Source organism: Tachypleus tridentatus, chromosome 8, assembly GCF_004210375.1.
Source record: "Tachypleus tridentatus isolate NWPU-2018 chromosome 8, ASM421037v1, whole genome shotgun sequence".
Classification (NCBI taxonomy): domain Eukaryota; kingdom Metazoa; phylum Arthropoda; class Merostomata; order Xiphosura; family Limulidae; genus Tachypleus; species Tachypleus tridentatus.
This window is the reverse complement of record NC_134832.1, coordinates 31,920,254-32,042,149: the sequence shown is the minus strand read 5'-3', so window position 1 is coordinate 32,042,149 and position 121,896 is coordinate 31,920,254. Positions and strand designations below refer to the sequence as shown.

The 121,896-nt window shown below is 34.8% G+C and overlaps 1 protein-coding gene across 6 annotated transcripts; it reads right to left on the bottom strand.

The window, feature by feature from the left end:
• Nucleotides 1-1,778: 1,778 nt before the first annotated feature.
• Nucleotides 1,779-112,379, bottom strand: LOC143222108 (paired box protein Pax-6-like). 6 transcript variants are annotated; one of them, XM_076448062.1, is made up of 9 exons: nt 112,299-112,379; nt 78,033-78,231; nt 46,304-46,679; nt 26,494-26,731; nt 7,866-8,015; nt 7,437-7,519; nt 6,180-6,367; nt 5,059-5,294; nt 1,779-2,828 (listed from the first exon to the last, which is right to left on the bottom strand). In XM_076448062.1, the coding sequence occupies exons 3-9, from the start codon at nt 46,670-46,672 to the stop codon at nt 2,734-2,736; spliced, it is 1,359 nt and encodes a 452-aa protein (XP_076304177.1). In that variant the 5' UTR covers nt 46,673-46,679; nt 78,033-78,231; nt 112,299-112,379; the 3' UTR covers nt 1,779-2,733. The 6 variants fall into 6 exon arrangements, with proteins under 6 accessions (XP_076304177.1, XP_076304176.1, XP_076304179.1 ...); XM_076448061.1 differs by lacking the exon at nt 112,299-112,379 and adding an exon at nt 108,969-109,190; XM_076448064.1 differs by lacking the exon at nt 112,299-112,379 and adding an exon at nt 108,969-109,190 and having other exon boundaries at nt 46,304-46,650.
• Between the last annotated feature and the right edge of the window lie 9,517 nt (nt 112,380-121,896).

Sequence of the window (121,896 nt, the reverse complement as noted above, 5' to 3'; positions counted from 1 at the left end):
TTCATATTTTGTTTCTCATGTTGAGAACTAGGACGCTATTATCTTACTACATAAAACAAACTCGGGTTTCGCTACGTGAAATTCATGTGTTGCTCTGTTGGCTTCATCTTCGCGGAAAATAGTGCTATTTATTTGTTTCGAATTTCGCGCAAAGCTATACGTGAGCTATCTGTGCTAGCCGTTCCTAATTTAGCAGTGATAAGCCAGAGGAAAAGCTTCCAGTGAACATCACTCACCGCCAACTCTTGGGCTAATCGTAACCAACAAAAAGTGGGATTAATCGTTACATTATAACTCCCCCACGGTTGAATGAGTGAGCATGTTTGGTAGCGTGCTTTGAAATGTTTACTTGTATTAATAACCCTTTTTAAAAAGATATTTAGTACAGGGTATCATTTTAATTTTAATTTTCGTTAAAAATCCGATTAAAAGAGTGAATCAACAATACGACCTTCCAAATGTTTATTTTTGTTGTTTTTTTTTTTATCGGAACTGGTGTCAGAAGTTCAAACGTTGGCCTGGCGTAGCCAGATGGTTAAGGCGCTCGACTCGTAATCTGAAGGTCGCGGGTTCTAATCCACGTCACATCAAACATGCTGGCCTTTTCAGCCGTGAGAACGTTATAAAATAATGATCAATCCCACTATTCTTCGGTAAAATAACATCCCAAGAGTTGACAGTGGGTGGTAATGACTAGCTGCCTTCCCTCTAGTCTTACACTGTTAAATTAGGAACGACTAGTGCAGACAGCCCTCCTGTAGCTTTGCACGAAATTCAAAAACAAAAATAAATAATCAAAATCCGCTAAGAAATCGAAGTGGCCTAGCTAATCGTACAAAATAGCGTTCAGTGTTATTTATTGATGATAGACGAGACGACAACGTTAGGAGTAATATCAGTGTAGAAATTATTTGTTAATAAATATTATATCTTAAATAAACTTAAGCATATTTTACTCAGGAATGCGTCAAAGAACATTTTTCTTTCTTTTTTTTACTATTCACTTTTACCATTGGATTTTAAGTTAAGCAGAGCACAGATATCCCATTGTGTAACTTTGTTCTTAACTCCGAGCAAACGTGTTTAAATTATTGTGATCATTGTTTTTAACCCTAATGTTCAATTATTACAGTTGTTAGTTTTTTAACTAATTTACATTAAACTAAAACATCTCATTAATAGCCACTGTCGAATTGCCTTCGTCATGGTGTATTGTATGTGTTGTTGGTGTGGTAAGTACACCACTTTATTATTTCCAGTTGAAAAGTTCGTATTTCGAACTGATATACACACTTGTTAACTAAGTTTAATAGTTATCTTTGTGTTCATTTTCTAATAAGGAAAAAACATCAGATTTCATAAACTTGTCTACGTTAGTTCAACTTAATTAAGTGTTCTTCAAATGCGGTTACACCTCCACAAACAAAAGTGTAAGTTTATCTATTGTACTTCCACTGGGTTACAATAACTTACGTCTTACCTTTGAATGTGTTAGTGTCTGTACTTTAGCTGGGTCAAAACAAAAGTGAACTTTATTAACGGTAAGAAACACTGCTAATATTTTCTGAAACACCTACCTCCTCATTGGTTAATTTATACTATAATCGTTTTCGCTTGAAACGTAAAAATTAAAACTCAGAACTTCAGGACTAATACACAATTTTATTTCGAACATTGCTTTGTTAATCGAACACCAAGTCGAAACACGAATTAATTCAGAACTTTGTTGAAATTTAAGTGGAAAACTGGGACGAAATAAAGAAATACTAAGCTGTACATACATTTACTTTTTTATTTCAAGAGAGACTCGAACATTGATTTTACATCATGTCATTCCTTGTATGGAAGGTTTGTTTGGTTTTGGTTTATCATGAACTTCGCGAAAAATTATGTAAACTTTATATGCGCTAACCGTCCCTAATTCAGTAGTGATAGATTAGAGGTAAGACAGCTAGTCGTCACCACAAATTATGTGATTGACTGTCCTCACGGCTGAAAGAGCGATCATGTTTGATGGAACGGGGATTTGAACTTGTGACACTCAGATTGCGAGTCGAGACCCTTTAACCACTTGACCATGCTGGGTCTTATATGGAAGAGTAAAGATCCATATGGTAAGTGAGAAATCAATGATTTTGGTTTCATTTTCGCTGTAGATCTGAGAAAAGTACACAGTTCGAATCCAAATCACAATTTTAAAAAATATCATACAGAAAAGCCATGACAATAGTATAACAGGCATATAATACAAACACTGAAGAGTCGGAAGACTAGGTATTTAAATTAGGTAACGTACAGGATAATGATAACGTCACCAGATAAAAGGCTATCCGATCACGTGCACAGCTGCGTTCAAAAAGCGAGAGTTCTTTGAACAATTTGTTCTTCTTGGACTGGATATGTTGTAAAAGTCCTGCGCACAAGCTTCAGTGTTGACCAATCCGGTAATTTTGTATCCTCTAGTTGAATTTCTGATGATGTGAAAAAACCATTTTAAATAAGTACCTAAGGACGATGAATACAGTAGCTCTATTCCTTTTTGAAAAAAAAAAAGAAGTGATTTCTATATCGTAATTTACTTTTCGTTTTTACTGGATTATAAAGTTTTGAGTGTTCTATGATTTACATAAACTGTGGTGATACAAAATATTTTAAAACGTTGTCAGCGTCAAAAGCTAGTTTCTTGTTTGTTTTGTTTTGTTTTGTCCACACGTGCTTCTGACGCTCCCATGGTCACTGTATTCTCGGCCAGTAGGCTGAAGTCATATTCAAATCTGCTGGTTGTCCTGGCACTTGAACTGGGACAGATAGTCCCGGTGATATCAAACCTTGACAATAACGATGAAAAGTAATTTAATTCAAACAGTGTATTTCTTACAATAAACGTTATCTGAATCGAATAACTAAACAGAAAGTAAATGTTATAATTACCTGCCAAAACCTAATATACCAGCATAAAGATTATTTACTAATAAAAACAAAATAACTAAATCGTTATTCAACAAACATATTTATTATAAGCAGTTCGTTTCTTTAAAACGTAAACTTGCAGATATTTTAATAAACAATTCCTTTGAAAAACAAAAGCAGTAACATTTCACAAGAAGTAAAAGAAAGCATTTAATTTTACGGAATCCACTTTACTGGGAACCTTTATGGATTATCTCTCTGATTAAGATGATCTAAGTTTCATCTAACCTTTTATAAAGTATTACTGCTGTTAGAAATAAAAAAAACACAACATCTGATTTTCACCACCTACTAGTTAGAAACATACTTATATTATTCCTTTTATGGACGTATATTAAACTATAATATAACCTCATAAATATCTTCTTTCACAGTATTGTTCCCGTAAATTATTTAATACTCTATCTGAAGAACACACTATATCCTTCAATTCCTTTGAAATTCCCTTATAAGTCTAGGCCACCTAAATTTCTTGGAATATCCTAATCACTCTTGGTCACCTAACTCTCTAGAAATCGTTTCATAATTCAAGATCCCCTAATTTTCTAGGAATATCCAAACTACACTAGGTCACCTAATGCTTTAGAAATTCACTCATCACTCTAGTTCATCCAACTCGGTGTTTCCTAATCACCTTGCCATAGAACAGTACCTGTTCACTGCAAGATATTAATCAGTCCACAAGACAGTAAAAAAAAAGAAGAAAACGTGTGTTTTGAAAGGTAGTGACTTAAGTAAGTTGTTTTATAATGTAATATAAAAGTATTTTTCAAAATTTAATACTGTACAAAGCAGTCCATAAAATTTTGGATTTATAAATAGCCAGCCCCTAGTTGGAGAAAGATTGAGAACAACTAACCTTCTCTCTTTAAAACATTCCTAATTACTCTAGGTATTCTAAATCTCTGGAAATTTCTTTATCACTTTAAATCATCTAATTCTCCTAAAAGTCCCCTCAACACTCTTGGTCACTTAATCTGATGCAACATTCTGGATAATAAGAACTTCTGAAAATAATTTAGGGACTTTATTGAAAGTGGAAGAGAACATTTTGAAATATTGACCTAAAGAATGTACTGATAAAAAAATAGTTCCACATTTTTAAAACTCAACCCTCTTGGTCACTTAATCCTCTAAACTTTCTTCTACAGTTTAAATCACCTAATCTTCTAAAAGTCTCTTCATCACTCGTGGTCGTTTAGCTCTCTTAGGAGTGTTTTTGAACCATTGGCTAAGGTGTTAAATATTTGTATATTTGTAACATTATGATGGAATCAAAGATCACTTGACCTTTAAGATAAAGCTTCCTAATGTTTTCGAACAGAAATCTAAGCATTTTATTTGATTGTTTTAACGAGCAATCACAATATATTTTCTACAAAAACTTAGTAAAATTAGAAATATCTGAAAGTAACACAAGTTAATAAGGCAGCAAAACTTAACACTCAGTGTTCATCGAATATCTACATTTATCTAAAAGAAGAAAAGCTCTCAAATAATGTTCAATATTTAAATTTACTAAGTATATGAAACTCGTGTTGCGCCGTCAAATCTACAATCGTTTTCATACAAAACGCGTTTCTGTTTTAGATTATATGTACTTAAGTATACCTGAGTCATTTATTTGTTAATTTCTAATGGATGAAAAAAGTTTTAAAAATGTGGAACTACTTTTTTCTCAGTACGTTCTTTAGGTTAATATTTCAAAATGTTCTCTTCCACTTTCAATAAAGTCCATAAATTCTTTTCAGAAGTTCTTATTATCCAGAATGTTGCATTGGAAACGAAGTTATAACTTTCTTCTGTTAAATTTGTCGTAAATTTACGCAAGGGCTAGCCGTCACATTCTAATGCCCCCGTGACTAATTGAGCGAGCAGGTTCGGTAAATACATCAGGCCATGTCAGGCCCCATACTTATACTAACATAGCTACTTGCCTTCTTAATCTCTCTAATAAAACATAGGTACTTATTTGTTAGAAACACAATAGTTTTTTTGGGTGTTTTCCGGAAATATTTACATACGCTGAATATAATACATTAAGAAAATAGTGAAAAACAAACATTATGAACAAACATAATTATTTACCTGTAGAACCAGTACCACCATTGTTGACTGTAGAAAACTGACCATTGACGGGCTGCATTACATATGGTTGTGCGGTAGGACAAGATGGTCGACTATAGCTAGTTAGTGAAAGATGGTCGTAACTTCTGGCGCTCCCTGGTGGTAACATGCAAGAATAAGATGACGCTTGCTGCTGAAGACAGGAGGTTGGTGCCATATTGTTCGGCATAGAGTAAGTGGACATCGGTGGAATAGAACTGAGGAAGAAACATATTGTATGAAACCTCTTATGAGATTTCTACATAGTTTGAAATTTCTGAGCTGGTATATCTCACAGAAAAGTAAAATAATAAAAATACACTGCTAGTGTAAACATAATAGCGAAACAAGAGGGTATCCTCAATAGCCACGTCAGTTAAAGTTATTTTAGACAAAATTAGGTTAAATTCATCTATGAGACTTTTTTTCTCATTTTTATTAGCTAGATTTTAGTGTACCAGCAATATCAAGTGTGGGTCGTGCATATTCGATTTTATTACTCATCAGGGCCCCCAGTGGCTCAGCCGTATGTCTGCAGACTTACAACGCTAAAAATCGGGTTTCGATACCCGTGGTGGGCAGAGCACAGATAGCCCATTGTGTTGCTTTGTGCTTACTTCAAAACACACTACTCATCAGGACCTCTATCAGCAAACCTGAAGTTGAAATTCTTTTAGACAAGATTAGAGTAAATTAATCTTTGAGACCTTTGGTAAAATGCATCAATTGAAAGAGTTTGATCTCCTAAGTTCAAAAGTGTAGTTAGATCCCAAATCGACCAAGAGATGACATAGCTATGAGCTAAAAGTTTGTACTTTAAAAAAAAAAAACAACTCAGAGTCGTTTTATGAGCCGTTTTGCCGCAGCTAAAAATAGCTCAATCAGAACATTTCATCTTAATTTATTCAATCTTTATACTGAAGAGAAACTATATAGCATTCTTTTCGACTAGGAAAAACACTATGATAGAAGGATTTCTACACTACAATCTCTTGCATATTTGCCTCTTTTATGGTTTAAAATTAAACCTGCCCGCCAAGTAATTAATCTCATTAGCAACAAATCAGAAAATGTTACATATCAGCATCTATTAGTAGGCCCACCTGTAAGAATCCCCCATGCTAGCCATTGGTTGTCCTATACCGGGATACAAGGAATTTGGAAAACCTGAATTGAGAGGGAGGCGACCTGGTGTGTTGTTGACAGCGGCGGCCGCTTGCTCGGCAGCTCGTCTCTGATTCCGTAGTTTTTCTTCTCGTCTCCATTTGGCTCTTCGGTTGGAAAACCAAACCTTTGAAACAACAAATTGTAATACTGAATGCTCAATTCAAAATTGTTTTTTTTTTAAACAACAACAACTATTTATCAAAGGTAATAAACATTAAAATGTAAAGAATTACAAACAATCCAATGAGACCTTTTTACCGCTTCATCTTCAGTAATGAAACGTTATTTCCAGCTTATGAGCATGTTTTGTGTCACATCGATTTATTATACACAATAATCATAAAGATATGATGGCTCTTAATTTCAAAAATACAATAAAATATCGAAAAAGTTATTGTACACAATAAAAAAAGGCTGTTTTGTTTGTTTGTTTTTTGGAATTTCGCGCAAAGCTACACGAGGGTCATCCGCGCTAGCCGTTCCTAATTTAACAGTGTATATATATATATATATATATATATACATATAACACTAGAGGGAAGGCAGTTAGTCATCACCACCCACTGCCAACGCTTGGGCTACTCTTTTACCAACGAATAGTTGGATTTACCGTCACATTATAACGCCCCCACAGCTGAAATTGCGAGCATGTTTGGTGCGACGGGAATTCGAACCCGCGATTCTGAGATCACGAGTCGAGTTCCTTAACCACCTGGCCATGCCGGGCCGTACTTTGTTGTATTTTTGAGACTAGGCACGGTGTTACTTTATGATTATTGTGTATAATAAATTTTTATTTTTAAAAAATCGATTCGATCCATGTGCTTTTCAAACGTATTTACAGGGATTAAAAACATATATTATTTTAATCAAAAGTTCTCTTTTCGACGTGGCTGATGTGTTTCTATTGTAATATCTTAAGTCTCCGTAACCATTATAAATCGCTAGAAACCGGGTTTTGATACCTCTTGTGGGCAGAGTACATTGTGTAGCTTTGAGCTTCTATGCAAACAACCAAACGATCGTCACCAATAATATTAAACGTACTTGTAATAAACGAGACTTCATAAAGTTGTGTCATTTTCCAAATATTCTAATATTTCAGTACATGTTTAATTCTCTTATTTCTCAGCCACAAACTCATTAAGTGTATTTACTCATGTGTTCAATAAACAACAAGTTCAGCTGTTTACCTGTATTCTAGCCTCTGGTAAGTCTATCTTTGATGCTAATCGTTCACGGGCGAAAACGTCTGGGTAATGAGTTCGTTCGAATTCTGAAAAGTAAAAACATAAATAGATGTTCGATCCATTGTTAAGAATAATACTGCAGAAGTGCACGAGTTACGAACTCCATTATATAATTATCTTGTAAGTTCAGAAGTAAGATACGTCACACAGTAGACTTTGTAACGAAATCTTTAAAAATGATTTTTGACACATATTTATATCGTTAAATTAAAGCAGTATTACCGAGTTACTTAACGTAATGCAATTTTTCCTTCTTTGACGTTTACTTTTCTTTACAGATTCAGCAATTGTGAGACAATACATAATCGAGTTTTAAAGACGCCACTATTTTTATGAGCTGTGCTTCCATTGATTTCATATTTAGTTACATGCCTTTTTCTAACGCTTCTATTTGTTCTGGAGTGAAAGAGGTCCGGTTTCTTTGTAGTTTTCTCTTCAGACGTAATCTTGCTGCATTTTCTTCATCATCACCGCTTCCACCAGGGTCACTTCGGCTGGAGCTTTCTGTTCCACTATCGCCCTCTGGTGTTAACAAAAAACACATTAGAGTAAGATCCCTTGCTTGTGGCTCAGCATGGCCAAGCGCGTAAGGCGTGCGACTCGTAATCCATGGGTTCGCGCCCGCGTCGCGCTAAACATTCTCGCCCTCCCAGCCGTGGGAGCGTATAATGTTACGGTCAATCCCACTTTTCGTTGGTGAAAGAGTAGCCCAAGAGTTGGCGGTGGGTGGTGATGACTAGCTGCCTTCCTTCTAGTCTTACACTGCTAAATTAGGGACGGCTAGCACAGATAGCCCTCGAGTAGCTTTGTGCGAAATTCCAAAAAACAAACAAAAATAAAACAAGCTTTGCTTGTAAACATGTTTAAAAATAGTAGTTTCTTAGTGCTTTTTAAGCCAATTAACTATTCTATCAAAAAACAATGATGTTTTATGTCTTCATTTTCATTTTCTAGCACTGTAATGCCAGGGTTGGGGTAAACTTTGTTATAATGATTTTAACTGTCGCTTCAACAAACAATCGCTATATGTACTTTAAACTAAATAATGTAGATGTGAACCGCGAGAACTAGCATGAGGTTCTCGTGAGATTTTAATATTAAAACAATTCTACGAATATATGAAAGTTGTTGTTGTTTTCAGAATATACCTAAGGTTTTTCTCACAAGGATTACGCCAACGAAAAAAAATAACTTTTTTTAGTTAGGAAAATAATAAATAGATTGTAAAAATTATAAATATTTAATATTTCGATTACAGGGCACGAGATGACGCTGCTTGGCTAATCAGTCAGGTTCAAGTCTCTGAAGAGTGTTGATACTGATAAAAACAGACGTGTTCGTTTTGAATTTTACGCAAAGCTACACGAGAGCTATCTGTGCTAGCCGTCCCTAATTTAACAGTGTAAGATCAGAGGGAGGGCAGCTAGTCATCACCCCCCACCGCGAACTCTTGGACTACTCTTCTACCAACGAATAGTGCGATTGGCCGAACATTATAACGCCCCCACGACTAAAAGGGCGAGGAAGTTGGGTGTGATGGGGATTCAAACCTGTGACCCTTAGTTTGTGAGCCGAGCGTCCTAACCACCGGTCATGCCGGGCCCAAGAGAAATAAGGCCTCTTCGTCACTAGCACTAGTTATAAAAGATACAATGTATTTGACATATATATTGTTTATTTACACTAATTAATATACGTTTTCGTGTAGCAAAAAGTTACAGCAGACACTGATCGTGACTGTAACTAAAACCTGAAGTATATATATACATAACACGTGACTCTAGTGTTAAGTACCGTCACTGTAGCTAAGACCTGAAAAACTATACACTATACATCACTCTAGTGTTAAGAACTAACCGTGGCTATTGCTAAGACATAGAAAATATATACAATATACGTGATTCTAGTACAACGTGAAGTACTGATTGTGAGTGTACTTAAAATCTGAATATGTATATAATATATTTCACTCCAGTGTTAAGTAGTGTTTGTGACTATAGCTAAGTATACGTTACGATATATATTTATACTTTCAACGTTTGGTTTAAAGCAAGCTATGTACAGACCATTTTACTAAAACTTTAACTAGTATTGAAAATAGCTAATTCAATAGGTTCACAAGTATTGTTATAAATGCAACTTGTTTTTACTTAGTGTCGAATATCGTGTGATAACTGAATTATTTTTACATTGGTTCAGGTGCCATCCAAACGTCTTCCTTTATTTTCTACAAGTTGAGATATCCGTTCTTTGTTCGGCTTATGAACTTTAAAACACGATTTATTTTAACGTAACATATTATTAAAGCATTCGTTAATACATTACCAAAAGTTTTGTTTAAACTTTAAGATCTCTCTATGTATCAGCCTCCTGCTAGTACAGCGGTAGGTCTATGTATTTACAACGCTAAAATCAGGGGCTCGATTCCCCTCGGTGGGCTCAGCAGATAGCCTGATGTGGCTTTGCTATAAAAACACACACACACACACACACACTCTATGTATCTAATTAAAATTATGGCGCAGATAGTCTAGCTACTTTGTGCCATAAAACACCAAACCAACCAACCAACTTAAAACACTGTATACGCTACTATGCGATGGTGAGGGTAACATTGTAAGTAGAGATAGCGAAAGATGTAGTGGCAGTAGGGGGTGCTTTCTGTTACTCGCCTTCAGTAATCAGCTCTTACGTCCTTCCAAAGTCTTTCACATGATTAATTAATTGACGATTATTGGCTGCATAAGTGCCTTAGAGGACAAAATTGAAAGGTCAAGGCTTAAAGTAAAAAGTTGATAAAACTCAGAAAGGAGTCTTCATGTGAGTCTTATGGTGGCTTTTGAGTTGAAACTTTTGCTTAGTTTATGTATTACTGCAATAATGGCGGCCATTTTTTTATTGCGATCTTCCACAGAGTGTGTGTGTGTGTGTGTGTGTGTGTGTTTTTCTTATAGCAAAGCCACATAAGGCTATCTGCTCAGCCAACCGAGGGGAATCGAACCCCTGATTTTAGCGTTGTAAATCCGGAGTCATACCGCTGTACTAGCGGGGGGCTCCACAGAGAGTGCTTTCTTTATATATATAAGACATTTATGTGCTTAACAACGCCACTTTGTGTATGTTGTGTTATAAATAATTTAATATTTTTTGAAATGACGTGACGCCATCTATATATGTAATTAACGTTAACATACATGAAAAATAATAGATGTTTAATCACAGTAATAAATGGAGATTAAGAGGATTATTGACTCCCTTTTTAAACTATCAGCCCACAGAGTTTGGTTGAAATTGGCTCAGCGACCTAGGAGTAGTTAGATAAGGAACAAACATAAAGACACAGAAATATGTTTTTATGATCTATACATCAGTGCCTCTCAAATGTAACACGCTTTGTATTAAAGCAAATGTTTAAACAAAGTATATTTGTTTGCTGCTATATAGAAAACGATACAGCGGGCTATTTCTGCAGTGCCCACCACGGGTCTCGAACCTGTTTTTTTAGAGTTTCAGACTTCCCCAGCTGAGCTACTGGGGAGATGCAAAATTTGAATATCAAACCTAATTTATAGAGATTGAGCTTATTAACACTATTTTAAGTAAATTCTGCTTACCGTTAGATACGCTGTTAAACGTGAAGTATCAAAGAAATATTATCTTGGGATTTTCAAAAGTGGATAATAGAATCAATCATCAACTTGGTTGTGTGATATACAATGTTTTGAAACCCTCAGTGATAAGTTATTACCGACGTTCAACCTTGTCTTTAATAATGGTTGTTAGATCAAGTGACTCAAGGACTTAGAGATTGTAGCTGCCCGTGAAATTTAGGTGTAGTTTATACTAGTTGTAGAAACTGTCTGAGAAAACACTGGCCACTCTTATTCAGGAGTCATCCATGAAAGGGCTTTTATCTAAAAATGTTCTCTCAGTCACTTGAAGAATCGAACTAGGCGGGGCGAGGTGCCAACAAACGGCACCCCAAGAATCAATGTCTCTGAAGTCCATTAAACCATCATTTTTTCTGCTGTCTTCCATGACATCTGAAGGAGCCATTGACTGTGGGTCGAGAAGGGATACGTTAGCTCTAAATAGCAGTTTCGTTATATTGATTGGTTTTGTAGGTCGTCTTTGATAGTCCTGTATAGGATATGGCTTACAAGAAAAATTATTTACTGCCGTACTAACAAACCATCTTAATATAATATATTTATTCCAGTGATAAGGTTTTCTTATTTAAATACAAATATGTACTTGATTTATCGAGTTTTAAACTTTTTGTTATCAGTGAATAATATCTATAGATTTTTAATCTCTCCCAAGCTTCCACTGACTGGAACTTAACATCAATTAAATATAGCTACAAGTAGGTTTTGATATTTTAATATTATTTTAGGTATTAGCCTGTGATAGATTTTTTTAAATATTTACGAAAAACTCATAGGATCATGAATTCTTATATGTGTCTGTACACGGATACGTTTAAAACGTTTAATTAGAGAGATTAATGAAAGTTCGTTATTAACTGAATGCTTAATCGTGTTTGACGTAAGATTATTTGCTTTAAGAGCGAAAGGTTCTGAGCACAAAACCTACCATGATATATATATTCCGTAGAGTTTGTTTGTTTTTGAATTTCGCGCAAAGCTACACTAGGGCTATCTGCGCCAGCCGTCCCTAATTTAGCAGTGTAAGGCTAGAGAGAGGATAGCTAGTCATCACCACCCACCGCCAACTTTTGGGCTTCTCTTTTACCAACGAATAGTGGGATTGACCGTGACATTATAACGCCCACACGGCTGAAATGGCAAGCATATTTGGTTGGACGGGGATTCGAACCCGCGACCCTCAAATTACGAGTCGAGTGCCTTAACCACCTGGCCATGCCTAACCTCCCGTAGAGTTAGTTACCTATGCTATGCTCCACTGATGTCGTAAATGAGGTTAGAATATTTTTTATACAGTATGTCGTGTTAATTATTTATTTTTAGAAATGAGTTAGCTGTTGTGAGCTGCCACGTAGAGAAATAAAAAAGAATAACAATGTCGTATAAAAAAATCACATTGTGTTAGCAACTAAAAGCGTTACTATGTGAAAATGTTTCATAGCTAGAACTGTCGTTAGGCTCAGCCGCCATTTTGAAAATCGTCTTTAAAGTACAATAACTGATCATTTCATTATCATACCTTTCAAATCCAGCTCTCTAATCTAGGCTGAATAAGTTTAATATATCTGTTCTGCTTGCAAAATTCATCAAATTAATGTCACCGCATCCAAAAGCTTTCAGCACCTAAATGTGACAAGAAAAGCTAAGGACTGGCCTTCAACTTGGAAAGTTGCCTAATCTTCCCAGTTTACATACTGATATTCACGGTTTTGCAGAACGGTAAGGGAAGATAGAGCCCATTTATCAAAACGCCATGTCATTACTACTTTTGCTGTTGTCATTTTCCGTTGCATTTCCATTCATACTACGTACGTATCTGTTATGGTATTTAACGTTATCATTGGCAAGAAATACAAAGAACTGTACACGAGTAGATATAGCTTATATGATCATCAGTTTCTTAAATATCCTATGAGCTTGCCTTGTCCTCAGCACACTAGTCTGATATAGGTCTACACTGGTCCGCTAGTTTGACAGTTTGCGACATTGTTTAAATTTATGAAGACCATTACGTGCGCTGTCTCACGCCCTCCTACTAACTAGTTGATGTACAACTGCGAGGCCTTGTTAAAGTGCTAATGTCGTTTTTCATAAATTCCATTAAGGACTGACATTATCAGGTTTTATTATAGCGCACACCCAGCTCAGAACGGTTTCTCTAAATGACGAATCTCCTGCACGTTATTACAGAGAGAATTAAAACAAAACAAAAAAATAAGAAAATAAAACCTAATCTATGTAACAAGAACCCTTAATAAATTTGCTTCCACTTTCAACTCGAGAATTCTTGTTCTTTTGGGTTTTTTTTGTTTCTCGTTTACTCTCATATAAGAAATAAAACAACAAAGTGCCGAATCAGATTACAATACATTATATAAAAACTAAAGATTTTTGTTTTTTTGAAATAATAGATTGAAAACCTACCAGGATTTAAAGTTCACTAAGTTAGCACCGAATCGTGAACACAATACATGTATAATCTGATCCTTAGATAGCACCAGAGTCCAGCTGGATCGCAGCTTAACCAGTTTTAGTCTGAGTAAACAAATCCAAAAACACGATTTATTTGAATGAGCTATTCGTATTTGACCTCAAAAGTTCAAAAGTCACAAGCTATATCAACAATATATTTCTAAACTGGCTCCACTTGAAATGTTTCATTCATTTTTTTAAAAAAATGTATACGCCTCTCCCACAAACACACACACTTTAATTGGGTTAAAGGTTAGTCTGAAGTCTTATAACGCTAAAAACCGGTTTTCCAGCACCAGTTATGGGCACAGCACAAATAGCACGTTGTGTAGCTTCGCGTTTAACAACACACAAAACATAATCTCTAAAATAACGTTTCTCCTCACTTAATCTTCAGAACGATTTAACTATCCATATTATCCGTCAGTTTGCTAATATTAATAATAGCAATGGAAAATTTAAATATATTCATTCACTACAGCGCAGTCGCTCCTTGCTTGAAGAATTGCCGAATAGGTTTCTTTGTTTTTTTTTCACGAAAAAATCACTGCGCCAATTGCTGATTGCAATATTCATGAAAAAAACTCGATGTTGCAAAGCGTAAATCAATTGTATTGTCGTATAAAAATAACAAAAAATTAAAAATTCACAATTTTTATTAATACAAAGGTTTTATGCTCGTTGTTTAACATGAAAAATCAGTTTTTGAAGACACGTTTAAAATTGCTTTTTTAAAGCAAAATTAAGTGTGAAATCTAATATTATCTGTATTTCTTAACTAAAAGTGGAATGAAAGAAATGTGACTTTATAAATTGTAATATATACCATTAAATGTCAAAATAGAAAATGTCTCTCATGAATAAATCACTGCGCCAATCTCTGATTACAAAACTCAGTGTTTTACTTCCACTGACAGTTGATATCCATTTTAAATATTATAGTATTTAATGCAATCACTTGTCACTTGCTGACTGACCGTCAGATCTTGCGATTAAAGATATGCAGTGACTTTGAATGTCGGTTGAATATTTATAACATAAATGTTTTATTTGTTTATTGTTGATCACATAGTTCCATAGTAGGCCATCTGCTCTATGCCCACCACAGGTATTGAAATTCGATTATTAGATATCAGCTGAAGGGCTTACAAATGGTATTAGTTATAATACGTTTCACTGAAATCTCAAAAATATCCAGATGGAGCTAATTTGAAATCAGTTGGACCAATACAGGTAATCAAAATATCTAGATGGAGCTAATTTGAAATCAGTTGGACCAATACATGTAATCAAAATATCCAGATGGAGCTAACTTGAAATCAGTTGGACAAATAAAATGATCCAAATATCCAGCTGGAGCTAACTTGAAATCAGTTGGATAAATGAACCTTATCAAAATATCAGCTGACGTATTAACGATTTATTGATTACAGTCGCTTAGTCTGGAGTAATTGCAAGTGAATATGGCTAGGTCTTGGTGCAGGCTGACATTTGTGTTTCCTATGGTGAAATAACGTAAAGGTAATTAAACGACGCATCTGTAAGCCAATAAAAAATGCGATGATATTTAATTATAGTAAGTAATGTGAAAAAAGTCAGAAATTCTTGAAGTTAACAATAAATTATACTGCATTTAAATGTTTTTGTTCTCTTATTTTACATTCATAAATATAATGTCAGTGTAAATGAATGAACGGTTGTAAAATTCCTTGCAAATTAAAACGATTTCTAAATCAAACAACAGGTGGCACTACAAAACATCCGTATATTTGTTAAATTTATAGTTTCGAAAGCTTTGGATGTTTTATAGTGTTTGCCTGTATGATATATATTTAGCTATAAACAAGGCTTTTGCTTCTATTTTCTGACATTCACAGATATTTCTTAACATCGTGAATCAAATCATTTTTTTAAAGCATGTTCCTCTCTATATGCTGGTTTTTATCAATCCAGTAGGTGCAGCCAGATTATATCATCATGTGCTCCTCCTTCTAACTTTCTATTGGTGGAGAGTGATCAATAAAGGCAAGGGATAGGATAGTAAGCCCAGCAAATGGAACACTGAGTAAGCACAAGATGGATGATTGCCTGAAGATCGAGACCTAGTAACTACTATACTTATGGCTTTAAATGTCGCCTAGAATGCTTTGAAGAGCAACAACTATTACTTTTCCTCAGTTTGGAGTACATATCTCACACGGTGTCTCAGATGTTTCCATACAAACAAACGCGTGGGAAATTACACGCTTTATAGAAAAAGGTCTCGTAATATCTATCGCAGAACGAATTTAGAAATCTGCTTTCGATTACCATTATATATCTAGATTTAACTTTATTATTATAAGCACAAAAAACAACAACAACAACAAATAATTCAGTCTGAACAAAAGTAATATTCACAATCACGAATACGCGAACAAATATTGTTTAGTAAAATCTCTGACTCCAAGACATCTTAACGTAAATGAACTTGAAATCATCAAATCGGATCCATGCCAATTTAAATTGTCGAAGATTTCAATAAGGTTAATTGCTGAATTTCGCATACAATTATTCGAAGGCCATCTGCCCTGGTGATAAATTAGAAGGAAAACAACCAATCAACACCAACTTTTGGACTACTCTTTTTACCAACATGTAAATAGGATAACCGCATCTTTTCAGTGACAGCTGCTCATAAATGCATTCGCTTAAATTCAGAAAGAAAAAAACTCACAAATATAATAAAATCAGAAACACCTGTTAATTTCCTCGTTAAATTCCGTGTTGTTTTCTTGTTGTTGTTATTTTTTTACAGTTAAACTGCATTTTTACGTTATTGTATGGACTTTTTTTCAATGTTTTGTAATTACGGAAAGTAATATCTTCAGATAAATGAACTCTCGAGCACACGTGTTTTTTTGCGAAATCAGCACAGAAACTTCTCAAGTTAAGTACTGAATTTGATCGAGTTCACCCTGAGAAAATTTTGATGCGTACAAATAGGAAAGAAACATTCACGTGTCAGTTATACCTTCCTAACCCCCTCTTCTTCTCTCCATCTCACCCTCACATCTGGACACCTGGTGATTGCCAACATTGTTTTTTAATCCGTGGTTGACTGTAAGAATTCTGCACTTGCTTTGGTTTTTCTTCTTTTGATTCCAAACAAAAGAGACATTTACAGGAAAATAAAAATGAAACTGTCGTTTGAGGTTATTCTATGCTGGGTTCGGGTCTAAAGAACGCGATGGTTTAAGTCTTAAAGATTCAAGAGACTCGGCCCACACAGAGGCTTCCATCTCTCTGTGAGTGGTGCCGCTGTGAAGACTCCAACTTTGGGGTCACCAGTTTGACATATTCTGGGTGACAGCGCGTGACGGTTGAGCAAAGACACCGCAAAGTGTGGTGGTAAGAGAGTGACACTATCATTTTGACACTAAATCCCTGAAGCTCTAGCATGTCCAGAACTTGGTACAGGTGTGCAGGGAAAATCAGATTTGAAATCTAAGTTTTTGCTGCAGTCAGTTCCTAAATGCATTAAAAACCGCTTATTTAACTGGATGTCATAGAAACAGTTGTCATAACAATGCTGGATGTACTTTTCAACATTAGCATGCTTTTAAGCCTAACAATTACATGAGGAATGATGGCATAAATACACACGCGCGAGAGAGAAGTCGAAAACAGCATAAAATAATTTCGTCTTCGCAAATAATCCGAACGCGTACAAGATGGCTAGCGTAGATTGCTCTCGAGTAGCTTTGCGCAAAATTTAAACACACACCAAAATACACCATACTGATATCTAAATAATTACAATGAACGGAAATTTTGCATTTATTTGGATGTAACTTCTTTATCCGGTTCGTAAGCATTGATGATACTGTTGTAGTAAATATCCTGTTTGTAATTACCTAGATATCAGTATGGTGTATTTTGGTGTGCTTTAAATTTAGCGCAAAGCTACTCGAGAGCAATCTACTTTAGTCATTACAAATTTAGCAGTGATGAGCTACAGAGAAGGCAACTAGTCATCAACACTCACCGCCACCTCGTGTGAACTACTCATTTAGCAACGAATAGTGTAATTGACCGTTACTTTATAACTGCCCCACAGATAAAAAGGCGAGTGTGTTTGGTGGAACGGAGATTCGTACCCGAAAGTTGCGAGTTGAACACTTGGCCAAATACCTATACCTTTATACAAGAGATTAGCTTCGATAAATAAGTTCAAAAAAAGGTTTGTATAATTAAATAACCTGTCAACAACTTTCAAAATGTCATTACTGTCTTGGTTATAAATTTAGAACATTAATTTTGCCTGCCAATTAATTCTAAGGCTGAGAAACCTACTAGAACGGAGAAATTATTCTATGAAAAAATTCTGAGTACAACAATTAGAATGACGTAAATAAGTCTAGAAACGAAATACGCATGATTTGAAAAACAAACTTAAAAACATGAAACTCGCTTCTGTTTCCTGATAGAAACAGAACAAATAAAACAAATAAGATATTTTTCATTCAACACTTCTCAATTCTCATTGTTATTTTTATTGTACCTTTAGGAGCTTCTTTACGTCAGCTCAGGTAGTTTGTAACGACCGTACTTTAAATTTAATGATAGATTACTACTGTGCCCATGACAATGTTCATTTAAATTAACTTCAAATAAACATGAATATTCTATACATGTATACTTTCTCGGGTAGTGGACTTCGATCAAATAACGATTTTATAAAAAGAAAATGATGCACCATAATGAGAGTTCTATAATTTTAAAAGATAGAAAAACTGAATAGTTTAGTTGAATTTAAATATTGTTGGTTTTAAGTATTTCGTTATGACTTCTGTATTAATACACAAACACCAATTATATAAAACAAAGAGAAGAGACCTATCTCTGTCATCTTCCACACCAGAAGATGGATGTATAGTACTGTGTAACCTGAAGGTTATATAACGTTTACAAAATTATTTTAATTAAATTGGCCAGGTGATTAGGATGCTCGACTCGTAGTCTGACGGTTGCAGGTTCGAATCTCCGTTACACTAAAACATGGTCGTCTTCTCAGCTGCGGAACGTTATAATGTTAGAGTCAATCCCACTATTCATTGATTTATAAAAGAGTAGTTCCAAGAGTTAGTAGTGAATATTGATGGCTAGTTACCTTCCCTCTAGTTTTACACTGCTAAATTATGGACGGCTAACGCAGATAGCCCTCGTGTAGCTTTGCGCGAAATTAAAAACAAACAAACAAATAAAATATTTCTATTACAAGATTAGCATCGGTCGTGTAAATCCAGAAATAGCGTAAAGATGATAAATGAAAGTTTTTAACGACAAACAACTTAATTAAATTATGCATTGTCTTTACTAAACGCACGTTACACAAACAGAACTTGATTACTTATAAAGCACAGTGTTTGATTATTATTTTTTTATTCACAAGAAATTGGGAAATTTAACATCTAAGACAAATTAAAAATAAAGATTTAAAAACAAAACAATTAGTTTGATAAATAACTATTATCGACTAATAAAGGTTCAGAATGTGTCTTACGACTACACAAAATCACAATAAAAATCATTCGAAGAGGGAGTACAGAGGAGCGTTGCTCTCTCTTTAAGTGAAGTGGATACCACACACAGACCTATGTTTCAGGCCACAATACACTGCTTAAAATAAATTTTCTTTTTAACATACTTTTCATACCACACATCTTACTGCCTCATTAACAGAAATAAGCAACCAGTTATCTGGTTTCCACTTGACTCATTCTTACGACAATATTAAATGAAATTGCTGGTTTTTTTATTAAAGTTGCATCAAAGTACATACGCCTTTCAAATATGGTTCGTTTGCCATCTGGATCATGGTCTTTCGTTATCAAATTTTCAGCTCCATTTAACGTTTTATCTCGTTTTTCTGTAACGAGAATTTGCGAGACCTGTCTTGTTTTATCTTGTACCTTAAATACATGTATTTTAGCACCTCTCACGCGCCATTTTTTGCACTTTTATAGCTAGATGTAGACTCTTTTACGGTGATAAATCAAGCTAAATTATTTAGAATAATATGTGAAAGGCTAAATTACTTACTAAGTGCGTCACAACTTCAATTATATAGAATAACATTTCACAAGCTAAATTACTTAGAACAATATATCACAGGTCAAATAACTTAGATAACATTTCACATGCTATATATTTATAAATTAATTAGAATATTATTTATCATACTAAATCAGTTAAAATAGCATCTCATTAGCTAAATTACTTAAAAATAACATTTCACAAGCTAGGTTACGTAGAATAGCATTTCATATACTAAATTACTTCGATTAACATTTCGCAAGTCAAATTGCTTAGATTTAACGTTTAACATGCTAAATTATTTAGAGTGATATAATAACCTCATTTATTTTCATTATTTTAGTAGGAAGGGTTTCTAAAAAACAAAACAAAAAACAATAATTTTAATGTATTGATAGCTTAGTATGTAGAAAATCTCTCCTATGGTAAAAGAGATAACTTGATAAACCAAGCATAATGAATATTACACTGCCTCTGATAAGAGCATTATATATATACACACGCTCACATAATCTACTTAAAATAGTACCAGTCACTGAAAGGTACATGTGAAATATATTAAGCATTTCACAATTTATATTTTTCTAGCGAATTAAGTGCATTTAGATATATTTCGATTAATGGCCCAGCATGGCCAGGTGGTTAAGGAGTTCGACTCGTAAACTGAGGGTCGCGGGTTTGAATCCCCATCACACCAAACATACTCGACCTTTCAGCCGTGGGGGCATTATAATGTTACGGTCAGTCCCACTATTCGTTGGTAAAAGAGTAGTCCAAAAGTTGGCGGTGAGTGGTGATGACTAGCTACATTCTCTCTAGTCTAACACTGCTAAATCAGGGACGGCTAACGCAGATAGCACTTTCGTAGCTCTGCGCGAAATTAAAAACAAACAAACAAATAAAGTATTTCGATTACAAGATTAGCATTAGTCGTGTAAATCCAGAAATAGCGCAGAAATGATAGATGGAAGTTTTTTTTTATTTTATTTTGGAACGGTGTAAGGATGTGTATGTCACAGCAAAGGGCAACGTATAGTTTGTACGTCTTAGTACATTCTTACGTGAGCCCTGCTAGAACTATGTGATCAGTTCATACTTCCCTACGAAACGTATCTGATGTAATTATAAAGCTTTACGTTCACGCACCAATATGTTCATGAAACGTGAATATCTTATGACGTCATACAAACTAAACAACACCATACACGTCTTCCATGTTTCAAAATTTAGATCAATACTCCACTGTAAGGTAGCCTTCTCACCAGTAGCTCAGAGGGGCTTATGACACTATAAACCAGGTTTCGATACCTGTGGTGTGCACAATAGAGATAGCCCACACGTTAGGTAATTTTGCGCTTGACAACAAAGAAATCCCATAACGTTTGAACTCGGGTAAAACGTGTATACAATCGACGCTTTTATCCTATTGAAACGTTGTTATAACATATATATTCACAAAATATTAATTCCCTTAACAAATTAAAATAAACAAAAATTATCTGTTGGTATCAATTCTCTCTTCTAAAGCATCTGCTATTGTTACTTATTTTAAACTAATTATCCACGTCCACGTGTATATGGAGCTTTTGTTATTTCAACGTACAATCATTTAAAGACCAACAGGGTGGAATAAAATGCTCTTAAACAATGAATTACACGTAAGAAAACAAATCAGTTTAGGATCTGAATAAATACTCTAACAGTCATGGTAACTATCGTTCCACTACACGTTAGAGTAAAAAAAAAATGAAACATCTATGTTCATTGTGTGCATAGGTAAGTTATTATATGCACGTGCATATGCATAAGTTCGCGCACACGCACACACACACACACACATATATATATATATATGCGTACACATCCTCAGAGACATGGTGTAAAAGGGAACAATGAGATCTCCATAGAAGTCAGTGTCAACAAATCAATGCATTGTACGGCACCTAATTAGATGACATTTCAGCTTACGTAAGAACACTATATTCAGCCCTGAACACAACAGGCAACACACTCAGGTCGAAACTAGCTCATGTAAGGGCCGTTGAAGATTTTTTAAACACATCAAAGATGTTAACCCGTAACCTGGCAGTGTATGTGGAGAGCTAAGAATTAACTCACTGATATTTGGAATACTGGTGATATATTCACTGTGGTTGTGTAAACTAAACACCAAACATAATGTATGGTCATATAGATTATACTTGTTTAACAGAAATGCATCTTATATATGATTTGCGTATCGTTTTATACATTTTGACCTGTCACAATAGCCTTTCATATCCCCACCTGTTCTACGTTCATACACCCAGTGGCACAGGGGAAAGTCTGAAGGCTTATAACGCTAGAAATCGGGTTTTGATCCCCGTGGTAAGCACAGTACATATAACTCATTGTATAGTCTTATGCTTAATCACGAACAAACAAATAAAAATGTTGTACTTTCACCTATATACATCTATATATGATTTCCACACATGTAATCTCGCCAATGGCACAGCAATAACTGTATACTTATGCGATAAAAACAGGCTTTCTACACCCGCGGTGGCAAACACAGCACCGATGGTTCTTTGTTTACTTTTGTGCTTAACTACAAACAAACAAAAAAGTTTTATGTATATACCGTTTCTATAATGTGGGGAATGTTTACGTGATTCCTGAAGAACCAACGTGGTTTGAACACTGTTTGATCGTAGTGACTACAGAGATAGCAGTCCTTGTAATTCACATACACTTGTGCCATTTGTTAACATGAACATGGTGTATTAATGCTTAATGAGTTATATCACAGTGAGTTTTAAAGGTATCATTTTTCTTTCCCTTGAGTTTTCTTTTACACTGAGTTGTCTGTATTACATTAGCTTCCCCTCCCCAAAGAATGGGTTATATTATCTCATATTCAAAGACTCATATAATAGCTCATTTCCAAAGTCTGTTTCACTCCTTTCCATAGTCTTTATTACATTAGCTCATTTCCAAAGACTTGGTCACATTAGCTCCTTTCGGACAAAAAAGATCCCTGGACCCGACAAACTGTACTTGCCATCAGAATTGTAACTTATTATTTCACCAACTCGTAGTTCTTTGGATCAAACACTGTCAGGGCTAAAAATGGTTGTAAAAAAAACTGCCGATCGTAAAAACAAAACTACAGAAGTATGTTCGCTTAGAAGTGAGCACAAAGCTACACAATGGGCTGTCTGTACTCTGCCAACCACGGATATCGAAACCCGGATTTTAGAGGTTTGAGTCTGCAGACATGCCTCTGTGCCAGTAGGAGGCGCTACAGGAGTTTCACTAGCGGCAGAAACACAAAAGTTTCTCCACAGAACAGGATGCCTGAAAGTTGTCACAAATGGTATTCAGTAATAATTTCATCATTATTGATTAGCATATCAAGCCTATCCTTATATGAAACCCACTGTAAGCATCATCTCTAACAGTCAGTGTTAACTGGTCCTAACAGTATCCGTTATACTGACAAACACTTTGTTAGACTTGCCAGTCCTGCGTTATTGAAAAAAAGAGATAAAAATTCCCAAAGTTTTTTAACGGAACTTAACATTTTCAATGTTTAACCAATGAAATTGTATTTTACTACAATAAATAGTTTTAAAGATTCAGTCACTTATTTTAATGTAGCACAATACATCATGCCCTTTCTAAAGATTGGACATCTACAAACAAGCACTATATACAGTCATGTGAAAAAGTTAGGACACCCTATGAAAGCCTATGTATTTTTGTAACATTCTTGGATATATAGATATTTAATCTCAATATTTAAAATACTAAGAGATTATAGGAATATAACTAAACAATTAAAACTGAAGAAAAGACTTTTCAAGATCTTCTGTAAATGTCATTCTACAAAAATGCATATTCTAACTGAGGAAAAGTTAGGACACTCCCACATTTATTCCCACTTAAAATAGCTCAACTCACACACGGGTGTATCACACCAGGTGCACATGATTAGAAGATCGTTACTCAGCATTTTCAATGAGGCTTGCCCTATTTAAACCTCAGACATTTAGTTTGGTGTGCTCCTGACTGTTGAAGTGAGAGTGAGCACCATAGTGAGAGCAAAATGGCTGTCTGAGGCCTTCAGAAAGAAAATTGTAGCAGCATACGAGTCTGGTAATGGATTTAAAAAGATCCCAAAATATTTTGAAATCAGCCATTTCACTGTCCGGAAAATAGTCTACAAGTGGAGGTCTTTCAAAACAACTGCCAACATGCCCAGATCTGGTCGTCCAAGCTAGTTCACCCCGAGACCGCAAGATGCTAAAAGAGGTCTCCAAACACCCTAACATGTCATCACGGGACCTACAGCAGGCTCTAGCTACCGTTGATGTGAAAGTGCATGTGTCTACAATCAGAAAGAGACTGCACAAGTTTAACTTGCATGGGAGGTGTGCAAGGAGGAAACCTTTGATCTCTAAGAGAAGCATCAAGACCAGACTGAAGTTTGCTAGAAAGAATGTAGACAAAGATCAGGACTTCTGGAATAATGTTCTTTGGACGGATAAGTCCAAAATTGAATTATTTGGACACCAGAACAGAAACCAAATACAGCATTCCAAGAAAAGAACCTCATAACATCTGTGAAGAATGGAGGTGGAAGTGTCATGGTTTGGGGCTGCTTTGCTGCAGCAGGACCTGGACAGCTCACATTCATAGAATCCACCATGCATTCTACTGTGTATCAAAGGGTGCTTGAAGATTATGTGAGACCATCTGTAAGAAAAGTAAAGCTGAAGCGGACCTGGACCCTGCAACACGACAATAACCCAAAATATAACAGTAAATCCACCAAGGACTGGCTGAAAACTAAGAAATGGAGAGTCCTGAAATGGCCGAGCCAAAGCCTGGATCTTAATCCTATTGAGATGCTGTGGGGTGACTTGAAACGAGCTGTACATGCAAGAAACCCCTCAAACATCTCGCAGCTGACAGAATTTTGCATTGAGGAGTGGGGCAAACTTTCTTCAGACCGATGTCAGAGACTGGTAGATGGCTACAAGAAGCGTCTCACTGCAGTTATTTCAGCCAAAGTGGGTAACACTAGCTATTAGGGGGTAGAGTGTCCTAACTTTTCCCTCAATTAGAATATGCATTTTTGTAGATTTACATGTACATAAGATCTTGAAAAGTCTTTTCTTCAGTTTTAATTGTTTAGTTATATTCTTATAATCTCTCAATATTTTAAATATTGAGATTAAATATCTATATATCCAAAAATCTTACAAAAATCCATAGGCTTTCATAGGGTGTCCTAACTTTTTCATATGATTGTACATTACATCGGTCACTGGTTACGTAATTTACGTTTACCTTAATTATTTTCATAATTATTTTACGTTTATTTCACAGTTGTAAAAAAAATAACATATTATATTTGTTTTATTATTATGGTTGAGTTTATAGATCGAACAGCCCCCTGGTGGGACAGAGGTAAATCTTCGGATTTACACTGCTGAGGTCAGGAGTTCGACTTCCCTAGGTGGACGAACCGGATTACACTCATTGTTCAAATATTATTTCCTCATATAGTTTAGTATATTTATGACCTTTTAGTTGCATTGTAATTCTAACTCCCTTTCTAAAACGGTGAACTCAGCAGATAGCCCGATGTGGCTTTGCTATTCGAAAACACACACAAACACACATCCTTTCTAAATAAGCATTTAAATTTTAAATGAATATGCATTTTATGATGACAATGACGCCAGCCTCCCTAGCGGTGACATAGAAATACTATTAATGTAGCAGAAGACTATGTAAATTTATGAATACATGAGATGCACTTTCGTGACCTACTGAGTGAATAAATACACGGCCAGCAGCTTCATTATGAGAACGAGAGAGTCAGGAGACAGTCACTCGGTATTGTTATCGATGTTTAAGTATATTGTTGGAATATTGCACGTGCTGTATTTTTTAGAGAGGAGATTGAGTTTTTACTTCCTGATTTCATTATTATTAATTTATAAACATTTATACATTGTTTATTAATATTAGGTATTTGTTTATTAACTGTGTTGAATTTATTTGTAAGTGTTGTGATTGTGAATAAACTGTTTTCTTCCTATTGTTGTTAAACCCTGATTTTAGCGGCATGTTCATTTTAGACTGTTACAAAGTGTTAACTGTGGAATCCCTTCACTACTTGGTTTTAAGTACCCAGTTAAGACGGACGATACCATTATAATTGTTTAGAAATTATGAATTCATATCTTCATCCGAATATTAAAACGTGATTCAACATACAGTGGCCCGAATGTAGAGTTAACATATAAGTCATAATAATGTGAGCATGTAGTTCAAGGATTATTCTGGTAACGATTTGTGCTATAAGTAGTCACTGTCGTAAAGCTCAGGGATCATTCTGGTAACGATTCGTACTATAAGTAGTCACTGTCGTAAAGCTCAGGGATCATTCTGGTAACGATTCGTACTATAAGTAGTCACTGTCGTAAAGCTCAGGGATCATTCTGGTAACGATTCGTACTATAAGTAGTCACTGTCGTAAAGCTCAGGGATCATTCTGGTAACGATTCGTACTATAAGTAGTCACATTCTGTCGTAAAAGCTCAGGGATCATTCTGGTAACGATTCGTACTATAAGTAGTCACTGTCGTAAAGCTCAGGGATCATTCTGGTAACGATTCGTACTATAAGTAGTCACTGTCGTAAAGCTCAGGGATCATTCTGGTAACGTTTAGTAGTCATTGTCGTGAAGTGTATTTTCATCTAATGGACATAAATCTACGTGTTACCTTTTTTCTGAATTGGGCCGTTCTCGGTGGACAGACCTGGGACAGTAACTGGAGGAGGGACACAAGCGGGAGTTAGACCCCCAAACGTAGCACTTGCTGGATACCAAGGGTTTGGTCGAGGCCATCCTTGTCCATTGAGCATGCGCAGTTTATCATAGACAGCATCTTGTGCCTGTGCTTGTACATGTTGCTCCTTTTGTGCAGCGAGGTTTCGTAAAACACGATTTATGGAGGAAACCTGGGAAGAACAAAGAAATAAAATCACCGATTTGAAAACTAAACACACAGCGTCTGGAGCATATATTCTGTGATATGATAATATTATATAAACACATATCTTCTGTAGCATATATTCTGTGATATGATAATATTATATAAACACATAGCTTCTGGAGCATATATTCTGTGATATGATAATATTATATAAACACATATCTTCTGTAGCATATATTCTGTGATATGATAATATTATATAAACACATAGCTTCTGGAGCATATATTCTGTGATATGATAATATTATATAAACACATATCTTCTGTCGCATATATTCTGTGATATGATAATATTATATAAACACATAGCTTCTGGAGCATATATTCTGTGATATGATAATATTATATAAACACATCTTCTGGAGCATATATTTTGTTATATGATAATATTATATAAACACATCTTCTGGAGCATATATTTTGTTATATGATAATATTATATAATCCTTTAACTTCTCCCTTTTTCGTTACGAAACAAGTGACAAGTATTATACAATATAATTTAATTTAAATAATAACTACTGCACGTAAAGTGCCAATAGGTAGAAACTAAATGTACAAGAACATTATTATGTTCCATCGCGTTAAACGTTTAAAATCTTTTCACATCAAGGTTTTTAGCATTTAGTTCAAATACATCCAGTATAATTTTGGAAATGCCTGATGTTTTGTTTTGTTTTTCAATTTCGCGCAAAGCTACACGAGGTCCATCTGCGTTAGCCCTCCATAATTTATCAGTGTAAGATTAGAGGGAAGTCAGCTACTTATCACCACCCACCGCCAACTCTTGAACTACTCTTTTACCAACGAATAGTGGGATTGATCGTGACATTATAACACCCTCACGGCTAAAACGGGGATTCGAACCTGCAACCACCCTCAGATTACGAGCCGAGTGCCCTAACCACCTGGCCATGCTGGGTCTGCGCCTGACGCACCAAACGAATGAGTCTTTGCATCTCTTTCAGTACTCTAGAAATGCACCACTAGTTAAAATATAAAAGAAAAAGCAATTAGTACGACGCCAAAAAGCACATGATGTGGAAAACCGAAACGTAAGAACAGGTAATTAAATACACTGGTGAAATGATTTTTTCTTTACTGCTGTCATAAGTGACTTGATTGGAATTAAAAACGTTTATTTGTTTGTTTTACAGATAAATGTAAAGCTATAGAATGTTATGCCCATTGCAGGGATCGAAACCTGATTTAGCATTGTAAGCCATCGTGGGGAAGAGTCATATAAAAGAACTACAACAAAATTTATGAAAAAAATGAACCACAATAATCTCAATAACTTAGCTAATGTATAATCAGATTCATATACATGACTATAGTTATTCCCTGTTTCAAACGAAGACACAGTTCGTATTTCATTTGGTTGCAAACTCGTCAAAACAAACGATGTGAGAGACAGTGTTTAATCACGTAATTCACTATGAATCGACACAAAGGCACGGTGTAGTAGTAACTACACTTCGTTTCTCACTGTTAACGGAATTTCTGCTTGTTAAAACAAACCTTCAAATAAATGGAAGCACATGTATGTGACCTAAATTAAATAGATAATCAAATTGACTTGACTAGTCAAACAGATTTAATTGTACCATATCTGTGAAACACGAAGAGAAAGAACAGATGTATAACGTAATTGTCGTAACAGAACCAAAAGATCTGTATCCCAAAAGAAATAAAAGTAGTCCTAGCATTTCATACAACGATCAAATTTTCCCTCGGAGGTAGATGTCTCCATGTGTGAGTACTCGCTCATAAGTCGAGTTCCACTTTTGTTGACTGAGCGTGTCTAGAAACGTTTGCAGTCTTCCCTCTGCTTGCTCGAGCTCGCGTGCTAACGCTGCGTAGTACAGTGAAGGCTGACGAAAATATTGAATTTTTGAGGAATTGTGCAGCGGGAGATTTGCAATTAAAATGCGGTTCTAAAGCAACACGGAAGTGACTTCTTTTGAATTAACAATGGTTTTTCTTTCCCCGAATAAAAAGGAAAAAAACATTGTAAAACCAATACAAAAATCCTATTTTCCAAATTTGCATAACAATGGATACGGTATTAGCTGGGTCTTCGGTTCTAATGAAAAGGTTCTTTATTGAAAAACATTCCGTTCGTTCACGTTACTTATAAGCAAAATGAAGTAACAGCCAGTAAATTAATCGAAACCATAAATAAGTAAAAAGAATGTATGTAATTATTCATAAAAAACACAATATTTGAAATTGTTGTTTGTTACTGAGCACAAAAATACCCAATGGACTATCTACGCTCTGCCCACCGCAGGTTATCTAACAATGTAAGTCCACATATCTGCCGCTGTAACATGGGAGAGGGGCTATACTTTAAAAGGTGATTTAGAATATGTTATCTTAACGCTTATGTTTTCGTTATATCCAAAATGTTGTTGTCTTTCACAATTTGTAGTAAAAACGGTTAGGAGAAAACGACCCCTACACTTCAGATGTACAAGTATATATATTATTTTAGCTAACGGTTCGCCTTTACGGCTCCTCAGGATTAATATACACAGCTGTTTGTAATGTTTTATATCTCCAATCTGCCGAAACGTGCGTCTAGCAATATATAAATTATTGTAATTGTTTTACTATTGTTCTAATATTGTAGCACAGTTATAATACTAACTATATAGCTATACTAACGTATTACATATGTAACTATTTTATGACATATACAAATATAGTGGACTATAATATGTTACATGTACCACCTATTCATTATCTCTGTTCATTTTTGGATATTTTTTGTTAATGAGTTTAGCTTCCACATATTTGATCTCTTTAAAATTTATGGTTTTTTTAAGATAAAGTTTAAATGAGTTTCGGTTTTCTGTGTTTAGGGTACCGTGTGCTCAGCTGGAACGGTTTTGTGTTGATCATTTGTATTTTACACAGTGATGTGTTCTGAGATACTCGTGTGAACAGGTCGTCCGGTTTCTCCTACATATATTACAAATGATTTGATAGACTACGTAGTCTATCCTATGCAAACAAGGTACCCCAAACACAGAAAACCTAAACCCATCTAAAGTTTTGTATCTCAGAACGGCTGGTATGGGTGTTCACACTTATTGATAAGGAGAGAACAACATTTCGACCTTCCTAGGTCATCTTCAGATAAAGAAAAAGAGAGTTTGCAAGTGACCGTTGTCGGATACATGTCTTAGAGACGAGAGTATAAACGAGTACCAGATTGTAGGGGGCGTCACAGTTGGATGTTAGGTTATTAATTAGTATAGATATAAAAGTATTCCTTTATATTGATTTAATTTTGGTTTTAGTTGATGTATAAGTGGGTTTTTTATTTTGCGTTTCTTTACATTTGTTTCTCTCTTTAATATCTGGGTGTTTTCTACAAATAGCCAAAGATTTTAAAGACAGAAAATATATGGAAGTTATACCCATAAAAAAAAAAAAGTGAACAGAGACAATGGGTGGTATATGTAACTAAACCACCAATCATAAAACAACGCATCGTACCAATATGCTGTTATTTTCAGTTTAACACTTGAGTATTCTGGAGTATCATACAACCTTACAGTTTATGGTTAATACTATTTACAAACTGTTTATTCTTTGCTTCCACTTGTTATTGTTTCTGAGCAGCTATTGTTTTCGATCTATGTTTTTAGCTAATCATAAAACATATAGTTATCTTTATTCTTATATGTTATAAAATAGTTTTATATGTAATATATTAGTATAGTTCTATAGTTAGTATATAACTATGCTGTAATATTGAATCAATAACTAAATAAGTATAATAACTTTCCTGCTGTTAACTCATATTACAGCAGAGTTGCGAATTGGAACATTACAAGCAGTTTTACAATTGGCCCGGCATGGCCAAGCGTGCGACTCGTAATCTGAGGGTCGCGGGTTCGCATCCCAGTCGCGCCAAACATGCTCGCCCTTTCAGCCGTAGAGGCGTTATAATGTGACGGTCAATCCCACTATTCGTTGGTAAAAGAGTAGCCCAAGAGTTGGCGGTGGGTGGTGATGACTAGCTGCCTTCCCTCTAGTCTTACACTGCTAAATTAGGGACGGCTAGCACAGATAGCCCTCGAGTAGCTTTGTGCGAAATTCAAAAACAAACAAACAAACAAACAAGTTTTACAATTTAACGACTATTCTAATATCAAACAGTTGTATATATTAACCTAAGGAAGATGCAAAGGCGAAACGTTGATTAAAACGCCTGGAATGTAAAGGTTGTTTTTTCTAAACATTTTATTTTACTAAGATTTTATTAAAGTAATAAAAATACTCAAAAACTTCGATCATTTTTATACTCAGATTCCACGTTTTTGGATTTCTCTGTTAATGTTTATGCGTTTGTTATAACGTTTTCAACAAAATCTCTCCACAAATAATGTTTTGTAATAAACGTGTTCCCCATTTTCTTTGGACAACTTCCGCGTGTTTCTACAAAGTGGTTGTAAGAAAAATGAGCAGTTTTAATATATGGTCGTCTATTACTTCTGAATCTGAACCATCCAGTCTCATGTTCTTTCAGTTGTTAAGTTGAATAAAGTGACAAATTTGCCTCTCCTGCAATCGAGGGGTTAAATATTCTATCGTCTCGCTTTCCCGTATGGGAGTTGAAAGAACACGTAGTGACCTCTATTGACTCGTGTTAAAGAGGCATAGCGAATGGTAGCAAGAACGACAAAACCACCACCAGTGGTCTCTTTTGCAAAATGAGGATCCGACGACAGGGTAATGTTGGTGTTGTCAGCCGGCTTGTAATGTATCATGGCGTTCAATGTCTATTGTTCAACTCCTTTGGCAAAATGTACCCACCCTCTATAGTTGAACATTCAATAGTCGTTCGGCTATTTCACGTGCCTTTAGCAAAGCCTACTGTTACATCCTTAGGTCTTTGCAACCTGCGCTTTAATGCTAGTCCATACATTTATCGCAACACAGTGTATGCGCTCTAAAGCCGAAGAACCTGCCCGAGTGACTTCAACAAAGCGATCCGTGTAAAGAAATATCTTTTCTTAAGAGGCATTCTTCTATAGTATTCTGGATTTCACGTGGGACTGTTGGAAGCAAGGCCGTCGTTGGTCACCATGCTAGAGACCGACAACGCTGAATAAGGTACTCCAACCGATACAAAAGTTCGTTCTTGTCACCAAACAAGGCTAAATAGAATTAACCCAAACTTCTGCTACATGATAGGAGCCCTCCTCGAGCCGATTGAGACCACTACGGAATATCAGTTGGAGGATCAAGTTTTTGCCTTCTTAAATTCATACCTCTTATCACAACACAGCGCCGTGTTTGAAGTTTACCGAATAGACTTGGAAAAATCGTACTGGATTTCCTGGAGTCTAAAGACGTTTTGGATCGTTTAAAAGTCCCACTCGAGAGGGATTAGGGGTAACTGGAGGCTTATGTGTTTGAGCGTTTCGTTATTGTTTGTAAGTGGAGTTCAGTTTTCCCGAGTAACAATACAAAACATGAGCTAAGAAAACCGATGAAAACGGAAGCCTTTCCCTGATAATCTGAATGTATTTTATCGACGAGAAACTTAACAACTCAGGAGAAGAAGTAACTTTGCAGACGAATAGTTGAGTTGAATTCTCGTAGAAAAATCTTTTTAAAGAATTGAAAATTAAATTTAGAAAACGCCGCCAACAAAACGCACTATTTTTAGTCGCGGCATAGTGGCTCATTGAACGGCTCAGATTCTCTTTGTTTGTTTTCAAGTATAAACTTTGAACTCATAGCATCGTCGAGTCTGAACCGGTTTCAGATCTATTTACAGTTTTGGAATCAGGAGATGAAACCCATTCGATTGATGTGTTTAAACACGCCCAAAGTTTCATAGATTAGATTACTCTAATATTGCTTTAAAGAATTTCATCTTGAGGATAACCTGGTAAATATCCTGATGAATAATAAAATCGGTTCCAGTGTACACGTGCCCCACGACTTGTATTGTTGGCGCACAAAATATAGCTACTAAAAATAAGAATTAAGAAAAAGTGTTAGAGATTAATTTACTCTAATTCTGTCTGAAGTGCCGCGGTTATTGAGAATTCCTTTATCGAAGCGCACTATTTTTTTTCTGCCACAACTCCTTGTTTCTAGTTCACATGGTGCTCGAGTTTGTTCACACGTCTTTATTTTTCTACCTCCAGTTTCATTACGAAAGAACAACTTCTGAAATGTAATAATTGATTTTATATTCCTTAAAACAACCCATCTAAAACACATGTCCGTGATCTCTAAGTTTATATCACACGAAATAGCCAAAATATGCTTTTGTGTTTGTTTTTAACGCAGAGCTACACAAAGGACTATCTGCTCTTTGTCAACCGTGAATAATTGAGTTGTTTGTTTCTTTTTTAATTTCGCGTAAAGCTACATGAGGGCTACCTGCGTTAGCCATCCTTAATTTAGCAGTGTAAGACTAAAGGGAAGGCAGCTAGTCATCACCACCTATTGTCAACTCTTGGGCTACTATTTTACTAACGAATAGTGGGATTGACTGTACATTATCACGTCCTCACGGCTGAAAGGGCGAGTATGTTTGGTGTGACGGGGATTCGAACCTGCGACCCTTAGATTAGGAGGCGAGCGCCTTAACCACCTGGTCATGCCGGGCCGGATAATCGAACTTCAAAGTTTAGCCTCGTAAGATGGAAAGGTTTTCGCTGATCCAGTATAAGACATAATATGCATATGATGAATACAAATAATTGCATTATTAATTAACGAGTAGATCGCGAGGCTTAACAACACACTGAAAAAATTTTTTGTGAGTTTGAGAAAAGATATAAATTCCTTCAATAATATGTATTTTTATACCTTCTGATATTCGATACATCCTCAGTTTCTGATCGTGTATGGCTTGAGAAAAGCCCTTAAAACGTACTCATATCAGACCAATCAGGCAACGTGATGTCACTCTAGTATTCCAACAACAGATGAACAAAAATCTTTATCAAGACTACGCGCGTTTTGTTTGTTTCTTCTAAAAATGTAATTTATATAAAGTATACGAGACGCCAGACAGTCAACAAGCAAACACTTTATATACGCTGTTACATTACTTTAGAACTTAGAAAATCAGGAACAGAATTCACAGATTCATCCTGCGGCTTTTCATTAAGAACTAATGTAATTTGCCAAGGCTGTTTTCATGTTTTCCTGCCTTAGTAAGGGCGCCAATAAAGCAATAGCATCGGGAACCATAGTTTTTATAGACGGTTGCGAATGGCAACACGTGTTTTGCGCACCAAAAGAACCCGATATGAGTGCGTAGATCAAATACCAATTGACCGTTTTTTCACAGGAAAATGTCACAGTTATGGTATCTACCACACATTCACGTTATATAATAAACGGAAACAGGATTTTATTCGGATCACAGTATAGATTTTTACTTTTTTGAAACGAGTGCGCACACTAAAGCTATTGTCCACTCATAACAAATGTTATTTACCCGCAATTTGATCTAAACTAATCGCAAAGTCAAATTTTATCACGTTTTATTGAGGGAGTATCGTATATCTAAGCGTAATCACGTTATCACATTCAAGCTTAGCCATACCTATAATATGCAAAAAAAGATGTTTTCCTTCGTTTAGTTATAGGAGAATTTACGTAGTGGCGATGAGTCTGCAGTGGAAATATTGACATTGTCACTGGAAAAACTACCAATCTTCATAACGCAGTTTGCTTTAGGATTTACGTTTTTACAAACTGCAGATTGTTGCGGAAAGCATCCACAACAAAGGAACCAGTTTAATTAATGAATGAATAAAGAGGGGAATAACGAACTAGCAAGTTCTATAAATATATAGATAACAGAAAATGTAAAGGGAGTATTAAACGTAAAACAAGAAGTAACTGACAGTAAATAACAAACGAAGTGAAAATCAGATCCAAAGATATGACAGTAAAACAAACAAACAAAATGAAACTAGAAGTAACTGACAGTAACAATAAGCCACATGTAAAATAAGAAGTAATTCAGAGTGAAAAAATATCCAAATAATAAAAAAGTAAAACTGCAGTGACATCAACATCAAACATAAGACTAGAATCTCTGACAATAATAATAAATTAAAGTAATTCAACAAGTAACTGGCACTATGAAGAGGTGGGACAGAGTAAGTCTACGGATTTATAAAGCTTTATGTATTATTTCTATATGAAGCACACTCGCTATAATAAATCAAACGGAATATCTTACACCGGACATCGACAGAGAGTAATGGATATCTATAATAAATCAAACGGAATATCTTACACCAGACATCGACAGAGAGTAATGGATATCTAACAGTGATAGCAAACCATTAATATTTTACACAGTCAACAAATAAAAGTGTATGTTTTTCCTTATAGCAAAGCCGTATCGGGCTATCTGCTGTATCCACCGACAGAAATCGAACCCCTGATTTTAGCTTTGAAAATCGTAGACTTACCGCTGTTCCAGCGGGGAACACAAATAAAAGTAAACGAGAAACATCTAACAGAGTTAATACACAAAATTAATAGAAGTATGTGACAGTAGTAGCGACCGAATTATAAAATAAGGATTAGTTGAAAGTTATAACAAGTCAGTAGTAAAACAAGAAGTATATCGAGCGAAGATAAATGTCTAAGCTCATTTAAAAATATCTCATACTGGTAACAAACTGAATCACAACTATCACATAGAACTTATTAGAAACCAAACGTTTAACACAAATATGCCTGTTAAAAATAATAAACTCTTTATATCTGACATTGATGCAAACTACATCAGAAGTATGTGACGTTGATAATTTACGTATCTGTATTTCAAATTCGCGCAAAGCTACACGAGGGTTATCTGCGCTACCCATCCGTAATTTAGCAAAGTAAACTTAAGGGGAAGGCAGCTATTCATCACCACTCACCATCAACTCTTAAGCTACTCTTTTACCAACGTTGATAACACACTGAAACAGGAGTATCTGACAGTAATACCAAACTATATCAGAAGTATCTGACAGTAATACCAAACTATATCAGAAACATCTAACAGTGATACCAAACTATATCAGAAGTATCTGACAGTAATACCAAACTATATCAGAAGTATCTGACAGTGATACCAAACTATATCAGAAGTATCTGACAGTAATACCAAACTATATCAGAAGTATCTGACAGCAATACCAAACTATATCAGAAGTATCTGACAGTGTTACCAAGTTATATCAGAAGTATCTGATTTTGATGGAAGACGGAAACAGAAGTATCTGACAGTGAAGAGATACACTAGAAGTATCTAATAATTATATACCAAATGTAAAAGCGAGAAGTATCTAAGAGTGAAGAGAGACACTAGAAGTATCTAATAACTATAAACCAAATGTAAAAGCGAGAAGAATGACAGTGAAGAGAGACACTAGAAGTATCTAATAATTATATACCAAATGTAAAAGCGAGAAGTATCTAAGAGTGAAGAGAGACACTAGAAGTATCTAATAACTATAAACCAAATGTAAAAGCGAGAAGAATGACAGTGAAGAGAGACACTAGAAGTATCTAATAACTATAAACCAAATATAAACGGGAGAAGAATCTGACAGTGAAGAGAGACACTTGAAGTATCTAATAATTATAAACCAAATGTAAGAGCGAGAAGAATGACAGTGAAGAGAGACACTAGAAGTATCTAATAAATATAAATCAAATGTAAAAACTAGAAGAAACTCACAGTAAAGAAAGATACTAGAAGTATCTAATAATTATAAACCAAGTGTAAAATCAAAAAAAATCTGACAGTAAAGAAAGACACTAGAAGTATCTAATAACTATAAACCAAATGCAAAAACTAGAAGAAACTCACAGTGAAGAGAGATACTAGAAGTATCTAATAACTATTAACCAAATGCAAAAACTAGAAGAAACTCACAGTGAAGAGAGATACTAGAAGTATCTAATAACTATAAACCAAATGCAAAAACTAGAAGAAACTCACAGTGAAGAGAGATACTAGAAGTATCTAATAACTATAAACCAAATGCAAAAACTAGGAGAAGAATATAAGGGTGAATAGAGACATTAGAAGTATGTAATAATTATAAACCAAATGTAAAAGCGAGAAGAATCTGACAGTGAAGAGAAACACCAGACGTATCTCATAACTATAAATCAATTGTAAAAGCGAGGAGAATCTGACAGTGAAGAGTAACACTAGAAGAATCTAATAACTATAAACCAAATGTAAAAGCGAGAAGAATCTGACAGTGAAGAGAGACACTAGAAGTATCTAATAACTATAAACCAAATGCAAAACTAAAAGAAACTCACAGTGAAGAGAAACACTAGAAGTACCTAATAATTATAAACCAAATGTAAAAGCGAAAAAAACCTGACAGTGAAGAAAGACACTAGAAGTATCTAATAACTATAAACCAAATGTAAAAACTAGAAGAAACTCACTGTGAAGAGAAACATTAGAGGTACCTAATAATTATAAATCAATTGTAAAAGCGAGGAGAATCTGACATTGAAGAGTAACACTAGAATAATCTAATAATTATAAACCAAATGCAAAACTAAAAGAAACTCACAGTGAAGAGAAACACTAGAAGTACCTAATAATTATAAACCAAATGTAAAAGCGAAAAGAATCTGACAGTGAAGAAAGACACTAGAAGTATCTAATAACTATAAACCAAATGTAAAAACTAGAAGAAACTGACAGTGAAGAGAAACACTAGAAGTACCTAATAATTATAAACCAAATGTAAAAGCGAGAAGAATCTAGCAGTGAAGAGAGACACTAGACGTTTCTAATAATTATAAACCAAATATAAAAGCAAGAAGAATCTGACAGTAAAGAGAGACACTAGAAGTATCTAATAATTATAAACCAAATATAAACGCGAGAAGAATGACAGTGAAGAGAGACACTAGAAGTATCTAATAACTATAAACCAAATGTAAATGCGAGAAGAATCTGGCAGTGAAGAGAGACACTAGAAGTTTCTAATAATTATAAACCAAATATAAAAGCAAGAATCTAACAGTAAAAAGAAACACTAGAAGTATCTAATAATTATAAACCAAATATAAACGCGAGAAGAATGACAGTGAAGAGAGACACTAGAAGTATCTAATAATTATAAACCAAATATAAACGCGAGAAGAATCTGACAGTAAAGAGAGACACTAGAAGTATCTAATAATTATAAACCAAATGTAAAAGCGAGAAGAATCTAACAGTGAAGAGAGACACTAGAAGTATCTAATAACTATAAACCAAATGCAAAAACTAAAAGAAACTCAAGTGAAGAGAGACACTAGAAGTATCTAATGACTATATACCAAATGTAAAAGCGAGAAGTATCTAAGAGTGAAGAGAGACACTAGAAGTATCTAATAAATATAAATCAAAAGTAAAAACTAGAAGAAACTCACAGTGAAGAGAGACACTAGAAAAACTAGTAATTATAAACCAAATGTAAAATCAAGAAGATACTTCTAGTATCTAATAACTATAAACCAAATGTATAAAACTAGAAGAAACTCAAGTGAAGAGAGACATTAGAAGTATCTAATAACTATAAACCAAATTCAAAAACCAGGAGAAGAATCTAAGGGTGAAGAGAGACATTAGAAGTATGTAATAATTATAAACCAAATGTAAAAGCGAGAAAATCTGACAGTGAAGAGAAACACCAGAAGTATCTGATAACTATAAATCAATTGTAAAAGCGAGGAGAATCTGACAGTGAAGAGTAACACTAGAAGAATCTAATAACTATAAACCAAATGTAAAAGCGAGAAGAATCTGACAGTGAAGAGAGACACTAGAAGTATCTAATAACTATAAACCAAATGCAAAACTAAAAGAAACTCACAGTGAAGAGAAACACTAGAAGTACCTAATAACTATAAACCAAATGTAAAAGCGAGAAGAATCTGGCAGTGAAGAGAGACACTAGAAGTTTCTAATAATTATAAACCAAATATAAAAGCAAGAAGAATCTGACAGTAAAGAGAGACACTAGAAGTATCTAATAATTATAAACCAAATATAAACGCGAGAAGTATGACAGTGAAGAGAGACACTAGAAGTATCTAATAACTATAAACCAAATGTAAAAACTAGAAGAAACTCACAGTGAAGAGAGACACTAGAAGTATCTAATAATTATAAACCAAATATAAAAGTGAGAAGAATCTACCAGTGAAGAGAGACACTAGAAATATCTAATAATTATAAACCAAATTTTAAAGCGAGAAGAATCTGACAGGGAAGAGAAACATGAGAAGTGTGTCCGACAGAACAGAAATGTTTAAAAATACTTTTTTGCTGTTGATAAAAATGTGATAAAGCAATTTGTATTCTCAGTTAGTTTATTGGTTAAAACTATGAATTAAATATACACCGGTTAGTTTAATGTGTAATCTCATAAAAACCTTCTAGTTTCAACACATATCAAGTGTATATGTCATTTTCAAGGTCGATATACTACAACGTAAAAGCCAATAACACTGTTAGCAGCATCAGTATCCAACTGATGACCGATGACCAAGTGACCACTGAAGCCTTTTTTTTATCTGTTGCTTATAGTTACTATCATTTATCATTAATTTTAATTGTTATTGTAGAATTTCGTCAGTTATTCTGGTAGAAATTATAACGTAATTACAGTACTATTAATCGAAACATAAAACGAATTGTTTGATATCAAAAACGGAGCAGTTTAAAGTAAATTATGCACTGTCTCATAGTTGAGTATCATTTGAACTTACAACGCTAAAATTCAAGCCCATTGTGAAACTTCGCGCTATAAATTCCCGAATAAACATGGTTTGTCAGTATATTCACAACCATAACATTTTCTTCCATTCTACTCTGCCTTAACTAACACGTTTTCAACTTTTTTTTTCAAACAGTTTCTAATAAAACACCTTAACTGTTAAAAATTATCTATTATTAAAATTATGTAACTTTCAGATATTGGAAGAAAATATTTTTAAGACTGACAATTGTTTCAGCCTATCTTTATAAAAGACAAAAACATTAAATATTGTATTGAAATAAAAGCTGATCAACCTGTCCCGTTTCTTGAATGTTTTATTAATACCAGCCTTTTCTATGCTTTTTTAAAATGATCGAGCTCGACTTCTGGCCTAAATTTTTAATTCAAAAATTTTAATAATTTAACAGGCCCGGCATTACCAGGTGGGTAAAGGCGTTCAACTCGTAATCGAAGAGCTCGCGAGTTCGAATTCTCGTCGCACAAAACATGCTCGCCCGTTCAGCCGTGTGGGCGTTATATTGTGAAGGTCAATCCCATTATTCGTTGGTAAAAGAGTAGCTCAAGAATTGGCGGTGGGTGGTGATGACTAGCTGCCTTTCCTCTAGTATTACACTGCTAAATTAGGGACGACTAGCGCAGATAACCCTTGAGTAGCTAGCTTTGCGCAAAATTCAAACAAACAATAATATAATGTTGTTGTTTTTCTTTTTTCGAGTCCCTTATATTGAAAAGACTCAAAAGTAAGCATTATATGTTTCTCATTGTGATACTGCGCAGCTCAGTTACAAAAACTTTGTATTCGACGCATTGTCAATGCTACAAATTTATAAACGCAGATGTTACGTTTAAAACGCGATAGAATTTCTGTCTGTACACTTCGAACAAATCAATCTATACGAACATCTTAATTGAACCAAAAACTCTTAAACGCTTCGATCTATCCTTGCTTCAATCAAAATTCGAAGAAACAAGGTACTAAAGTTCAGGTCCTATTATTGTGAATTAGGTAACAGCTAACACTTAAGTGTCAGTCGAGGAGCAGAACTGACCATCATGTACAACTAACTATCCGCAAGACTCGTGTAATTCACTTAGTCTGTAACGCTGAACGAATGCAAGTGTTCATTGGGTACCTTCTCCACTTTCTCACTTCCCAGCATTGTTATTGGTATCACGAGTGGTGAAGTAAGCTCGTTAAGTGGCGGCAAAAATTAGTTAGTTCCCACCTACCGTTGCTGGAAATTGAGATAGCTTCTCGTTTTACCGCCACAAATTGGTTTACTGTGACCGCTAGGGAACGCAGCAATCTCGTTGTTGTCGTTAGCAGAAGCAAGATACCGATTACTTAGAGCCCAGAGAGTGAAACACAGGGTAGAATAGCACGGTGCGTACATCCTATAGAGGGCTTACATCTAGGAGACACTGTGGTTAAACTTCTCATATCGATACATTGATCTACAAAGAAATCGATGGTAAATGTTTACCGCAGAATCACCTTTTATAGACTAACGCCTCTAAACGATTGTATTCAAACGTTGAAATAAAATAAAAAATATGATGAATGAAAACAGATTAACTTCTATGATGATACGAGTTATGCAATAGATGTTCTACGCAAGACAATATTGATTCTTTAACGTTTCTTCGAAACGCTGTCCAATCTCACCTTATGGGACTGTAAGCTAACTACACGAATGACTTTCAGGAAACGCTCAAATAATTTTAAATTTTTGGCCGACATATGAATGTGGAATACATCTAATTTTACACAGAGAATAACACTCAATACATCTAATTTTACACAGAGAATAACACTCAATACATCTAGTTTCACACAGAGAATAACGTTTCTTTATGCATAGGAACATATTTCTTAATATGTACTTGTATGTATGCATATGTATACAATGGATATTGAGCAACGATAGTGACTGTTATCCGAAGTAAATGCTAAGTCCATTAAAACTTTAAACTGATGGAGCCTGTAAATTACAAGCATATTAAATTGGTTTGGTTCAATTACAAAGAATCTTAAATCAGTTGTACCCAAGCGCAGACGCGAGATTTTTTTGAAAAATAAATTAAAGAAATTTTAAGTTTTCAACTGAACAGAGAAGTTGAGTTGGTAAAAACAAAACAAAAAACACCTAATTACAATAATCATTATATTGGTAATAATTTCCTATATAAATGACGCAAGACACTGAGACACTTTGGTAGACACTAACTAATTTAACAGTGATACCTCCAAAGGAGGTGGTTGGTTGGATGAGCTCAAGTCCATACCTTCCTATTCTTATGTGTCCCCCTCTGTCGTAAAAATTATCAACAACTATGAAAAGATTTCTTTGGTTCTTGTTGCGAGTTGTTATGAAAAAAAAAATCAGCTTTAAAATTAATTAAACGCAGGTACTTTTAAGCTTTAACGGTATAACAAACAAGACAAACTCTGATACGCTATTAGGCGTTTTGGTTTGTCTTCAATTTCGCGCGAAGCTACACGAAGGCTATCTGCACTAGCCATTCCTAATTTAGCAGGGTAAGACAGACTTCACTACTCCCCGCCAACTCTTGGGCTACTCTCTTACCAATGAATGGTGGAATTGACTGTCACAACTTAATACCCTCTCTGCTCAAGGGGCGAGTACGTTTGATGTGACAGGGATTCGAACCCGCGATCCTCAGATTATAAGTTAAGCACTCTAACCACCAGGCCCTATTATTAATAAGTAATAATAAGCAAAAGTTTAAAAAGCGACCTTTTCGGTTCGTAATATCTTTCTCTTTTACTGCCATCTGCACGTCAATGAAGTTTATATTAGCCTAAACCTTTGAAATATGAGATTAACTCTGGAATTGGGCCAGTCTGTGTACACATTAAATAAATACTTCCTTAAACGACAGTCATATCAAATCTTTCTCTCGCCCTCAAAAACACCTATACCTACCATAATGAAAAATCACGCACATGACAAATAACCATGTCATTGCGTAAGTCACGTGCTACTCTCGTAACTTACGTATCGATATCTATATCTATATATATATATATATATATATATGAGTTGGTGTAAGTCACAAAATTTACCATTAAGTGTAACGTTATTAATAAAGAAATGTATCGTAAAATCGATTTATATTTTTCCGATTTTTCTCAATTAATAATGTGTTTAGGATTTCAAATTAGAACCGGACAGTTGTTTGTCTGTCATCTCGTTCGCCGCAACTTAAGAATTTTGGTATTAACGAAAGACCGCAACAGTGGTAGGCGAAGACTGGGTGAGGACTGGATTTCAGAGCTGGTTTAAAACCAGTGTGATACCATTGTATTACCTTCTCTTTAAATTTTGGGTATAAGAGTGATAGTCAATCACTTAGCACCGATGGTGAATAATTGTTGTTTAAGACTCATAACGTAGAAAAATTAATATATAGAGTTATACACGGACATTTCTTTACGTTAAAATACTTTTATTTGTGTGCTTTCGTCCCTCTAATGGAAGTCTTCATCGGAAAACAATGTTATGGTCATGTTGACTAGTTGTTTACCCTGTGGTCAGTAGTTCAAAATTAGAAACTTGCAGTAAATAGACTTAGTACTTTTTACCATAAATACAAATACAAATAACAAGAATAAAATACTGTTATTATGTCTCTGATTTGCGAGGCCCGGCATGGCCAAGCGTGTTAAGGCGTGCGACTCGTAATCTGAGGGTCGCGGGTTCGCATCCCAGTTGCGCCAAACATGCTCGCCCTTTCAGCCGTGGGGGCGTTATAAAGTGACGGTCAATTCCCGCTATTCGTTGGTAAAAGAGCAGCCCAAGAGTTGGCAATGGGTGGTGATGACTAGCTGCCTTCACTCTTGTCTTACACTGCTAAATTAGGGACGGCTAGCACAGATAGCCCTCGTGTAGCTTTGTGCGAATTTCTAAAATAAACAACAACAAAAAACTGATTTGCGATACGCAATGGAATAACCAAGAAAAATATAAGAAAAAACACATCTGTAGTCTAATGTGATTTTCATAACTAACATTAGGCCTACTGTTTTCGCCAGCTTTCAACGTTTAAACGAGTGATATCAAAACTTACTGTTGTTTATGATTAATGCGAGTCATCTCGAGTTTGTTTATTTGGCTACGATATCGCCGTTCATGCAATTAAATATAATTTAACTTTGTGTGAGTCATTATTTCACGAAATTAAACTGTTAGAGATTTCTCTGTTACCTATTCCCGTTGAACATAATGTTGAATGAATATAAATTGAACTCGTGGCTGAAAAAAAACACCAAAACAATTATTCCTGAAAATGAGTAACTGGTATAATTTTGTTACGTAAATAAAAGATACATTCTGATTGGGTAAATACATATGGCAGATCCATTACAAATGACGTACAAAACAAGAAGACTCAAATGTCCAATTAAATTTGATATTAGTTTCACTGCATGACAAAACCAGATGCCCTGCTGCAACATGTACAGGCGTAGCAACAGTCATTTTAAACCTCGAATGCAATGGTAATCTGAGTAGGAATAAAAACTTGCAATGAAAGGCTTAACTTTTCATCATTAAGTAGCGTTAGAAAACAGTAATATCAGACTTTCCATCACAGGAACCCCAGGAATGGGAGATTTAAACTTTCGACAGCCTCGTTGGTATTAATACCAGTATACTTAAAAAGTCATAGGTCATATAAAGTGCTTTTATTTCCTTAACATTCAAAGTGTGAGGGATATAAAACTCGGTAAATGTTTGCTTATGAAGAGCACTTATTATTAAATATTAATCGTTTTCACAGTACGTTCTGAGTACGTTTAACGAAGTCAAGAAACGAATGTTAGTAGAACGAATAATATCAGCTGTACTAAAAGAGAAGGTCCGGCATGGCCAGATGATTAAGGCACATCTGAGGATCGCGGGTTCGATTCCCTGCTACACCGAACATGCTCGCCCTTTCAGCCGTGGCTGTGTTATAATGTGACGGTTAATCTCACTATTTGTTGGCAAAAGAGTAACCCAAGAGTTAGTAGTGGGGGTTCATGACTAGCTGCCTTCCCTAGTCGTACACTGCTAAATTAGGGATGGCTAGCGCAGATAGCTCTAGTGTAGCTTTGCGCCAAATTCGAAAGAAACCAACCAAAACTAAAAGAAAAAAAATCATTGTTTAACCCTAAAACTGGAAATCATTCGCACATAAACTAGTGGCGTTTTTTTAGTTATTAAAATCAGTTATTAGTTATTTTATTATTAAATAGTTATTTAGTTATTAATTCAGTTGTTTAATGATAAAAGCCGTTGCAACGATACCTTAGTATTAGATATTTCAAACTATTGTGTTCATCGGTTCACCTCTTATAAAGAAATTTTCATTTGAAAAGTAATTCTCTACCCCAACTCTCCGTTTGTCAATATCCATGTAAAGATAATGTAATATACGTATAGAATACTTCTTTTCAGAACTAAAATAGTCACTAGGAAAAATGTCAGAAAGTCATGTTTATTGTAGTTTCAGCTGCGAGTGTCCGGTTGTATGGTATGATTTTAAAAGAAATTCAAACGTTGTGGATAGAGTCCATCCATTTATCGTGGTGTTAAACTTAGAAGTGATCAGGAATTATGTGGATAGATTTACGATGAAGTTCGTGTTAAGTTGATCAGAAATATAAATCGCATTCCAAAGTTGCACGAGAGCTATCTGCGCTAGCCGTCCCTAATTAAGCAGTGTAAGACTAGAGGGAAGAAAGATAGTCATCACTACCCGCCGCTAACTTTTAGGCTACTGTTTTACCAAAAATAGAGTGATTAATTGTAACATTATATCGCCCTCGCGGCTGAAAGGGCGAGCATGTTTTGTGTGACGGGTATTCGAACCCGCGACTCTTGGATTACGAGATGGTTAAGGCACTTGACTCGTAAAACAGTGAGAACAAGCATCTTTGTTCTTCAGGATGTTACCACTTTGTTCGTCTTAGATCTTTCAGTAGCTGAGAAACTTAGATACGATTGATCAGACCTCAACCAGTGAAAGTTATTATCAGTAGGTAAAAAATATATACTTTTAGTATTGTTTGTGCTAAACATGGTGAATGTTTTCGGCGAAACGAAAATGTTAAAACCTGTTATTAAAGCGCAAAAGGTCAAAATGGAATAGCTCAGGGTTAAAGTATCCTTGAACTGGGAAGACATTTCATCAACATTTTTAAAAAAAAGTGTCGTTTTGTTTTATTTTAATTTGCTTTGTTTTTTTTTGTCAAAGCAAGAGTTTGAACCTTAATTTAAACTAATACTCATATGACAGATTGGACTGCTGGATTTCGTCTTGTTGAATCAAAATGACAATATCTTTACAATAAATCCGTGATTTTAGGGTTAAAGAGATTAAACGAGACCAGTAACACAAACCCAGGTACAGCTCACAGAAGGCCAGTAACACAAATCCAGATACATCTTACAGAAGAGCAGTAACACAAACCCAACCCAAGCACATCTCACGAAGACCAGTAACACACACCCAGGTTCATCAGAAAAGACCTGATACCTTGTTCATTCATTTTTGTTTTGTTTGTTTGTTTTTGCTGCAAATGTAATTAGTAAATGTGTCCACTCTATTTGGTTTCAAATTAAAGAATGCCTCATGAAAATGTCGACTCTCTACAGGTATTGATGCTTACTAGTTTGCTATTATAATTATGTAATCAGAAATAATTACAAGAATGTTAACAAAATCTTCAAACTTACACTTGGGACGTTGTCGTTAGTGCATATCCCATCAGACAACAACCTATCTCGAATCTCCCAGGCAAAAATAGAAGGGCATTCCCTTTTGTATTGGGCGATATTGCTCACTACATCGGGAGTTGCCACTCGTGGTTTACTCCCACCGATGGCCCGGGGCCGAATGGACCCGGTCTCGTAATATCGGCCTAGGATTTTGGAAACGCAGCCGTTAGACACCTGAAGGATTCGTGAAATATCGCAGGGTCTAGCACCACTGTGGGCCAGTTCTACAATTTTCTGTCGTGTGGAGTCTGGCAAGGGCCGTCCGTTGACGTAGATTCCTCCCAACTGGTTGATACCGCTGTGTCCTGGGGGGAAGAGTAGCATCATTCATTAGCTATGAAGAAGAAAAAAAGAAAAGAAGGCTTTCAAAAATTTACGCTTGAGTAAAATCGGATTTGGATAATTTACCCAATTTTGACCTGTTTTCCAAAAACCGGAAGAAATTGATGAAATGAAAATCTTTTCTTCTCATCACAATGTGTTAAAATTACGTATCTATATGATCTATCAAGAGATTGTTTAGCTTAATATGTTTTTTTTTTTAAATGAAAATATTATGCTTTACCTTGCACTATCTTTTTAAGGGGAAGCACCACTTGCTGTATTAACACTGAGTGTATTATAAAGTCGTGGTGTGTTTTTAAGTCACCGTTGTGTGATCAATACGTTTCATATTGCAGAATACAATTATACTTGTAGACTTTGGAAACAATCTAGCAGACGAAGATCGTTGCAGATAACCGTACTCATCGATTTCACAATAATCTCAAAACTATAGTAATAATTAACTGTAGTGTTATATGTTTATTGGGTTATACAAATATAAATTGGTCAGTTACATGTATTGTTGTAAGTAGTGTTTATATAACTTAATCAGTTCCTACAATTAGTGATTATATCTATCAAAAACATTGAATCTGTTGAAGGAGGTGAAATCAAAACAACCACATAAGCTTCTTGTGATCAGTGGTTTAAAACAACATATTCGAAAATTTGTGATCAATGTCATGAATGTATACAAACAGCGCCACCGTAATGTGCAGGTATAGAAACAGTGAGCTTCTGAAAGCTTTACGACACGATTTTTAATGCAGAGTAAACAAAGACAACAAAAGTAAAATTAATTACAACAGCTTAAATTAGAGCGATACCAAGAATCAAAAGCATACAGAATAAAATCATTTGTGGATTTTTACACACAGATATAACATCATATCCACCAAATAACACAGAAGCAAGTCAAAATCAGTTACTCTAAGCGCTATACTGTTTAATAAAACCATCTTACGTTTCGGTCAAACAAAAATACAGTACAACACAGCTACAAAATTATCTAAAACGTAGGCCTACAATGTCTTACGATTCCAAACCTAGGTATCAATTAATATGCTTTATTTGGAAAACATTTTGCAGAAGAGAGATACCAGAATTATACATTGTTAAACCAGTCTCAGCTGACTTTATTGGGTTGTTTTTTACAGTTTTTTTACGCTCTTGGAGAAAGATCAAGAAAATGTTTTTGAAACAGTGTTAAAACTACACCCAGAAAAAAAATCCCTGGATGCGTATTTCACAGACAAAAGTAACTGCAATTTTTATATGAGCGTGTTTTAACGTGTCAGAAAATGTGGCCTTTCACATCGAAGAACAAACTACAGAATTAACGAGTTTATAATCTTGTGCTTCTAGACTGATATAATGCATTTCATCATCAAGGTTTCGCCAGGCATGGCCAGGTGGTTAAAGTACTCGAGTCATAATCTGAGGGTTGTGGGTTCGAATCCCCGTCATACAAAACATGCTCGCCCTCTCACCCATAGGGGCGTTTTAATGTGGCGGTCAATCTCACTATTCGTTGGTAAAAGAGTAGTTCAAGAGTTGGCGGTGGGTGGTGATAACTAACTGCCTTTCCTGTAGTCTTACACTGCTAAATTAGGGACGACTAGCGCAGATAGTCCTCAAGTAGCTTTGCGCGAAATTTAAAACAAAACAAAACAAACAATCAACAAGGTGTTCAGCTAATAAATACATTTGTTTTTCGTCAATTATTAAAATCGATTACGCGCTTCACGAGTAAGCGAACAATTTTAGTATTTTTAAAATAAATGAAAGTTATTTAATTCTAAACATTAAAGGGCATAAAGCAACTGGAACTTGAAATTATGAAGTGTGAACCAACTAATACACACACATATATTTAATTATCTGGAATAGAGTTATAATTTCTACTTAAAAGCATGTTTAATGTAAGGATATAACTCACAACAATACGTACAAAGGTGTACTATATTATAAGCTTAGTATAAATTGTCCTATCCTTTATACAACCATCCGAATGAGAGTTAGGGTAAACGTCTCTAAACACTAATCTGTGAACCGAAACATTACAAAAATTTGTCCTTAGAGTTATACCTCAGTTCTGTTCATTTTAGTAAAATCCATCTAATCTCATATAAATTATAAGAACGAAAATTACGACGTTCTTAGAGTTTCCTCTCTCTTTCATATTCACAGTGACAACTTTGAATCTCAATACATTACGTTCGCTCTTATTGGTCAGAGTGCCTGACACACAGATTGGCCCGTCAGGTACTAGCTGGATAGATATGGTATAATTAAACTTATTTCAGACTCAAATTCGCAATCATATTGTATAATTGTACATTGTATAATTGTTTCTAACAAAAATAGTATTTATTTGTATGAAGCTATTTAACAGGACTTGAATTCAAAAGTATGAATATTACCAGATACGTTATTTCTGTTGGCAAATACAGTGTTATTTTGCTTGTTGTTTTTTTTATTCAAAACACAGCTAGAATTTGGGCGATCTTTTATTAATTTACCAAAATATCTTTTGTGTCCACAGAAAGTTTAATATGTTAGAAAACCAATAAAAAATCAGAATGTAACAGAATGTAGTAGAAATACGTCTTGACATTGTCGCTACTTTCGTGCACTCAGATCATGAAGATGTGGCTAGATATGGAATTAGAACTTCGCTTGTACTTAATTGCGTTGAGAAAAAAACAACAGAAATCATCTTGGGGCGCTCGGACCATCCCAAAAAGAAACCTGCAATAAGTCGTATCTTGGCTGTAGTAAGAAAAGTACAGTTTGTGTTTTGTAACAGGTGAAACTCTACAAACACAAATATTAGAGGCAAAATCCGTTCATATGTTTCAGACAAGAGTAAATAACATAACCAAGAAAGATTTCCACCTGCAAAAGCGATATTAGTCTCATTCTTACACGTGTTGCATTCATGACATGCCACCTCGCCGTTGTATACCTCAATCAGCTGAAGAATGGAACTGGTATTCTTACTGTTCAATACGAAAACATACCGGTCAATAAATTAGATATAGCGCCTGTGGCTTTCTTTTTTATCACACTGTTGAATTGTACATTTCATCATTTACGACTTGAACAAAACGAACCAAAAATTTCTATCAGCTCTTTAGTATTTGCGAGATTGCAAAGTAGACATTGATGGTTTACTCCTTGTCCTTCAAAATCTTCGCAGAATGAATAAATAATTCACAATTTACTTCTCAAGATTTCTCCACAGGATGAATAGCTGTGTATTTCTTTAACAGATGGCCCGGCATGACCAGGTGGTTAAAGCACACGACTCGTAATCTGAGGGTAGCGGGTTCGAATCCCCGTCGCACCAAACATGCTCGCCCTTTCAGCCGTGGACACGTTATAATGGTATGGTCAATCCTACTATTCGTTGATAAAAGAGTAGCCCAAGAATTGGCAGTGGGTAGTGATGACTACCTGCCTTCCCTCTAGTCTTACACTGCTAATTTAGGGACGGCTAGCGCAGATAGCCTTTGTGTAGCATTTCGCAAAATCCAAAAAAGAAAATCTTTGAGGCGTAACTCTGTATCGGTAATTGACGCAATAAAATATGTGATTTCATACTTTTGTTTTCAATATTCTTAGAGTGTATTGTACAATATGTCTGTAATACGAAACTTGAGAAATATTTTAAAGATTTATAACCAAATCTGTATGTCTTTATTTAATTGCTTAAATGCATAAAATGATAGTTAAATTAAACACTGCGATTAAAAATTAATCACGCGTCAGTTGTACATAGTAAAAATTCCCTTTATTTGGTTCTCAACTTTTCGCCAGGTAGCGTAAACCTAGTGAAAAATTGTGAAGAAAATAAACAAACATTTTACTACTGATAAAAATTTGTGTGAATTAAAAACATGTCAGTTCCGTTTAATATTTCAAATCACGCATAGATGTTTTTTTTCGAACAAAGTTTCGGATGTTAATGGGCTTTTGGGATAAAAATATAATAATGATTGAATATATATATATATTTCTGGATTTGAGAAAAAAAATCATTTGAATTTCGTTTGGAAATATATCTTTTATGCGCCTACAAACATAAAAAAACAAAAATCCAAATCTAATCCAAATTTTTATAATCCTGTTAGCGCTGTGAGGCGTGTGTAATATGATAGGTTTTAAGCATATCCTTTGCGTCTTTTATTATTTTTTAATTTCGTACAAATCTACACGAGGGATATCTGCGCTAGCCGTCCCTAATTTAGCAGTGTAAGACTAGAGGGAAGGCAGGTAGTCATCACCACCCACTGCCAACTCTTGGGGCTACTATTTTATCAACGAATAGTGAGATTGATCGTAACATTATAACGTTTCCACGGCTGAAAGGGCGATCACGTTTGGTGTGACGGGAATTCGAAGCCACGACCTTCAGACTACGAGTCGAGCGTTCTTACCACCTGGCCATGCCGGACCCATCCTTTGAGTCGGTATAATAAATCCTACGTATTGTAAGTTGTGGTACAGCAGTAAGTCTATAGAATTACAACGCTAAAACCAGGGGTTTGATTCTTCTCGATGGACTCAGCAGATAGCCCAACATGGCTTTGCTATAAGAAAAACACACACGCTTACATTGTAAGCTTTTGAGTTCATTTACAAAGTAATTGTTTTACAGCTTCCCGTATTCAGTTTTCATTTCAGCCTTTAAGTTCGCAGTGTCCTATTTATCGTATTAGTTTTCATCTCAGTTCGTAGTTCATCAAATCATATCTACTGTTTTGTCAGTTCCAATCTCAGCTCTCAGATCATCATACCGCATTTATTATATTATCAGTTTTCAACTTATTTAAAAATCATAAGACGTGGTCATTAATGCAACGGTAATTTACAGAATTTAAAATAAAGATCCAATTACTGCAAATGACATAAACATGCGCGACTCGAATTTTAAAGGCTTCTGACATCGCCCATTTCCAATAAATAAAACAATAAATAATATTTCGTTAAGCTCAGTATTGTTGTAACGTATTTTTAATTTTGTGTCATGGGTCATCTCAAAGATAGGAGCGTTTTATTTAAATTATCTGAAGATATTAAATAATAAATATCTCTCGCTAGGTGTTGCTGGCTAACTGGTGAATTCCAGCTAAAATATATGTTTTTACGATGCTCAGATTTCGTCTGTCCTGAAAATGCGCGCGCACCTTACTATCTTAATTTGCACGAGCGCAAAGTATACTTTAATAGTTATTTTGTACAACAGCTTAGTAAAAACTTGTCAAAGTTTTTTTACAAAAGTCTAACGTAGGGTCATAGAAGAACATTATAAGTTTATTTACTGATGGTTTTAAGTTAGGAAACTAAAACAAATAAACGTACACAAGTTACATGGAAAATGTTACAAAAATACTTTTTTTTTTACCTGATTTCGCGGAATCACATACAGGTGATAAGATTTTCAAAATTGGAATTAATAGTGTGTGAAATTCAGCTTATTAAAAATACGTTTATGCGCAAAACAACACGAATCACCTACACTCGGACATCTTATATCCAACTATGAATAATCATGTCTTACAATTCCGTGACTCAATTGAATGTTCTACATCACGCGGCGTGATATCCTCTAGGCTTCTGTTAGTAACCGCACGTGCTCTGTATACAACGATGTGATTGGAGTCGTGTGAGGTATTCCCTCAGATACAGTCTATGCAGTGGGCGTGACTTATAAAATTTGAGTGACGAATTACAAGTTGTACTAGGTCAAGATTCAACTAAGTTGAATACGTGGAAAGGACAAAGTGTAACAAGTTCTTAAAGAGTAAACATACGTATTTGTTTATACACATATAAGTGCAATATGCTTGTATCGAAGTAACTGTAATTTCATTATTTCATATTTATTGGTATTACCCATCTATACGCTTTTGTCATTTCGAAACTCATAGTCACGCTGTATTATGTTTGCGCTTTTTGGACACTGGAATGTTAATATATATTTCAAACATAAAACATATGAACAATGCGAGTAAAAAAACAACACAAAAAACACAGTCAGTACCATCGAATGAAATTTAGTTTGTAAGTAATATATAATGGAAATATTTTAACGTATCACCAAGTAACTGGAATTAAAATATATGTGAAATCTCACCGCGCAATCTGAACATATTTCCACGTAGGGCAGAAAAATAATTTCCACTAACTTTGTCTATAAGAGTGCATAAAAACATAATAGCGCTTAGCAACTTCTCTTTCTGAAAACTGATGTGAAACCTTTTATCAGAAATTAATGTTTAACTTTACTAAGTTGTGCTTATAAATGTCCTAATTCTACGTGTTTAAGAACAAGTGTGTATTATATTTTAATTCTGCGTGTGTTTACAAATTTAAATTGTTACCATATGTATCTAATAAGGTTGTTCACCCTTTTACATACAAACATATATTAGTGTCAATATTTAGTCAAGCTTCTGGCAGTCTTCTCTGTGCTTTAGTGCATGAAATTATGGGATGATTGAACAAGTATCTCAGACTGTATACAAAGGAACAGTTGTATATCGTAGTACCTATGTTATCCTTATTGGCTTTAGGCTGTTGTTTTGTCAAATCATCCATTCCCTTCGTAGCTACATTTCATCGTGGCTCGTGTTGTTTTTCAACTAAACGATTCTGTGGTTTACATGTTCGCTTGACACAAGCCTAACATGGCCGCCAGCAGTTTATCTTGTAGATGCAGCTGAAAGGGTTCTCACGTAGCTCGTATCGTAAAAGCTTCAGAAACTTTAGTTTCTGGATTACTCATTCTTTTAAATATTTATACTATCTGTTAATTGGTTAAATTGCCAAATAAATACTGCACTAACTTAAATATGAATTTAATTTTGCTTCGTTTAGAAAGACATTAAAATTAAAACGTTGGTTTGTTTTTTTTACTTCCAGTCGCTTTCGATAATTCACGAACATCTTAAATTGTCTGTTCAATTCGAAATTCGTATATTTGTTTTCAACGTTTGTTCAAAACATTCGTTATAAATTATCTGTAGAACCACCACTTTGATATGATGTTTAATGCGAACCTTTGGGCAAAGTGACTGTTGTAGTTCCTTCTGTGACTTTCTATCAATTTTCATCCGCTAATTACTGTGTGCACGTATTTATAGTAATATTGTTGAACAAACATATGAAACAAGTTAAGTTTTACATAAAATTAACGATGTAATTATAAATAGCAATACGTTCGTAACAAGGCAATGTTATATATTACTGTACGTACAATACACAGACATTTCGTATTGCTAGGTGGTAAATGTCACAAGACTCAATAGAACAAGACATCTTCATTACAAGTTCAGAAACTAGAATACACGTCCACAAGAACCGTCCAATCATATCCTAGGCCTACTTTAAAAACGCTATCGATACATGCTAAACCAGACCACATAGCTAACCTTGAAATCCTTATCTAAATTGTGGAGTATTCTAAATACGGCTGGCAAGATTTTAATTAAAATAAAGTACAGAACAACGTTTCGATGTTAACCTGAAGAATACCGTTGTTGTGTACTTTTTTATATAAATTAAAGTTTTATCACTCACATCAGCTGTCTTTAGAATGCATTTTTACTTCAAGTGAGGTTCTTGTCATCGTAAGTTGTGGTGTGTTATTTTACTGCTGTGATGCTACTAGGTATCCCCACATTTAAAATGCCATTGTTGTGGTATTATTAATTATCCCTACACTTGTTAGTAAACTGACATCCACGTGATGACAGATGAAACCTGTCAAGTAACCTGTATCCGTTGTTCTAATGTGTTACATGAGGTGTCGTGTTAGGAAACTGACATCCACGTGATGACAGATGAAACCTGTCAAGTAATGTATCCGTTGTTCTAATGTGTTACATGAGGTGTCGTGTTAGGAAACTGATATCCACATAATGACAGGTAAAACCTGTCAAGTAATGTATCCGTTGTTCTAATGTGTTACATGAGGTGTCATGTTAGTAAACTGACATCCACGTGATGACAGATGAAACCTGTCAAGTAATGTATCCGTTGTTCTAATGTGTTACATGAGGTGTCATGTTAGTAAACTGACATCCACGTGATGACAGATGAAACCTGTCAAGTAATGTATCCGTTGTTCTAATGTGTTACATGAGGTGTCATGTTAGGAAACTGACATCCACGTGATGACAGATGAAACCTGTCAAGTAATGTATCCGTTGTTCTAATGTGTTACATGAGGTGTCATGTTAGGAAACTGACATCCACGTGATGACAGATGAAACCTGTCAAGTAATGTATCCGTTGTTCTAATGTGTTACATGAGGTGTCGTGTTAGGAAACTGACATCCACGTGATGACAGATGAAACCTGTCAAGTAATGTATCCGTTGTTCTAATGTGTTACATGAGGTGTCATGTTAGGAAACTGACATCCACGTGATGACAGATGAAACCTGTCAAGTAATGTATCCGTTGTTCTAATGTGTTACATGAGGTGTCATGTTAGGAAACTGACATCCACGTGATGACAGATGAAACCTGTCAAGTAATGTATCCGTTGTTCTAATGTGTTACATGAGGTGTCATGTTAGGAAACTGACATCCACGTGATGACAGATGAAACCTGTCAAGTAATGTATCCGTTGTTCTAATGTGTTACATGAGGTGTCGTGTTAGGAAACTGATATCCACATAATGACAGGTAAAACCTGTCAAGTAATGTATCTGTTGTTAGTTACATGAGGTGTCGTGTTAGTAAACTGACATCCACATAATGACAGGTAAAACCTGTCAAGTGATGTATCCTTTGTTCCAATGTGCTACATGAGGTCTCTGCAGTTTAAATGCAATATATAACGTTTCCAGATGTTTAAGCAACATCTCTACAGTTTTAGTGTTATATGTTATCACACATCTTGACGAGTATTACTGCAACACAATAAACCCCCTCAATTTGACATTATTGTTATATGACATTATTACAGTTACGACCACAACCTGACATTTCCAGGTAATCATACATAAATTTAGTATTGATATAATCGAGAGAAATCGAGTAGACTCTAACAGTTATATACTAATTGTGCATATTTCTTCATAATGAGAAGTACATATACTATTATCAAGTGGCTTCTGGCATGGTGCTTATACCATAACATAGGTTTCCTTCACACGTTGTGCTAACTTTGCGAACGAGTAACATGTACTCTTAATTTTTAACTGCTTGTATAAATGTGCAAGTGTGACGTATTAAAACAAATTCTCGGTAAATAAGTACGCGAATTTATCGTGTAATTCACACTTAACGTTGCTTTTGAAAGCAAATTTTTAAATACGTTTCGCCTATTTGAATATCTTTGGTTTTCAGTCTCCGGACACAGCTTTATACCTCGTTTATATCATCCTGACAGAGTTAGGAATGAAGCTTACCGTCATTCTTCTAGCGGCTTGTATAATGACTTTTTCTTCATGGTTTCCTCGCGTTTCGCGAAACCCCATGCATTCAGCTACGTTTGTTACTTTTTGATCATTAACACTGGAAATCTAGACAGGCAGTTTCAACAACGAAGCTAGTGATAACTCGATTTCATGGATCATAGAAAAAAGTTAGTAACTTTCTATTCTTTTATCTTTCGTTCTCGTCACGAAAATCTAATGGTGGGTGACGAGAAGCGTGGGCTATCAACGTGTAGTGTCGTTGTATTTTTGTAGTGGAATCTCAGAAAACGGTGTATCACCCCACCAAAGTGTCAATGTTGGATACGAAATATTAATTTCAATACCTCTCTGTAAATTTAAATTGATTGGGTTAAGAAAAAAAATTGTGCCTTGGAAATTACACTCGAACTACGCTATCTTGGCAACTTAAAGTACGCACGTTTGTTTAACAGTACAACCCCTTTCAAACATGTGGTCAGCTTCCGGTCAGTTACCCCTTTCTTTGTGAACCTGACGATGACCGAAGAAGGTCGAAACGTTGTTCGCTCTTCTATGTAAAATATTTTCTCAACCCAAACGAGCCGTTTTTGCATATAAATTTCTCAACAAGTGGGTTTCTCGACATCACTGAGTAGAACTGTATCTCAGAACGATTGGTATGGGTATCAACACTTTTACTAATAGAGCAGAGAACAACGTTTCGACCTTCCTAGGTCATATTCGGGTTAACCTGAGTCGAAACATTGTTCTCTGCTTATCCATAGAAGTGTTAATACCCATACCAGCCGTTCTGAGATACATTTTTATTTCAAGTGGGTTTCTCGTCATCAAGAATAACAGTAGAACTGTTTCGTTGTGGGCGTAGATTGTTTTTAATGACGTACGTATAAATACAACTTGGGATATTTGTTTCTTTCTGATTTCCAAGAAGCAAAGCAACACAAAAAAGTGCTTTTCTTTGGAAATATACGCCTTTTTAACGCATATCTATACATATATTTATTGCCAGGGTGGTAGGGCGCTCAACTCGTAATCTGAAGGGTCGCAAGTTCGAATCTCAGTCACACTAAACATGTTCGCCCATTCAGCCTTGGGATCGTTATAATTTTGCAATGAATTCCGTTATTCGTTAGTAAAAGAGTAGCCCAAGAGTTGGCGGTGGGCGGTGATGACTAGTTGCCTTCCTTCTAGTCTTACACTGCTAAATTAGGGACGGTTAGCGCAGAAAACCCTTGTGTAGCTTTGCGCGAAATTGAAAAAAAAAAAAAAAAATTTTATGTGCATGAGTGTCTAAACTCGGGACTGGTACAAGACCTCAGCAATATAACAGTTCTTTGGTGCATTTGATAAATTAGTAGTTGAGACCGACTAGGCTTGGCAGTTGCTTGTGGCCGTGGCACGTCGAGAACCTCGCTACTCCTCCCGACCAATACTAGCTTGTCTAAAAGCTGGATCGATGGCCAACGCGTTCCTTCTAACAGCCGTCAACTCGACCCCAGTTCTGACCGCACGTTCTTTGGTCCTCAGGAAGAGTATTTGATTCTTAGAAGCCAACGACCCTGCTCAACGGAAGACACATCTGTTATGTAACGGCAAATGTTGTATATAAATCACTGTGTATGTACGACGCCCATGAAGTACGAGTACCTGATGCAACTCTAAGAATTGATCGAAATGTTGTCAGAATTCATGTTTGTATTCTTACAAGATTGTATGTATTTCGTTCTATAATGTGTGTATGTATATATAGATATATATCTGACATTTTTCTTTTTATGCATCGTACTTGACCGTTTCAATTTCAGTGTGTCGTTTGTGCATTTCCATTTAGCAATTTTTTTTTCACCTGATTTTGTTTCTAGTTTAAGAAGCCATTTTTTACACAATTTTTAACAGATTTAGAACAAAGACATCAAAGTGCTTATTTTTCGCCGGGATATTTTAACACATTGAAACATTTAAAGAGATATTTTTATAGTAGTTAAAGTCTTTTAATAAAGCAAGATAATCAATATTCGAGCGTTGAAGACGAAGTGTTGTAACTTATAAATAGTCATAAATAGTCCAACAATTCGCCACCTAGTGGCACAGCGATAAGTCTGCGGACTCGCACCACTACAAACAGGGTTTACATATACGTGGTTGGCAGCGCACAGATAATCCATTGTGTAGTTTTTCTTAATTCTAAACAAGCAAATAAATAAAATAAGAAAAACAAGGTCCATAGCATGGAGTAACACTTCACTGCCAAACCCGTTACTTCGTCGCGACATTCATGTTCCTAGCTGCTGACCAAAGTAGTTACAGTATCCCAATCACTCCACGTAATCAAAGTAAGTTACAGCATCCTAATCATGTAATCAATCAAAGTGAGTTTACAATATCCTAATGACTCCACGTAATCAATCAACGGGAGTTACGGTAACCTAGTGACTCCACGTAATAAATCAAAGTGAGTTACAGTATCCCAGTCACTTCAAGTCAGTGTCAGCCCACTATAATAAACTCATCAGTAAAAGTGACTAAAGATTTAAGTATTATAATTTCGATAAAAGGTATTTGAGATGATTTAACGACTTTTAACTCGAAACAAAATGGTGATTTTTTTTATAACATCTGAATACTTAAGTTGATTATATGTATTCCGTTAGCCTCAACCTGCCACGTTACCATAAATGTTAGTTGTTTATTTTATATATATCAAATACATTTCCCACAATGTTTTCTGAACCCTTTTTCGTGGAAAAGAACTATAGAACTTAATTCAGAATACAGAGCAATATCGCGGTCTTAAAAATAAAGTAAAACAATTCCGGAGTAACGTATTCACAGCGTTTGTTACGTACGTTAAACTTGTAGTTAAAAAAAAAGTATGTTGGAAGCTTCAGTAAATATACATACGAAAAACAATTCGTTTGTTTCATACCGTTTTCAGATTTTCTCAGTGGGAGACAGTTTATGTTAGCTTAGTTTTTTCATCCCCTCAGCTTGATTCACTTCTTAATCAGCAAGTTTACGGTCAGAATTATTTGTATAAATGGATATACACGACAAGAAATAGACTTAATTCTAATAAATGCACACAATATGAACTATCATTAAGTTTAGTCAGAAACAGGGGTTTCAATTTAAAGCTTTTTAATTGTTTGGATAAACCGAAATAATTCCTAAAATTACTTTCAGCGCCCCGAACGTTCGGCTTTATCACTTCAAACGATAAAAATATGAAATATTCAACGATCAAACAGTTTCAGTTGAATTATTAAACTTTTCGTATTTATAGTACATTATCTCGGTATGTGCTTTTCTTATAGCAAAGTCATATTGGGCTATCTACCGAGGGGAATCGAACCCCTGATTTTAGCTTTGTAACTCCGTGGACTTACCGCTATACCAGCGAGGGACTTATCTCGGTCTATCAATACCGTTTACTTTTCAGGTATCCTATACGTATTCAAACGTGCTTCTTGGAAAGTTATTGGAGTAAGCTTACAAAATTAAAGTATTCTTTACCATATTGTCAAGGAATTCAAGGTTTACTTAATCAGAGAATGTAGTCGCACATTAGGCTTAGCCATGACAATAAAGTATTGCATATGTTGAATAACAATACGCTCAAGACAACATGATGAAAGTGAGAAGATTATAAATCACGTGCGTAGCAAGACAGTCTAATTCACTTTAAATTATCAACCTTGTTTTACATCAGTGAACAAACAACCACCTTGTAAGTAAAGCCTGAATCACCATGGTGGAGTATATACAGGAATGATGAATCAAAATTCAGTGTCGTTTCTTAATTAAATTCACTCGTTTAATTACACCAGTATTGAAGACCAGAACACAAACCGGTTAGCCAATTAGCGTGTGGTTTTCATCTGGGACCACCATTAAATTTTGTCAGACATTGGAGTAGGAAACGAAAATTGTTTCAGCGTTGTTTGTCACAATAAATAATTGGAAAATTCTTAAACAAACGTTCGTGAGAAGAAATGAGATGTAAATGGTTTAAAAGATTTGTAAATCCCCAGTTGGAACCAGGTATTTTATTCTGGTTACGTTTAAGATTCTAAACCCAATTTTGTCATGCACGGTCTTCAAAGAGATAAGAACCATTTTTGATATATATGTATATATATATATATACACACATATAAATTAAGCACTTTAGGCTTTTTAACGTTCTTATAACAACTTAGCTACAAGAATAGATTATTTATTATTTAGAGCTCTGTAAACCTCTATGTTTGATAACTTGAATAAGGAACAGTTGTTAGTTTTATTTCTCTTTTTTGCAATTTTAGCGTCATTTTTCTGAATAGTTTTATGGCCTTCGACTATATTAAGAAAATTATTTGTTTTTGAACTAACACGCAAAGCTGCACAATGGGCTACTATCTGTGCTCTTCTGCCCACCACAGGTGTCGAAACTCGGTTTTTAGCATTGTAAGTTAACAGACATACCGCTGTTCCACTTGGAGTCATCTGCGCTGGTCGTCGCTAATTTAATGATGTAAGACTGGAGGGAAGGCAACTAGTCATCACCACCCACCGCTAACTCTTGGACCACTCTTTTACCAACGAATAATGGGACTAACCATCAATATATAACGCCCCCTTGGCTAAAGGGTGAGCAAGTTTGGTGTGACAGGAATTCGAACTTGCAATCCTCAGATAACGAGTTGACCTACTAACCATCTGACCATGCTCGGGCTGATTTCTGAAGATCGTAAAAATTAATCTTTAAAGGTATTTGAAATGTTCACAATTAAAACGCCAAAATTAATTTAGCGATTATTCATTAATTTGGTAACAAACAAGCAAGGCAGTGTTTCTGTGTACACGAATTCCGCGCAAAGCTGCTTCGAGGGCTATCTGGGATAGCCACCCCTAATTTCGCAGTGAAAGACTAGAGAGAAAACAGCTGACTATCATCACAACCATCAATTCTTTGGCTACTCTTTTACCAACAAATAATCGAAGGATTGACCGAAACATTACAACGCCCCTTCCCCCTAAGATAGTGTTTTGATAAAACTATCTGCTTATATTGCCTTCGCATGATCTGGTTGCTGAGTGTCTCGATTCACAACTTTGAACCGAACATACTCATTCTTTCAACCGTGGGGACGTTCTTATGTGACGATCAATCCCACTATTCACTGATAAAAAAGTAACCAAACGTTGGCGATAGGTGAAGTTGACTAGCAGCAGTTCCTGTTGTCTGTCACTGCTAAATTAAAGATTGCTAAGGCAAATTGCCCTCTAGTAGCTTTGCACAAAATTCACAACAATCCTTATGAACCTACTCATATATTAAGATAAAAGAACCAAGCATTTTAGCATCAGAAGAGAAAACTGTCACCATTAAAATTATTTTTCAACTATTATCATAGTACTCTACAACATACCTGGCTGCGTTCGGGTTATTAAGTTGTAATGTGTGTATCTTGAACCCATTTCAGCCTAAAAGTATAACGTATATACTTTCTTTGCTAAGGACATCACATAAAAGTCACTGTTGGAACGCATTGTTACTAAAACGCACTGGGTTTTGTATATAATTGAAGTTGTTATACAAGGAAGGCCTGGCATGGCCAGATGGTTAAGACACTCGGCTCGTAATCTGAGGGTCACAGGTTTGAATCCCCGTCACACTAATATGCTTGTCATTTCAGCCGTGAGGGCGTTATAATGTTACGCTCAATCCCACTATTCGTTGGTAAAAGAGTAGCCCAAGAGTTGGCGGTGGGTGGTGATGACTACCTGCCTTTCTTTTAGTCTTACACTGCTAAATTAAGGACGGATAGTGCACATAGCCCTCGAGTAGCTTGTCGCGAAACTAAAATCAAACCAAACCAATAAACAAGGAACCATTTCTTTTCCATATTGTTTGCCTCATTGAAAAGATGCGCACACGTGTACGCACATACATAAGATTGATAATATGTAGCTGTACACCCCCAGGGTCTATTTAGTTTAGGTGCATAATTTCAGGTTTCTAGGTTCTTTCTTCTTGGAGCTATGGCGATCACATGACACGGGTCTGTACTTTGCGCATGCGCACACGCAAGTACGTGCGTTTCTGTTTGTCTGTGATTTCTATTCGCTTGGGTTATTATGTTGATATAAGATAAATGACTGTATTACTGTTTGTATTATTCAAACTTCTTTAATCAACTGAGTCTCTAAATTAAGAAGTCATCAAATATGTTTTCAATTATGTAGTTTATATATTTCATTTTATACTTTCAATGCATAGACTAACAATAATATTAGTTGCAAAGCAACATGGCATAAAAGCCATTGTTGGAATGTTGCATGTTACGTTTCAGTTTCCAATGTTCTTTGGACATGCGATTTAAAGATTGTGATGTTCTTTGGTATTATGGTGTATGTCATGTCATAATGTCTTAGTGTTTCCGAGCTTCCTTGGCCTTGTAGTGCATGCCATATCGTACAGTCATTTTGACTCTGCATTTCGTAGTTGTTACTGTTTTTTAAACAAATTTTGTCCGAACGAATTACTTACACTTCACAAACGAAACATTCCTGCTTCGTTTTTGTTTCTGATAAATGTTAACTTTTCAATGCTTCTCTCTCACTTACACACAAGAAACACTTATACTTTAAAATTTGTACTTGATGATGTCTCACTTTTAGAGACGAAACGTTGTAAGTAAGTAACAGTTCCAGAGAACTTCAAAACAACAACATTGTTATATTATTTGTCGCAAACCGACGGAAATCTTAAAACCAAAATATATGTGTGTATATTTAGAAATGTAAAAATATATTACCATACGTATTGAAGCCCAAAATCCATTTTACAGGATCAAAGTACTTTGATTCTTTTACCTTGCCACTTGACATATTTACATTGTAGAGTTAAAAAAGATACACTACTATAATTATATCACGACGTAACGTAGGCAGTATTTGTTATAAATGGACACGCCATTGTATTCGGGGTCACTAGCATTATTGTGTGTAAAAAAGGTAGAATTGTGACAAATAATGCACACACGATAAAATATACACAGGAAGTAATGGAACCTTCTGGCTAGGACACAAGGTTTTTCCATCAGTATTACATCGATTGGAACTTCTGTAAACATTGATTCACGGCGGTTAGTATTACCCAAAGCTAAGGGAGACTGTGTATTGTAACAGACCCAATCCTGAAATGTGTACATAAGTCGTATAAGCTAGTACTGACATTGTATTTAATACGAAATGAGTCCTTACATGATCTAGGTGGTTAAAGATGATAACCTAACTATCGTTTTCTTAGAGCATGGAGCAATTTCAGATATAGTCTGATCGTCTGTAGGAATTTAACACCGATAAAACATACTTTGTTTCTTTAAATATATCAAGATGTTTGATATTCTAGATTCGTGTTAATACACCAAGTTATTTGATATTCATTGATTCCTGTTAAATATACTTTGTTGTTCGATATTCATTTGTCTATGTTAATACATCAAACTGTTTGATATTCATAGCTTGATGTTAATACACCAAACTATTTTAGATTTATAGATTTATATTAATAGACCAAACTGTTTGATAGTCATAGGTTTATATTAATACAACCAAAATGTTTTATATTCATGGATCTATGTTAATACACCAGCATTACACCAAATCGTTTGATATTCATATATTTACGTTAATACACTAAGTTGTTTGATATTTCAGATACCTATTAATACACTGGATTGTTTGATGGTCATAGATTAATGTTAATATGATAAGTTGTTTGATATTCATAGATTTATGTTATCACACATAGTTGTTTAACATTCATAAATATGTTATTACATCAACCTGTTTGATATTGTAGATTGTCCAGTTTTATTTTTAAACGATATAGTTTTAACCTAGATGAACAGATATATGAACGCTTAACATTATGTAGCACATATATATTATACACTGTTAATACCATTACCTAGTTAAACAGGGACTGGGACAAAACAAACAAAAACCTCATGTGTGTGTGTGTTTTCGTATAGCAAAGTCACAAAGGGCTATCTGCTCAGCCCACCGAGGGGAATCGAACGCCTGAATTTAGCGTTGTAAATCCGGAGACATACCGCTGGACTAGCGGGGGCACAAAAACCTCTCTACTGAAAGGAATATTCAATGACAGCAGTAAAAACCATGGTAACGAAATTTGCAAACAAGCTTTCTCAAAATTAGGCCTAAATAAACCTAACATTTTTTCATCACTCTTTGAATAACAAAGTACTTGGCCACATCATTCAGCAAGTACCCCTCCCCCCAAAAAAAAAAAAAACTTCTAATTTTAGATTCATCTGTATACAGTTTTGCACAATAACTTCTGATTTATCATTCGAATCCTTGCTGATCAGTAAATCCCTATTTTGTGTCATTAATAGTGTTTTGTTCCATGAGTTAGATGTAACTTAAGGTATAAAACGTAAATGATAGTAATAATTGTGAGTGAAGAAAACAAGAAAACATAGCAAGTTGGAAAAAAAAAAGAAAAACTTCTGTTTGTACCTGAGAGCATGCCACATGAATTCAAATAGTGATTTGAGAACGTTAAAATATGTATATTATACTCCTATAATAGCAATGAGCCCCTTAGGGTAAAATCCATCTCTGAATTAAACTCCAAACAGAACTGGTTCATGACCGTTTTCTACAGAATAATTTAAAGCAATTTCACCTGTTTTCAAAGTGTTTCTCCATTAAAAAAACAACAAAAACAATGGATGAAACTAATATTAACTCTCTTGACAACCTTTAACTACAAACAATAGTTAACAAATATTAATTTCCTCAAGTGTTTCTGGCCGAGCGTGACCTCCTAGTTAGTGTGCCGGACTGTGAATTTAAAGGTTATTGATTCATTCAGACAAAATTAGCATGTTATCAGTTACAAAAAAATTACCTTCGTTTAACTTTGCACGAATATTTCTAAGTAAATAAATCCGAGTGTTAAGAAAATGTGCTTTTCCTTTTCACCCGTTCACGTAAATAAGCGAAATAAAGATTAAAGAAAATTAGTGACTGAATACACACAGAGCTATTGGAATGGAACTAGTGCTACCATGAGCCAATCAAGGATCAAAAAACACTACACTTGACAACAACTATAGAACACAGATACAGAATTATTCAGGTCATGATATGAAGTACTCCTCAACAAATGGATCGGTTTTTATGTCCTGCGTTTTGCTGTTGGTTTTTCAATATGTTATTTGTGTACTGTTTAATACGAAAACGAGTAGCACAAACGTTTAAACTTGTTTGTTTTTATTACTATTTTAATAGAAAAAACAATAACATTTTTTTCCTTTGGGAAGTAAATTACTCTGGTCAGTGTAAAGTCTCCTGATTTTAAAACCTGTAGTAGAGAGAATTTGAATTAACCGACTTTTTAAGCTACAATAACCATGACTTGGCTTTTTACAAATAAAATATTTTAAAAGAAGTATTTGTACAGTTAAAGGCTTCAAAAAGACAACCACGCACTTTATTCACTAAAGTAAATTTTCATTTAGAATACTTTGTCCATAAAAAGAGACGGAGTGACGTCACAAAGAGAAAACCCAATGATACGACAGTGCAGAAAGCTGACCGACCTCGTTGTTCTAATGCGCTGAGTGCTCATGAGGCATTCCAGCTGCGAGAGGAGTAAATAGAACCGATATCCCAGGAATAGGAAAATTAATTAAACAACAACCTAAAACATCCCTAAGTTTATTGAAGAGAGAAAACGATTCAATAAAGATATCGACTGACAATAGGCTTGACGTATCCAAACAGGCCTCGTAGCACACCGCTGTTATGAAGAATGAACTTAACCCGCAAACAGCGCTCGCTTTGGGATGTGATAGAGACAGCGCGCAACCACGTGCTAGTGCAACGAGCGTCGAAAGAGCGCGTGAAATCTCCTGCTGTGTTGTACGGTTGTTGTTACACAAAATAATCCTTGTAGTATGCTGTCACTTCTAACAATAGATGTCCTGGGAGACTCACGGGTACACGTTTAAAGACTGGGCCCTAAACCCCCTTCCCATGTGGTAGTATCATAAAGAACTCCCCCTTTGCGTTCATGTGCATTTTATTTTATTTTTTAATGCGAGCTAATTAGGAAAGTTATATTACTTTAAACAACGTATGCCATTAAATACGTGAAATGAAAAAAGCCAGTAGTAAGGCCTTGCAGATACTTTGAAGTTAATAAACGGTAAAATTAATTCATCTTTGAACTAAGAATTCAGGAGATAAGACATCTCCCTGCTGTTAGATTTGCGCTCTTGAATTTACTGGGATCTCCTTCCCATGTTCTTTGTATGTATGTGTGTGGGGCGTATTTATGTGGTCAGATAAATTAGCGAAACATCTGATAAGAATAGAGACCCCTACGCCTGAAGAACAGAGACCTGATGAAGCCTTCTTCCAAAACTTCCGACAAACCACCAGATCTTCTTGAGCAGAAAAACTAAAAAGCCCTTACTAAGACGTTTCGTTTCTTTACTTGGTAAAAGAGAAAGAGAATGGACTGTGTGTTGGCCTTTTTTTAGTTGTTTAAATAGAAGTAACTTTCAATAATCAATAGTGTTGTTTTTTTCTCCTGTTGCTCAAAACATGCTGAAGTGATCTGATTGGGTTTTACTTTTATGAGTTTTTCCAGTGCAATGAATGGAATATTAATGAGAAAATTAATGCGCATACCAGACATTCAACCACTTGTACCAAGAGTTGTGGTATCACAAGTCAACATTTCTGTACTAGTCATCATCTTAGATCCAAATAGAAGCTCATTCTAATCGAATCAGCATTCAAAATTTACGTAACCTAGCGGGATAATTATTATTTTTAACCCATAATCAACCCTTTCACGTGGATTATCCTAAAATCTGGGAAACTTGATATAGATGTTGTTCAGGCAATTTCACTTCAATGCTGAATTCTGTTCAATAAAGATTTAACTTGATAAGCGGCATATCCACCCAACAACCCCCATGACCAGGGTTGCAGGTTTTACCGTAAGGGCGTTATAATGAGACGATCAATTCCACTATTCGTTGATAAAACAAACATACTATTCGTTAGTAAAAGAGTAGCCCAAGAGTTGTCTTGGGGTCGTTTAGCTCTCTTTCCTATAGTCTTTCAACTTCAAATTAGACACGGCTAGCGCGGACGGTTAATTCCACTATTCGTTAGTAAAAGAGTATCCCAGGAATTGGCGGTGAGTCATTTAGCTGTCTTCTTTAAGTCTTTCACTTCTAAATTAGAGACGGCTAGCGCATAAAGTCCTAGTCTAAACCAAACTCAATAGGATAAAATTTAAGTTTCCTTTTCACTTTTTGCGTAAAAGCTTTATTAACTGGTGTAGTTTGATTTGAATTTCGCGCAAAGCTACACTAGGGCTATCTGCGCTAGCCGTCCCTAATTTAGTAGTGTAAAACTAGAGGAAAAGCAGCTAATCAACATAACCCACAGCCAACTCTTGGGCTACTCTTTTACCAACGAATAGTGGGACTGATCGTCACCATAAAGCGACCCCATGGCTGAAAGGGCGAGCATGTTTGGTGTGACCGTGTTTATTAACTGTCTCACATGTTCGATGCTAATTATTTTTTGCCATTACTATCAGAATAATTAGAAGTGAAACTCGAATATCATCCATATTCCTAATATGATACAAATGTTCTTATATAACAAAACGTGCTATCCGCCAAAAAGGCACATACATAATTTTTAAATTGGAAACTTTTGAGTAGTTTTGTGCTTAACAATGACAACCAAACACCCATCAAAAGAAATTATTTTAGTTATAAGACAAAAGTATAATGACTTTCAACAACATGATTTATTAAATAGAAAATATTCCTAGTGATTAATATAAAATGTTATTAAGACTAAAACATAATAACATTAGAGAAGTTTTACACAAAACTACTCAATAGAGATGGATACCTGATCTCGTCTCACCACGAATATCGAAACTCGATTTTCAGCGTCGTAAGCTTACAGACTCTCCGCTAAACCACAGGGGGCGTCTTCTTTCGGAATAATATATCCTAGTTTATTATAGATTTCTCAATATATAAGTAACTGAGACACCCGTGGGCTAAAAACAAAACATTTCGACAGTTATACCACTATACTCCTTGCTTATTTTAACGTGTAAGTCTAAACAACGAGTCTGCAAGTACAGTGGCCAAGTTTCATTCTTCTAGTAGTAATAGTAATTGACTTAACCCTTACTGAGATATTGATTTGTGAATATCGTGGAGGATGGAATGCAACATGATAGGTACATTTTATCATCACGCCCCCTACAGTGATCTGTTGGAAATAAACTGTTTTGATTGTTTTATCTTAATCTTAGGATCTATTACTTTTTCTTTTTTTTTAAGTGTTTGTGGACTTGGCCATCCACGTTTTATCCTAGTTCTTATGTTATTCTTTATATATATACAGTTATATTTCAAATGTGAGGCTTGCACGTGCAAATTATAATTCCTCCATTGTAATTTCTCCCCTTTTGTATTTTTCACTTATCTGTCTGGTAAGAGAGCGCGAGATAAATAAGGGACAGTAGTCCATTCGTGCGTTAACAAAGTTCCATGCGATTATTGATAGAGAGACGATATCCATTTAAGCCTATTTTATTTTCGAGGGTGCCAGCATTAACAGATATTGTTGTATGTGAAAATTAGTTACATTTTAATTATGTTCAAGCTTTACTACCAATACATACAGATTCACTAAAAAGTTCGCTGAAATTACCCAATGAAATATAACAGACGTGTATTTATGACAAGCAGTTTATTCCTTGCTGACTTATGTTGTTGCTGTAATTTGTAGTAGGTTGAAGCAGCAGGTATATTTCAACCCTAATAGTAAGCTCAGTAACATGTACTTTAATTTCATTTATATTAGTATTCCTAACGATACGAAACAGAATTATGTGGCTTCCAAACACACATTCAAAACAATATTTTTTTCCTAATGAACTGTATTTCCCCCCAAAAAAATACAATTCATTATCGTATTTACTGGTACCTCACCAAAAGGCGTAATTTTTTTTTTTTTTTTGGTACAAGCCAAAGTTTTTTCTTTAATTAAGTTGAGCAGATCTTGCACGTAGAATAACACTAACGTCAGGGTAAAGTTTGACTTTAATATCAGAGGACAAGTTGCTTATTTGACATTAAAGTTAGAGTGTAATTTGGTTATTTGACTTTAATATCAGAGAACAAAATGATTATTTGACATTAAAGTCAGGGTACAGATTATTTAACGTTAAAGTCAGCGCATAAACTAGTTATTTGACATTAGATTTATGATAGAAGTTGATTGCTCCCCAGTGACACAGAGATATGTCTGCAGACTTAAAAACGCTAGAATTCAGGTTTCGATACGCGTGTTGGACAGAACACAGATAGCCTGTTGTGTTGCTTTGTATTTAATTTCAAACAAACACGAAACAAATTAGTTATTATTACGAATAGCAAATAGAAAAAAGAAAAAAAAAACTTTGAAAAGATACCTGATATCTTATTTGTTGAATTCTTTTGTTACATACATGTGTCTAAAGGCTTATATACCTTAGATTTTATTAAGCTGCTGGCTCTCTGACGATTATGGAGACGGAAATATAACTTAATAACATGAGCTATTCTTGTCACACACACACTCTTTAGTGGTCTGTTTTATCTTTCCTAACTTATTTGTTTCGTGGTATTTTTGTTAACTTTACACTATTTCTTAAAAGCATATATTCAACTAACTTGGATCTAGTAGTTTGTGTGCGTTTTGCTTCATTAATCATAAATAACTTTCGTTAAATTTGTTAAAAGGTTAAGAAGTAACACTCATTTTTTACTTATAATATCCTGGTCTCTATCATTGTTTCGTTTAAAAACAACCAATCAACGACAGTTGTACAGAATTGCTTTCTTAACTGTAGCTTTTTGTTTTACGTGGTATACTGATTGGTGGAATTATCAAGCTGGAAAGAACGTCAGGATTCAACAAAAAGAAAAGTGATTATATAGATATTTTTATTTGTGATATTATATATATCTATATATGTGTGTGTGTGTAGGTATATATACATTTGCGTCAGATTAGTATCTTTATTGCAATAGTACTTCTTTAAGTATAGAATTTCAAGAATAACGCAAAAGAAATCTAAACGCAGACACCGACATTTGTGTACTTGTTTTAGGCCTAACATTAGTTGAGACACAAACACTGAAATCTGCAAGTTCTCTTGTTTTAGGCCTAACGTTAGTTAAGCCTTTATTAAGTACGGCCTATATTTGGTAAAGAGACAAATTAACATTGTAACTTGTGTACGTTTTTTTTATTTAGTTTGGTTAGAACTAAATTTAATACTATCAACGAACAAACATGTAATATTAATCTACGATGTAATGTTAGACTTTTTTTAAAAAATTCGATGAGCTTTTAACCTGTTATTGTACAAACGTCTACTAAAGTGTACTTCCGCCTTTTGTTTACATCTGTTAAAATGGAATGCGCACGCATTTTAAGACAGATAAAAAGTAAGTATTATTATAACAGATATGAATATAAGCCTAAACACGGTTTTGATTCGCCTTTTTACTCTTTTTATGTGGCAATGAAACAAATTAAAACAAGAAAAGTTATGGCACTAAAAATAAAAAAGATTCGTGTCATTCAGTTTGAAAGTACGAGTTCAAAATATTACTGTATTTAAAGCTTAAATTCTGGTTTAAATTATCGCCTTGATATTTTTATAGTGTATTTTAAAAACAACAACCCGTGTCCATACAGCCTATGGAATAATATATTTATATCCAGTCAATGATTATAGTATGTTTATATAAAGCTATAGTAATAGTGTATTCACATATACAAACTATGGCATTATATAGTTATAATGTATATATACAGCCTATGATTATAATGTATTTATACGGAGAATATTGTTATAGAGCATTTATATATAATTTGTAGTTACAAGCTATGGTTATAATGTGTTTATACACAACTTATGATTAAAGTGTACCTATACATATGGTTATATTGTATTTATATGCAACCTGTGGCTATAATGTATTTGCACACAACTTGGGTTATAGTGTATTTAAACTTATGGTTTCACAAACGTAAATCTTAAATGTATTTTCACACTTGTTTAAGCTTATCAAATAGTATTTTATTTTAAACAAATACGGATTTTCTTCTTTGAGCTTGTTCAAGTATGAATGCATTAAATAAGTTGTAATGATAAACATAAACATACTGATAAAAGACTAAACTTTTGTGACAGACCAACCAGCTCACATATACGAACTCTATTATTTTATCATATAACTTGTTTCATTGTGCAAGAATCCTTAACTGACTTAAAAGAACTAGCCCCCAAGTGGCACAGAGGTATGTCTGCAGACTAGGAACAGGGTTTCGATACCCATGGTGGGCAGAGAACATTGTTCACTTTCGTGCTTAACTTAAAAAAAAAACTCTAGAAAAAGAGCAACCAATAAACATCACCCGTCACGTACTTTTGGGCTACTCTGACCGAACAGTGAGTTTGACCGTCACTCTTACAGCTCCAAAGCGCATGTCTAATGAATTTTGTTTACGCAAGAGGTCCACAGTGACACATCGGTATGCCTGCGGAGTCCGACCGCTAGAAACCAGGTTTCAATACCCGTGGTGGGCAGAGCACTGATAGTCTATTGTGTAGCTTTGTGCTTAACTTCAAACAATACGTATGTGAACTATGTGTTAATACGGTTACGTAATACACAGGGAATCTGTAAAAATACTGATATCAAACATTGTTTGTAAAGAAAGTACGATTTTCAAAGCCTTCTATTGCTTCTTACGGGAAATAAGTTTTCTTGAAACGTATTATTCTGGCTTTGCTACTCGAATGTTAAGTATCTTTAAACTTCATAGTGCTCAAATAACTCAAGATTATCCACTCTTTCGGTTCTTACGAAAACAACACACACGTGTGGTGATAATATTATCCCACAACAGACTTACATTCGTTGAAAGGGCTTGTTAGAATGTTCACTTTTGATACAAATTGTATACAACATTAATACATACATCATATGTAAAACTGATACATGAATTAGATATAACATTAATAAATAGATTATATGTAAAATTGATGTATGAATTACATATAGTATTAACGCATATATCATATGTAAACTTGATACGTGAATTAGGTATAGTATTATAACATACATTACATGTAAAATTGATATATGAATTAGATATAGTATTAATACATACATCATATGTAAAATTGTTACATGAATTAGATATAGTATTAATACATATATCATATGTAAAATTGGTACACGAATTAGATATAGTATTAATAAATACATCATATGTAAAACTGATAATAACTATCAAGAATACACAAACAACATTCTTCATTGTTTAACTTCTAACACCTGCTATAACAACCATTTTGTTTTTCGTATTTCAGTTTGTTTCCAAAACCTGTCTTGCATTTTATTGGTTAAAATTTATGTATAAACCAAAACAAACAAATAGTAAAATGAAATAGTAACGTTATAGTGACAGAAATATATGTTGAAAATCTTTACGATTATTCTGTAATTTCTGGGACTTTGAATATTTCATTTTAAACGTCTGTATTTGTACGGATGGACGACCTCTAAAGCTTCCTATCTTACTTAACTACATAACCGGAAGAAATACAGTCAATCAACAGCACCTTACCACCCATCCTAAAGGATTGACTGTCATCCTTAAAATACACCCACAGCTTAAAGTGCAAATAACATTTTATAACGTCGCGAGAATTCAGACACGGCTAGCTAACTGGCTAGCTCCTAGATTCAGAACTCTAGGCCAATTCACGCTGTTCCATTTCAAGAGGTAATATGACTAACAATTATTATATGCTGATATAACTCCTGTTTCACAGCTCTGTCCTAATACTTTATTACATAAGTTTTAGAGCGTTAGAGAAACACTACTTAATCCTAATGCTTTATTACATAAGTTTCAGAACGTTAGAGAAACTCTACTTTATCATAATACTCCATTAAATACGTTTTAGAAAACGTTAGAGAAACAATACTTTATCATAATACCCTATTAAATACATTTTAGAAAACGTTAGAGAAACACTACTTTATCATAACAACATATTAAATACATTTCAAAACGTTAAAGAAAAACTATTTTATCATAATACCCTATTAAGTAAATTTCAGAACGTTAGGAAAACACTATCATAATACCCTATTAAATAAATTTCAGAACGTAGAGATACTGTTGAATCCTAATACCTTGGTAAACATATTTCAGAACGTTAAAGAGATACTAAAATTATAAGACTATCAAAGAGAAACTATTAACACTGGTCAATTATACTAAGAGGAAATAAGATGTGAAAACCCTGAAACGGTTAAAGACAAAATATCTTCGTTAGAACTTGAAACTTGTGAATAATTTACCATTAATTCAACAACTCTGCAATGGAAATTTCCTCTGCGTTAAGAGTTTTTGTCACCTACTGGTCTCTATTGTCCTTGATTTTTTTAAAAAGAAAAACAAATGAAATTGCATTTATAATATCTGCTCCAATAAGAAGTAACCATAAACACATACGTGAACTCCAAATGTTACTTGTAAATTGTTTGCTACTTATATTGTCAAACGTTTAGGCTGAACGCCTGAGATAAAACAACATTCAAAAGATGAACCACGCTTAAAGCTATGTCAAAGCGTGCTGCTTTACATATGTGCTAACGTACATAATAAATATCTTTTTTCTTTTTTTTTAACATGGATACATTTTTCACGTGAAGTCCGTAGCCTAATAAAATTTTATACGAAATCGAAAACGAACTTTTTAACCGATGGTAATTAAGTTATATTTTCTAAATTCAGTACGACATGATATTTTTGTAACTTAATCTAGGCCACTGTTTATTAAAGCATTGGTTCTGAAACCTTTATTTCGTTCTCGGACGGCCCGATGTTTTATTTATTTATTTTACCTCTGCGGAACGCAATGAAATCTTTACGCTGTACTACCGTTTTTCTTCCGTAATTACGTGTCCTATCGCGGGCCACACGAAGGTAATTGCGGACCATGGATTGAAAAACGCTGTATTAGAGCACTACGTTGAACGCGGAAGACGATATTTCGTTTTTTATTCAATCTAGTATATCTTCTTTATATCATTTACTAAAACGTTTTAAAAAGTTCATTTATTATTTAGAGTCAGACGAAAAGAAGCTTTGTTTATAATAGCTATTTCTTCGTTAAAATCTAAATTAAATCTATCTTTTTAAATAAAGTTACCATGTTTCTAGTTTTTATTTAATAATTTATAGACCAAATCTCCACATATCTGCGATCTAAGTGCACTTATGTAGAGGAATATTTGGGGAGGAAATGTTTGGTTCGATGTCAGTAAGCTTCGTCCGTATAAACACGCCACCATTTTGTTAAATTATCTGCGCAAGTTGAAAAGTATAGCGAAATAAAATTTCAATAATATGGCTTCCATCTTTTAAACATCGGTCACTAGTGGTTCAGATTTAACGAGAAGAGGATTTCACGTTTGATATGCTAGATTATCTCTTACCTTCAGTAGCGTGGATGCCCATTTAGCCATAGTCCGCCACGTACAGCACGAAATGCACGAGACACGAGTCTCAGAAAGAACGGTGGACTGTGAGTGTGCTGCTTGGAAACCATCATGGACGCGTGTGGCGGATCATAACGTTTAGAGAAGCACGCGCAGTAAGAAATGGGCGGTAAAAATCTCAACCAACCTCATGACACAGGAAGCTCCTTCCCTGTTTCTATCGTTGCTCTAACGCTTAATTTTACATAACAGGATTAAATATTTCTTTTACATGGATACGTTTACAGGGAGGCCTAGCAGTACAGGCGAAATATTCTTGTATTTTTCAAGGCTTAATAGTTCTCGAAATCCAATTGAAGCAAAACCTTCGCTTCTGCAAATAACAAAAAAGAATGAAAAGGGAAAGCTACTGTTTAACAAGGGAAACTGTTTGGCCTTTATAGATATTTATAAGTAAATTGAATGTACATATCCCGTTTTCAGTGGCTCTTAGTACACAATCTACGAGATAACCCCGCCTAAGCATTCAACCGAGCTAAAAAAAAACACGTATAGCAGACACCAAATTCTCTTCTATTCATAATGGATTTACTCGCTGACGGATTAATATGATCTTGTACGACGGACACAGAAAGAGAGAGAAGAAAAGGAAATGTGGTTAGAGCAGTGTTCAGTACAGACAACCACACATACACGAACACGTATAGAAATATACACAACAGCAAAAACACACACACAAAAGCCCTAACTTATGTATGAATATACACATACACAAAAAGAGTTTATACACACATAATTTCTTGTCCAAAGACTTCGTCCTTTTTTATATACATATTTTTAAAAGACACATAATCCTTCAGAAAATAGCATATAAATGTTCACGGTGTGATTTACGTGATCAGTAGTACTTGTGATCAGTATCGCACGTGTACGACAGAGAGGCATGCCGTGACACAGTCTAAACAGAGCGCGAACAAACTTCTGGCTTTAGAAACAAGTTATTTATCAAACCTTCGTTTATTTGAGATTCAGTAACAACTCGAGGTAAGGAAATTCTATTTACAGATTTCAAAAAATACCTAGATATTGTTGGACTTGAGATTCTAGAAGGATATATCATCGTTTGAAACTATTTACGAATCAGTCTAAAGTTTTCAATTTCGTAATATCTATCAACTATGTTAACTAAGTGTACCGTAGGTCCTTGAAGCTAACTTGTTTAATTCGGACTACCAATCTTACGAGCTAAGTGGCTGTTTGTTTAGCCTTATTTACGTTATTGTGTATTTAGTTATACGTGGTTATGCTCATCTCGTGGCTGTATCAGTTAGTGTATTTGTTTATTTAATTCTGTCTACGTGTTTGTTTGTCTGAAACTATATCTGTCTGTTTATACGCTTCCCTATATGACTGTGCTCAAATTTATTTGTTTTCGTGTTACGTATTGTATGTTTATTCTATCAACATTTGTGGCTGGTTACGTTTGTTTATCTGGCTAATTGTACGTCTTTATAGGTCCGCCTATAATGCTGTGTATAGGCGGCTATATATTTTGCTAGCTGTACGTTTTTGTATGTTTTTTCCTTCCATATGAATATGGATGCCAGTGAGTTTTGTTACCTAGTTCACATGAGTTTCTCTGTGTTTTATTAATACTTATACATATGCTGACATATGTCTGGGTAGTTTATTAACTGGCTGTGTTTGTGTCTGGTTTGTTTTTACTAGGTTACACATATCTTCACATGTACGTGTGTGCTTTATTATTTATCCCTATATCTTTGAAAGCACGAATATATAATTATCCCATGTACATCTGTGTCACTTTTATCCCAGCTTATCTGTACTTCTATAATTATATAGGCGTTTATCCTGTTATTTCTCTGTTTTTGTTTTCCCTGGCTACAAGTATATTCACATGTATGTATGTGTTTTTTGTATTACTATATATATCTAAATTTGCGCACGTGAGTAAAATCTAAACGGTTTCTTACCACAAAAAGTCAGATAACATCTACTAATATACTTTAACTCCGAGTACTGGGAGTCATATAATATCTACTAATATACCTTAACTCCGAGTACTGGGAGTCATATAATATCTACTAATATACCTTAACTCCGAGTACTGGGAGTCATATAATATCTACTAATATACCTTAACTCCGAGTACTGGGAGTCATATAATATCTACTAATATACCTTAACTCCGAGTACTGGGAGTCATATAATATCTACTAATATACCTTAACTCCGAGTACTGGGAGTCATATAATATCTACTAATATACCTTAACTCCGAGTACTGGAGTCATATAATATCTACTAATATACCTTAACTCCGAGTACTGGGAGTCATATAATATCTACTAATATACCTTAATTCCGAGTACTGGGAGTCAGATAATATCTACTAATATACCTTAACCCCGAGCACTGGGGGTCAGTTAATATTTACTAATATATACCTTAGATTCTCTTGATATCGTCAGTAATTTTAGTGACGTGCATCCTAAAATTAAGGCTTCGATTCTCCGCGATAACACTGTATGGCTCTGCGGTAAATAAATCACTTGATGTCAATTCACATTGTTCATAAAGTGTGAAAAACTACAATACACACATCAGCAAAAAACCAGTTTAGATGTCGAAATTGGAAAAAGCATGACAACAACAAATCAACAATGTATTTATGAAGATCTGCACTAGTACAACTACAGGTATTAATACAATATTTTTATGAATACCTGTACTAATACAGCTGTAAGTATTAATTCAATGTATTTATAAAGACCTGTACTAGTACAGCTATAGGTATTAATACAGTGTACAAAACCTCGTATCTGTATAAGATTGACATGCCATTTATCTCGCAATAAGCGTAACTTGCGTGTTTTAGTGACAGTATACAGAATTATGATAACAACTGTCCTTTAAAAATCAGTTGATATAAAATCATGTTACTAGTTTAGCTTCTATGGGTAAACAAAACAGTCACCTTGTTAATGTTATATTGCTTTGGGAAATCCGTGACAGATCGATTTTAAAAACCAAGCGCTTTCATAGAGAGTTTATTTGCGCTTGACGTAGAAGAATCGATGTTTATTATTGCATTCTCTAAATGTTTACTTACTTTGTAGAGGCCTCAGACCCAACCGTATGATTATTCTAGCATGTTTATGCATGTAATAAAACAACATAACACGTTATTAATTTACTATATGCCATATAATTCTAATAATAAAGAAAACTTACTTTACATAGTTAAACGTTACTGGTTTACCTTTATGTGGCATTTCGTCCGAATACTCTAAACCAGAGAAGCCACAACGACCGCCAGTTAGGCCTAGGAGCGGGCGGGTCTCCACGGGAACACTAGAGAGTAAAGCTTCCGTTTTTCGAGGTTGCGTTTTTCGTGGTTGAAAAGCGAAATTTTGATATCTTCTTTCCGATTTAGGATTTCTTTAGCGACGTCTAGAAGACTGAGAATGAACAAATACGTATCAATCACCAACAATATTTAGAACCAATAATATCTAACTCGATTAAAAATTTTTCTCTCGTAAAAAACCGGGGAGAAAAACAACAACAAATGTTTGAGAATGTGTATTGATTACACAAATAACCTCTGTCAGTTTATCAACAATATTGACAAACATATAATGACAAGATAGAACTAAACTTTCATTGATGGCTTTCATCAGGGAGTTTTTTTTTTCCTTACAAAGTCGTAAAGCACTAATAACGATACAATAAGTTACTGACTAATGAAATATTCAAACAACATAAGAATGCATTTTCTTCAAGATACCTTTGCATAATACATATCTACTTTCGTTCTGTATATATTTACACGTATCATATTACCTTTAAATCAATAATATAATTTTATAAGCAATATGTAAATGTAACTTTATATTATTACCATGATTTAAAAGTGACATTAAACGAAACTGGGATAAGCCTAAACCGCTTAAGAGACAAAAATATCTTTAAAAAAAATCCATAAAAGTCGTGATGAAAATTGTTTTATTTTGCTTTAAGGCTCAGCTTTTCTAATCGAGTATGGTGGTTTCTGTTCGAGTATGTTTGACAAATTGTTAACAAACGAAACTAGGTTGTCAGTGATAACATAAGTTGAGTTTACGCAAGACGTTTAAAACTATATAGTTCACATGGTATATAAGTAGTTATTGTTTACATACTGTATTAACATGGTAGTGTTTACATCAAATATTAGAATAAAAGTGTTAGAGTAAATGAAAGTGTTACTGTAAAATATTAGTCTAAACGTTTTAAAGTAATTGAAGTTTTCACATAAGTTATGTATTTAAGAGTGTTGATGTATGTTATGAAATAACAGAAGTACATAAGTTTACCGTTATTTCTTGCATTAACATGTGCACGAAAGGACAGAAAATTTTCTCTTACGGATAGAAACGTTATCAATTTAGCAGCCAATTTTGTCATATATTAAGCAGTAACATGTTTATTAAACAGAACAAAATAGTTCACACTTCAGGCGTGTCAACCTATAGTTTTAAGTTTTTCTTTGTTATTTTTTATTTTGTGGTGAACTCCACTGTTAAACGTTATTTCTAGTTTTATCAGTACTTTTCAACATAAAATCATGAAATACTTTGTTTGATCCCAAAAGATATGTATATAATTTAGAATTAACACAGGAAAGAAACACAATTAGATAATATAAAAGTTAAAGAAATTAACTAAAGACACTGTTTAACTGTAAATTTATAAGCACATTTCTTCGTGATGACGAGAAACCCACTTGAAGTAAAAAAGTATCTCAAGACGGCTGGTATGGATATTAAAACTTTTATTAAAATAAAGTAGAGAACAACTTTTCGACCTTCATAGGTCATCTTCAGGTTAACAAAGGTGTTTATAAACACCTACTTAATAGTAAGTTTATAACACCTATTTAATTGTCAGTTTATAAACACCTATCTAATTATATGTTTATAAACAACTGTTAAATTGTAGGTTTATAAACACCTATTTAATAGTAAGTTTATAAATACCTATCTAATTGTAAGTTTATAAACACCTATTTAATTGTAAGTTTATAAACGACTGTTTAATTGTAGGTTTATAAACGACTGTTTAATTGTAGGTTTATAACACCTATTTAATTGTCAGTTTATAAATACCTATCTAACTGTAAGTATATAAACACCTATTTAATTGTAAGTTTATAAACACCTGTTTAATTGTAAGTTTATAAACGACTGTTTAATTGTAGGTTTATAACACCTATTTAATTGTAAGTTTATAAATACCTATCTAATTGTAAGTTTATAAACACCTGTTTAATTGTAAGTTTATAAACGCCAACTCGTATGGGTACAAATTACACATCAAGAACTGCGAAGTCTAGAACTAGAACTAAAACCATAAACCATTATACACTCTGGCGATCAACAAATAAAAAAGAAAACATATATATATATATATACGTCTTGCGTGCAAGGAATCCAGTTGTTGTACATCATAGTCACAGTATGCTTACAATGCTGTTCTTGGAGATATGACGCCAAACCGAAGGCGTGTCACACAGATTTATCCGTAATCCTCTCTTTCCGCCTTAAAGCATGCTGTTCTAGTGTGTTTACTCGAAGCTAGACTGAATTACGTCAGTTTACATACCAGGCAAATTCTGATTTCCCTTTACGTATATGAGAAACATATATTTCTACTTATATGAATTTAGTGCCAGACTATCACGTCAAATCTTAAGTTTGCTTACCCTGGAAGCGCTCTATGAACTAATGTTAGCCTTCACGATTTGGGATAACAGTACAAATATCAGAAACACGGAACTTGGGATATGTTAATTTTAACACCTTTGAAATGAAAAAGAATTATGACGTGTAAACAAGGGTATATTGCACATGAAGTACTCAGTTTTTGGGTATATTGCACATGAAGTACTCAGTTTTTGGGTATATTGCACATGAAGTACTCAGTTTTTGGATATAAACATTTGTAGCACTCCCGTAGTTCTTTACGCTGGAAACACTGTATCCACTATTAGGCTAAAAACACAATTCACAGAAAAGAAGTTAGTCGGTGACAACGAATGGCGAGATTTAATAAAATTGTTTCACAGAAAAACTTGATAACTCGTCTCTCTCTCTCTCTTTTATTCTTTTGTTTTTGTACTTAAAATATTTTCGGTTCTAAAGTGCCTTTGTTTCACCACGAATGAATGGTTATAAGGTCTACCTCGCTACCCTCGCGAGGTCTAACGTACACGTACTCGTAACACTGACCACGCGCCGAAAACCCTACACGCGACGGCAAGCGCACGCGCCAAATACCGCACGCCGGTCTTTCACTGGCCGAAGCTACCGACACTTGTATCCCGACAGATAACCTGAGTTTGCTTTAAGCCATAGACTGTAATGCACCCTAGTTTACGGTGTTGGGGTGATCCTAAAAGCGTTTCAAGCCGTACCATCTTGGGACAGGGATGATGACGTCACAGTGAAAGATAGACGATAGGTGGTAGAGTGAAGTGGTCCTCGGTAAGAACGTAGCCATTGGAAACCATTGATAATATATTGTTCTTTCCCAAGAATTTACCCAGCATCCCTCTCTCCAATGGTTGTATCTGATGAGTTTCTGACAAGGGATTGTCTCCCTGATACTTTCCAACTTAGGAGGATACTGAAGTAATAGGTTAGTAAACTAGACACTATTTCGTCACTCTAGGGCTCCCCTGCCCACCTCTGAGACTACGTGAATGAAAACTAACTAGCTCGTGAGTTACACCTACGAATTCTTTTTTTCTCGTCGATAGTTAAAATAAACAATCTAGTCAGATAACTCTTACTCAGTTACTCTATCAGGCTGGTCAGTTTTGTTGTTGTTGTCACTACAAAACGGAAAAATTAACACTTCTGTTGAACATGTTTTTCTAAGTGTTAAGACTACAGAAGTAAATTGCTACTGTTGTGGTATTTATCTCCGAAAGATTAGGCGTTCGAATAAAAAAACAAAATAAACAGAGCGTTACTAGAGTTTCGTTACTAGGGTTTCGGTTCGGCGACAAAGAAGATAAGTCTAAACATGACTCATTTAAAGAAAAAACAACAAATCAGAAACAAGAAAATGCTTCTAGTGTTTGTGTGTTTTTGTTGTAGCAAAGCCACATCGGGCTATCTGCTGAGCCCACCGAGGGGAATCTAACCCCTGATTTTAGCGTTGTAAATCTGGAGACATACCGCTGTACTATCGGGGGGCATTTCTAGTGTTCCAGACGGTTCATACTTAACGTTTTAGGTATTTTCCTGTTCTGGTAAAACAAGCTCTGTAACTTCTTTTAACAATTTCGATAAGGAAAGCACCAACACTTGGAAATACAATATAATAAGATCTGTAGATAAAGAACTTGAAATATATGTATGTGCAATAAGCACTCTCAACCTCCGCCGACCCTGGTGGAACAGCGGTAAGTTTACGGATTTGCAACGCTAAAATCCGGGGTTCAATTTCCTTCGGTGAACACAGAAGATGATTTAATGTGCTCTTAAAAAATCAACAAACCTTCTACCCCATTACCCATCCCAGTAGCATAAGGTAATTCTGTCGACTAATTTCACCAGAATCCGGGTTTCGATACTCGTGATAGGCACAGCACAGACAACCCATTGCGTAGCTTCATGCTTAGTTAAAAACAAACTCTCTACCTCGCTTTCCTCCCTTCTTTTTGTCTGAACGGGAGAAATTTTGGGTGGTTTTATCCCTAACCCTCACCCTAATTATGACCCTGAAAATAAATGGTTTTCTTGGTATGTTTCCTGTGACTTCGTGATACAATTAATACTAATAAAACATGTATATCTATTTATCGAATACCTAAGCAGTCGTAACCATAAATGAAAAATTGACAAGTTTTGATTGGTGGTAAACAGAAGGTGAAATAAGGACTGAAGTGGCGAAGGAGACTTCATAGATTTATCTATTTTTTGTTAAAAACAAAACTACACAATGGGTTATCTATGCTGTGCCCACCACAGGTATTGAAGCCCGGTGTTAAGAGGTATAAGCTTTCAGGTGTGCCGCTGAGCCAAGGGAGGGGGTAGGTTGGGGTCATAGAGGGAAGGGCCAGACATTTTAAAACATTCTTTTATTATGCAAGGCGTAACAGATTCGTTTTGCAATGCGTGATGGATGTATTTTATATCAAACGTGTAAAGTAAAGCCAAACCTTAAAAACTGACATCTTTAAACAATTTACCGAATCCTTACAAAAGGCGAAGTAAAAAGGAACAGGTGATGAATTAAAAAAGCTGTTTCGTTTTCCAAGATTAAAGTATTTTTGACCACCAGAGGACTCTACCAATTTCTTTAAAACCTTAGATTGCCCCTTGTAAAAATAACATCCCACATATAATCCTAATTTTCACAAGTAATTGGTAAACAAGCAAAAAATACGTTTTAATTAACAAACATATATCTATAATAGTTCTGCAATACTTTCCAAAGGATCTTTATACAAATATGTAACATATTTATCAAATTAAATTTTCTAGGTAATGATAAAGGAAATTTCGAAAAAGAAAAACAACAGATAGTCATAAATCTTCTCAACTTGTAACCGTTTTATTGGTTCTCTGGTACTTGTAACTGTTTTAGTGGTTCTCCGAACTATTTGTGCTCTTGCCACCGTGGGTATCGAAACCCGATTTTTAGAGTTAGAAGCCCTTCGAGCTACAACGGAGTAAATAATTGTTGAAGAAATAGAATTATATGTTATTTAAAACTCTGTTTTCGTATGAAAACCATTACTACAGAGTCTAACACGACATTACTTCACTTCTCTTCTGTTACATCGAATGCTTTACGTGTGGAAGCACATGCCAGTAACTCAGAGACAGTAGATGTACAACTTCCAAATTAGGGTATTTACGTGTACGATTTCAATTAAAACGTAAAATGATATTGTTTAACGGATGGAGCGCAATACTGAAACGTATAAAAACACGTAATTCCCTTACATGTCAAACACCATCAGAAACTAATGGTTTGACTATATATCTGGTTATGCCCATTTTAAATAAATGGTTCCAGCGCATTAACACTGTACGTTCTTGACGTCACTCATGTTGCTTCTGTTTCTGCATGGTTAAACGTAGTGCCAGATTAAAGGAGGGGGGAAGGACCCATGCAATTGCAAGGGAGGACGAGGGGGGCATTTTTTAATCACCCTAGGAATGGGACCTCCAGCATCACATGGGGATCTCAAAGGGCCTAAATCCGGTAATAGATAAACGTTTTGGGGAAATAATTTCCACAGTTTGTAGCTATAATTCTATAAGGTTCCAGTTTGCAGCGCCACTAAAGCTCCGCCAGCTGTTGAAAATCGTACGCATTTGCAATAGTATTCTAGACTTTACGAAGATCACGAAAAAAACAAACACACCTTTTTTCAACTTTAATTTCAACTTGTAAACGTCTTTTATCTAATATACCCCAACGCTATCTCTTCACCAATACCGACACAACTATTAATAATATTATAAATACTAAGTTACCGTCACACATAATGGAGCTCTATTCAGGAGCTGATAATCACTTTCTAAATCGTTAAGAAATCTGCGTCAGGTACATCAATCTGATAAGTATTTTGAACAAGCTATTGTTTAAAACAAATAATAGTGGAAAGAAGTGGCCAGGAGATGGCATATCCTAAATATATATATATGAAGACAAAACAACAAACAGGTGGGTGTACCACCGTCCACCCTCACACGGAACAGTAATGTCTGGTCATATTTTTCCTGTTTTTATTCTCGAGGAACGGCACAGTTTCAGCCCAGTCATGAAATATTTCTTTAGATTTATATTCTGTGTGGAACTTGGATTTGTGTAGTTGTGGTTTCGGTTTATAGAAGAACTACTAATTCTATCTGTCATCGTAACCATTGTTGAACTTTTGACCAACAGGAAGGCAGCCAGTCAGCTGCAGCGACCTTAACCACCCATGCTAAGAGACTGACTGTCACTCTTATAATGCACTTTCAGTAAAAAGTTCGTAGAATATTTTGTGAAATGGCAAGGACTCAAACTCGTCTCTCAAGCTCCAAAAATACACATACACAGAAAAAAACAGAACCCCCACCACATATGCAATCCACTCCCCTTAACGCCTTTATAGTTAAAAGTTCATAGAATATTTTGTGAAATAATAAATATAATGATGTAGGTTTCCTTTTTTTTTCCCAAATAATCCAGTTTTGTTGTACAAATTTAACGTATAATATAAATTTATGTCTTTTAGGCAGCTACACAAAATGTTTTTAAATCCCAAATATGTGAGGGAAAATTAATATTTGATTTTTGTGTGAGATGAATAAAAATAAAACACTCTAAAACTACGAAACGATTTTTTCTAAACAACGAGCAACTTTCCAAGTAATGACTATAGATGGAGGTTTTTTTAAAAAAGTGTCTCTAGTTTTAGATATTTTTCCGATTCAAATGAACACACTGCAGGGTATCCGAAAAGTCTGGAATCATAGGCACTTCAACAAATTTTACAAACTGTGCTCCACATGCTGCCCATGTAATTCAAAATAAGTTTGCAGTAACTCGAGCTTTGACAGCGCATCATTAGTCACGTGACTCAAATTGGTTTCTTTTGAATTTCACGCAGAGCTACACGAGGGCTATCTGCCCTAGCCGTCTCTAATTTAGCAGTGTAAGACTAGTGGGAAGGCAGCTAGTCATCACCACCCATCGCCAACTCTTAGGCTACTCTTTTACCAACGGATAATGGGATTGACTGTAACTTATAACGTCCCTACGGCTGAAAGGACGAGCATCTTTGATGTGAGGGGGATTCGAACCCGCGACCATCAGATCACGGGTTGAGTACCTTAAACACCTGGTCATGCCGGGCCGTGTTTCAAATGAGGAAAATCTGTAAATTACCTATAGTTCAAGATATTTCGCACACAATGTATAGGTACATACTTACCATTAGAGCGTTTCTCTTATGTAAAATTTTCTGTGTCTAAAATAAATCTTCGTGGCGAAAGGGTTAAATTAAGTCCATCTGAGCTAAAACTCAAATATTATATTAAATCAGAGTGATCGCTGTTGAATTATAGGAAATACACCTTCCCTCTTTACGAAGGAATTACTAAACTTCAAGGGCCATGTTAACTTGTTTACACCTGTTAAATCTCGTATTTCGAATTCCCCACAGGTTTTATTATCAAGAAATGTGTATGAGTTCTTTTATATTCTTCTTGCGACAATTTCCAAAAAACAACAACACAAGAAACATTCTTTTATCGTTTCTTAACAATGAAAAAATTCTTAGTATCTAATCAAAGGATCCATATTTGAGGTAAGTTAAAGTATCAGTATCTAATCAAAGGATCGATACTTGAGACCAGTTAATAAAGTATAGTTGTGACATAGTTTTACAAATTTTTGTTGTTGTTGTTGTTCACGTGTGTGTTGAGATCTAATTTTGAGTCTCAAGGGGAGAAGAGAAAAAGTTACTCTTTAAATCTTTGGCTTTTACTTTCAAAACGGTCAGCACCTTCGCTAAGGGATTAGGTCAACGAAGAACTACAAATCACTACTGTGTATGTGTGTTTCTTTTTAGAGAAGGTTTTTCGCAATTGCCTTTTCAAGTATAATAACCAACTTTTTCAGTTTAAGTAACAAAACAGCGGTTGAAACCATAAAACTACAGTTAGGATTGTAATGTAATCGTTTCACGAAAACAAAATACAGTTTCCGTCTCCGCGTACCGAACAAAAGAAGCACTGAAATTCATTGGCTGATTGATCCACTCTTCTCCCCCTGAGCGACCAGCCCACAAGGCTATGACGCCAATACGCATGCGCAGTAAAAAAAAGAAAAAGCACTGCTCTCCGACCTACGCTTCGAAAGTGAAATCGATTTCAAAGCCAGTTGACTCCCTCGTGAGGCTCGTGGTCGACTAGGTTGTTGACAGCACGTGACATGAGAGCAGTTGCATTGGTAGCAAAATCAGGCACAATTAAATTATCGCTGATTAAGATGTAAATGTGTCAGTTACAAGCGTAAGGCGGGCTTGGTATCGCGTGCATGTGAAGTAAAACTATCCCATTTTTGCACACAACAAAAAGTCGCCATATTTTCATCCTTTTCTGTCAGTGATATAACTCAACACAGATGTATTCGAGCTTTGAAAGTGCAGCTAACATTCCTTTTTTTTATTTTTCTTGTGTCCCTTTGCTTTTAAGTAAAATATTTTGTTCCAGTAAATTATTATTATTAATTAAGAGATGTGAGTGTGTTTAGCTCGGTTAGAATTGTAATTGACCACTTATTCATAATGCAGCTCGCCGTGGCCGTGTGGTTAGGAGGCTCAACTCGTAATCTGAGGGTCGAGATCCGAATTTCCGTCACACCAAACATGCTTGCTCCTTCAGCCGTGGGGGCGTTATAATGTTACGGTCAATCCCACTATTCGTTGGTAAAATAGTAGCTCAAGGGCTGGAGGTGGGCGGTGGTGACTAGTTGCCTTCCCTCTAGTCTTACACTGCTAAATTAGGGACGGCTAGCGCAGACAGCCCTCGTGTAGCTTTTCGCGAAATTCAAAACAAACTAAACCAAACCTTGTAATCTTACACTGCTAAATTAGGGACGGCTAGCGCAGATAGTCCTCTTATAGCTTTGCGCGAACTTTTAAAAAAAAACAAGCTTGTTTATAAAATAATTACAATAATATATCATGCAAGTTAATTTCATTTTTAAGACGTAACTGCATCTTTATTCACTATGTTAGAGTGTTAATAATTCTTCCGAAATGTAATCCTCATCTCAGCAAAGCACAATCAGTAAAGTGGGGTATTACAAACAAAGTTTCAGATACCTCCAACCTCTTACATAAAAGCTAAAAAACACATGATTTAATGAAAATCGAAACTTCTTATCCCGAACCTAAATCCATGTGATTTTATGAAGTTTAAATAAAACGTATACCAGATCTAACAAAGATATGGTTTCACGATGTTATAGAATTTTCATCCAATTAGTTTTATGAAGGCCTTCTAAACTAAACGAGAATTTTTTATCATGCCTTTTCTATCCACCAGTTTCGTTATCTCTTTCTTTAAATAGCAAGTCGGTATAATTTTAAAAACTTTCAGATTAGTAGTGAAGTATTTTTGCACGATATTTCAACTACTGTTACTAGTCAAAAGTTCTGTGATGTCTTTACGTAAGTTTCTAATAGCCACGAAATTCGATATTTAAGTAACGCTTTAATTCCTTACTCTATGTTTTTGCAATATAAAGTTTAAGCATGGACTACTTTCTTTGTTATCTTGCAGATGGATGAGTGTGTGTATGGACTGATGGATGAGTGTGTGTATGGACTGATGGATGAGTGTGTGTATGGACTGATGGATGAGTGTGTGTATGGACTGATGGATGAGTGTGTGTATGGACTGATGGATGAGTGGGTGTATGGACTGATGGATGAGTGGGTGTATGGACTGATGGATGAGTGTGTGTATGGACTGATGGATGAGTGTGTGTATAGACTGATGGATGAGTGGGTGTATGGACTGATGGATGAGTGTGTGTATAGACTGATAGATGAAGTAAGTATATAGACTGATAGATAAGTATAATATATAGACTGATGGATAGAGTAGAGTATATAGACTGATAGATAAGTAGAGTATATAGACTGATAGATAAGTATATATAGACTGATAGATAAGTATGTATATATAGACTGATAGATGAAGTAGAGTATATAGACTGATAGATGAGTAAATTATATAGACTGATAGATGAAGTATATATAGACTGATAGATAAGTAGATATATAGACTGATGGATGAAGTAGGTATATAGACTGATAGATATGAGTGTATATATAGACTGATAGATAAGAGTAAGTATATAGACTGATGGATAAGTGTATATAGACTGATAGATAAGTAGAGTATATAGACTAATAGATAAAGTAGAATATATAGACTGATGGATAAGTATATATATAGACTGATAGATAAGTAATATATATAGACTGATAGATGAGTATATATATAGACTGATAGATAAGTATATATAGACTGATAGATGAGTAATATATAGACTGATGGATGAAGTAGATATATAGACTGATAGATAAGTAGATATATAGACTGATAGATAAGTAGGTATATAGACTGATAGATGAGTAAGTATATAGACTGATAGATGAGTAGGTATATAGACTGATGGATAAGTAATATGTATAGACTGATAGATGAGTGGGTATATAGACTGATGGATGAAGTAGGTATATAGACTGATAGATGAGTGTGTATATGGACTGATGGATGAGTGTGTGTATGGACTGATGGATGAGTGTGTATGGACTGATGGATGAGTGGGTGTATGGACTGATGGATGAGTGGGTGTATGGACTGATGGATGAGTGGGTGTATGGACTGATGGATGACAGTCGGGTGGATGGATAGATTGCTGGTAAAAATGGCGAGATAAATAATTAAATGGCCTTGAAGACTGAAGGTTTAGTAAAGAGTGTACGCTGTTCATGGAAGTAAATATATTATATTCATATATGTAGTAGATAAGTTGTTTTGTGTTATCAAACTGAGACTCTTTGTACACAAAAGGAAAAATATTCGAGCTAGAAGATATTCTGAGCTATTAAAAAATTCGTGTAATTTGAAGATGTTCCAAAACTTATACAATATTGAGATAACTTTTATTTTCACGTTCGTAACATTCTACATTTAGCGTACCTCATACTTACTAGCCTTATGTTAGAATAAAAAGGACTTACTTATTTGATATTGTATTACAAGCTACAAGAATCATAAATCTAGAGCTCAAGAGATGGCAGCACATGCTAGTCTTTTCCTTTGTTATTTATTTTGAAGTACACATATACAACCAAAGTAATTATTTCGTTTCTTTTGGGTTTTAACTAAATAAATTTATTGTGAAAAAAAAAAAAACAGAAAGATTAAAAACTCGTCTACTTTTCCTTAGATGCTTAACGACCGAATTTCATTTTTTAAACATTTAAGGAATAGTATAAATAAAAACAAAAGATGGTTTAGTTTTTGAATTTTGCGCAAAGCTATACGATGGCTATCTGCGCTAGCCGTCCCTAATTTAGCAGTGTAAGACAATGCAGCTAGTTATCATCACCCATCGCCATTTCTTGGGCTAATATTTTACCAACGGATATTGGGAATAACCGTAACTTTATAACGCCCCCACGGCTGAAAGGGCGAACTTGTTTGGTGTGACGAAGATTCGAACCCGAATGTCGCTCTCGGATTACAAGTCAAGTGTCTTAACCACCTGGCCATGCTAGCCCGAAAATGCAACAGAAGTGAATCCCTAGTCAACAAATAAACATTTGTTAATTTATTATAGTGGAGATTAGATTTTCCGATACAATCTTCTTACAATTCAACATATTATACAGTAGAGAAAAGGCTTGGAACACGAAGATGGAGAGAGAGAGAGTAAGGTGGATTATTAAAATTTGTTTTCAGCAACAAAAGAAAATGAAAGTTTGAAAGTCAGTTTTATAACTTTATTTGGTTTTCACAACAGCTGATTCACCGTGAATATCTGTGTTACTGGAACATCTATTCTGGGAACATGTAGGATATGTTTCACCACATTAGGCAGTACAACTTGAGCAGATTTCATGTCGGGTTCTCAGGGTTAGGATGGATAATTCGCTGAGCTCAAAAATGCTGTAAACTGTTATCGAAAAAGCGGAATTTTACTGCGCCCCCTAACGAAGTAATTATTTCGCTCAACCGAGCAGCTTTAGGTTGGCTGACGTAGTCATGGTTTCAACAACGGGGTTTTGTCCGTTAGGTTGATAACGGCTGGCTGCTTTTCTCTTCGATAAATAGGCCTAACGGGAGAATGTCTGGTTTGGGGGAATTTCAAGACATAGGAGTATGTATTACAAAGAACTTCCGCTGTTGCCTACAATACGTAGGCCCTTTATTCCCTTTGGTCAAAAAGATAACTGACCACTGAGTTAACTGGACTGTACTCACTTTTAGAGCAATTTCACGGTGAGGGCTAAATATTTTTATAATTGTTTCCTCTTGGACAGGGTCGTATCTGGTGAGTTATTGCTAGAACTGACTCTTTGAGTACTTGAAATGAAAATTAATGTTTCGTTTTGTTGTTGTTGTTGACGTGTATACCGTTGCAGATTCAAGTCTTTTTGCAATTTTTAAATTCTCCTCCCCCGAAAAAAAGTATTTTTCGCCATTACCAATGAAGTAATATGAAAGACAATATCTTGATCTGTTTAACAAACAGTAATCGAATGCTCGTTCTAGTAAAATAAAAATAGATCGTAAGGAATTCAAAAAAATAAACAAAAATTAGATTACACTATGGGCTGGCCCAGCATGGCCAAGCGTGTTAAGGCGTGCGACTCGTAATCTGAGGGTCGTGGGTTCGCATCCCCATCGCGTCAAACATGCTCGCTTTTTCAGCCGTGGGGGCATTATAATGTGACGGTTAATCCCACTATTCGTTGGTAAAAGAGTAGCCCGAGAGTTGGCGGTGGGTGGTGATGACTAGCTGCCTTTCCTCTAGTTTTACACTGCTAAATTAGGGACGGCTAGCACAGATAGCACTCGAGTAGCTTTGTGCGAAATTCAAAAACAAAAACAAACACTATGGGCTACTCTCTAATAAAAGACCGAACTACAAACCTTTCAAAATATCTTTAAACAATCATTTTATTATTATGCGACTTACAGGTAGCGTAATCGGTGGCGGAAAGAAATAAAGATTACTGAAACTTTGTTCACAAAAGATGGTGCTTTAGTTGATTTGTTTGTTTTTGAAAGGGCGAGCATGTTTGGCGCGACGGGGATGCAAAATTAGGGACGGCTGGCGCAGATAGCTTTCGTTCAGCTTTGCGCGAAATTCAAAACAAACCAAACCACTGGAAGGCTGAGTGGATAGAAAGGGTTATATCAAAACATCACCAGGGAAGGTAGCGTTTGCGACTGACATTATAATGTACATTTTCTGACATTTTCTTAATGGGTCTTGAGTTGTTTAGTACAGAAAACTAGTCTTCTATAGGCAAGTTACAGTACTAAAAGTAATGGGATTTCCCTGAAACGTTGACACAAAAAATGAAAATAACCCGTTTTCAAATGATGATTTATTTGCAAAACTTTTGAACCAACGCGCACAAAAAAGGTATTTATTGAAAGTTCTTCTACTACTACTTTCAATCAATCGTTTGTCAAAGTATTATGCTGACTAAAGAAACACTGACGTCTGCACGACCAAGTCACGATTTTAGGATTAATGTAATAACTTCGAAGTAGTCTAAAGAATATCGGCAAAGAAAATATATATATAATTACGTATATACCAAACTTTTGATAACATTTCGGTATATTTACAATATTATAATAACCATTATTCATAGATGTCGGAACAGAGGGGAGTGGGGGAGAGATAATATTGAGAAAGCTACGAGTTCTCTGAAACTTTAAACGAGTATTTGGTACAAACTAATGACTCATTACAAACAGATAAATATTGTGTATTTAATACTGTAGATGAATATAAAGAGCGAAAATATAAGCTAATGTTTGCTTGTTTGTAGGTAAGCACAAAATGGTCTATATGTGCAATGCCCACCACAGATATAGAAAACCAATTTTTAGCGATATAAGTGCCCATATTTACCGTTGTGTCACTGGAAGGAGGGCTTGTAAACTAAAAAACTTAAAGTAGATTACCTCAATGAATTTTTTAAAATTTCCAGGAAAGTATGTTCTTCCACCATTTATTTTCTATTTGTTTTCAGCTTTGCTCCCTCCCTCACTTCTCATACTCATACATTTTGCTTTTCTAACTTACAGCTTGAAACTGGTATAACTGTTTTATTCGTACCTTTATATTGCTGTTGTGGAAAACGTTTTCATATACTAACCCTAACTAACCAGAGTTATAATGAAAGAAGAAATACAACTCTAAAATAAACGTGATTACAAAAAAAATTGTAAAACGTATTTAATTTATGTTAAAATCAAAAGATGCTTTTCTTCAATTTTTTTTTCAGGTAACGAAAAATTTGTTTCAGAATATAAACACTTTCTATGTACTACTGGTACGATAAAAGGACAACATGGCTGTATGAACATCGTGTTGCCTATTTAAGAACTACTCTGAAAGTTGTGTTACTCTACCATGAACTTGTCTACATATGTACATGAAAGTTGTGTTACTCTACAATGAACTTGTCTACATATGTACATGAAAGTTGTGTTACTCTACCATGAACTTGTCTACATATGCACGTAAAAGTTGTGTTACTCTACCATGAACTTGTCTACATATGTACATGAAAGTTGTGTTACTCTACCATGAACTTGTCTACATATGTACATGAAAGTTGTGTTACTCTACAATGAACTTGTCTACATATGTACATGAAAGTTGTGTTACTCTACCATGAACTTGTCTACATATGCACGTAAAAGTTGTGTTACTCTACCATGAACTTGTCTACATATGTACATGAAAGTTGTGTTACTCTACCATGAACTTGTCTACATTTGTACATGAAAGTTGTGTTACTCTACCATGAACTTGTCTACATATGTACATGAAAGTTGTGTTACTCTACAATGAACTTGTCTACATATGTACGTAAAAGTTGTGTTACTCTACAATGAACTTGTCTACATATGTACGTAAAAGTTGTGTTACTCTACAATGAACTTGTCTATAGATGTACGCGTATACGTATTTATTTGTGTATATATACACACTTTTCAGAAAATAGTTTCTTTATTACTAAGAAGTGATTTATGAAGTGGTACAAGATGTGACGTCACACTAAAGTGATCTTCAGAGATAATTGGTACTTATGGTATATGCCCTTACAACGCTAGAAACCACATTTCGATAGATGTGGTGCAGATATCCCGTTGTGTAGCTTCGTGCTTAATTACACACAAACCTATGGACAGACCATCCCAAAAATATGAACGTATTTTAACAAAGGAAAGTTGCTTGTATCAGAATTATTACAGATGTAAGATAAGGTAAAAATTATACAGAAATAACTCTATATTTAGTAAAAACTAAATAGAACTAACTTTATATCTTAAAAGAGTTATTACGTAAAAACTAAATAGAACTAACTTTATATCTTAAAAGAGTTATTACGTAAAAACTAAATAGAACTAACTTTATATCTTAAAAGAGTTATTACGTAAAAACTAAATAGAACTAACTTTATATCTTAAAAGAGTTATTACGTAAAAACTAAATAGAACTAACTTTATATCTTAAAAGAGTTATTACGTAAAAACTAAATAGAACTAACTTTATATCTTAAAAGAGTTATTACATAAAAACTAAATAGAACTAACTTTATATCTTAAAAGAGTTATTACGTAAAAACTAAATAGAACTAACTTTATATCTTAAAAGAGTTATTACGTAAAAACTAAATAGAACTAACTTTATATCTCAAAAGAGTTATTACGTAAAAACTAAATAGAATTTACTCTTTTTCTTAATAAATTAGTACTTGAAAATTAGCAGAACTAACTTTATATCCTAAGAGTCACAAGTTAAAAACGAAGAATAGCAGACATCAAACTAATTAATTTAGAAACAGTTATAGAATCCTAACAAGAAATGGCTCACTAGTTATGTTTTAGTTCATGAAAATGGCTGTATGAACTTAAACGTGACTGAAACATTTACAAAAGCCACGCTATACTGAAGCAATTACACTTTTAGGTTTAGAAGAAGATTTTCTAAAGCGTGTTTCGATTGTTCCAGGATTTTTCGAAAAGCTGTATCGAAAAGGGCTACTTCCTCAAAGCCATATATCTAACATTGAAATAGAAAACAGCTATTTAACAGTGTCCAGTCCCAGTTCTTGTGGTCTGCTTACATAGTGAGATTTAGCCGTTATACTTACAGCGCGTCGACAGTCTCTCGAAGTACGGAGCGCGTTTTTATAGCAGAGGGCTGCAAACCGTAAATCTTCGGATCCATATTACGGGCATGCTCACCACTCATTTAGTAAATACTGGTTGTATCATTTCTCTCTTCAGTTTTACACACACACACACATATATACAGTGTTTAAATTTTTTTTTTTCCAATGAAATCATCACTTTGCAGTCTTATCAGAGAAGTAAAAAAAAATTTCTCGAATATCCATTTTAAAAAACGTGGTTCGGTTACTGATTGTTGAGAGTAGTCCTTTATCACCCAGCTTTCAAGACGTTTTCTACCATTTCAGTGACAGTTGCAAACTGCAGAAAGAACATTAAAAAAAAAGAAAGACCAAACTAGAAATGTGCCGGAAAATCGACAACAAAGATGTTGATATTGTGAAGAAACCGAAGACACGCGTGGAATATTTTAGAAACAACTATAACTGAATTGTAAGCACTATCTGTCTAGTTACCATTTCAATTCTCGTACCATTCTACTGTTGGTAAAATAGTACTTAGTTGTGGATTATAACTACCACGAGATGAAGCTACTTTAATTATGACATGTATTGGATATAACAATTAATTTTTTTAGTTGTGTGGTTCTCCGTATTTTTCGTCCATCATTAAGTTATATCAGTCGCTTAAGTATGCTTTAGTACGAAGATGTACAAATTGCCTAGGGAACTATGCTCAGCATACATATCGAATCACGAATTTTAGCGTTATAGACTCTGGAGCTTATCGCTAAGGCCTCCAGGAACATATATATATGGGCAAATTTAATCATTACTATATATATATATATCGTCTAAGTTATTGTTATATTTGAGCTAAATAACAAATGAATTGTTTATTGTTTTTCATGACAGGAATATTGGAATTCTTAGCTGCAGTATTTTCGTTTATAGAAATCCCCCGCTATTACAGCGGTAAGTCTACGGATTTATAACGCTAAAATCAGGGGTTCAATTCCCCTCGGTGGACTCTATGTGGCTTTGCAATAAGAAAACACGCACACTTGTTTATAGAAACTAAACATTTTATCTCATATTTTTAACGTAGTTGTTTGTATTTTACATTCCTGTTTATACAAAAAAAAATACAGTTCGGTTTTACAAGCTTCTGTTTAACAAAATGTAATAAATTATTCCCACCTGTTTCAAAGGCACGCCGCTACTATTTGGTGGTTTCTTGCCCTGCGGCGAATAGTAAGGGCGCGTGCAAGACAAGGTTTCGATAACTACCGAATAACTTCTCGGTTCACTCGCTTTCTCACGGCCCCCGCTACCACTTACACGCAGGCAAACGGGCCGACTCTATCGACTGGTGACGGTCTTTCTGAGTAAGGTAACCATCTGCTACACAAATCCTTAAAAAGAACTTTACAAAGGTTTAGCATTGTGGTAGGCCTGCCAGACAACAGCTAAGCTATGGTTTAAGATATAGCTACGCCCTAAGAATTATTTCGAGTTAAGCCTTTCCAACTTCTTGTGCCTCGGTTTTCTTATCAGAAAATGTATCTTTTCTGTTTTACGATACAAAGAAGCCCTTCCTAGGTGTAGTTTCTAACCATTTATAGCCCCATTTTACTGCTAAACAATTGCCAAATATTTATTTGATAATATTTTAAAAATTATATATGTTTGAAGCGTAAAAGAAAAGTATTGCTAGAATAATATTGATTGTTCCAAATGCTTTAAAAAACAAATAACTCTTTGAAATTTTCGAAACATGACTTTCATCTCTATGTCTCTGTGCTAATCACTGAATATTCAAGTATTGTTTTTTTAATGGACTGCATCTTACTATTAGGTTGAGGAATAATTTGTGAGCGTTTTTAAATAATTTCATTCAAGCATTACATGCAAGACTATACAATACTTCAATGCATGAACACATTACACCCAAAACATTTATTATGATACTTTATTTCGTGTAATACCTAGGTATATAGTATGCATTGTTTTAAACGAAATTGCAAGAAATTAAATGCGAAAAGCAGATGGTGTCGAAAATGCTCGATTTTGTCCGCTTGACATTCCATTTAATGAGCTGAAAATGAAAGCAAAAATTAAAGACATATGAAAATCAAACACGCCATCTATTCAAGCAAAAAATTATCTACCAAATGACATGAAATATTTTGCGAAAGCGTTTCATTTATGAACATATTTTTTTAACTTGAAAAAACGATCACGAATTATTCCTCAACCCAATAATTTATTAGACAACTGTGTGACAGTGAGATACCAAACATACTCGTTTTTCAGCCGTGGGGACGTTATAATGTTGCTGTCAATCCCACTATTCATTGGTAAAAGAGAAGCCCAAGAGTTGGCGGTGTGTGATGATGACTAGCTGCCTTCCCTCTAGTCTTACACTGCTAAATTAGGAATGGCATATAGCCCTCGTGTAGCTTTTTATCTTCCAATACTTACCAGAATAAACAGGTATTTTAAAGCGAAGAAAGTATGCCAAGCTACTCAAACGCAAGGCTAACGACCAGAACGTAAGATAAGTAATTTTTTGACACAATGAAAAGCGGTTTTACAATGGTGAGACAATTCTTTACTTTTCTTACTATCAACAAAATAAAAAATGCCTTCCCGAACGATTAAGGACTAAAAACAGTTTTGTATCGTTCACATATTAACTTTCTAATTACTCGTTTTTCTCTATTAAATACGATGAAAATTATCTAAGTTTCATTTTTTAAGTAAAATAACTTGTATGGCAAAACATTAACGTACTTCGTTTCAAGATATTATTTAATTTCAAAGTATTGCAAGTAGCACCTATTGTGATAGCCCTGCCATCTATCGGCAAACTATAAAACCGTTAATTATTTTTAAGTGTCGAATTCGGAACACGCATCGGTTCAACGGTAAGTCTGAAGGCTCGTATTGTTTAAGACGGGGTTTTGATAACTTTTGATAAGCCCGATAAGCACAGCACAGATAGCTCACTGTGTAGCTACGTGCTTAGCTATAAACAAACAGTTCAACAAAAATACATTTTTCTCTATGATGAATAATCCGACATAAAAATGTTTGTATTCATAAATAAATTATTTTTTAAGTGTTTTTTTATCATTATATTCTAAAACAACGGTGTTTCCCTATTATATTTTCGTTTAAAATCGAATATTGAAAGAAGAGTAAAAAAAAACTTACTCTTTCAATATTATCACACGAAGAGATTTTCATTCATGCTTTGGAAAGCTTGATAAGTGCGAAAACCGAAAACTGTAGAGTGTCACATTACAGAATTTAGATAACACCAACGAAACATGACCCCAAGGCAGCGGACACCTTACCTCGAGTCTCTCGTGTCACGAGCTTTTTGTGGGACCGCGGCTTGTGTGAAGCACGAAACATGATGTCGTGGGATGGATATACCTGTTACCCCTATTCTTTAATGCGCTGGATTCGTTACAATAATTGTCATATTTGTAGCTTAATCACTACAAAATGCACGTTTAAAACATCGGAAAAAAATAGCTTGTAAGCAATAAAGAGGAAAGTAATACATTGTTCAACATTGCCAACACAAGACAGTTAAATATCACACTATTTACAAAGTACATATTTCACTTTTAATGTATGTTTGTATGTGTATTTTGTAAAATAATATTTCACTTAAATACTTATTATTTTTTAAACATATGACACTTACAGAATAGTACGATATTTAGTTGGTAATATATGGATTTCGTTACGCTATTCCTAATATTTAAATCGAAACATTTCGCATAAATCATTAAGAGCAAAGTAGAAACCAAATATCGGTGAGTTTGGTATTAAAATGAAGCATCACATACGTATAAAGCTTATAGTACCTTAATTCTCTACAAAGCTCTTTCCTTCAAGACCGCGTTAAGTAGCCATTAAGAAAGAAAAAAATCTCTATGTGCTGAATTATTTGCGGTATTTCCAAAGTAAGACATGTCTTCTCTACTCTCCTTAGAAATACCAACTCTTTTAAGACTCTTTTCTTCCTTTCTGTTGCTCATCTGTTGAATGATTTTGTTTTGGACTTCAAGTTTACTTTGCCTTATTTCCTAATTTGTTTTTATCATTTCTGAAGATTCTTACTCCAGTTATATGTATATTTAGTCTTTTCTCCTTTCTCGATAGTTTTATTAAAATTTCCACGTACCTTTCGTTCATTTGTCCACTTTGGATATTCCATTCCAGGCTTTTTTATTCAAATAATTCTAAAACTAACAGCCATTCACCGAAACTTCTAATAATCAAGAAGCTCTTTCTGGAAATTTTACTTCTAATGACATAATAGCTTCTCTAACATTTTCCCTTTATCTTACGAGAGTTTAGTAACATTTGAAATTCACAATATTTCATCTTTAATTATCACAATGCCAGCCGTCTTCACTTAATCTAGTGATCTTTAATGCGATGAAACAAATGAGGCCTAGAGTGACTTTCCTTCCTCCCTAACAAAGAGGTTCCTGAACACCCATATTTCTAAGAAGATTACTACATCTTGTTGTTATCAGGGTTTGAACTCCGTCATTAAACATGCTCGTCATTTCACTTGTGGAGCGTTATAATGTGACAGTTAGACTAGGTATTCGTTAGAGAGAGAGTAGTCCAAGACTTGACGGTTGGTGGTATTGACTTGCTACCTTTCCTTTATTCTATTACTTCAGAATTTAGTAACGAATAGTGTAGTTAACCCTCGAGTGGCTTTGAACGAAATTGATCAAAGAAAGAAACCTTTTCTATCCTACTGTGTCCCTCCTCTGGTCCACAGGTAATTTCTCCCTGGTGAACACATCATATAGCCCAATGTGGATGTGGCTTTGTTCTAAACCATAGAACTATAAAATTTAAATTCAGGATACGAACCAGTCGCTAACTTATTCCGTATTCTATCGACTCCAGATTTTCCAGTTTATTATTCCGTGCCCGTTTTTTGTTATACGTTAGTAATATATCCATCCAGTTCTCGTTAACAGTTCCAGTTTATGTTGATTATTGGTCGTCGCTCTGTTCTTAATCCATTTGTTTAAACTTGAATTTTCCCCTGTAACGTGTTACTTCTGTTTCATCCCCCTCCTTCCTCGTCCTTCTATTCATCTTATTTTCCTTTTGTCTGATATTTCACGAGTTTTTATTCTTCATTCTACGGTTTTTCATTTGTTACTCATCCTGAGTCCTTTTTACTGTACACTTATTTCATTCTGATCAACCCCGGAAGAGATTGTAAGAGCACCATCTATAAGCTTTGTTCCTAAAACCCTTTTATTTCAATCGGGCCACAAGTTGTTAAAGGATCGCGGACGTTCTAAGAGCTCTGTATTTGGTCTTTTGGATTAGATTTTATTATTCTTCCTCTGGTATAGATGAAAATAATTTTCAAAATTTTTTAGGCTCTTTCTAAAGATAGAAAGTTGGAACGGATAGCCTGTCTAATCCTGATGGACTGGTAAATGGACAACATTTTTGTCATTATCGATCAGGAAGCGAATCCAAACATTGCCTAATGACCACTTAATCATGGATATTGTTAATTTCAGCTATTTTCCACTGTATTCCAAACACTATCTGTATTTTACAAACAATTAATTTCCCCATGAAAAGCCCCCCGCTAGTACTGCGGTATGTCTCCGGATTTACAACGCTAAAATCAGGGGTTCGATTCCCCTCGGTGGGCTGAGCAGATATCCCTTTGTGGTTTTGCTATATGAAAAACACACACACACTCCCCATGAAAAACTTTCTCACTTTAAAGTTATGTGTGTTCTAATAAGTTAAGTCCCAATTACGTCACAACAATGAGAAGTATCCCCAATTTGTTGATTGGATGACTGTTTTAGCTACTGAATACGAACTACATAATTCAATATTGCTGCGGTTTCATTGATTCTTCTATGGACTCTTTTTTTTTTTTTAGCGCGTAGAGACACCACCTTTCAGAAAGAACGTCTGATGTTTTACAAACGGTACAAACAGTTCGTTTGTGGAAGAAAAATACAGGTTATTTGTAAAACAAAAGCAAAGTACAAGTTGTTCGCGAAACAAAAAGATAAAAGTTATTTTATACTTTAAGATGCACAAATGTACAAGGTCTCTTTCGAAGAGAAAAATATGGTGTTTCACGTTTATGTATGGATACATTAAATAACTATCGAATTATAATATACAATTTTCGGAGTTTAAAACTTAAATAGCTTTATTACTCACAACGAATCTTTATAAAACGTTCTTTTTGTCGACTGATATATAATCAAAAGTAACAAAAAAGACCATTATACGACTACTAAGGGGCTCAAATTATCGGTAAAGTTGTGTTTTATTCTATTTTAAAAGTGAAGAAGAGTTCATTGATTTTTTAACATCCTTTTTTATATAAATTGAAAAATCGATCTATTCTGATACATGACAGATTGATCTTATTATAGATGATGGGTAAAGATTACTTTTAAATAGTTATTTTGCTTTAAGTGCTATTCAATTGATAGCAAGAGGATAAAAAACATACCAAAACTGATGGTTCTAAGTCTCATCTGTAAGTAAAATACAGACATACCCTTGACTTGTTTTAAAAGACAAGAATCATTTCAGGGGACAATCACTACGCTCAAAATGAACAGAGCTACGTTTAAATTTTTACATCAACGCACCCATTTTAAGTATATTATTCATAGATTAGTGGCGGTTGAATACAGAGGGGATATTTTATCGGTTTTTTTTCCTTCTTATGCAAACGTTTGTATATTCATGTATTACACATGTATTAATTATATATAAGCAAAGTAGTTAAGTGTACTTAGATATTTTTCAAGCTTTAGGTGTACATGTTTATGTGACAATATGGAAATGAAATAAAAACCATATAACCCGAGCGCCTTCGAAAGATGTACCTTTCTTCTTCAGGGGCAAACTGAGAAGGCTTCTCGAACCTAAGTCCTTTTTAACGTCGTAGCTATGTACAACATATTTCAATTTAGATTTATGTACATGTTTATCATTCACAGGTCATATTTATATTGTAAACATACACAGATCAAAAGCAGAAACGTTTTGTTTCAAATGGTCCAAAAGTCGTAGCCCCGCTCTTAAGACGTTCGATTTTAAGCACTAAACCAATGGATGTAGTTTACTTATAGACTATTTACGCATAGCTCCAGATTAATCTGAAACAGATGTAAATAATAATTAATACACTGATTGTGTGTGTGTTTTTTTTTACAGCAAAGCCACATTAGGCTATCTGCTGAGTCCACCGAAGGGAATCGAATCCCTGATTTTAGCGATGTAAATCCATAGAATTACCGCTGTACTAGCGGAGGACACTGTACTGCCCTGGAGCAAGGACCGTTTGGACTACTTTATAGCTGAAGCTTTTTTAGTTTTTTTTTGGGGGGCGTAGCTACTTTTATTAACACAAACATAATGTATGTTACTAGGTGTATAATAAGATATAAATAACTTAGCAGTAATGACACGAAATCATATAGTATACGTATGTCGTATGTTGTTAGGAATATAATAAGATATATATAAAACACTAATGGCATGAAAATATATTGTATAACTACGAAGTCTTAATACAATTCATTTATTTGTAATTAATATTTTCTCCAGAATAAACCTAAAACGAACCATTCCGTTTCTGTTGATGTAATATTTCAGTACTTGAGGCTTAGTGAAAACAGTTTAACTGCGAGTCGAAGTTGCTTGTCCATTTACCATTCATAATAATGAAATATATCGCTGATCAGTTATCCTTTATGAGTCGATAATATGTCACCATTTGAAGTAACTTTTAGGGTAACAGAATCGGGGGTAGGCTTCCCCGCCATATTTGAAGGGAGGAGAAACTGGGAGATTTCGTTCTATAGATTCGGGATACGGAACCAGTGTAGAGTAAAAGATGGAAATGTGACTCTTAGAAATACATATAGGTATATATCATTCAATCAATACGCAGTTGACATGTCAGACAATAGCTCTTACATTAATGTCTCAGAGTGAAAACGATAAGTACAGTGGTCATCGAACAATAGCGATTCACGTCACTATGGGTTTCGACCGCGAATTGACCATATAACGTGTCCGCCTCTGGTACCTGCGAATAGCTGTCAGTGAGAAAAAGAAGAGAGGGGGGGACGAGGAACGATCTAGCGAATAAAAAGTCTTCTCAAAGCAAGAGTCTGTGTTCGAGGTTAAGCCTCCGATTTTTTTGAAAGCCACAAAAAGAAACTGAAAAATTGGAACGAAAGAAGAAAGCTGCCATACTCTGGGCACCATGCTGGTTGGTGACTCTATTTCTCGTACCTTCAATTCCTATGAAAGCCTATTGATAACAATAGATCAGAATAACCGCATATTCCTAACACTGCATGTAATGAGGCGTAACAAGATTGTTTTTTTTTTTTCGTTTCAGTGAAAACCCAGCTGGGTTTGAATCGTGGCAGATATAGAATTTATTACTATGCATCTTTAAATAGCCAACGAATCGCCAATCTAATATTTATTTAAAAAATAAAAATAAACAGCCTAACATTCGCGGGCAAATGCGGTGAATCTCCGCCACGCAAACCTAACATGGTCAGTTTTGACACCAGAAAAATCGTGAAAAACACGTAAAAATCGACAACTGTTTATATCTCTGTTTAAAACTTGCAGAGAATATTTTTATACTAAATACCGTGTAACTTGATCGAAATTAACCAAAACCCCTAATATTATGGGTTTATTTGACCTTTTGACACCACGTCAAATGACCGAAAATGGACACATTCTACATTTATGTGTGGACCTGTAGAAAGGTGTACTTGTAGGAAATTCCACGTAAAATGGTCAAAACATGGTCAATTAATTAATCAAAACTTCAGAATTATGCGTTTTTGTGAACTTTGACTCTTCTTCCCACAAAACAAAAACACGCTCAAAATGAGCAAATCCATATTTTCTTTCTTTCTTTATAAGTTAATGTACTGAGCGCACGAAAATTTATATTTGTACAGTTTTTTTTTATTTTTATTGCTGTGAATTTGACCGCACAGGAGCCCAAAATATGCATTTTGGATTGTTTGATTTTTGGCCCAATAAAATTTTCTTAAAAAACCTACACTAAAAAGAAATAAAAAAACCAGATTTCTGGTAGTATTGAACAAGGGTATAATCTTAGTAAGTCTGAAGTGAATCTGCCAGGATATGAATGAATGTTGGTTGATTGAAAAGTGTTTGGAGAAAAAAAAAGAAAAAAGAGTAGAGAAACAGTATGTTTGTCTACATAATAATAGTATCAGAAACTATGCATATTACTTGTTTATAGAATAATTTATCCTCACCACATTCTGCATGCTTGGAAGTAAACTCGGACAGTGGTTCTCAAACTCTTGATGACGAGAAACCCACTTGAAGTAAAAATGTATCTCAGGATGGTTGTCATGGGTATTAACACCTCTACCAAAATAAAGCAGAGAACAGTTACAAATCTTTGTTAACCTGAACATGACATAACTAAGAAGGTTGAAAAGTCGTCCTCTGCTTTATTTTGGTAAAAGTGTCAATACCCATGACAACCATCCTGAGATACATAGTTCTGAAACGTTTTCGTCTGTGGACCACTTCCACAGAAACAAAAAACAAAAAAAAAGTCCATAGGTCACCTCTCGGCCCTACCTCACCCGCTGTGCCAACAACAACAAAATTTCGTCAGATTTAATGGGTCCCCAGTGGCAAAGTGGTATGTCTGCAGACTCAGACCGCTAAAAACCGAGTTACGATACTCGTGGTGGGCAGAGCACAGATAGCCCATTGTGTAGTTTTGTGTTTAATTTCAAACAAACCAAACCACATTTAATGGAAAGAATAACGCTGCTTTTGATATCACTTGCAATTTGTATCAGTCCACGGACAAACACTGGGATGAGGACCACACTTTGAGAACCATTATACCAGAACAGAACATCATTATCAGAAGTGAATTTGTGGTAATCTTATTGAAGTATTCTGATGGCAGTGTCCTAGAATACATCGACACACGTTAGGATAAACTAGTTTATAAAATATAAAACAAACCTCAATGTATTATCTATTTTTAATGACAGCGAAAGCACAAGTAAAATAATACCAACTATCGTATTTCACGTACGGAAATTAAAGAGAGGTTCGTTATTTTTAACAACAATTATATACTTTTATTTCCATGATATATTGACGTCGGACCAGCATGGCCAGGTGGTTAAGGCCCTCGACCTCTAATCCGAGGATCGTTGGTTCGAATCTCTGTTACACTAAACATGCTCGTCCTTTCAGCAGTAGGGACGTTATAAGTTACGGTCAATCCCACTATTCGTTTATAAAAGAGTACCCCAAGAGTTGGCGGTGGGTGGTGATGACTTACTGCCTTTTCTTCTAGTCTTACACTTTTAAATTGGGGACGGCTAGCGCAGATAGCCCTTGTGTAGCTTTGCGCGAAGTTCAAAAACAAACAAATTCTGACGTAACGTACGTTCCGGGGTTGTTTTTCTCACGTTTTTTTATGGCTATTATTTTGAAACATTAAATATCTTAAAATATTAAAGCTGAAATTTTGTTAAGAGGGTAAGTTATATTTAGATAATGTATAATTACAAGACATGACTGGTCTCTAATAAAAGAACATGTGGGTTTACATGTTAATAAATATTTGTGTTAAAAATCAAGATTAAGGATCTATTTTTATTAAGAACCAGTGTTTTCAACCATATCTGCTTACTGAGCTTAATAAGTATAAGGCATCTTTAAAATAAAAGTTTTATAAGCCGTTAACACTAAAAATCTAGTTTTGATAGTTGTGCTTTGTCATGACCAAAAACAAATATTAAACTAAACCTATTACAACACTCGTATATCTAAATTAACTGGTTGGAAATAAAGTCAAGAACCTTTTTAATTTTCAGTGGTTGCTGACAGGATACCTCCGTGAGGTTCATTTTCTGAACCTCACTTACAAATACATGGACTTCCAGGTTGACCATGAAGCTATTGCGCTTTCAACGTAAACGATCAAATAAGTCTAAAGGATGGGTTTCAATTATTTTGCTGGGGAGGACTTTAGGCAAGAGGTTTAGGGGGACTATTCTCGAGAGGCCTGAAGGCCTTCTTCGACAATATTTGCTCTTCGCTTGAGAAGTGATAGGTCTATTGGTGAGATTTCCGGTATCAGAGATCCAAACAGTTAAGGGCAAAAAGCAACGGGCTTCGACTCACAATACCATCTCAATCACTTGATACAAGAAGTCAAATAGCTTGTTGATGTAGCTATTCCTGTTCTAACGAGCTCTTCAGGGAGTCCCGATAGTGGACTACAAGAGGATGAAAAGTTTAATTCATTGTATGTTGCGATGAAAACATACCTTACTGCTTTTTGTGTTCCGAGATGACTTTTTAATGAAACTAAAGTGTTTTTCTTTTACATAAAAATAGTTTAAAGAAGTGGTTTGCAACATATAGTTATATTAATTAGTGCACCAGTTCTATTTAAAACATTACATACATATGTATATATTTCATTATTTCAATAAAGAAAAACTTGATATTAGAGTATACTGGGTTTACAGTCATGTTAGCGTCCCAAATGCCCTCCAGTCGCACAGCAGCATGTCTGTGAACTTACAACGCTGGAAACCAGATTTCGATACCTGTGTTGGGCAGAGCACAGATAGCCCATTGAGTAGCTTTGCACTTACTTACAAAACAAACAAACAAAGTTTTTCTTGATTCATCTTTTTAGAACAATATAAAAGAACACAAAGATAAACAGTGGGCTATCTTTACCGTGCCCATCACAGGTATTGAAATCCGGTGTTTAGTGTTATAATCTTTCAAACTTTCGGCTGCGTCACTGAGGGGAAACTTTACATCGAAGCTATCAGTAGCAACGGAACACTAAGAAAATCACAATAATAAACTTTAGAGCTTTCCCTCTATGTGTTTGTTGTACAATACAATACTCTGCCTTTTACAGTTATATTGTGTAAATCATATTCTAGAAGGATGTGATTTTGTACATCCTTACAGTTAATCACCGTACAGAGGCTAAACGCCCTCATCGGCATTGCAAGTGATTTATACTCTAGCTAACAGGTGCGTGTTCTTTATGCCTAATAATCACATAGTAAATAAATAGATAACCTACTGGGATGCCATTAATCAGTTACAAAGAGAAATGTATTGGTCATGATCAGGGAAAACAAACTATGGTTCGTGTTCTTTGCAGTGGTAAGCTTTGGCAATCCCTGGACTGCACACATTTATTCAATGTTTTGTTACCTGATGATTGAATTTTTTAAGGACGTTTGAATTGGATTAATCTAACATAGAAATGTGTTTTATGTACCATTTTGTTGTAGTAATAACATGGACCTAGGTCATTACATTTGATGACGAAGCAGATGTAACCTACAGGAGCATAAATTATCAGTACTTGCAAATACTTCAGGTGGCGATGACGAAAAAAAAAATCAAGTTTCGTCCAGTGTTTCAATTAAAATCAGCAGCCATGTTCTGTATTTTGTTACATTTAAATCAATGTTGTCTAAGCACCGTTGCCATTCATTAGTGCAAATCATATTAGTATAGAGCTATTTTTTATATGTAAGTTACATAAATCTTAGGAACATAGATGTGAATAACATCGGTTGAGATTGTGAGAGGTGATAACACTTTGCTCAGTCTCTGAGAAATTAGAGGTTTCCAGAACTTTAAGTCTATAGAAAATGATTGGAACGAATGACTGCCTTTCTAAGTTAATCCAAAATGGAGGTTACAGGATCGTTATGGTCATGAAACTTTATAATCCAATGTATGGAAAACAGGTACAACATCAAAAAGAAAGGGGTGATTCGGTATGGATTTGAGAAAGGACTGTAGAAGACAGAAGTTCAACAAACAAAAAATAAACAAATAAGAGAAGACCGAGAGATGTGAGAGACAATGAATAAATCGAGAAAGGCGAAATTAGAAAGTAATATGCTGCCAGTAAGAAACACAAACTATTTATAAATATTTCTTTTATCGACCACCAGTAATAAACAGCTATTTATTATGTTAATTGCTTTAATGTTACAATAATAAAATATTATAATGCAAATGTAAATAAAAACGTTTTTAATCTATCGTTGTTACATGGATTATATTTAATTTACTGTCGGAAGTTTCGACAACATGTATCAATATGCTAAACACTGCACTATCCTCTTCAGTGTACATTTTGTCAGCAGATAGGTAATTTCATAATTTCAAATTAAAGACAACAAAATCCTTAAAATATATTGTTCCTTTTTTCGTTTCATTTGCCAAATACCTTAATACAGTACTTAACACCCGGTCAAACCACTAAGAAACTTGTTGATGGTGTAATATTATACCATTCTGCGTCATTTCGTATTTCCGGTGTAACGCGACGGCAATCCTCTAAAGTATCTAATATTTTGGCTTCTACCGCGTAACAGATTCCCCTTGCTGGGAGTCAGATTTCTCCAGTTTCACGCTTTCTCCTCTGCTTTGTGTTATTTTAGACACCCAAGACGTGTTATTATAGTCCGAAACTAGAGTCTAGTTTAGTTTTTTTTTGTATGGGCTTTGTCAAAAGTTTCTTATGTCCATCTTTTTTTTATAACCTGGGTCAAATTTTTAAAGTGTCAGCGGTTTTAGAATGACTTTCTTCTTACGTAAGACATGAAAGGAAATTCTCGCCTGTCACACAGATTTCTGTAGAGAGGATAGAACCTGTGAAGTGAGATGACCCAGTAAATGAGATGTTATTTGGAAAGAAATCGCTAAAATTTGTACAGGAACTGAGCTTACACTTCTAATCATCCGGGCGAATTGAAGCGCGTTAGAAACGTTCACGTTTCTTGCCCATGGTGATACGCCTCACCAACCGTGCTCACACGCTATTTGGTTGTGTGAGTTTCGGCACGCGTAATAATGTCCGTGAAGCGAAATGGGCGCCAAATCGCTTGTGCACTAGCGCGCAATGTCTTGGCACGCGGAACCCTCAAGCCTTAGGTGACGCAGGGCGCGTGCCTTCGCTTACAGCTCATCAACGCTCAAACCAACCAGAATTGTGGAATGACCCACTAATTCATTTGGTTCTGAATTCTATACACGATCAGAGCATTCCAGGTCGCATTCCTTTACAAAAGTCAGAGGAATTTAAATTTTACGCACCTTAGTTTTGTCGATGTCTTCTGGTGATGGCGTTAGAAGAGGCGACGATTCTGTGGAGTTATTTACATTTCTGTCTTACCTGGGAGAGTTAAACTGTAAGCCACGTGTGTCACTCACTCTACGTCCTGTCTCCGCTTTAAATAGGAAGAACCACCATGAAGCCACTCTACCAAGAGTCGAGCACTGAATCCGCCCCCGAGAGACAGGCAGTGCGAGTCTCAACCCGTCGCTATAGCAACCGAGCATCGACTACTGCCACACTCCAATTTGGCTAACCAATGAAGCATTCGCCTGTGCTTGAGTGCGCCTGCCACGTCACGGGATTGACAGTGGCTAGGCGGGCGGAGCGTTTAAAACGTTCCCTTTCAGTACTTTACCGAGTTTCGTATATTTGATTGTGTACATACTTAGAATGGCAGGTTTATGAGGAGAGATTGAAACAGACCTTTAGCGGTTGATGTGAAAAAGGAATAATTAAAAGTCATGGAAACAAACTGCTTACACCTCACAGAGCTGTGTTCATGAGTCACCTGCACAACTAGCTTTTTTAAAGTAAAATTCAGTCTAGAAGAGATATTTCAATATTCTATGGAACCCAAACAACAGCATTTACTTAGAAAGTATCACAACCCTGGACGTCTTGCTTTAGAATAAGCGTCAGTTTCTTGGATTGAACACGCTCTGAAAATTGACTAAAACACCCATTTTTAAGGGTGGATGGGTGAGGAAAAGAGTAGTAGAAGCTCAAAGAAATATATTTTAATAAGAAAAAAATCAAATCTCTTTAGAAATAATTTCTATAGGCCCACTAAAATAAGTTTTATGTTTAAAATAAATATAATTTATCACGAAAGATAAAATGTAGAACAACAAAACATAAATAAAAGTGGGTAAGAATGAACTGTTGACAAAACGTTGAAAGAAATGAACCGAACAAAAACAAATCAAGATCTGGAACCCGTATGTTAAAACTATTAAATGTCGGTATATAGTGACTGATATAAATCCCAGCTTAGCCTTAAAACAGGAAGAAAAAGTTATGAAAAGGAGAAGTTTTGATTTTTATACAACAGCTATTTAAAATTCCCCTTTCATTTCAAGAGTATAAAGTTTGTTTTAGGGTGGTCAAAATAATCTACAGCAAACATTCTGTATTGATGCGTTACAAAGTCACGTGGTTTAGTGAGAAGTGCACGCGTATTTGCAGAATTATCTGAAAGTGTTATCTGCGACAATCGTGGATAAAAAAGGGGGAATCCTTAGTAGATGTGGCACTTGAAATTCTTTTAGACAAGATTACAGTAAATTAATCCATGAGACTGGTGGTAAAATAAAATACATCGATCGAAAGATTTTGACCTCCTGAGTCCAAAACTTTAATGAGATGTTAAATCTGTTCAGAGGTGACGGATCTTTGAGCTAAAAGTTTGTACTTGAAAAAACAAACTAACTCGAAGTCATTCTATGAGTCGTTGTGTCGTGGTTTAAAAAACATTGAAGGTACGTAAATGATATGACGAGAATGATGTTTTATACCTTTTAGATATTTTGTAGAAGAATATGGTGAAATGTTTTGTTTTTTCAGTAAAAAACATGACAGATGATTCTCGCCAAATGTGGCAAGAAATCGTTTTCGATGCAGAAAAATGAACTGTCTATCAAAGTCTCTGCTGTACATTTAGACAAAAAACACCTGTTCCATATATCGAAAACAGTCTGTAGAAGTTTGTGTGTTTGTACGGAATTCAAAACTAATGGGCGTAAACTAAAAGGCACCGCATATAAAAGGCAAATAGATGAATTATAAATACTAACTAGAATGAAATCTGAAGTATGCCTTAGAAAGAGAGCAATCTGTAGGGTTAGGGCCTGTTTTGTGGTGGGGATACACCATTCTATTGAACACTAAAATAAGGAAAGAGCAGATAAACACGGATAAGAACAAGTTATTAAAACAGAGCATTGTAGGAAGTAAGTGTAACTCACGAACTTGATTTTCCAGAACAACATGAACAGCATAACAAAACGTGAGTTGTCTTGTAGAATATTGACATTGATATTCCATAATTTAATATCACCCAATTTTATTCTCCGTTTTATTTGCTCGTTCTTTACTTGCGACACTTTTTTTTTTTCGGGGTCAACCGTTTGGAGATAGTGTAGGGCTAAATTCACTTTCCTTTACTTGTTCAAATAAGTAAATAATTAAACACACACACACGCATATAACGTATAAGCACATTCGTTTTTCTTAAAATTATCATTTCAAAGACGACTTAACTCTTCAGAACTAGAAACCAATATGTTAAATTTTGACCAGTCATTGTTTGTGGCTATTAAATACCGTTATTACCTATTACCCTACCGGTAACAGTTTTTTGTTTTGTTTTTTCCGGCAGAAAGTTATGTAACGTATTTAAGATTATTGCATTTTTCCTGTATTTGTCTACTGGAAAGCTGACATATTAAGCATATAACAACATGCAAAAATGTGTGAAGGGAATAAACGTATGACAACTCATAGGAACATAGGACAATATGCAGGAATATGTGAAGGAAATAAATAAACTATGACAACTCACAGGAACATATGACAACATGCAGGAATGTGTAAAGGAAATAAACGTATGACAACTCACAGGAACATATGACAACATGCAGAAATGTGTAAAGGGAATAAACGTATGACAACTCACAGGAACATATGACAACATGCAGGAATGTGTGAAGGGAATAAACGTATGACAACTCACAGGAACATATGACAACATGCAGGAATGTGTGAAGGGAATAAACGTATGACAACTCACAGGAACATATGACAACATGCAGGAATCTGTGAAGGGAATAAACGTATGGCAACTCACAGGAATATATAACGACATGTAGGAATCTGTGAAGGGAATAAACGTGTGACAACTTACAGTAACATATGGCAACATGCGGGAATCTGTGAAGGGAATAAACATGTGACAACTCACAGGAACATATGACGACATGTAGGAATGTGTGAAAGGTCTAAACACAGTACAACATGTGGTAATGTGTGAGGAGAATAAACATATGACGACATGTAGGAATGTGTGAAAGGTCTAAGCACAGTACAACATATGATAATGTGTGAGGAAAATAAACATATGACGACATGTAGGAATGTGTGTAAGGAATAAACCATGTTATATACACACATATATATAGTTTAAAAATACGTTAACATTTTAAACCTCTACTGTGTTCAGATTTATACCGGAATCGTCACATATTACTCTTGACTCATCTCTTGTAAACCAGAGAAAAAGCTCTACGTAAGAAGTTTAATGATTCTCTTACCTGTTTCAGCTAGTGAGATTTCAGATCCTCATCATTCAAACCTTACTCTTTCCTGGAGTTGGAAGATGAAAATTCTCGTTTCTAGAGTAGAAAGACGAATTTATTTATCAGTTTACTACGATCACTAGGGGACAACAGGTTAACAGAATAAAAGTTAAAACACTAAGTGTATTCTGAGCGACGTTCTTTCAGCCCTCATTTTCCTTTGTTTAGTGTAATAGCTTTTGTCAGCTTTTTTAGTTTGTTTCCCGGTAGGACAATGGTAAATCTAAGGACTTACAACACTAAAATCGGAGGTGCGATTCTCCATGGTGTACACATGAGCTTTTTGCAGCTTTACTACACAAACAAAAAAAAACAATGATTTTTTACAAACAGATAAAATCCATTTTAACCTTAAATTTCAACCTTAATTGTACAACTCTATAACTAGATGAAATCCATTTTAACCCTAAATTTCAACCTTAATTACATAACTCTATAACCAGATGAAATGCATTCTAACCCTAGATTTCAACCTTAATTGTACACCGTTCACGACCGGTGATATTGATTGTATCACATCTAGTTTGTTTGTTTTTTTACTTGTTAACATTTAGTGTGAAGAACCGACCAATATTATTAAGTGAAAATCATTAATATTTTTAATGCAGAGGAGCAATAATTACTTAGATTAATTACATCATTAGTGGTATTTCTGTTTAGATTTTTGGCGTGACGTATATGTTAACAGTAACCAATAAAGTTGTAAGTTCACAAACAGCTTGGTACATGAAAAGTTTATAAAAATGAATTTACACAGCTGCTGGAGCCCGTAGGTAACCACACGCAAAAAACCTGAAGAAATGATCCAACCTAACACCTTGGTTCCTAAGCCATATTAGTGTGTTTTCAAGTACTTATTTATTATATGTTAGAGTTTAGCATACAGATATCATACATTCGACCAACTTGGGCTACCCTATTTAAACAATTATAATTTCACTGAAACATATGACTAACTAGTTGTTATGCATCGTGTTATGTTTGTTTGTTTTAGCACTGTTATTCCTATCACGTGTTTTTTCTTTTCTTTTTTTGTTTGCGCAAAATGCCAACTTTGAAACTTTTTTTTCCGAAAAAGTCGAATTTCAATTAAATATATTATCAGGAACTCCAGGCAGAATTCATTTAACGGGTCCTATAGTGATAAGAAAACTCAGAAGTATACTAAAAAGCATAGAATCGAAGTCCTACCATGTACGGAGCTCTTGGCAATTGCCCAGTTTGCCTAGTGGGCAAGACTGCTTATGTTTATTATACTCTTTATCTTCGCAGCTGAACGTAACATGCACTCGTACGTACCAATAATATGAGCGAGGATTAACGTGTTACTCTCCTTGAACTTAAAACACTTTCATTCAACGTGCTTGTGCTGCCATCTGTTAACCGATTTAAACCTTTTTGACTCTAGGCAATGTATTTCATCAAAAGGTTTTATGGTGCGTAAAAAGGTATAAATGTGTTCGAGTATATAAAGAAAGAGCGATGAAAACTTGCCTGAGTTAACATTAGGTTCATTATAATACACATTTATATTAGATAACGTTTTTATGTGTGAAAAACAGATTGAAAGGGTTATTGGTAAACCAGTGTTTCATGTCACAATTATTTGTACCATATTTTCCACGAACAATTCATTATTTACAATAAATGATAGTACTAGACATACTTGCCCGTTCAGCTGTGGGGGCGTTATAAAGTAGTGGTTAGTCCCATTTTTCATTAGTAAAGACTAGTCCAAGAGTTGGTCGTAAGTGATTTGACTCTAGCCTACCACTTCAATAGTCTTGACGGTACATGGTCAGGTGTTTAAGACGCGCGACTCGTAGTATTAGGGTCGCGGGTTCGAATCGCCCTCACACCAAACATGCTCTCCCTTTCAGCCGTGGGGGCGTTATAATGTTACAGTCAATTCCACTATTCGTTGGTAAAGAGTAACCCTAGAGTTGGCGGTGGGTGGTGATGACTAGCTATCTTCCCTCTAATACACAATGCTAAGTTTTAAAACGAGTGAAGTGTGTGCTGTTCAAATGTATTGGCAAAACGTTACAGACACCTACTGCAAGAAATCTAGCAGGAATAAAACCTGACAACACTCAAAAGTTATATATAAAAATGAAAATACAGCCTTAAACAGAACTGTTACAAAAATGTTTTTGTAAATACTGAAAAAGTAATTTTGATATTGGAAATCAAATAGTTTCTTCTACAAAATATCTCCCCATGGAGTCAACGCTAATTTTATGGACTTACAACTCTGAAACCCGGATTTTTATTCCTCGCGATGGTAAAAAGCGCTTCTAAACATTGATCACACATCTCGAAAAAACAATAAAAACTAACTTTATGTAAACAAACCAATAACTCAAGTTGGCCACTTTTTAATCCATCTGTAGCTTCACGCGATTTCAACAACAACAAAATAGAACGGTATTACGTCACTAGTAACAAGAGAAGAGCGATCAGAAACTGAAAACGTGTTGGAAAAATACACGTATAGGAAGAAAATTTAAAATTAATTTCACAATAATTTTGTATTTGCGTGTCTTAAAATTTTTAACGAACGAAAGACCTGCGTGGCTTTTAACAAACATAAACTATAAATGCTAAACAATTTTAAAAAATTGACTTAAAAAGAGCAAAACTATCGCTTTTAGTAATAATAGTTTGGTTATTATAAGCATAAATCTACAACATGGACTGTCCATGCTTTGCCTACCACGGTATCGAAATCAGAATTCTAGAGTCGTAATCCTACAGATTTGTCGCTGAGCCACTAGGGGGCTCTAGTAATAAAATGTCTGGTTAAAACACATTACGTCATCTATATCCATCACATACTTATATATCAGTTAAGTACAAAGCTGTACAACTGGCTATCTATGCTTTACCTACCACGGTATCGAAACTTGGCTTTTAGCTCTATAACTCTTCAAACTTATCACTGAGCCATTGGGAGGGGCCGTATGTTGATTACCGACTAAGAAAGACAATACAATAAGTGACAATTTAAATTACAGTAAGTTTGGAAGACTTGAACTTATTGTAAATAACTAATGAATTGATATTTTGTACAAGAAACATTACAGAGAAAATTTTAAAGCTGTTCATTGTTAATACGAGTACTATACAGGTGACAATGTATAATGTACACATTGTTTTACTAAATAATGCTGAACTTAAAATGGTATAAATGTAACTTAAATGCAGTACGTTGTCTTTATCGTGTAATGAACTATTTATAATTGTTTAAAATATTTTTTCTTTCGGCTCAAATTTATTTCTTTTAAAGCAAAGTCATAAATGGGTTATCTGCTGTATTCGTCGGGGGGGCATCGAACTACTGATTGTAGTTATGTAAGTCCGTAGACTTGGGTCAGAGTACTGCAGGTCTTATTACATTATTTAGAAGTTACAACATTAGTTGATTCAAGATGCCGGTTCTGTTTCTGCATATACCTTTTCTACTGTGTTTTACCGATATATCAATTATTTATCTCTCGTTTGAATGTTACAGAATTCCCGCTCAAAGCTATACAAAGGTCTTATTTGACAGAATATTTGACTTTTACCATTACTCGTACTGTGAAAATACCATCCCAAACTGTGGAGCACCTTTCTTTACGGCAAAAAAGCCACAGATCATCAACTCCGTGATTCGTAAACCGAGAATGCTGACCACTAAGAATAACACCAAGCCCTAGATCAAGAATGTTGACCACTAAATCACATTCAGCAATAGATAGAAAAATGCTGATCACTTGATTACATCTAGTCATAGGTCAAGAACACTGACCACTTGATTTCATCCAGCCATAGATCAAGAATGCTGACCACTAGATCACAGTTAGCCCTTATTTTTCTTTAAGTTTGTCTACGACGCTATTTATTGTCAATATTTCTCCTTGTTGCTGTTATAAATATTGAATATAACATAACCTTTCGTATTTTTTCTAATATACATACATTCAGTCGCTACTCTGCATTCCACAGTAATATTTCTGCAAGACAAGATTTTCAATTGCTTTTAAAGCTAAGAAGAGGGTTAATATTTTCATATAACCGTTTTTAGTGCGCCTGCTTGAAATACTGTAACAACGTTTAGTTGACAGACGAAATAGAACAACAGTTTAAAGTATCGTATTGTGAGTTTTTGTTAACTGACTTTGGAACTTTTGAAAACTAATGTTTTGTCCTACAAGGAGATCTATAATAACTAACATAAGAAGTGTTCGTTTGAAATGATAGATCAGAGCAGGAATGGTTCGAAGTTCGTTGCTGTAAAGTGCACTTCTTGTGTACGTTATAAGAGTGACAGTCAAATCCCAATGAAAGAAGAGTAGCCGATGCGTTAGAGTGGGTGGTGTTGATTAGGGGATTTCTTCCAGTCCAGAGGTTTTTCAAGCTTTCGTGTTCACGAACCATCTACCTTTCTATACATGTGCTAATCTTGAAGAAAGCCCGTGGACCAAATATTAATAATCGTTTCTCCAGCTAATTGGTTCAGAATTAGCGATGGTTATGCGCATGTAGCTGGGGCAGCGTGGCACAGAGGTTTTTGATTTGTAATTGGTTGGGTGCGATTTCGAGGCTGCCTCAGGTGGTACTGTTGTACCTTTGGACCAAGGACTTTACACACAATCGTATCAGCCTACCAAGCTATGTGATGGGTAACAGATATTAGTTAGTGGTTAACCCGTCCGGAGGAGGGATGTGTCACCATCGTTTTCCTCCAGTGTTATGTAAGCTCGAGTCCAATTCCAGATTCCGTATGCCACCTCAGTATAGGAGGTACTTGGCAATTCGATAAGCAGAGAGCCTTTTGTGTAGGTTTGCAACATTCTCTGAAACAATGAAAAATAATTAAGTTTGGTCCAGACAAAACATGTGGTTTTGTTTCGGGAATTTTAGCAAACACGCACCAAAATAACTAAATTGTTCCGATAAAAGTGCAGATGATGATGATGTGCGATGGTTTTCCAATTCTTCTTCATCTTTCACATTTACATAGGGAAATTTAAACCAAAAAGTATAGACTGACGATGGAAGACGGTTTTCTTTAATTGTTATTCATCATTAAAGTTTTGAGGAAAGTGTCAACTAAACCTGATGTCTTTTATTGAAGTAGTGATTTTATAAACTTGACCCCTTTATTGTCAAGTAATTGGTTTATCCAAAAAAAATCTTCGTAAAGACAAGAGTTTTCAATAATTATTCCTCAAGTAAAATTTCAACAATTTAAACGTTTGATAGAGGTACAGTTTGTCACAGTTGTTTTGTTTGTTTCGCGCAAAGCTACATAAGAGCTATCTGCGCTAGCTGTCCCTAATTTATCAGTGCAAGACTAGAGGGAATGTGGCTAGTCATCACCATCCACCACCAACTACTCTTTTACCAAGGAATAGTAGGATTGAACGACACATTATAACGCCCCCACTGCTGAAAGGGCGAGAATGTTTAGTATGCCGGAGATTCGAGCCCAGGATTCTCAGGTTGCGAGTCGAGTGCTCTAAGCACCTGGCCTTGCCGGGCCATTTATCAGTGAAAGACTAAAGGAACGATAGCTAGTTATCACCGCCAACTCTTGGGCTACTCTTGTTTTTTAACCAATGAAGTGAGCATGTTAAATGTGACGGGGATTCTCATATTATAAAATTATTATAAACGATTGTTGTTGTTGATGTTTTGAATTAAGCACAAAGCTACACAATGAGCTATCTGTCCTCTGCCAACCACGGGTATCGAAACCCGGTTTTTAGCGTTGTAAGTCCACTGGAGGGCATTGTAAACGAAAAAAAAAAAGTAAAGTAGTTTACTTTTCATTTGAGAATATGCTAACGGTGTCTTTACTTTCCTATGGTTTTATAGTGAAATAAAACGTTTATTGTTTGATTACAATAAGTTTATAGAGAAGACGTTTCAATGATATTTCCTCGTCCGTTGGTTCTGTCTTAGAGAACTAACATAAACGTAACTTGCAGAAGATTTTACTTTAAACCAGTATCTTTGAGGAAATCAGAGAAAGTAATTAATTTAAAACTTGCAACTTCATCGGCTTTTTATCTAGTTATGTTTTTATCTTAGGCAAAGATAAAGTGTCTAGGCTTAACTCTTTTAATTTCTGGACAATTATGCACTGCAGTAGCATTAGAGAGAGAGAGAAAACCACAGTAACACATATTTCACACAGTCGCTCTGTATGGTTGGACAAGTTGGGCTGAAACAAACAAGTTTAATTAAAGATTGAAGTGTGTCCTTTTTCACGCTTCGGTGAGAAGCTGCTTGAAGGATAACCCTAATTTTCATGAGACTGACAGAAAACCAACTCATTCACTTCGTAATGGAAATGTTATTAGCGCATGCGCAACTTTGTTTTATTCCGCCACTTGTATTAACCCGCCAATTCTTTAATATGGAACACGGAAACCTAATGTCTCTTCCTATAAGGTTCTCTGCTTCAATGAACATTTCCTAACGGAGCTGTGAGAAAAGCACGTGACGGCATCGTCACAGATAATAATTTAAACAGGGTTCGTATCACGAACATGAATTACGTCATTTCTACTACACTGTTAATTATTTGTTTTTGTCAAAAACATAGCATAATATAAAAACATTCAGAGATTGAGGTAGCCATTTAATGACGTAACATCTGTATTACTATATATATATCACTTTGTATGAGTTGTTGCAATCAAGAACCAAATGGCTCACCTCCAAGTTCCACGTAGTAAGAAACGGTAATATTTTCTCTCTATAATCAAGAACCAATTAACTGTAACCGGTCATTAAATGAAAGTTACAAAAAACGTATTTATTCGATTTTATCCATCCAAAAACCGATACTGTATATACGTAAAACATGGCAATAATCCTACACATGGAATAGTAAAAACTGGTTTTCATAAATCATTTTTCAAGTCACCATTGGGATGAACAACACATTTCTTATATTTCTATAAATCACGCCATCTATTTAATATAAATATTCGGGCAGATTTAGACCTTTAAGTATACATGCTGCGGATATGAATTATTTTTGTAAAGTTTGATTTCTTTGTTTTCCGAGTTCGTATCTTGTTTTTTAATAAATTTGACAAAAATTAACATAAAACTGATTCTTCGTCTCATAAAGTTTAATACGTACACTTACGTCTTACACCAAAATAAGTATACGAATCTAAAATCACATTGATATTTTAAAGTTCATTTTCACCGATAGGTTATCCCAAATATACAATATATGTTATAAAGCCTATAAAATTATAACTTAAAAGTGATTTTTAATTACAAAAACAATTAATATTTAATTAGTGGTATAAAAAATTCCTTGCAAAAACTTTTAAAGAAAACAAACTTTATTACATACACATTATTGTAAAGTAAAAGTCTTTAAATTGAGAAATTAATACATACTCAGAATTGTGTGCAATATTTAAGTTAAAAACCTATACTAAAAACAAATCATCGCAGTTCAATGGTTTACATCCCCCCGCTGTTACAGAGGTAAGTCTATGGATTTACAACGCTAAAATCAGGAGTTCGATCCCCCTCAGGGGACTCAGCAGATAGCCCCATGTGGCTTTGCTATAAAAAACACACAGGTTATACCTTTAAATGCGAGTTCCAATATCCGCAGATAGTCTATTGTGTTAGCTTCGTGCTTATAAGATACAAGTGTGTTTCGCCTTAGATAATTTCTCTCCCGTAGATTCTAAAAATTACATTTCTCCGTCGTAGGCAAAAAAACTCTACAATAGTGTTGGATTTATTGGTAGTAGTTAATAATTTTTACAAAATTAAAGGTTGCTTTCTGACATAAATTATTTTATAATTTGAAAAAAAAAAGGCTTTTAATCTGTTTTCATTAACCTGATGTTTTTCATGTTGAATGTGGTTAATATGAAGCCTCCTTATCGGTTGTAGTTAGAAAAGGTAATATTTTTATTGAAATTACTGAATTTTGGGCATGTTGGGAAATTTTAAATACTTAAGCAACAGTGCCCTCTGGATAATAATAATTTATCAAAAACTCTTTAATTATTTTTTATCTCAGTTTACAAGCCAAATTCGAAATCCAATAAACATCTCCTATTCGCAAAATGAATTCAACAAAAAAAATAAATGTATTTACAAACTACAACTAGAATAAATACAAAATAAAATAAAACTAATGTACAAGCTACAACTAGAATAAATACAACATAAAATAAACAAAAATAAATGTGTTTACAAACTACAATTAGAATAAATAAAAATAAATGTATTTACAAACTACAACTAGAATAAATACAACATAAAATAAACAAAAATAAATGTATTTACAAACTACAACTAGAGTAAATACAACATAAAATAATAAAAATAAATGTATTTATCAAATTAAAACTCGAATGATACGACATAAAATAAAAATAAATGTATATACAAACTAGAACTGGAATAAATACAACATAAAATAAACAAAAATAAATGTGTTTATAAACTGCAACTAGAATGAATACAAAATAAAATAAAAATTTACAAAATACAACTAGAATGAATACAACATAAAATAAACAACAATAAATGTATTTACAAACTGCAACTAGAACAAATACAACATGAAATAAACACTAAAAATAAATATATTTACAAAGTACAACTAGAATAAATACAACATAAAATAAACAAAAATAAATGTATTTACAAACTACAACTATAATAAATAATAACAAATAATGATTTTTTTGCTCTTGGAGAAATGTGTTGAGCAATTACCAAAAACCGTAGAACTAAACCATGATATACGACTTGCATGGTTTGATACTGAGGCCCAGCATGGCCAGGCGGTTAAAGCACCCGACTCGTAATCCGAGAGTCGCGGGTTCGAATCCTTATCCTATCCAACATATTCGCCCTTTCAGCCGTGGGGGCGTTGTAATATGACGGTCAATCCCACTATACGTTGGTAAAATAGTGGCCCAAAGAGTTCGTGGTGGGTGGTGGTGACTAGCTGACTTCCCTTTAGTCTTACACTGCTTAATTAGGGATGGCTAACGCAGATAGCTCTCGTGCAGGTTTGCGCGAAATTCAAACCTTTGATACCTTGTACCCAGTCTTAAAACATGATTATAGAGTAGGAATTACTAACTATCATTCTTCATAATTTTCTGAAGTATACTCGTAGCATAATGTAATCTAGGTGCTCTTTTCTCGAACTTTCTAGAATTGATATGTATACATATAAAGCTATTCCTGTTTCTTAAGCCACGTTAGCAGGTTTATTATTATTTATTTTGAAAAGAAAATGCTTAGATTGTTGCCTCTCAGTGGCACAGGGGTACGTTTGCGGACTTACAACGCTAGAAACAGGGTTTTGATAACCGTGGTGGATAGAGCACAGATGGCCAAATGTAGCTTTGTACTTAACTTCAAAATAACAACATTAAAAGGATTCTTTTATTTGCTTTGTTTATAAATTTCAACACTTAGATATTTATTGATACTTTTTGATTTTAGAAAACAATACGGTTCGACAACAGTGTTGTTGAAAGATACGCACACGTATTTGTAC

What these genes read in the sequence shown, in the direction of transcription:
- LOC143222108 (XM_076448062.1), bottom strand. Translation starts at nt 46,672, where the DNA reads ATGATGCTACTCTTCCCCCCAGGACACAGCGGTATCAACCAGTTGGGA. An exon ending in CTAACGACAACGTCCCAAGT is followed by an intron (nt 26,732 to 46,303) that starts GTAAGTTTGAAG and finishes TGTTCTTCCCAG; the next exon opens with GTTTCCTCCATAAATCGTGT. An exon ending in AATAGAAGCGTTAGAAAAAG is followed by an intron (nt 7,520 to 7,865) that starts GCATGTAACTAA and finishes TTTACTTTTCAG; the next exon opens with AATTCGAACGAACTCATTAC.